A 144,179-nucleotide genomic window follows, 5' to 3' on the forward strand; every position below is an offset into this window, starting at 1 on the left:
GTTGTCCAGTCCCCCCTTACCTGGCTGCCTAGGTGTGAAAAGCTTCTCCAACCTTGAGGGCCATTATCTCTGAATGTGGCTTTTAGGAGTGTGAACATTCCAATAAGCATATCTCCCTTCTTTTTTTCATATTACAATGTGTCACACATCATTTGAAAGCTTACAATCTGCACTTCATAATCTGTAAAAAAACAGAAAATGAATCTCCGCCTACATGTGGATCGAAATAGAGAGCCGCAGGGATGATGTATTTTTGTAGTCCTGGACTTCCTGGTTCTTCACTGTTCCTGCCTATGGGATTTTTGAATGGGTTTTTGGCGCGATGCTTCAAATAAGGTCTCTGGGCAACGCAAGCTTAATCAAACGCGAACCAGTGTTCAGCGGGATAATCTTCACACATGAGGACCACTTTCATGAGTTTTGAAGCGTAAATGCGAGCCCTAGAAGTAAAAAGCTCATGCTAAGCTAATCCAGAACTACACACAGTGTCGCATAGGCTTCCCCGTCACGTCACCACTCAACCTGGAGTGTTGTTGATGTGTGCGCTGCTGTGCACTGATTACCCCGGGCTGAACCAGGTGAGGGAAAGAGAATTTCCGTGTTCGTCCTTTGAAGTGATGTATCGACGTATAATATCCCCGTCGACTCAACAGTGTAGTCTCATTTAGCCGTTTGCTAGCTAGCCGCCCTTTTAACGGCACGTAAAAGCTTAAAAACTCATAAAAGTGGTCCTCATGTGTGAAGATGATCCTGCTGAACACTGGTTCGCGTTTGAATAAGCTTGCGTTAACCACAGACCTTATTTGAAGCATCGCGCCAAAAACCCATTCAAAAATCCCATAGGCGAAAACAGTGAAGAACCGGGAGTGTTAGCATTGATATTTTTCGGACTCATTCCTGCGGCTCTCTATACCAGCTGTCACATTATCACATGGGATTTGTCTTATCCAATCAGAGTCATGATGTGCTGGCAGAGGGGCGGGGCCAAATGACAGAGAGGCCTAACCAGCCAATGGGAGAAGATCACAAGTCTAAGCAGCCAATAGGAGAGCAGAGAGCTGGCTCTGACATGATTTACACCATAGAGGATGTCCCACCCTGGTACCTGTGCATTCTGCTGGGACTACAGGTACACACACACACACACACACACACACAGAGACACACACACACACACACACACACAAAACATAGGGCCCTATCGTCCTACAGGCGGTATCACTTGCGCACCGGTTTGTGCGCCTCTTATGCTATCTTCCCTACCCCTTCGGCAGGGACGATAGCAGTCCGCTTTGCGCAAGTGCCAACATAACTGTTTAAAAATGCTATAATTGTCTGGGTAGACGTGACCTCCCTGTTTTTAAGTTAAAAGGCAATCAACTATAATTCACTGAGAAACTTTTATCACATCGCAAAGAGGGGTTAAGATGGCGCAGCCGCTGCTGCTTGCCGTCTGCCGGGCCCCAAACTTTGCTGGAATTTTTTGTTGTTGTTTTTCTAACTCTATCCAACTTTCTCACGTCTGCGCTGCTATCATACGATCGCGAGACGCTTCTGAGCATTGCTGATGGCTACAAGGTGCCGTTTTCGGGACTCATTCTGCCAGAGATTGTAAAGCCTACAGCTAATGCTAACACCGGAGCTACAGGCGCAGACAGCGCTGTCACTGCTGGATTCCTCCAGGCTGCAGGCCCTCCACAGCGGAGGAGGAAAAGACGCAGAGGGCGGAGGGGAGGCCTACGTCTCAAGCTGAGGACAGTAAAACATCGCCCACCCTTGCCAAATATCCTCCTAGCCAATGTCCAATCTCTGGACAACAAAATGGATGATGTGAGAGCTAGGATTACATTTCAGAGAGAATTAAGGAACTGTGCAGCGCTCTGCTTTGTGGAGACTTGGCTAAAAGAGGGCATACCCGACCAATCCATTCTGCCATCGGACAATTTCAGTGTGCACAGGAGTGACAGAACTGAAGCCTCCGGGAAGCAAAAAGGTGGGGGCGTCTGCTGTTTCATCAACAACTCATGGTGTGATCCCAGATGTATTTCCACTCTGTCTAAAAATTGCACGCCTGATGTTGAGCAGTTATCACTATTGTGCAGGCCTTTTTACTTGCCAAGAGAGCTTACTGCGATAATATTGATTACTGCCTATATTCCACCAAAAGCTAACATTGACTCTGCACTGTCATTATTGCATGAGAATATCATGAGGCACTATGCTAAACATCCAGAAGCTGCAGTAATAGTGGTTGGCGATTTCAATCAAGCTAACTTGAGACAAGTCCTGCCAAATTTCAAACAGCATGTCACATGCCCAACTAGAGGTGTAAACACCCTAGATCATTGTTACACCCCCTACAAGGATGGCTACAAAGCTACTCCTCTTCCAGCTTTCGGCAAAGCAGATCATGATGCTATCCTCCTGTTACCTAAGTACAGGCAGCGATTAAAGTACCGTACTCGCATCCAGTAACAAAAGAGCTGCGCCGTTGGTCTACTACATCAGAGACCGAGCTGCAGGATGCAATGCAGGCTACAGATTGGGCCATGTTTAAAGCAAGCACTGACAATGTCAATGAGCTGACAGATGTAGTTACATGCTACTTTGCTAAATTGTATGATGACATCATCCCCATGGAGACTGTAAAAGTCTATCCCAACCAGAAACCATGGGTTGATAAATCAATATGCGAGGCCCTAAAGGCACGCACTGCCGCCTACAAAACTGGGCAGAGCACAGGAGATATGACAGTGTACAAAGCAGAGTCATGCAAACTTAGAAAAGCGGTGAAAGCCGCAAAGCAGCGCTATAAAGACAGAGTGGAGGCACAGCTGGGTGATCGTGACAGCAGACGTGTATGGCAGGGTCTCAAAACCATCTCAGATTATAAGGGACGGGCCACCACCTCGTCTGAAGCAGACCCCTCTCTGGTGGAGGACCTAAGTGTCTTTTTTGCATGCTTTGGGGCCAACCACACTGGGAGCTGCACTGCTGCAGACGCTGAGGACAACTCCAGCGCTGCTGGCAACATCTTAGACCCAGGAGGTGACTGCTCACTAACTGTGACAGAGCTGGATGTGAAAACAACGCTAAGGAGGGTGAACATCAGGAAGGCTGCTGGCCCAGACGGCATTCCAGGCAGAGTGCTGAGAGCCTGCGCAGACCAGCTAGCACCAATCCTCACCTTCATATTCAATCTATCCTTGGCCAGCTCTATCGTCCCCTCCTGCTTCAAAAAGTCTACCATCATCCCCGTTCCAAAGAAAAAGAACCCTGCCTGCCTAAACAACTACCGCCCCATCGCTTTAACATCTATAGTGATGAAGTGTTTTGAGAAGCTCATCAAAAATCTCATCCACGCATCACTACCCAGCAACCTTGACCCCATGCAGTTTGCATATCGCCCAAACAGGAGCACAGATGATGCCATCTCTCACGTACTCCACACCACCCTCTCCCACCTGGACATCGGTAAGGGGAACTATGCACGCCTGCTGTTTATTGACTACAGCTCGGCGTTCAACACCATAGACCCCCACATTCTGGACGGTAAGCTCAGGAGCCTGGGACTGAGCCCTTCACTCCGCTCCTGGATACTGAATTTTCTGACAGACAGACCGCTGGTGGTGAAGATTGGAAACCGCACATCCAGCATGCGCACCCTCAGCATCGGTGCCCCTCAGGGCTGTGTGCTCAGCTCTTTCCTCTTCCCTCTCTACACACACGACTGCACAGCCACCCACAGCTCCAACGTCATAGTGAAATTTGCTGATGACACAGTGGTGGTGGGGCTGATCGAGAACAACAACGAGACGGCCTACCGTGAGTAAGTGAGGTGGAGAGGCTGACATCATGGTGTAAGAACAACAACCTGGACATGAATGTCACCAAAACAAAAGAAATGCTGGTCGATTTCAGAAGGAAGGGGCAGAGAGCACAGCACATGCCGCTGGAGATAAATGGGTCCACAGTGGAGTTTGTGAGCAGTTACAAGTACCTTGGTGTGCACATCTCAGCAGACATGACCTGGTCCACAAACACCACCGCGGTAGTGAAGAAAGCGAGGCAGCGCTTGTACCATCTTAGGCGGCTGAGGAAGTTTAAAATCTCTTCAGCGCTGCAAAAGTCCTTCTACACCGTCACGATTGAGTCTGTGCTGTCAGGATGCATCACGACATGGTTTGGTAACTGCTCCTCCCAGAACAAGAAGGCACTGCACAGGGTGGTGAGGTGTGCGGAGCGCATCACTGGATCTGCTCTGCCTTCGCTCGAGGACATCTACACCAGGAGGTGTAGCACCAGAGCCAAGAGGATCATCAAGGACGGTTTGCACCCCCACCATGCCATCTTCCAGTGGCTTCCGTCTGGCAAGCGTCTCTGCTGCCTCAAAACAAGGACTGAGCGGCTGAGGAAGAGCTTCCTCCCACAAGCCATACGGAGCCTGAACTCCAAGTAGTTTTATCTGAACTTTATTCAGACTCCTTTTGCACTACATATAAAGACATTGCACTTTATGGACAAGCACAGTTTGCACTACAACTTAAATGTCCCTTAAATGCACTTTAACTGTCTTTCATGTGGTTCTAACTTTTTTTAACCCTTTAACTTTTTTTAACCTTTTATCATGTTTATTTCTGTATTCTATTTTTTTCTACTGTACAGCAAAGTCATGGGCCGAGGCTTTTAACTTTCATTGTAGCTTGCTGCATATGACAATAAAGTTTCCTTGATCCTCCTTGATCCTTGATCCCTTTTCCTGCCTCCTTACAGTGCCTTTCAGGATGGTCTTTGCAAGGCCTGATGATCTGCAATATTATTGTCAATCAAATGTCCGTGTTTCCCCATTGCAAACACGTTTCTATTTTCCAGTCAACAAAAGAACCCGAATTGCATCAAATCACAGATGTTCTTAATTACTGATGTCCACATATGATGTAACGTCTATTGTCTTGTAATGTACTGTATTGTGATGTGCCTTGTAATTTGGGTGATGTTTAATAAAAACAGTACAGTTGTCCTGAAAGGTTAAATGAGCCAGGGGTTCCCAACCTTTTTTGTGCCAAGGAGCGGTAGATACATGGGGAAAAAAAGTTGCGGACCGCTTGTCAATTTGAATGGTTTTAGTTACATATATATTTACTCACCAGGTGGCGACAAAGGGTAAATAACAGCCTTTTGTGTTGTACTGTATGTAGCCTACAGTATTTATGTTTTTGTTTCAACTACAAACATAAATAAACGTCAACTTGAAACTATGTTTCAACTACCACACAGCCTATAATATTATAGCCTATGTTTATTATTATATATATATATTTTTTTTTGGACCAGGCTCGCGGCACGTTACCAAATGCGTTGCGGCCCGGTCCACGGCCCGGTGGTTGGGGACCACTGAGCTATACTATAGCTCATTCAACCTTTCAGGACAAATGTACACAGGGGTTCCCAACCTATTTTGAATTCGCAAAAATCTAGCGAATAGTGACATTCAAATTCCGGTACACCACCGATAATGTCATCAGTGACATTGTCAGTGATGTCACATAGTATGCTTCTTTTTCCCCGCAGAATTCTGACTTTAATCTGAGAATTCTGACTTTAATCTCAAAACTCTGACTTTATTCTCAGAATCCTGATTTAAAGTTATAGGGCCCAATCTTCCCAACTGCGGTAATTTTGCGTTAGTGCCGGTTTTGCGCTGGAATAGGGCCGTGCAAAGCCCTAATTGTGGGCGTGTCGGCCCGCTGCGCTTCACGTCATCTCGGCGCACATCTCCGTATAGGCGTGTTTATGCCCAAAAGCATTGCGGAGGTGTGGTCATGCCCATAAAACCACAGCGTCACATCAGCAGCTTCCTCCTCACTCAGAGGGACTAGAGTGAGAGAGAAAAAGAGGGAGAGAGAAAATATAGCCTACATGGGGAGAGGGAGAGAGAGAGAGAGAGAGAGAGAGAGAGATGTGAGGCTGTCATGCATAGAAATTAAATAACGTGCTCATGCCCACCTGCGAATCACCTGTGTATTATTGTCATTTAACATGCTGAAAAAGGGCTGCTGCCCAAGCGTCTGTATGCTTATCCCTTTTCGGGCTCTCTTCTCCTGCATCTCCGCTGCGGGGCTATACTGCATGCGTAATTACGCAGCGTACTGAGAGCCGCAATGAGTGATGCTGCTCTATTTGAAGTTGAATTTCGTTCCACCAGCACACATTTTATTAATCAGCTATTTTCTATTCGTTTCTATTAATATATAATCAAATCCCACCAATTTAGTCTGTCATTTTCCCCTTGGCGCACATAAAGACACATGCTTCCGTCACTGTCTGCTTGGTGGCAAGAGGGACTTCAGCTGTAGGCTACTCGTGACAAAACCAGACATTGAATTTTCAACAGTTAACTTTTGCAGTAGCTAGGCCTATAGCTTACTGGCTATTACGAGGTGAGGCAGTATGCCCCGTGTCTCTCTCTCTCTCCCCGCGACGAGGGAAGTGGAGAGGGCTATTGCGGTGCTATTAAATGTATAATGGTGGTTGGAAAACATCAACATTTGCTTTTAATTTTCTCCTACCCTCTCCTACCTAAAGTAATCTAATGTTACACCACAGACCTGTATGGTCGAGAATTATGTAGCCTAATAAAACCAGACAAACTAATTCTCATTTTTAAATCAAGATGTGTTTTTTCTGCAATGTAGGCTATAGTTGAAAATCAATGTGGCATTCTGAGGAGGGAAGAGTGTCTGCATGCGCGAAGTGTTGGAGAGAGAGAGAGACATCCATGCCGTGCGTATGTATCCAAGCAAGGATTTCCTGCACTGCACGGAGAATACTGTGTGCGCTCAGGCGTACGCCTGGCGTAGTGGGGTTGTTTGCGCTAAGACCAGCTATTTGCTGGCATTAAAATTGAGAGCACCCAAGGCCCACATTGCGCTGTGTGACAGAGTCTGGTTCTCAACAATCGAATTAAGCTTGTGTCTAGTCACTCCAAACCTGTCACAACAACACAGAACGTCTTTGCACAGAATTATCTAACAAGAAGCCACCAATATGGTCGAGAGCAGCTTACCTGCTAACAGGCCGGGGCGATGACAGCTATAGACAGCCCGGCTTGTGTGGACAGCTCAGTCGGTAGTATGGAAGTTGGCCATCAGCAGCTCCCGTCCAGTAGATTAGGGACGCTAATTCTAAATAATATCTCACACACACAGTCACACCCATACACGTGGAAACGGAGGGATCAATAGAGAACTGGGGAACAGGAGCGATACATGGCTTCCTGATCAGACTGGCAGACCAACATGGCAGAGAGGGGGACCTGCGCACCTGAAATGCCATGGATATAACCTCTAAGCCACTCCCACTCCCACTGACAATATCCGACCAACCCATAACCCTCACAGACTCTTTCAAATTTCTCGGAACACACATCAGCAATAACCTCAAATGGGACCACAACATCACCAGCATCACCAAGAAAGCACATCAACGACTCTATTTCCTCAGGCAACTGAAGAGATACAGGATTAAACAACGCCTACTGCTCCGCTTCTACTCCGCCATCATACAAAGCATCATCACCTCATCCATAATTGTCTGGTTCGGTTCAGCTGATCAAACATCCAAATCCAAATTACAGCGCATTATTAATAAAGCAGCAAAAATCATTGGTTGTAACCTCCCCACCCTGGACTCCATATACACCTCCCGAACCATCACCCGTGCCTGTAAGATCATTAAGGACCCCTCCCACCCAGCCCACCCCCTGTTCCAGCCCCTCCCCTCAAAAAGACGATACAGATCAATTCCCACCAAAACTACCCGCTTCAAAAACAGTTTCTTTCCCACAGCCATACGGACTCTGAACTCCCTCAGCACCCCTCTCCCTCTCCCCCCTCCCCCCTCACCCTAACTATACGTCTGTTGGTCTTGTATCCTGTATTTATGTATTTATTGTTGGAAGTGGGAACGGTGTAACTGTTTAATTGTCTAAATGTATCAATGTCCTGTTTCCATGTTTTGCCAGAGCTATAACATCATGTACTGAAACTAAATACCACCAACCTGGTTGCGTGGCGATAAAAGTATCTGAATCTGAATCTGTTTGAAAACTCTGATGCAAAGACATAAATTACAATATTATAATTAAACAAAAGGGGTCCCTGACAATCACATGTCAATCACTATTTTGGAACAGGCAACGCCCAAACCTCTCTTTGCGCTCGGAACGTACCGACGGTATCTTCCCCAGAGCGCTAAATGACACTTGCACTTGATGATAGGCTAGAGGCCCACGGACACGCCTGGGCCACGCCTACACCTGTGTCATCACAGCGCAAAACTGGACGGTGGAGGCAGACGATCGCTTAAGACGCAGGGAAGATAGCAATAAGAGGCGCACAAATGGCAGCGCAAACAATAGCGCCGTACGAAGATAGGGCCTTTAATCTCAAAGATTTTCATCGAAATAAAAAAAATGTAAATTAAGAGTCACTCACAATGTTGATTGAGGCTATGGTCCATTGATGGAAGCCTTTGCAGTGACATTATGTTACTTATTCTTTTTTTAATTAAATTTCAGGCGACCCTATTTGAATTCGAGGCAACCCCACTTAGGGTCGCAACCCTAAGGTTGGGAACCACTGAGCTATAGAGCTCAAAAGTGTGTTTTGAACCAGGCTGTAAACATGCTTAATCCTGTTGTAAACATGTTTATTTCTCCTTAGCACTACCTGACATGCTTTAGCGGCACCATAGCAGTGCCCTTCCTGCTGGCAGAGGCCATGTGTGTGGGCCGAGACCAGAACACCATCAGCCAGCTGGTCGGTACCATCTTCACCACCGTGGGCATCACCACCCTGATCCAGACCACCGTGGGAATCAGGTGAGACAGACTTCCGATCCACAGTGTACATAAACAGTATTTCCTATAGGTGAGGGCCATATGAAATCTGCCCCCCCATTAAATTTTTATCGGTCCGCCGGCGATAGTCAGGCCGGAGGCATTATGGATTCGGGTTGTCCGTCCGTCCATCTGTCCGTCCATCTGTCCGTACATACGTCCATCCGTCCGTCCCTTCGATGTTCGTTAACGCGATATCTGAGGAACGCCTTGACGGAATTTCATCAAATTTGCCTCAAACGTCGATTTAGACTCAAGGATGAACTGATTAGATTTTGGTGATCAAAGGTAAAAGGTCAAGTTCACTGTGACCTCACGAATGCCATTCCCAAGCTCATTAACACGATATCTCAAGACCCCCTTGATGGAATTTCTTCCAATGGAATTTGCCTCAAACGTCCACTTGGACTATAGGATGAACTGATTATATGTTGGTGGTCAAAGGTCATAGTTCAAGGTCACTGTGACCTCACGACCACTCCTTTCATGCTTGTTAACCCGATATCTCAGGAACGCCTTGACGGAATTTCATCAAATTTGCCTCAACAAATTTGATAATAACTTTTACGATCTGCTCACTCAAATTTTTTTAGTTTTAGAACTTACTGATTATTCTTTTATAATAGGGGCGGATAATAGGGGCATGTAAACGAGAGGTCAAGCTCTAATGCTTCTAGAGATCAGGAGCTAGCAACCGCAGCGCTGCAATCCTGGGCTAGGACCCTCGGCCTCCTAGATATATGGCATTCCTTTAACCCTTCGTTGACTGATTATAAAAAAAAATTGGCTAGACATAAATCATTTTCTAGGATTGATTTTCTTTGTTCCTCTCCACATCTGTTTCAGAACATTGGAAATGTTGAAATACTCCCCGGCCATTGCTTTATCAGATCACGAAGGGATTCTGTGTTATGCTACTGTGGGTCAACTATCTAAATGCGCCACTAGATGGTGATTTAACTCCACTTTGTTAGGCAATGATTCATATAAATCTCAGTTTCTGAGCCAGCTACAAGACTTCCTTGATTTTAATTTGGGTTCAGTTGAGGCAGGGGCGTATCTACGGGTGGGCCTGGGTAGGCACACGCCCACCCACTTCTTGCCCTGGCCCACCCAAAAAAAAAAAAAAAAAAAAAAAAAAAAAAAAAAAAAAAAATTTTAATTTGTTGTTTTCTAGAGGCAAACTTGCTGCTGCATTGCTAGCCAATGGTTTTGTTACTTTTGTAAAAACGCAGGGCACATCATCTCCAGAGTCTAATGCATGACAACTTCATGACATCTAGGAATTTTGTTCTCTCTGTGGATAAATAAACCAGAGGCGTCTTGTTCAAACTTGAAGCAGCCTCAGTGTTGTTATTTTTTAAACTCACAGCAGTATATGGATCAGTGGTTCTAATTTCTGTATAAAGTAACAGTATACACACAAGTATAAGCATTCATGTATGCAACATTTGGCACCTATATGTAACCTTTTAAGGTTGAGATAATTGTATTATCATTATATGGTCCAAATATTTCAGTAAAGCACTTGAAACACTTGAAATATTCTTGCTTGGGTGGTATCATTCTACTTGAAATGATGGTCAAATGCATTATTTTTAGTAAAATAACACGTCAAATTTTTCGGGCGGCCGGCCTTTGGCCGGCCACCCGAGTGGGCCCGGCCTTCGGCCGGGCATCTGCGCCCCTTCCTATCCAGGCCCACCCAATTTGATCCAGGCCCACCTATAATTCAATTTCTGCATACGCCCCTGAGTTGAGGACCCTTGAATTCTATGGAATGCGGTGAAGGGGTTTATTAGGAGCAACACTACTTTGTTCTCTTCCAATTTATGCAAGGCTAGGTCTGCCAGACTACAAAATTTGGAATCAGATTTTGCTAGATTCAATTCAATTCAATTTAGCAGATTAACTATTCTGAACGGATTGAATCTTTGCGTGACGTAGTCAATAAATAAATAAATTACATTCTCAAACAACAGTCTGAATTTTTGATGCATAGAACTCGGCAGCATTATTACTTTCATGGATAGGCCTAGTCATCTCCTGGCATCGAGAATTAGAGCCAACGATCATTTTGCTGACATCAGTTCCTCGATAGGTGAAATTATCACTGAACCAAAATAAATCAACGAGACCTTCCATACTTTTTATTCCAACTTATACCAGTCAGAGGTTCGTTTTGACAAAGATAGGTAGGCAACCAATGCTTTGAGTTTAGATGGGCCTATTTCCCTAGAGGAGCTGAGGGAGGCGGCTTTCTATGCAAATAAATAAATCGACAGGTTTTGACCGTATTCCTCCTGAGTTCTATATCACTTTTTGGGATCATCTTCGACCCCTATTACTGAACATGATTAAGACCTCATAGATAAGGGTAGCTTTGTAAGAGATGTCAACATCACAATCATCTCGCTCCTACTGAAGAAAGATAAAGACCCATCCAACTGTGGCAGTTATAGACCACTCAGCCTGTTGAACGCTGACATCAAAATATATGCCAAGGCACTTGCTCGACCCATTCAAGACCACATTCCATCATTAATTCACAGCGATCAGACAGGCTTCATTCAATCTAGATTAGCTGCAGATAATGTCAGGCGTCTCTTACACATTATAGATGCGGCAGCATCCACCAACAACATTCTGACAGCTGTGCTCTCCTTGGATGCTATGAAGGCGTTCCGACAGGCTAGAGTGGTCTTTCCTGTGCTGGTGGGGATTGGAACCAATTTTATACACATGATTATGGTCCTTTATTCCAACCCCTCTGCTCTTGTTTTAACTGGTCATCTGTCGTCACAATTGTTTTCTGTTTCTAGATCTTCTTGTCAAGGCTGTCCTTTGAGTCCTTTTCTTTTTGCACTTTCCATGGAGCCTCTGGCTCAAATGATTAGACAATCCACCACTGTACAACCCATTCTGGTTCATGATACCAAACATCACTGATGATGTCTTGATTTTCATGCAAAACCCAGCACAATCATTACCTTGCCTTCTTACTATTTGTGAAGAATTTGGCAGCCTTTCTGGCTTCAAAATCAACTGGACCAAATCTGCTTTTTACCGCTCAACGACCTGGCTAAGTCACTTCAACTTCCAGCTAACATCCCCATAGTTCAGCATTTTAAGTATGTGGGCATACAAATCTTTCCATCGTTGAAACAGATCACTTCCCACAATTACTTAGACACATGGAATAGAATCCAAACAGATTTGGACAGATGGATCGCTCTCAAATTCCCTCCAAGCCTGTATCTCCATTGTTAAAATGAACATTTTACCTAGAGTAAACTTGGTAACGCTTTAGAATACAGCCCGCAAATAAGCATGTAGTTATAGTATAACTACGGGGTACAAGGAGTGTAGTTATAGTATAACTACGGGGTACAAGGAGTAGGAGGAATTTAGACTTTAACTAGAGGGCAACAAGATCTACTTATAGTATAACTACTGGGTACCACACTGTAGTTATTGTATAACTACGGGGTACAAGGAGTGAATTTAGACTGTAACTAGAGGGTAACAAGATCTGTACTCTATAACTACGGGGTACCACACTGTACTTACAGGGTAACTGTGTGTGTTTGTAGGCTGCCTCTCTTCCAGGCCAGTGCGTTTGCCTTCCTGATTCCTGCTCAGGCCATCCTGAGTCTGGAGCGCTGGAAATGTCCTGCTGAGGGTGAGACACCTGTCTGTCTGTCAATCTGTCTGTCTGTCTGCCTGCCTGCCTGTCTATCTGTCTGTCTGTCTGGGTGTCTGTCTGTCTGTCTGTCTGTCTGTCTGCCTGCCTGCCTGCCTGCCTGCCTGCCTACCTGTCTGTCTCTCTGCTGGAGTTGCACAGGTCAGGTTTTGCAAACCTCAGCAGCAGACTCACCCCATCTGCAAAACACACAGGCTACACAGTCTGTAGACGGTTTCAACTCCACAACACAAACATTCTAAATTGCCCCGATGTTACTTCCTGTTGCAGTGTTTGCTACAAGAACTGACAGGACATACGCTACCACAACATAACTGTTAATGTTTTATTACCATCCTGTCACAGGCTCCATCTTACAGCAACAACGACACTATGACACTTTCCGGCAGCTGTCGTAAAGCTGCCCGGCTGTCTTAAAGGCACAGCTACAACTCGTGTGACGCATACACAACATTCCCCCCCACACACAGGGAAACCAGAAGAACATAGCAATCAACTTGTTTAGGTGAACTGGGTAGACTGCCAGTCACCAGCATACGCATGTGGATTATTCTGCCACAACAGACTATGCTCTGAACACACTTCTTGAAGTCAAAAGTTCATGATATAGTCCTTCAAATATACCAGTCTGACCCGGGCACGGGCCGGATGGGCTTCTGGATGATGGTTTGGCCGACTCAGGTACCCAATTGTAGACACCAGTCCTCTCCAGTCCCTGGGTCCACGATGGGGAAGCCTTCGGAAGCGGCACCGCGTGCCACCGTGATCCATCGGGCAGGTGAAAGGTGGCTGGCCCCAGCTGAGCGGTGACCTGCATTGGCGCAGACCAAAAGGAGAGCAGCTTGTGGTCCTGGTTGGGACGGCAAATCCGGACCCAGTCCAGTACTGTGAAAGAAGGCGCTCTCACCCTCCCTTGTCGAACCACTGCTTCCTCCGACACTGAGCATCCCCGACCCTGGCGCCCCGGCAGGGTGCTGCTGCCCGCGTGATGACTGCAGTAAGCTGCAACCGATCCAGGCTCTCGCCCCATCATCAGGAGGGCTGGGGAGCTAGTAGTAGTAGTAGTTGAGTGTGGCGTTGCCCGGTAGTCCAGCAGAGTGCGGAGCTGGGAGAGCATGTGGTCCTCCTCCGATGCGAGCTGAAGTTCCTCCAGGAAAACTGTGGCCTGGAGTGGGGTGTGCAGCATAGGGATAAGCGCCGGTTCCATCGTGTCCGGGATGGCAGCCCAACCTAGTTTGCGAAACAAATCAAAGCCCATGAGGTAGGCCCCATGGCGAGACACTTGAAATGTGAACGAAATTAGGGCCTTGGTCCCATAGCGCACAGTGCCCGCCATTCCTATTTTAGAGTGTCCATAGCCATACAGATCTTCGGTGTTGGCAGATAGCCTCAGCCGTGGAAAGAGCCGGTGGACCATTGAAACATGTAGGAGCGACTTGGAGGCCTGCTGGGGGCCTCTGGGGGCCTCCAGCAGCAGTGGGAGGCACACACCATCCAACTCCACCGTGCACCACTTAAACGATCGGGGGGTGTCTGCCACTGAATGGATGGTTGTCAGTGCAGGTGGGCCAGGCGAATGCAGCGGTGGTTTGTCGGTGGCAGGAGCAGAGCGGCAGACCCGGGCAAAATGGTTCCGCTTGCCACAGCATTGACACCTCTGCCCCCTGACAGGGCAGTTTGGGGCTCGGTTGGGGTGCGATAAGGAGCCACAATTACTACAGGCCCGGTGTGCTGCAAAGTTCACATTGAGGCCGTCCTCAGAGAAAACAGGGCCGGGAGACTCCGTGGGCGGCGCCACTGTCTTAGTCCGTAGCCTAGGTTTGGAGGGGAAAGGGCTGGAGGGCGCTAGCAGTGATGCTAAGTCAGCTGCTGACTCGAGTTGGAAAGCTATATCTACAGCCTTTGCCAAAGTCAGCTCGTCTGGGGACATCAGCAGCAACGTCTCTCTGAGCTCCGGGTTATTAGTATGCTCAGCTGATCACGTATCAGTTCATCCTCCAGCGCTCCACACTCACAGAGGCTGGCGGGGTCCTCTCGCCATTCCGAAGTGTCGGCATTCCGATCATTGACTTCTATGCTTTCGGAGAGGCGGCCCTTTTTATCTCCAAAAAAGGTTTCGCGATTGCGAAATATATTAGGTCCGCCTTTCCGACATAGCATCTTGAGTTATTTAGCCTACAGGGATGGGAGAGGTTAGTTTCTGGGGGAGGTTAGGTTTAGGCGTGGGGGGTGGGAGAGGTTAGGTTTAGGGTTAGGGTCTGCAGGAGGTTAGGTTTAGGCATGGGGGATGGGAGAGGTTAGGTTTAGACGTGGGGGATGGGAGAGGTTAGCTCCAGCCGGTCCCCCGGGTTAGGGTTAGGGTTCTTTCGCAATGGCGAGACAGATCTCCATTCCGACAATTTTGTCGGAATGCCGGTATTTCGGAGTGCCGACATTTCGGAATGCCGGGGTGTCCCCAAGGCTGGCCAATCCCTTCAGATTGGCTACGTAATGGTGGACAGACACACCCACCTGCTGCCAACTTTGACGGAAAATAATCCACTGGAGCATTACGTTCTGTGGAGCAGCAAAATGTCCAGACAGCAGTGTGACACAGTCAGCATATGTAGGCACGGGTCCAAGAGTCCGAAAAATCCGCTGTCCCTCGCTGCCCAGACTGTGTATCAGCAGGGCTCTCTTCCTTTAATAGTTAGCTTTAGCTAGCCCGACGGCTACTATGAACGTTTCAAAGGATTCATACCAGCGAACTCACGGAATCGGTGGCTCGCCAGGCAGGGTGAGGAACGGGGAGACAGGTGGGAGCAGAGAGTCCATTATCCTTGTCGTCAATGTTACGTTCAATAGCTTGCGTACCACGATGTAACCTTGGCAAAACTATCTGCAGGACGATTCATAAAGTCGCCTGTGTACTAACGGAGCATGTGTCATACACGCAGCAGAATACTGTATAGGCAACACATTAATTTCATTGGAATCACCCGCTTCAAAGCATACGTCTCCAAAGCGCACCGTGTGTGCAACAGAGATGGCTGAACTTTCGTGGTGAAATTAAGCAAGCTGAATAACGCATTTAGACAATCTGCAATTTTTTGCCAGCTCTCCTTTCGGCGATTATTATGTACAGTGCAACAGTGTTGCCCTTTGTTTTATTGTATCTTTAAATTCCTCATATTTCCTTAATATTAGAGTTTGCTCATCAAGTGTGAAGGTCAGATGCCGGAGAGAATGCCCTTTTTATGTGCACGTGCTCTTAGCTTGATTAGAAAAACCTGGATCCGAGTTGAGCCGATCCAGAGAGCCGATTATATGGGTCTGTCATGGATTTTGATCTTATCCTCTGAAGCTAACCTGGTCGGGACCAGGTTAGCTTTGCAGCGTGAGTTGCCATGGTGATTAGAAGTTAACTTGCTTTGTAGTACGGCTAAACCAGGTTCAAACTCAAACTTACTCGGATAAGGCATTAATCTAGCTACGTAGTACAGGCTACAGGACTCTGTCTGTCTGTCTGTCTGTCTGTCTGTCTGTCTGTCTGTCTGACCACCTGTGTTTCCTCTGCAGAGGAGATTTATGGGAACTGGAGTCTTCCTCTGAACACTACTCACATCTGGCAGCCACGCATGAGAGAGGTATTCATAATAATAATAATACTAATAACAACAACAACAACAACAACAACCACCACAACAACATCATCCTCATCGTCATCATCATCATCATCATCATCAACAACAACAACAATAATCATAATAAATTAATTTTAGGACGGTTTCTGATCCCACTCAAAAAATGTGCATATCATAGCAGACTGGAGTATTGACCTTGGCGGAGGTCTGCACTCTCCACATCCAGTTATAGTTATTATTAAGGGTCCACGCACGAAGTGTAATTGTTCCGATTATTTTTTATTTTTCGTCTATATTATGTCTCATATATCCCCCAGGTCACCGGATGCTTGGACCCCGTCAATCGCCGCTTGCGGCTATATTTATTATTATTATTATTATTATTATTATTATTATTATTATTATTATTATTATTAATAATAATATTATTATATTGTTATTATTATGATTGTTGTTGTTGTTGTAGCAGCTGTTGATGATATTGCTGTTGGTTTATTTCAGATGCAGGGGCATCACCATGTCCAGTATTCTGTTTGTTTGTTTGTTTGTTTGTTTTCTTGCGTTTTACAGATCAGGGGGGGGGGGGGGGTGGTGGTAGTGGAGCATTATTCGCCGGCCAACAAGATGGACGAGCTCTCAGTGAGCTCTCAGCATGGTGAGCTCTCAGCACGGTGAGCTGTCAGCCCGGTGAGCTCTCACCAGAGCCGAAGGCAGCAACACAAAAGACTGATGGAAATAACAGAAGAGAAGGCAAAGTCCCACTCTCCCACCCTTCCAGCATTGACAGAAAGTATCCAGACACAGTAGACACGATTCTGCCTGACCATCCAATCAGTCGTTTGCAGTGTTTTCACGTCACAGTATGGTACCGGCTGGAACCTCAACAAAGCAGGGATCTAAAACTAGCACGACTCAACCCCAACTCAACCCGGGCTGTCCAGGTTTTTGATCGGTGGAATGAGACAAAAAAGTGAGACGAGCTGGGCAGGGCCGCGCTAATACCAGCGGTGGAAATGGGCCATATGTGACCTGAGGGACCTGTATGCTAATGTGAAGGAACCTTATGGCTCACCACCAGGCTTGTGTTGGTGTGGTCTGAGGAGGACCTTCAGGACTGTTTCCATACCTAGTCTGGGCACCTTTGGCCCATTTCCACCGCAGGTAGTAGCGCGATCCCGCTCCGCTCGACTCGATAAATGGTCTCATTCCACCACTAAAAACTATCCCAGCCCGGGTTGTATTGGGGTCGAGTCGTGCTACTTTTCGTACCTGCCTCGTCGTGGTTCTATTCTGTGAACCCGGGTTCATATGGTGACGTGAAAACATTGTTGACGACTGATTGGTCAGGCAGAATCGTGTTTACTCTGTCTACTGACTGGCAATGCAATGCTGGCGGCTGCATACCAGTTTAGTGGGCTTACCTTGATTTGATTTGATTTGATTTATTTGACACATTTTCATAAAAAAACTTTACAAAAGTAAGGTATAATAAAAAAACAGTCAAGGATTACATAAAAAAGCTTACGCTTATTTCCATTATGGTCCTTGTTGGTAAAGGGGAAAGGGGAGGAGGGAGGCACAGATATACTCAGACAAGTTCAACACAATTCACTAGCAACACATAACATACATTAATCAATACAACTACCTTAAAACAGACCCCAGCCTATAACTAATGTCCCCCACTGAGCCATTTTTTCACATTTGTCTTAAATCTGCTTAAGTTACTCACTACTTTTATCTCTGTTGGTAAGCTGTTCCAGAGTAATGCAGCAGAGTAGTAGTAGAAATTCAGTTGACTTTGCCATTTCCCAAGGATATGGTTGCGTTTTTCCTTCATGGCTTGACAGAAAAAGTCTGCCTTCACACGCCTAGTCGGCTTGAAAATAGAACTCACGCCCAAACAATAAAATCGGCGCAGCTCAGGCGAGGCGTGGGTACACGCAAGGTTCACGTTGAGGCGCCCTGTGTACACAGCCTCATTGACTAAAAAGGACGCCTGTTGGTGTAATGATGCCTTCTTGCAGATCAATGTCTCGAAAACAAAAGAAATCTGCATTGATTATAGACGTTCCCCTCCTACACCTCAGAACAGTGTTTTTAATGGTCAGAATGTGGATCTTGTCACCAGTTATAAATATCTCGGCACGATAATTGACGACAAGCTGAAATTGGACCATAACTCTGACATGTTGTGTAAAAAAGGTCAGCAACGTCTACACTGCCTGAGGAAACTTGCATAGTTCCAAGTCGATAAGACTCTGATGAAACTGTTTTATAGTGCCTACAGTACATCGAGTCAGTCATTTCCTACTCCATTGCCTGTTGGTACGGTAACCTGTGTATCAAGGATAAGATTTCCCTCTGAAAAATTGTGAAGGTGGCCTTTAAGGTAGCCGGCATCCATCTGGACAGCCTCGACCATGTCTTTAACAGACAAGTACTTAAGAAGGCTTTGTCCATCCGCTCAGACGCAGCCCACCCTCTAAGCTCGGAGTACAGGCTCCTTCCTTCCGGTCGTCGACTGTGTGCCCCACGGGCCACAAAAAATAGGCACAAGTTCTCTTTTGTCCCTCTCTCTATTCGAGCATTGAACGCTGCTGAGGGAAGGTAATGATTGTTTTATTGTTTTATTATGATTTTATTGTTTTATTATCAGCCACCGCCGCTGTTTGTATTGTTTTATTGTTTCTATTGATTTTATGGTTTCTATTGCTTTTATTGCTTTTATTGTTTTTTTATTATTGATTTATCTTTTCCATTACTTGTGCACTTTACTGGTCGTTTGTGCACTTTAATCGCTACCTCACTTTATTGGTCGCTGCGTGTCTGTGCACTTTACTGATCACTGTGCACTTTAATGCTACCTTATCGGTCACTGTGTGTCACAAACAAGGTTTTTGACGTATCACTTAGCCTTTTATTTATTCTCAACTACATGCATGTAACATGTTAACGTGTCACTTGTGTTGTTCTTGTCTGTGTCTTATCTCTATGCCTTATCTGCTGCAACTCAATTTGCCCTTTAGGACACTAATAAACTTGAACTTGACCTTCAACTATTTAAAAGCGTGGGTAAAGGCAAGGCGTAGGCAAGGCTTGGGTGCTGTGTGTGAACCAGTGGCATGTCCAGACTTTTTTGACCAGGGTGGACTTTTAGCCAAAAAACACGCACTGTGCACGCACACGGCACACATCAGAATAGCATTAATTTACCATGTTCGTCCCAACTAGACTACATATATCTACTTTAATTAGTAACATTACAGTGTCTTACGTTCCTGTGTTTGTAAATCAACTTTTTTTAAGTAAGCTAACGGGCATGTTACCCATGATTATTGTACTTCTACACCAGTGGTATGCAACCTTGCCCTAGTCAGGAGCCACATTGACAAAGAAAAATCTTTCCTTTCCTCCCTTTGTTTTTTTTTAGATTATTTATTTATTTATAGTAGGACTTAAAAGAGCCACAACTACAGTACCAATAAAGGAGCTGCATGTGGCTCTAGAGCCACTGTCCTGCTGTGCAGTTTTTAATGTCTTTGTTTTGATGGAGAAGAAATCCTCAATGTTCTGATTTCTTTTCATACTGTAATAGTCATATGAAGACATAACCTACTGTATGTAACTTTATATCTCTTGCACAATAGATTTCCTTGTGCATGCATGGATACATTTGACATGCTCACATCAGGCCTACAAAGTTACACAATACAGATTTACATAGCTAGCATTAGCATTGACAACCAAACAATGACTGACGACAGGTTTGCTCATGTTAGCAACTAGCAAGCTGAGATGAAAACACACCTGCACCACATTATCACGTAGCCTAGCACACAGGTTTATTGTCCGTTTACCCTGTTAGTAGCAGGCTTAGTTTTAAAGACAGGGTGAAGTTTCAAGCCTACCGTAACATGTCATGATACTTTTTTTTTAGCGAGGGTGCTTAATTTCAAAGTGAAAATCTCCGTGTTTGTTGGCAGGTATGTTGTCTTTCCTTAAACCACTGGCACAGTAGCTATGTCATGTGTATCAAAGAGTCTACTCACGCATGCCACAATAAATAAATAGCATATAGGAGACACCTGGTCCATGTAGCCGCAGGAAGCAGACAGAGGACGCTTCACTTCAATCTTCTTCACAAGACAAGGGCCCCGTTCCAATACCCATACTTCCATACTATTTAGTAGGCAAAAAAAGATTTAGTATGTCCCAATACATAGTATGTCAGATGCAGTATGCCAAGAGTACCAGGATGTTGTACTACATCAGCTCCTATTTCGGAGTATGCATCGATGCATGCTGCTTCAGCCAAACTTCCCCACAATCCTTTGCGCAGCAGGAAGTTATGTCTTCTTCTTCTTCTTCTAATGTTTTATGGCGGTTGGCAAACAACTTTTTGTGCATTACCGCCACCTACTGGAGTTACGTCGCACTGACTGAGCTGCGTGTTCATGAATGAGATAATTAACTTTAAGAAAGCCTTGAAATATGTTAAAACCAAACAAGCATGGTGTGTACCAAAACATGCATATCTTGATTCCTGTTTAGATCTCTGACTTAATGTTTTTGCTTTATTTATTTTATTTTGTTTATTTGATTGTCTGTTCCAATTTTGTAAATGTTTAGTCTGAATTTTTTGTATAATGTACTGTTTGTTACTGCCAGACTTTGTTTATTGAATAAAAATAAAAAATAAACTCAAATGTGGCGCTGCGGACGTCGGCGGAAGTGAGCAAGAGGTCGGAGTTCAGGAAGCTCACGTGACGACAGATGTAGTGTGTCCCAATAGTATGCATTTTGCATGCATGCTGCACACTACAATCCATACTTTGTGAGGGCAGCGGCAGTACATACTACAAGAAAGAAGTACAAGTATGGGTATTGGAACGGGGCCCCGATGACGTTGGTTTAGCGTTAGTTGACTGCTGCTCAGCTGCTGCCAAATCAAGATCTTCTTCTCTGGGGCTTTCGGCAGGCTAGACACTACTATGGCTCATTACTGCCTCTCAGGTTTAAGACTGGATTGTGCCTATACACGGAAGCTTGGTTTACTGACTGGGCAGAGAGCCAATCATATGGGGTGGCACCTGGGGTGGCCAATCAGATTCTAGGGGTGGCCCATGCCACCCCAGGCCACTCCCTAGACACGCCACTGGTGTGAACGCAGCCGAAGCCAGAGCACCCGGAGGAAACCCACACAAACATGAAGAGAACATGCAAACTCATTTTGCCTGATGAAGACCCACTGTTTGGGTTGAAATGTTGCATCTTGTAGTCAATAAATATTGGGAGCTGCTCCAGTGTGAGGATATCTATTATCCACACTTTTTAACCTTCTTTTGGCCCCTGGCCTGCTTTCCAAACAACAAGCGGCGGATCACTAAGGGAGGCTACTCACCTTGCGGTGAGAGAATAGAAGATCGCTCAGGCAGCTGAAGCCTATACAAACATCCATAGAGGGGAACCAGGAACATGCAAATGAGCTATGGAGCAGAACCATAGCACCAGGTGAAAACGTATTTTCCTCGGAAAAACTCCACTGGTGCATAATCTTGTTCTTGTTTAATTATTGTTATTGAGTCTATTTCTGCAATGACTGCACTTATGGCTTATGGCTCACTAAAGTTAATGTTACCGCTCATTCCTTCGGGAGACGCCATTACTGTTTTGCCAGCAGCGTGTGTCCCTGATTGGCTAGTTATGCTGTCAACTATGAGGCAGCTCCCTGATTGGTCGTAATTTCTGGAAATTACGACCAATCACATACTTTTTTCATAGGGTGGTTGGGGAATCTAGGATGGTGAAGGATGGATTGGGTTTAGGCATGAGGAGCGATGATTGTTTATGCTAGGGTAAAATATCAGGGTAAGCCCAACAGAGCCAGAGTAGGATGGGAAAAGCAATCAGAAAAAAATATCTCCCCCTCCTCCCAGCCCCAGTCTTCCACATCAGAAGACCCCCCTCCCACCACACACACACACACTGCATTGGATCACAAACAAACCTCGTCAGATGAGGTGTTGGGCAACACTGGCTCCTGTTCACCCTCTACACCTCGGACTCAAGGCCGATTTCAGTTACGGGCGGGGGCGGGCAATGCCCACTCAGACATGAGTCTTGCCCACCCAATCAAAAGTTAGGAAAACATTGCAACAATCACAGGCAGAGATGATCTCTGTTTTGTTAGCAGATCCTGCGCCCCGTACAACACAAGACTACAGGAAATGCCGCTTATTACATTAGAACCACTCACCAACACATAGCATCTCAGAGGGGGTCACTGAACTGCACACCCGACTCACCCATGGTGCCAACATTTCAACATTGTGAATCAATGTAATTAACATGCAGAACAGCAATATTAGTTGACACACAACCTTGCAGATAACTAACATCATGCCTATAGAAAAGGAAGTAATTTAACTAACCTCCCAAAGCACATTAATAAACACATCTACCCCAGAGCATGCTGGGAACTCCGCCTTGGCTACAATGTTTCTTTTCACCCCCAACCAATTGAAAAATTCAGTATGTTGCAGCCAGAGATTTCAAGCAGATTTCTGGACTTTTCTCTGTCTGGCTGCACGTTCTCTGCTGCTTGACAACTGCTGTGTTAGCTGCTACGTTGTTCAAGACTACTTCTATCCCCGTTTACAACAGTCACCACTTGCTCACAGGTACCGCCTTGTGCCGCTACCTGTACTTGTCTCAACTGACTGTCTATAGTGAATGCTTTCCCCCCGGGGATCATTAAAGTCTTTCTGATTCTGATTCTGATTCTGAAAATCATGAACAATGAAGAAAACCAGAAGGAATACAGTTCCACTTTTACCAAATAAACCAAAATTGATGTTCTGCAACAAGTTATATCATCCTGAAACCCCAAATATTTGAAACTAGTAAAATTACAAAATTATCTGTCAGTGCAATAAGGTAAATAAAATAAGTTGTTGGTCCCCCAAAGTAAACATAAACATTCTAATGACATCTGTCAACCTGTCACAAGTAGGTGGCTGACTCCTACTGGAACAATTTGGTGTACCCATTACACTTAACTCTGAAAATGGCTTCTACACCGTGCTTCAAATCGTTCTTAATAAATTAGAATATAATGCAACTTAATCCCCATCCCCGAACCCACAACCTCTGGCAACCTACCGCCAAAGTTGCCCCCCTACCAGCCCACCCTAATGTAGCAGGCTAAAATCGGGCCTGCTCGGACTCCAATCCTGCCTCGTGCCACCTACAGAAGTTCTCTGCATCATGGAGGAACTTTGCAGTTCAGTGCGACAACAACCACCTCCAGCTCAACATCAGGAAGACCAAGGAGCTGGTGCTGGACTTCAGAAGGAGCAGGAAACCTCTAAATCCCATCACCATCCAGAAGGAGGAGATGAAGATGGTGAACTAGGAGTGCAGCTCGAGCTACACAACACCTGGGCTGGTCGGACACTGAGGCTCTACAGGGCTCTTCAAACTTTTTCAGCCAAAGGACCCCTTGGTTAATAGAGAAACAGAGCAGGGACCCCCTAGGATTTAAAAATAAATACATAAATTTTTACATTTTTCACAAAGTACTTGCAGTACCTCTGCGGACCCCCTGGGGGTCACGGACCCCCTGTTGATGACCACTGGTCTACAGAAGAAGACAGAGCAGCTGTTCTTCCTGAGGAGACTCAGGTCCTTCAACGTGTGCAACATGCTGTTAAATCTGATCTCTTCTCATTATTACTTTACTTAACTTAACTTTATTCCATTTAGCAGACGCTTTTGTCCAAAGCGACTTACATCATATATCAAAATCACATTTGGTACAAGAAAATACAAAGAATGAACAGTCAACGCATTGTATTACCTCTCTACTTAGTTTTCCCTGATACCGTTCTGCCAGTTGTTGCTGTGGCACCTGAATTTCCCCACGCACAGGGATTCATAAAGTTGTATGTTATCTTCTCTCTTATTCATAAAGTTATACCTTATCTTCTCTCTTATTTGTTCTTTCCAGATCCAGGGGGCCATCATAGTGTCCAGTGTTGTAGAGGTGCTGATTGGGCTGTCTGGGTTGCCAGGTCTGCTGCTGGAATACATCGGACCTCTGACCATCACTCCAACTGTCTCACTGATCGGCCTGTCTGTCTTCACTACAGCTGGAGAAAGGGCCGGCTCGCACTGGGGCCTGACAATGCTGTGAGACACCTACCTGTCTGTCTGTCTGTCTGTTTGTCTGCCTGCCTGTCTGTCTGATGCCACTTTAAAGGCCATGGCACACCAATCAAACATTCTCAAACAAACACCAACAAACACCAACAGACAATTGTCTGTGAATGTTGGCAGATGTTGGAGATTGTTTGAAAGCATGGCACACCGACCAAACATATTCAGCACAACAGTCCCAAACATGTAAAAAAGAAACACCAGAAAAATAGAAACTGCACTGTGTTACAGCACATAGAAGATGGCTCAGACTGACAAAGTTAGTTATACATCTGTCGAGTAATACAATGATACACCCAGTTTATTTATTTTGTAGCGACAGATGGCCTTAAACGCCACACTCACGTGACGCTTCTTGAGAGAGAGGTGAGGGAACGTGCATATTTCTGCAGACTTTATCGAGGGACCATGAAGGCGTCATGTGACAGGCAACCGCAGGCAACGCTAGTTGAAGCTTGGAGGTCCTGCTGATGGCAGCTGCAACAGTGTTTTCTCTGCTATCAACCTGGTTAATCTCGCTATATTCTTCATCACAGCGGGTCATTACCCACTGTGCACTTAATCGTGCACTAGTTCTGCATAAGCACCTGCAGCTCTCTCCTTATTTTACTGACGTTCTCAGTGATCACACGGCTGTTTACATGTGTTTCTGAACGGCTAGCTAGTTATTAGCATAGCTCGTTGTTAGCCGTCATGGATGTTCTCTCTCTCCCTCATGTAACCTTGCTGCGCAAAACATTACTTATTTGCGGGAGTGCATGGGAGAAGTCTCCCGCTAGTGTTGTTGATGCCCAGTGTGATGGCACATGGTTGGCAGAGAAACGTATGTTTGCTGCGTCGCGTGTAACGTTAGGAGGCTCTGCCTCTGACCGAACTGACCAGACAACCGCATGCATTAAGCGCGCATGCGTGAGCTCCGTTTCCATGGATACGCGACTGAAAACATGGGAACTTACCAGACAACAGCGAACAGCGAACAACGCCGGATTGAACAAGTCGAATCCTGGCAAACATGACAGAACATCGCTGAACATCGCCAAACACGAACAGACAAGGACAGACAGCTATGGCACACCAAACGAACATTTGTCTTTGTTCGTGTTTGTTTGTGTTTGTTTGAGAATGTTCGTTTGGTGTGCCATGGGCTTAAGAGCAATGACCAGAGTCGGGCCAGCAGCATGGCCTGTTTGTTTGTAACACCCGCAGTGGACCGCAGCATGGCGTGTTTGTTTGTAACACCCGGGGTGGACCGCAGCATGGCCTGTTTGTTTGTAACACCCGGGGTGGACCGCAGTATGGCCTGTTTGTTTGTAACACCCGGGGTGGACCGCAGCATGGCCTCTTTGTTTGTAACACCCGGGGTCGACCGCAGCATGGCCTGTTTGTTTGTAACACCCGGGGTCGACCGCAGCATGGCCTGTTTGTTTGTAACACCCGGGGTCGACCGCAGCATGGCCTGTTTGTTTGTAACACCCGGGGTCGACCGCAGCATGGACTGTTTGTTTGTATCACCCGGGGTGGACCGCAGCATGGCCTGTTTGTTTGTAACACCCGGGGTGGACCGCAGCATGGCCTGTTTGTTTGTAACACCCGGGGTCGACCGCAGCATGGCCTGTTTGTTTGTAACACCCGGGGTGGACCGCAGTATGGCCTGTTTGTTTGTAACACCCGCGGTCGACCGCAGCATGGCCTGTTTGTTTGTAACACCCGGGGTCGACCGCAGCATGGCCTGTTTGTTTGTAACACCCGGGGTCGACCGCAGCATGGCCTGTTTGTTTGTAACACCCGGGGTGGACCGCAGTATGGCCTGTTTGTTTGTAACACCCAGGGTGGATCGCAGCATGGACTGTTTGTTTGTAACACCCGGGGTGGACCGCAGTATGGCCTGTTTGTTTGTAACACCCGGGGTGGATCGCAGCATGGACTGTTTGTTTGTAACACCCGGGGTGGACCGCAGCATGGCCTGTTTGTTTGTAACACCCGGGGTGGACCGCAGTATGGACTGTTTGTTTGTAACACCCGGGGTGGATCGCAGCATGGACTGTTTGTTTGTAACACCCGGGGTGGACCGCAGCATGGACTGTTTGTTTGTAACACCCGGGGTGGACCGCAGTATGGCCTGTTTGTTTGTAACACCCGGGGTGGACCGCAGCATGGCCTGTTTGTTTGTAACACCCGGGGTGGATCGCAGCATGGACTGTTTGTTTGTAACACCCGGGGTGGACCGCAGTATGACCTGTTTGTTTGTAACACCCGCGGTCGACCGCAGCATGGCCTGTTTGTTTGTAACACCCGGGGTGGACCGCAGTATGGCCTGTTTGTTTGTAACACCCGGGGTGGACCGCAGCATGGCCTGTTTGTTTGTAACACCCGCGGTCGACCGCAGCATGGCCTGTTTGTTTGTAACACCCGCGGTCGACCGCAGCATGGCCTGTTTGTAACACCCGCGGTCGACCGCAGCATGGCCTGTTTGTTTGTAACACCCGCGGTCGACCGCAGCATGGCCTGTTTGTAACACCCGTGGTCGACCGCAGCATGGCCTGTTTGTAACACCCGCGGTCGACCGCAGCATGGCCTGTTTGTTTGTAACACCTGGAGCGGACACATAATCCAATCATCGCCGAGATAACCCCGCCCACTACTATATGCCTAAAACAGCGGTCAGTCATCTACCCACCCCCCACCACCCGAAGTTTGAGGTCTCAAGCCAAAAAAGGTGTTTATATCAGCTGGCCATGCCCCCATTTGTAGCCAACCGTTCAAATCCAAACTTAGAATCGCCCTGATGAGTCACACATATAGCCCACATACACACATACACCTCACACTGCCCTTTTAACTCTCTACTTGTCTAACCGTCTACTTACTCATTTTGGTTGCTCTTTTGTTTCCCTTTTTTGTTATTTTTTATTTTTTACTGTTGCTTTTCTTATTATTATTTACTGTTCGCTTGTTTCTTTTCTCTTGCTTTTGTTTATATTGTATGCTTTGTATGGATTATTATTAATATTGGTTTTAACTTTTGAGGTAGAGAGCCAGAATAATCCCACCAAAAAACAGAGATGGTGCTAGTTGGCCCACCAAAACATAGACACCAGTTCAATAATGTAACCATAAACCATGATCGCTGTTTAATTTCCCAAAATCCAGAATCGGAGTAGTTCTTGATCCCTCATTATCCTTTATTCAACACATTAAAAACATCACCAAATCTGCTTTTTTTCCATTTACGCAACTTAGCTAGGATCCGCCCCGATTCTATCATTGGCGGATGCTGAAACTCTGGTACATGCTTTTATCACTTTGTTGTGCTTTGTTATTTGGATTAAATTCAGCTGGGTAAGATAAAATATTAATAATTCTAAATTCTTAATATTTTATTAAATTATTAAATTATTAATTATCAAATATCATTGGCTGAGTTTCCCAACAAAGAAGCTTCTTAAGGGGAGTTAAGAAGGCTCCAAAGAAGTGTTTCCCAAACGCCTTCTTAACAGCCTTCTTAACACATCGCTAAAGAAGGCTCTTAAGAAGCATCTTAACTGGAGCAGTCCACCATCTCGATGTGAGAGGTTCTCTGCGGCCCACTAGATGGCACTCTGAGCCCACCAGTGGGCCACGACCCAGTGGTTGAGAAACACTGTTGTAGAATAACCTAATCGTGGTCATGTTAAACAAGAACTTCTTCTATTAAACATTATTTATTTCAGACATGGACTGCAGTTCAAATTGCTTTATATACACAGCATACAACAAAATTGCGAGAAACACTACAGAATTTAAGCGACCTTGGGTTCTGTGAAAGGTGCTATATAAATCCACAACATTGTTATTATAAAAGGAATCCATTCTGATTAGAGGAATATAGCCTACGGTAAAACATTTAAAACAAAAGTAACTATACATAGAGGGGAGATTTTCAAGTGTTCCCCAATTTTAAACACTAAAGGGTGCATGAAAGAAAGGAAAAAGGGAAAAACACAAGAGGAACAGTGGACACAAGTATCTCCTTTTGCCTGACGCGGCTGGATCTGCCAGTGTTTCGTCATTAAGAAGGTGTTAAGAATGCCCCAGACTCTTCTTACAAAACCTTCTTAACGAAAGATCATCTTAGCGCTAAGAAGCTTTTGGGAAACGCAGCCTTCTTAACAAAAGATAATTTTAGGCTAAGAAGCAATCGGGAAACGCGTTGGCTTCGTTGGCTTCTTACGGGAGCCTTAAGAAGGGTCAAAGAAGCTTCTTAGCGCTAAGAAGCTTTTGGGAAACGCATGCCTTCGTAACGAAAGATCATCTTAGGCTAAGAAGCAATTGGGAAACGCATTTGCTTCTTAAGGGGGCCTTAAGAAGGGTTAAAGAAGCTTCTTAGCGCTAAGAAGCTTTTGGGAAACGCAGCCTTTATCCTTAATAAGGATGAAACCTAGGGGACCACCTGCTCATGCATGACCAGCTTGAATTGAATACAATTTGTCTCACTTCTGAAGGGTGGTCCTTTTTAATCCTTAGATCAGCGTTTACTACAAACATGCACAAAATCACACCTTAACAGTTGAATTCAATTAAAAGCTGACACTATTTATTATATGTAAAATAAAACCGGCTAAAATCTGGCTTCAAACGGCTCAAATTGGGCTTCAAACGGCCCAAATCATGCTTCAAACGACCCAAATTGGGCTTCAAACGGCCCAAATCTGGCTTCAAACGGCCCAAATTGGGCTTCAAACGGCCCAAATCTGGCTTCAAACGGCTCAAATTGGGCTTCAAACGGCTCAAATTGGGCTTCAAACGGCCCAAATTTTTCGGCTCACGCGCGTCGGCCCATATTGGCCTGGCCTGCTCGGTATCTAATGCCCGGCCTGAATTATTTTCCCAGTCCACCCCTGCAAGGCCTTCAATGGACTTGCACCATCTTATATTTCTGATCTAATTAAACCTTACATACCGGGACGGTCACTACACTCTCAAGATGCTGCTTACCTGACAGTCACCAGGTACAAGAAGAAGAAGAAGAAGTCGGTGGGAAAAAACAGTCGGCGGCAGAGCATTCACACATCGTGCCTGTTAGAGAAGCTGACACTGTAGACATTTTTAAATCTAGGCTTAAAACCCACCTTTTCTCTCTGCACTATGGCTCCCTCATCTACTGATGATCCATAACATACTGTCATTTAGGCACTACTCTGTTACTACTGTTGTGGCTTTTCTGTTGATTTTACCCTGTGAATATTCATTTTGCCCATTGTCTATGTGGGTATATCTCTGCAATTGCTTGTGTGATAGTGCGTGTGTGTGTGTGTGTGTGTGTGTGTGTGTGTGTGTGTGTGTGTGTTTGTGTGTATACATATATTTCAAATTACTTTATTGTTGTGAAGTTTTTCTATCTTTTTTTTAATGTGCGCAAAAAACAACAACAGGTACCTCTCTCTCTCCAGGTGTATCTTGCTGATTGTACTGTTTGCTCAGTACCTGAGGACAACATCACTTCCTATTCCTGTTTGCAACAGGAAGAGAGGACTGACTACCATCAGAGTCCAAATCTTCAAGATGTTTCCTGTAAATGCACGCACGCACGCACGCACGCGCACACGCGCACACGCACACACACACACACACACACACACACACACACACACACACACACACACGAAGGAGACGTGGTGCCACTAGGTGCCGCTAGTCCTTTCTCGCGGTGTGTCTGGGGTTTAACACCAGAAGCGACAGTGCTCATGTTTTGTGTGATGCAGAGCCAAGCTGGAATCACTGTAGGCCACAGAAACGTATTTCCTCCTTTCCAGATGGGCTCTTTTGAATCATGTCAATAACGCAGTATACTTGGTATCCCGTCCTTTCAGATTTTATCTGCCTGCCTGTGACTTTTTGGCTAGGTTCAAATACATATGTTTCGATCAATCAATCAATCAATCAATCAATCAATCAATCAATCAATCAATTTTATATTTATATAAGGCCAAATCGTAGCAAGAGTTATCTCAAGGGCAGATGCTTTACAAATATAGCAGGTAGAAGACCAGGCTATGTTTGAATGACTGAATGCCAGAATCAAATTCAAATATCTTTATTGGCATGATGAACGATTATTGACAATGCAGAATAATAAACAATCACCGTATGTAGTATACCTACATACATTGTACACATACATGCATGTACATGACATACATCTCTCCCTCTCTCTCTCTCCCTCTCCCTCTATCTCTCTCCCTCTGTCTCTCGCTCTCTGTCTCACTCTCCTTCTCTCTCTCCCCTCTCTCTGTCTCTGTCCCTCTCTCTCTCTGCCTATCTCTCCCTCTCCCCTCTATCTGTCTCTCTCCCTGTCGCTCATTCCTACTCTCTCTGTCTCTCTCTCACCTCTCTGTCTCTCTCCCCCCCTCTCTCTCAGTTCATTCTAGCCATCATGGTGGTCTGGCTGGTTTGCTACATCCTGACCCTGACCGACATGTTGCCTAGAGACCCTGGTCGCTATGGCTATAAGGCGCGGACAGATGCCCGCGGTGACATCATGGCGTCGGCACCCTGGTTCAGGATGCCCTACCCCTGTAAGGAAATCAGACAATCAGCAGTCAGCTCTCTAAGGAAATTAGCCAATCGGGCGGCTTTAGCTCAGGAGGTAGAGCGGGTCGGCCAATGACGCAAGGGTTGGCGGCTCGATCCCCGCTCCCTCCCAGCTGCTGTCGCTGTGTCCTTGGGCAAGACACTTAACCCTCCTTGCTCCCGATGGTGTGTAGGCACCCTGCGCGGCAGCCTGCCGCCATTGGTGTATGAATGGGTGAATGTAGACTGTCTACTCATTGTAAAGCGCTTTGGATAAAAGCGCTATATAAATGCAGACCATTTACCATTTACCATTTACCATCAGCTCTCCGTCCATCCGTGTCCAAGCTATGGTTGGGCTGAATCATCAATGTGAAAGGAAGGACCCTCAGGTCCAGGTGCATGAATATTATAATAATATAATATATAATACTATAATATAACATAATGATAAAATAATATAATAATATATTTTGCTTTCAGGAAAAGGAGAAAGGTTATAATCCACAGAGTTCAATGTTCAACCCTGCTGTTGTAAGTGTAACAGCGTTGTGTAGGTCAGTGGTTCCCAACCTTTTTTGTGTTATGTACCCCTTGAGCTGTTTTACCATGCCAATAGTACCCCTCACTCATGCGTGTCGATAATTCTCCTAAATTTGTTAAACTTATGTTAAACTTTTAGATGACCTCTCTAACACATCTCAATATTAAAATAATTTTAATGACTCATCTTTAATACAATTCTGACAGTTTTCAATTGGAAAAAGTTATCAGTTTTTACCATTTTGGAAATACATTGTAATCCCCAATCTTTCCAAGTACCCCCTGCAAGCTGCTGAAGTACCCCTAGGGGTACACGTACCCCTGGTTGGGAATCACTGGTGTAGGTGGTACTTCAACTGTCCAGGGGTGGGATACGATCCGCCGACCTTCGGCTTGGGAGTCCGACATGTTAACCGCAACACCAAGAGAGCTAGCTCCCTTGGTTAACATGCCTTTATACTGGGGAGTGAGTTTAACCAATCAACTCGCTACCACTCGGGACTCACGAGGAATCAACGCTGATTCACCTCGGTTACATAAGCAGGCACTCCCATGCGTTTTACGGGTGCTCCGCCATCGTCTGTTATCTCTCTGACACAAGCCGTGTCCAAACACTGCGGGCATTTTCCGTCTCCTGAGGACGATTGACAGCTTGTTGGGCCGCCTGTCAGCCAATCACAGCTAAGCACAGCCCAAAATTCTTCTAATATGCATGGAGGGTTATCCAATCATTATAAATGGGAGGCAGGACTTAACATCTACTTTAAATAAACATTATCTGAATGACGCAACAACCTCACCAATTGTCATTTATTTATATTTATAACTGACATTTAATCCACTGTCTGGTCGCATCATGACAATTGGAATGAATGGCCATTTTTCCTTTCAGTCTCCAATTTTTATAGAACCTCCTGACTTCCTGCTCTCCCTCCTCCTCTTTCTGATAGGCCAGTGGGGGTTGCCGACTGTAACGGTTGCTGGGGTGCTAGGCATGCTGAGCGCCACCATGGCGGGCATCGTTGAGTCCATCGGTGATTATTACGCCTGTGCCCGCCTCTCTGGAGCCACACCCCCTCCAGTCCACGCCATCAACAGGTCAGACATAATGCTGCCTTCATGTGCTCCTCAGAAGCTCCTACTTCCCAGGGGTGAAGTGGTAATTACCAGATGACACCATTCAAGTGCTCTTGGTCAGAAAGAGCAACAAGCATAGATGCCAGAAGTAGTACAGTATATATTAATATAATATATATATATATATATATATATATATATATATATATATATATATATATATATATATGTGTGTATATCCCGTATATATATATCCCGGTACCTACCTACCATACATACACATATACATATTCACATATACATCATACTTTTCTTTCTTACTTTCCTAGAGAGTGTCAACTTCTCTTGTTAAAGATGCTGTGTTACAAAGCTTTCCCGTCCACCAATTCAATGGCCGCCACCAGGGCCGACCCAGGGCTTTGGATCCAGCTCCCTGGAAGTATCCATGGATGACATTTCAGTGATGACATCATCACCATGCCAATGACATCACAATGTGATCAGTGACATCAGACAAGTCAAGTCAACTTTATTAAATAGCCCTAATTCACAAGCATGTCTTAGAGGGCTTCACAGAAAATATGTCTAGCTAATTCTAGCTGACACAACAGTAGCAAATTCCAGTAGTAATAATAACACATTGAACAATCATATGATGGAGAAATATAGAAAATATAGAAATATAGAATAGAATGGGTGCCATGCTTTAGGGTAGAATGGGTGCCATGCTTTAGAATAGGGGGGAGGAGAGATCAGGAAAGGGAGGAGGTGGGGAGGGTGCAGGGGAAGGGGGAACGAGGAGAGAGCAGGAGAAGGGAGGGGGGAGGGAGAGCAGGGGGATGTGGGGGAGGAGAGAACAGGGAAAGGGAGGAGGTGGGGAGGGAATGGGAAAAGTGGGGGAGGATAGAGCAGGGAAGGAGAGGTGGTGAAGGAGCAGGGGAAGGGGAAAAGAGAAAGATAATGGGTGCCATGCTGTAGAATAGAATGGATGCCATGCTTTAGAATAGTGGGGGAGGAGAGTTCTGGAAGGGGAGGAGGTGGGGAGGGAGAGCAGGGGGAGTATGAGAGAGAGTATGTGGAGAGAACAGGGAAAGGAGGGGATGCCATGCTTTAGAGTAGAATGAGTGCCATGCTTTAGAGTGTGAGAGAGGAGAGAGCAGGAAAATGGGGGAGCAAATCAAACAATCTGACTACTCTATAGCCATTAACCGGAACTAACTAGAACACAGGGAATCTAGCTAATCTACAGTCTAGTCTGCCCTGTCCTATTCTGCTCTAGTCTGATTTTAGCCTGAACACTATAGGTCTACAGCCTACAGTTAGGCTGTAGCTAATCTATCGCCTAACCTAAGCTATTCTAACCTACCGGCATCCCTCGACCAGTGATGCCCCCCACCCCGGCCCCCACCCCCACACACATAAGGCATGAGGGTGATCTGAGGGGATCCATGAGTCCGCATTGGTGGCATCGACTATAGAGGAGAGGAGGGGAGGATATGGGGTCGGTGGTGATGATGAGGCCGGGGAAGGGGGGGGGGGGGCGTCAGGCAGGCGAAGGAGTAGTGGGTGCCCAGGGGCCCTCGGTGTGAAGGGGCCCTCCCAATTTTTTTTTTTTTGTCGGGCTCATGTTGGGCTCCACAGAACTATGACACAAATCTAAGACCAATCATGTTTCTGCCTGTGTTGCTGTCTGTTGTAGTGTAAAATGACCTAAAGGGAGAGCAGGTGGTGACATGAAAGTGAGTCACTGGCGATTACACATTGGTGCACCGGATGCACGTGCAACCCCTAGTGGCCAGATTACTTTTTTATTTTATTTCTACATAATAAACTATTTAAATGTCCCGCATTTGCGTGAAATAGAGCGCGAGAGACCGAGGCAGATAGAGAGGGAAAGAGAGATAAAGAGAGAGAGAGCGAGAGACAGAGAGGGAGAGAGAGAGAGAGAGAGAGAGAGACGAGACATGAGAGCGGGGGAGGGAGAGAGAGCCACGGCTGGCACCCAGCTGCTTGTTCACTTAATCACACTACTGCAGCCTGAGAGACTAGTGAGTAGCCTACTCCCAGTAAAAAAAATTATAACAATACCAATAGCGTGCAAATATAGGCTACTTAACCATAAAATAGGATACCAATATTAATGCAACAGTGGGCCTGTATCTTCTTTGCACAAAGCTCACCAATGTTGTTTTAGCACAATTGAAGACAGCCTCAAATATTTCTCAACAGCATCCTGTCTTTGAGATGTCATTTGCAGATATTTCTCTACACTACTGTTACAAAGGACATTTATAAATTCCATAAGCTGCTCTTATTCTTAATGTTTTGTTCAAATGAACCAGTAATGTAGCCTACTACAGTTACAGTATGGTTCTACTTCAGTATACGCTATTAGTACATTGTTCTACTAGAAAAGTCTGACTAACTTTAATGCTATGGTTGGAAGGCACAAACATGCCATGCATTTGATATCTGAACAGAAGCCATGAATCCCATATCAGCAACCTGTCTGTTCTGTTTTATTGTAAGCAACACTGTAGTCACATGTGTTGCTTACTTTAGGCTATTTACATAGCCTGGGAGTTGGGACAGTAGACCCTTCTCACGGGGGCCATTTTTTGTCGAAAAGGCAGGGTTAACACAGGTGCAAGCAAAACACTAATGAGGGCTTCAAACTTCCATGGTTGGAATAGAGAGCCCCAGGGATGACGTATTTTTGTAGGCTGAATGCGGAAGTCCCGAACTTCCTGGTTCTTCACTGTTTCTGTCTATGGGATTTTTGAATGGGTTTTTGGCGCGATGCTTCAAATAATGTCTGTGGGCAACGCAAGTTTAATCAAACGCGAACCAAGGTTCAGCGGGATAATCTTCACACATGAGGACCACTTTCATTAGTTTTGTAGCGTAAATGCGAGCCCTAGAAGTAAAAAGCTCGAGCTAAGCTAATCCAGAACTACACACTGTCGCATAGGCTTCCACGTCACGTCAGCGCTCAACCTGGACTGTTGTTGATGTGTGCGTGCATTACCCCGGGCTGAACGGGTCTGGACCAGGTGAGGGAAAGAGAATTTCCGTGTTCGTCCTTTGAGTGGTGACGTTATTGACGTATATCTCCATCGACTCAAAAGTGTAGTCTCATTTAGCCGTTTGCTAGCTAGCCACCCTTTTAACGGCACATAAAAGCTTCAAAACTCATAAAAGTGGTCCTCGTGTGTGAAGATGATGTTACTAAACACTGGTTCGCGTTTGATTAAGCCAGCGTTGCCCAGAGAGATTATTAGAAGCATCGCGCCAAAAACCCATTCAAAACTCCCATAGGCGAAAACTGTGAAGAACCAGGGCTGTTAGCATCGATGATTTCCGGACTCGTTCCTGGGGCTCTCTATTGGGAAACCCTCATTAGTGTTTTGCTTGCACCTGTGTTTATTAGACAATAATTTGTTCATCATTGTAAAGCCACAGCACAGTGAAGAGGATATTAATGTGAAGATTAGCCTCTTCATTTTGCTCTCGGAGTGCATCAGATTCATGCATTTTACTTTAAAATGTACAACATTTCTTTGTCCAGGGGGGGCACGGTCCCCCCTAGAAACCCCCCAGTCAGAGTAATATTTTTTCTACCCCTGTTTGCAAAGCCTAGAATCGCCTATGGATTGAATCACGTGTTGATGTCCACTCCCCGTAAAGAGCACTATTGGTTGTTGTTGACGTTGTTGTTGTTGTTATGTGTTGTAGGGGAATCTTCACCGAAGGTGTTTGCTGCATCATTGCCGGCCTCTTAGGGACAGGAAATGGCTCAACTTCCTCCAGTCCAAATATCGGTGTTCTGGGCATCACCAAGGTAATGGAGACCACAGTTCTCCTGAGAAGGTCTCTTCTCTTAATGGTTTTCCACGTTAGGGACTAAAGCAGATTCACTTCAAAAGATGTGTGTCTGAACTGGCTTCTGACTGCATCTGTTGGGTTCTGTTGAGGGGCGGGCAGGTGGGAAAAGTCACTCTCCAAATCCGGCCACCTGGTGGGCGGGGCTTGGAGAGATGTCTGCTAGATCCCTCTTCTCACAAGCTCCCTACAAACTGCCTGCAACTGCTGTGCTGTCAAAGTGAAGCTGTGTAAATAGTCACAGTAGTGCTAATGTTATAATCCCTATATGGAACTTTTAACTGATTATGAAATACTCAGACGATACTCAGATGATCAGCCAGAGTATACTTGTTCTGAATGTCTGTGCACGTATCGAGACAGCTGGCGGAGGGTGCGACCATCGGCCAGACTAAGTGGAGCCCTGCGTGAGGTGCAGGCAGAAACGTTTGGTTTGTGTGCAGGTGGGCAGCAGGCGGGTGGTGCCGACAGTAGCGTTTGATTTGTGTGCAGGTGGGCAGCAGGCGGGTGGTGCAGACAGTAACGTTTGGTTTGTGTGCAGGTAGGCAGCAGGCGGGTGGTGCAGACAGTAACGTTTGGTTTGTGTGCAGGTGGGCAGCAGGCGGGTGGTGCCGACAGTAACGTTTGGTTTGTGTGCAGGTAGGCAGCAGGCGGGTGGTGCAGACAGTAGCGTTTGGTTTGTGTGCAGGTGGGCACCAGACGGGTGGTGCAGACAGTAACGTGTGGTTTGTGTGCAGGTGGGCAGCAGGCGGGTGGTGCCGACAGTAACGTTTGGTTTGTGTGCAGGTAGGCAGCAGGCGGGTGGTGCAGACAGTAGCGTTTGGTTTGTGTGTAGGTGGGCACCAGACGGGTGGTGCAGACAGTAGCGTTTGGTTTGTGTGCAGGTGGGCAGCAGGCGGGTGGTGCAGACAGTAGCGTTTGGTTTGTGTGCAGGTGGGCAGCAGGCGGGTGGTGTAGACAGTAAGGTTTGATTTGTGTGCAGGTGGGCAACAGATGGGTGGTGCAGACAGTAAGGTTTGGTTTGTGTGCAGGTGGGCAGCGGGCGGGTGGTGCAGACAGTAGTGTTTGGTTTGTGTGCAGGCGGGTGGTGCAGACAATAATGTTTAATTTGTGTGCAGGTGGGCAGCAGGCGGGTGGTGCAGACAGTAAGGTTTGGTTTGTGTGCAGGTGGGCAGCAGGCGGTTGGTGCAGACAATAATGTTTAATTTGTGTGCAGGTGGGCAACAGACGGGTGGTGCAGACAGTAACGTTTGGTTTGTGTGCAGGTGGGCAGCAGACGGGTGGTGCAGTACGGAGCAGCTATCATGTTGGTGTTGGGTTCGGTGGGGAAGTTCACGGCGCTGTTCGCCTCTCTGCCTGACCCCATCCTGGGAGGAATGTTCTGCACGTTGTTCGGTAAGACGACACCAAAACACTGGATGGTACAGTAGGGTGGTTGTTTTTTGTGAGGAGAAATAAAACAGTGGATCATGATAACATCACCTGACGTTAGCAGCTAGATCAGTAAACAGCTTAGCCGCTGCTAGCTCGGTAACCAGCCGGTTAGCTCTTTTAGCAGACAATACAGTCTTGTGGAACAAGCAAAGGCTTACCAGATATTTTCAATATGTCTGGTATCCATACTGCCTTTAAAGGGATACGCCAACATTTTGGGAGATTCGCCTATTGCCATTGACAGATGCCAGAATCTAGATGCCTTTATCTTTACTGTGCGTGCAGTAGGCTACAAACTGCGGTACACTCCTCGATGCTACTTAGCTTAGCATTACAATGGCAGACTGGTACCGCTGTCTACCCCTGTTCAGTCGCCCAAAATACACATTCCAACAGCGCCAGAAACCCTCACATGCACATGATGTGACTCGTGTACACCACGTGATGAAATAATAATCCAAAGTTACGGGAAACGTCATTTTCGAAGGAAATCCATAGCGAGAACTAACCCTCTGAAACCAAAGTTACTTCCTCCTTTGCCTGAGGCGCATGCGCTGTGTGTGCTGTGTGTCACTCGAGCAACTGTGATGTAGTATGAGCCGATGGCTCATACCAGTTGCACGTGGCCACAGTTGCACAACTGTGAATTGCTCAACTGTTGTGACACGGGCTGGTTTTTTCACTACAAACTCGTCAGGTTGAAATCACGCAATTTGAGGTGAAAGGTTGTTTTGTGAAAAAAGTTGTTTTTCGTTTTTTTCTATTAGTACACAAAGAAGAGGATGAAGTATCCATTCCACATAAAATGGAGTCATTTTAGAATCAGTAAATAGGTATATTTTGTAAGATAAAAACTGACTCTGAGAGAGAAATTACTTCTCTCTGGACACGGCTGGTATTCATTTGCATGCAGCGTTTCTTTCACTGGCTAATGTCTGCTATTGTTTCGAGTTTCGGCCAATGAGCCACATCAATAGAATCCAGCTTGTTAGATGGGGGCGGGGTGCAGAGCTCTGTTTACAAGTGACAACATGGAGAGTCACTGAGGACAGTCTGTGTGGATTAAAATTATTGAAACTTTATCTGCGAGACGAGTGCAGTCCGGCCACTTCATCTGACAACATGGAAGAACGACAGATTTTATTCACAAGACCGACGGAACGCAGACAACAAAAATACACATGTTCGTTATGGGAACTTTACTGATGCAGTCAGTGCAGAACACTTCTGGCTTTTCCTCACCTAGTCCTAGGTGACTTTAATCATGATCCCTAACTAACGTTACGTCTTGTTTCTGTTTTAGGGACTGTGCGACCATCTAGTTAAGGTTGGATGTGTGTTTTAGTATCGCGTTCTGGTGTGTGTATCGTCGAACAGTAATAAAGAGTATTGAAGGAAAGAAGCGATCATTTACAACAGCAGCGTGGCCATTGTGGCGCGGAAAATAATGGTTACGGGACAATAGAGGCTTGTTGCGCCCCAAAATGGCCGGTCTCTTGTGCTCTGTTGCAATGGAACAATGGAGTAGTTGTCGCTTCTTATCAATGCTCACTCTACGCTACTAAAAGTAACATTAAATCGGTGTGTGTTGCTACGTGCAAGAGGGCTTGTGTTTACCATGAATATGACATAAATTCACTTGAACGGTTACACTTATGTACAGGGTATCCGTGGGGTCTTGAAAAGTCTTGAAAGTTGGAAATTCAATTTAGGGAAAATCAAGACCCTTGAAAAGTATTGAAAAGACCCTTTAAAGGAGAATTTCGTTTTTTTACACCACGGTCCTCATTTCCAGTTTAGAATATGATGTTTTACTCACCGAAATAGTTTTCCGTCATTCGGATGCCCAGGGAAGATTTTGAGCTCCGAGTACACTCTTCAAACAGGCTAGAACCGCTAGAACGTGAGCCCACGGGGCATTCTGCACGGCAGTGCACGCGCTCTCTAAATGACACTTTTTCTGTCAGATCACGGTTCATTATGGTTGTAAATATAATTATCTAGCTAATAGCTACAAGCTAGGCTAACAACAACACCGGAGTCAGCGTTGATCTGCCCCGGTGGGGTTACAGTGCGTATCGTCCCCCTCTGTGAAACCACTTCTTCAGAGAAACCACAGAAGGGGGACGATACGCACTGTAACCCCACCGGGGCAGATCAACGCTGACTCCGGTGTTGTTGTTAGCCTAGCTTGTAGCTATTAGCTAGATAATTATATTTACAACCATAATGAACCGTGATCTGACAGAAAAAGTGTAATTTAGAGAGCGCGTGCACTGCCGTGCAGAATGCCCCGTGGGCTCACGTTCTAGCGGTTCTAGCCTGTTTGAAGAGTGTACTCGGAGCTCAAAATCTTCCCTGGGCATCCGAATGACGGAAAACTATTTCGGTGAGTAAAACATCATATTCTAAACTGGAAATGAGGACCGTGGTGTAAAAAACCGAAATTCTCCTTTAAATGTGTTATTTTTTCGATGTGAATAGATGTGTTTTCATGACGTTCATTTACGCTGAGTTAAAAATAATTTGCGTGCTTTTAAAAGAAATAACGTAATGTTAAAGTTACATGCATGTGACAGTGTGTCCGTGTGGGTGTCGTGGGCGTCCCCCCCTCCTCTCCTTCACTCATTCAGTGCTTGCTTCAACACAACAAACATGGCTGCTGTGAGCGCATGCGGTCTTGTCCGGTCTAGAGAGCGAAATATGTTATTTCGAGTTATTTTGCTTACGTTGCTGACAGGGATGGACACTACATAGCCCGCCTGTAAACAATGTTTAAAAGTGCGGAGGCGAACTGGCAAAGGGAGCTGACCAAACACAGACAAACATCACAACTTCAAAGAGCAACAGGTAGCAAATGTGATCGATAACATAATTACACTCCCTCAAATAAGTCGTCAAACGATTTTTTTTTTCTTTTTTCACCGTCAGTTTGACGAGGACGTGCTCAGTACGAGCGACCCTCTGCCAAGTAACGTTATTGAGTCATTCACTAGCAAGGACCACGCCACAACAAGAGTATCGTTAAGGTTCTTTACTGAAGAGAATGAGTTGTGTATGGTGTAGTGTGGGTGCGAGATGAGCCGTCTGTTCCAGGAGGTCACGTGTTCCGGGGGGAACGTCCTGATGACCGGGGCAGAGGGAGACTCAGGGTGGGGGTTCCGTCTCAGACGTGGTCTGCCGAGTGGGTCTGGCGTGAGGCGTGTTTCAGCCCGAGCAGATTTCAGGCCCCCCCGGATGGATCCTAGAACGAGACGTGGAGAGGCATGCACCGTGCCTAGTGAGAGGGAATGAGGATGTTAAGGGTTGAGGGGTGCGGGAAGGGATAGGGGATTGAGGGATGAGATATACAAGGGAGGGAGGGTGGGTCGAGAGATCGAGACAAACAGGGTGAGGCAGGTTAACCAGGTGTAGTAATATTGCCACGTAATTAGAGGAGTGGTTTAGAGGGGTGGTTAGGAAGTTGGGGGAGTGGTTGAGGCGTGGCCCAGCTCCTGAACTTAAGTTAAACGTTAACTTTCATTTCACTAGCAAGGACCACGCCACAACAAGAGTATCGTTAAGGTTCTTTACTGAAGAGAATGAGTTGTGTATGGTGTAGTGTGGGTGCGAGATGAGCCGTCTGTTCCAGGAGGTCACGTGTTCCGGGGGGAACGTCCTGATGACCGGGGCAGAGGGAGACTCAGGGTGGGGGTTCCGTCTCAGACGTGGTCTGCCTGAGCGGGTCTGGCGTGAGGCGTGTTTCAGCCCGAGCAGATTTCAGGCCCCCAAAATAAGTCGGATTAAGTTGAGCTGAGTTGCACGTGAGCTTGACTGATCCTTGAGATCGTTAAGATCATTGAGATCGTTAAGATCATTGAGATCGTTAAGATCATGGAGATCGTTAAGATCATTCAGGATGCAGAAGCGACATGCGAGAGATTACGAAAGGTCGAGGGGCTCGATGGTTTGGTTCGATGTGCTCAGTCTGACGTCTATGGAGGAGTGGCTTGAATAGTGTTCTGGAGATAAGCCTGGAGCTGAGACTCGGTGTAGGTACTTCTGGAACCAGAATAGTGTGGCAATTCTTCCTGTTTCCATGAAGAGAGTGGATGTTGAGGTGATGCCTGTGGCATGCCTGAAACTGTTGTATTTAGTCGCTGGCTTGTATAACTAAGATAGGAGTTGAGGTGGAAGTAGGTCGGGAGACCGATTCTCTGATAATATATTGCTCCGTTGGAGTGGCAAATGCAGGTAGTTATGACCGGTAGACTGGGATGAGGAGAAGACCATAGGCAGGTGAGGTCAGTAATTCGGGGGACCTCCGCAGCCTGAATCCGGCGTAAGCGTGGATTTATGAGTAGCTTAACCATTGAAGATATGTTGACCGAATGTAGAGAACTGATACAGGCTGAGTGGAGAGAGAATTGCGAGTAAGAGGCCTTTTAAGATGGCTTCTAGGAGCTAGTAGAATGACGTGGCTGTTCCTGAGATGAAGTGTCTGTATTCCTGTTAGGAGGAGTGAGGGTGGATGAGTTGGGACTTCCCAGACCCTACCTGCCCCCAAAAAATGGCCTATCTGAGGCTGATGTGGCGAACTGCCTCCGCAGCAGCTGATGGGTCTGTAGCAGCTGATGAATTGAACTGCGTTCTGTGCAGTGACTGAAGGAGTAAACTGCGTCTGCAGCGACTGATGAATTGAACTGGGTTCTGTGCAGTGACTGAAGGAGTGAACTGCATCTGCAGCGACTGATGAATTGAACTGCGTTCTGTGCAGTGACTGAAGGAGTAAACTGCATCTGCAGCGACTGATGAATTGAACTGCGTTCTGTGCAGTGACTGAAGGAGTAAACTGCATCTGCAGCAACTGATGAATTGAACTGCGTTCTGTGCAGTGACTGAAGGAGTGAACTGCGTCTGCAGCAACTGATGAATTGAACTGCGTTCTGTGCAGTGACTGAAGGAGTGAACTGCATCTGCAGCAACTGATGAATTGAACTGCGTTCTGTGCAGTGACTGAAGGAGTGAACTGCATCTGCAGCAACTGATGAATTGAACTGCGTTCTGTGCAGTGACTGAGGAGTGAACTGCATCTGCAGCAACTGATGAATTGAACTGCGTTCTGTGCAGTGACTGAAGGAGTGAACTGCATCTGCAGCAACTGATGAATTGAACTGCGTTCTGTGCAGTGACTGAAGGAGTGAACTGCATCTGCAGCAACTGATGAATTGAACTGCGTTCTGTTCAGTGACTGAGGAGTGAACTGCATCTGCAGCAACTGATGAATTGAACTGCGTTCTGTGCAGTGACTGAGGAGTGAACTGCATCTGCAGCAACTGATGAATTGAACTGCGTTCTGTGCAGTGACTGAAGGAGTGAACTGCATCTGCAGCAACTGATGAATTGAACTGCGTTCTGTGCAGTGACTGAAGGAGTGAACTGCGTCTGCAGCGGCTGATGAATTGAACTGCGTTCTGTGCAGTGACTGATGAATGGAACTGCACTCTGCGGTGGCAGATGGAGCTAACTGCATCTCGACAGCTGACGGCGTAACTGCTCTGCTCTGTGCCGTAACTGATGGGGCAGACTATCTGCAATAGCTGATGGAGTGAACACTACTCTGTGCGGTAGATGAGGCTAGTCTGTGCATTAGATGAGGCTGACTGCGTCTGCAGTAGCTGATGGATTGAACTCTACTCTGTGCATTAGATGAGGCTGACTGCGTCTGCAGTAGCTGATGGAGTGAACTCTACTCTACTCTGTGCAGTGGATGAGGCAGACTGCGTCTGCAGTAGCTGATGGAGTGAACACTACTCTGCGTGGTAGATGAGGCTGACTGCGTCTGCAGTGGCTGATGGTTTGAACTCTACTCTGTGCAGTTGATGAGGCTGACTGCATCTGCAGTAGCTGATGGATTGAACTCTACTCTGTGCAGTAGATGAGGCTGACTGCATCTGCAGTAGCTGATGGATTGAACTCTACTCTGTGCAGTAGATGAGGCTGACTGCGTCTGCAGTAGCTGATGGAGTGAACTCTACTCTACTCTGTGCAGTGGATGAGGCAGACTGCGTCTGCAGTAGCTGATGGAATGAACACTACTCTACTCTGTGCGGTAGATGAGGCTGACTGCGTCTGCAGTGGCTGATGGTTTGAACTCTACTCTGTGCAGTAGATGAGGCTGACTGCATCTGCAGTGGCTGATGGTTTGAACTCTACTCTGTGCAGTAGATGAGGCTGACTGCATCTGCAGTAGCTGATGAATTGAACTCTACTATGTGCAGTAGATGAGGCTGACTGCGTCTGCAGTAGCTGATGGAGTGAACTCTACTCTACTCTGTGCAGTGGATGAGGCTGACTGCGTCTGCAGTAGCTGATGGATTGAACTCTACTCTGTGCAGTAGATGAGGCTGACTGCGTCTGCAGTAGCTGATGGATTGAACTCTACTCTGTGCAGTAGATGAGGCTGACTGCGTCTGCAGTAGCTGATGGAGTGAACTCTACTCTGTTCAGTAGATGAGGCTGACTGCGTCTGCAGTAGCTGTTGGAGAAAGTTGCGTCTGTAGCAGCTGACAGATAAAACTGGTGAGGATAGACAATGTGGACCAGGCTGAAGCCATGTGGGCCGGGCTGTTGCCATGTGGGCCGGGCTGTTGCCATGTGAGGAGAGATGAAGGGGTCGAGGGGATGAAGGGATGAGGGATGAAGGAGTCCAGCGATTGCTGGATGTAGGTTGCGGGGGGGGGGGGGTGGGGGGTGGCCTCCTGTAGCCAGGTGCTCCTGCCTAGATTGGCTGCTGCCAATGCTGGAACTGGATGGCAGGGCTCTGTGTCATTCCCTGAGTGAAGCGGGTAGACCACGACGACCGTCCTGTGGTATGTCGTCGTGTCTTGTTGTGTTCTGTGATTGAGCTCACTAAATTGAATTCCTGTCAACGATGATGAAAGGCAATGAAGTATTGGAACTTGAAACTCGTGGTAGCGCAATATCGGTTCTGATGGGGACTGACTGTAGGTGGCGCTGTAGTAATAACTGAAACACCGGCCGTAGGTGGTGCTGTGGTGAAGGCTGGAGAACTGAGGTAAGGCTAGGGATCAGCTGTGGAGGTGTTATGGTTAGAGAGACAGCCAGGTGAGTTATACATTTGGGTGATGGGGAAGGGAGGGGGGGTTGAGGGGGGGGGGGGGGGGGCGACAAGGACAGACCAGTTGGGAAAAGAGGAGGGTTGGGCTGATTAGCCGAAGCCGTGTTGGCTGAGACAGAGAAAGTGGGGGCAGAAGCCATGTTGCTGTTCTTGGCTGAATGAGAGTTAGAGGAATTGAGGGATGAAGGGATGAAAGGATGCATGTGTACAGGGTTTTTGTGCAGCCTGCGGGACTGGGATGAGAGGGAAGCTGAGATCAGCTGAGAGATGGGAGACATAGGGAGCAGGCACGGGATATGACTTGAATATCATGTTTTGAATGAATGTAAACATAATACATGAAGAGATGAGATCAGCTGTGAATGTCTGGCAGAGGGAGCCAGGGAATATACGACCTGGCTGCAGCCGTCTGCAGCCTCAGTGGCACTGTGACATCAAACCGGACAGCGCTGACGGTGATTGGCTCATGGCTCTCGCAGGTTTGGCTCTGGATTGGCTCTGCCAAGCAGGACCCGGAAGCGCTGTCTGCTCGGAAAGTTTGTTGTGATGGACGGGATATGTCTTGACGGGATATGTCTTGAATATCATGTTTTGAATGAATGTAAACATAATACATGAAGAGATGAGATCAGCTGTGAATGTCTGGCAGAGGGAGCCAGGGAATATACGACCTGGCTGCAGCCGTCTGCAGCTTCGGTGGCACTGTGACATCAAACCGGACAGCGCTGACGGTGATTGGCTCATGGCTCTCGCAGGTTTGGCTCTGGATTGGCTCTGCCAAGCAGGACCCGGAAGCGCTGTCTGCTCGGAAAGTTTGTTGTGATGGATGCTGAATGGCATGAATTACTATCGCTTTTCCTCTCTCTCTTATGTTGAAAGGGGATGCATTTCCTTCTCTGGAACGTTGGGTGCAGGTGACAGTAAAGTCTGTATTCGGCTCCGTTGTGTGAACGTGGAGTTTGGCACGTGAAGACCTGGGTGCGCCGTGTTGAAGGGAATTCGGCATGACACCGGGAAACGTAGTTGAAGAAGATGCGCTGCCTCGCTGGAATGAATCGCCTTCCGCGTTTGTCGAGTCGATTTGGCCCAGGAATATTGACTGATGATGCCATCTGGCTGGCCGTGGAGACTCTGCTTTGGCACGGAGGCTGTGATGTGACGATAGCATGTCTGGTGGACGCTGCTAATCGGTAGCAAATCACGCAGTCGCCGTCTGAATCGGGTGGATTGCAGATCTGGATTGCGGTGAGTTTGGCTGTTTGAAATGGTAATTCCAGCGTTTGGCAAAGTTTACTGATGTGTAAAGTGTGTGATGTATGTGTGCTGCCTGCACAACCTGTCTGTCGAGAGATCGAGACAAACAGGGTGAGGCAGGTTAACCAGGTGTAGTAATATTGCCACGTAATTAGAGGAGTGGTTTAGAGGGGTGGTTAGGAAGTTGGGGGAGTGGTTGAGGCGTGGCCCAGCTCCTGAACTTAAGTTAAACGTTTACTTTCATTAATGTACTAACGTTGTTTGGCTGCAGTAACAGATGAAGTCACAGCTAGCAGCTAACAAGCTAACGCTAATGCTAAGTGCTGGTGGCAGTGTGACATTGCCCCAGAAATGAATTCCTCATTCATTTTCGCCATAGACATTTCGAAAAATCCTTATATAACGAGTTTTAAGGCTTGAACCAAGCCAACCAGTCTTCCATTTTCCACGAAACTTGATTTGAGGTGTACCAACATTCAAATAAGCAGATCTTCTTCATTTATTTTCCGATTTTGATGTGTGACACATCATTTGCAAGCTTACAGTCTGTAGTTTCATAATCTGCAAAAAACAGAAAAATGACCTCGGCCCACTTTGTACTCAAATTACCAGCCCGTGTCACAGATGATATTTTAGTATGGCCTTTGCAGAATGGTAGCTTTGTCATCAGCTCATGACGTTAGCCAGCCAGCACCGACAATGAATTGGATCCTAGGCGCTGGTGCATATCCTGTTCTAGGCTCATTTACAGGACCTTTACTCATGTTTTATGAGACCATGCCATTTTAAAGGATAGCTTCTTAGCTGTCATTTAAGCTCAGTTGTGGCTCTGTCTGACAAAGAAAGAGGTCACATGGGCTCTTCAAAGTGTCAGTGACATTAATTTTTTCACAGTTGTTGCCTAAACTATAACATTTCTTTCAGCACTGTGGCATCTAGGAACATCACAGACACAAACAACAAAGACTGGAATACTCACAGGACTATAATGATTCAGAAAAGGTATAATGTACCCATACTATCCCATCGTGAGGGGTGAATTTGGTCTTTAAGACAGAAGAATGACTTCTCGAGGGAAATGGGCCAGAGCCCAAAATATAAGATCGGTACCATCCGGGTGTCGCACGGGCCTTCCGTTTCCCAGAAAATGTCAACTTTTCTCTGATTGGATCAAAATTGGCAGTGACCTCCCACTATCCAATCAGAGAAAAGTTGACATTTTCTGGGAAACGGAATGTCAGATTGTGATGCCTTTAAAGGACTATATGTTTTTTCACCCCGAATCCAACACCGCCATCCGTGAGTCTCTACGACTTATGGTTGCGGAGATACGTCCGCCCTGCCTGCAGGACTACAGGAGAGAGATATAGGACAGTGGGCGGTTGGGGGTTCCAAGTTACTGACCAAACACTCTATTACAGTGATTGCTGTCAGAATATACTGTAGAGCCATTTTACACTTATTTTAACACAACATCGCTGAATGCAGCTTTTTCTCTTAAATAGTGAGAGCACATGGCATGTCAGCTAAATTGCCATAATTTCATGACTGATTATCGAATCATCACAAAAATCTGGGAACATGTTCAGAGATATCATCAAACCCCATGGGTACTTTTTCAACCAAAAGTGGGCACCGCAAACACCAAAAATGTGGGTGGCCTAACACAAAAAGATTAGATTTTTGTTTGTGTTTGTTGTTGTTTTGTGAGGGCTACAGAGCGCCCGAGCCGAACTGGCGCCCCAGGCAGGCCTGCCTGTTTCGCCTGTAGGGTGAGCCGCCCCGGCAGCCCTCATCAACTATCGTTTATATGTCAAAATAAAATAAAAAAATCATCTGGCCACTAGGGGTTGCACGTGCATCCGGTGCACCAATGTATAATCGCCAGTGCCCATGCCTAATGTACCAAAGATGTGGAACACAGAAGAGGACAAGGTTATTGGACATCACCAAACTATGCCAATCACTCGGCAATAGTATTGCTGGTGCCTTGATTGGCATGAACGCGTTCACCGGCTGCGACACTCAGAGATGGGCGAAAATACATCATAAAGTATTTTGATACAAATTACAAATACTTGCTCAAAAAATGTATCACAATACAATTACAAAATACCTGTCTGAAAATGTATTTGAGATACAAATATGTATTTTGTATTTTGAAAATACATGAAAATACATTTTATAAAAACTTATAAAGAGCTGCAACGATTAGTCAATTCATAGATGAATTGCCAAATATTAAATTAATTGCCTATTTTGATGATCTATTAATCATTTAGAGACATTTCTTTAAGGAAAATGTCCTAATTCTCTGATTTCAGCTATTCAAAAGTGAAATTTTCTGGTTTCCTTAGAGACAGTAAATCCTCTCTTTAGTCCTCTGTCACAGTATGTGTACTCCCTAACACACTGCAGTTCTTCCATTTTAGTTTTAGTTGTTTTTCAGTAGAACTAATTTCTCCTTCAGCTCATGTTAATCACCTTCTGTGAGGGCTTTTGACTTAAAGGCAGCATTTCTGCATGTTAACCTCAAGTTTTGGAACTTTGACTATGTTTAGCCATAGATATCTGACATCATAACACAATATATAAATAACTGAAATAGGTAAAAGGCATAGTAGGTCCCCTTTAAACAACTTCACATTCACCACCATGTCAGTAACTTGTCGTCACAGTATTTATTTAACGTGCAAACATATTTATACAACTAGAAAAGGTTACATTTCAGGAATTGAATGCCCTGATGCACATCCTGTCTAAGGTTGTGAAATTGTGAATCGGTGAGAGGAACGATGAGAAACTGCATCTCAAACAAAAAAGGCCTTCCATGAAATTGGACTCTTGTTCAAATCCTTACATCCTTAAAATGACTTCCCCTCCTTCTGCTTCATAAACAAAATCCAAAACAACCTGGCTATCTAGAACATAATTACTTAAGAACAATCACTCACTGAATACAACTTTCCACTATCAGCAGTGGTAACACCATTCTAGTGTCAAAATCTGCACAGCCATCATTATGCACAGTGAAGCTCAGACATCCTTGTAGCAACAGAAAGACATTTTTGATTTTTATTAGGGTACTTTGGTGTTCAGTTATAGTTTTTCAGTATAACTAATTTCTCCATCTATTCAAATCAGGTTTATGACAGTTAGTTGTTTTTCAGTACAACTAATTTCTCCTATTCAAATCAGGTTTCAGTTTAGTTCAGTTAGGTTTTTTTTCAGTACAACTTATTTCTCAATCTATTCATATCAGGTTTTAGTATAGTTCAGTTAGTTGTTTTTTTTCCAGTACAACTTATTTCTTCAGCTATTCACATCAGGTTTCAGTTTAGTTCAGTTAGTTAGTTTTTCAATACAACTTATTTCTCAATCTATTTGAATCATATCAGCTTTCAGTTTAGTTCAGTTAGTTGTTTTTCAGTACAACTTATTTCTCTATCTATTCTGAATCATATCAGGTTTCAGTTTAGTTCAGTTAGTTGTTTTTTCAACTTATTTCTCCATCTATTCATATCAGGTTTCAGTTTAGTTCACTTAGTTGTTTTTAGTACAACTAATTTCTCCATCTTTTCACATCAGGTTTCAGTTCAGTTAGTTGTTTTTCAATACACCTTATTTCTCCATCTTTTCATATCAGGTTTCAGTTCAGTTTAGTTCACTTAGTTGTTTTTAGTACAACTAATTTCTCCTATTCAAATCAGGTTTCAGTTCAGTCCAGTTAGTTGTTTTTTAGTACAAGTAATTTCTCTGTTTATTCATATCAGGTTTCAGTTTAGTTCACTTAGTTGTTTTTAGTACAACTAATTTCTCCATCTTTTCACATCAGGTTTCAGTTCAGTTAGTTGTTTTTCAATACACCTTATTTCTCCATCTTTTCATATCAGGTTTCAGTTCAGTTTAGTTCACTTAGTTGTTTTTAGTACAACTAATTTCTCCTATTCAAATCAGGTTTCAGTTCAGTCCAGTTAGTTGTCTTTTAGTACAAGTAATTTCTCTGTTTATTCATATCAGGTTTCAGTTTAGTTCACTTAGTTGTTTTTAGTACAACTAATTTCTCCATCTTTAGTTTAAACCTGTGTCAATGTTCACAAGAAAAATGTATTTTATGTATTTGAAATACACAAAATACAAGATCTGAAAGTATCTTGATACAAATTACATCTCATTTTTCTCTGCCCAGCCAAATACAAATTACAAAATACAAAAAAGTAGTTGAAATACGTATTTCAAATACAAGTATTTTAAATACTGCCCATCTCTGCCGACACTGTCAGCACATTTGCAGGATGTGGGAAAGTGGGCACCCTGAAACAGTTGAAGATAGACAGGACCTATCAAGAAGCATTCCTTGAGCTTGGCCGTGCTTGTGCGGTTCCCCAGCACCAGATGCTGTCTTGCAGTTGCTCTGTGTGTGAGGTCTTGCAAACCACCAGAGTGCACATGTATCAATAATGGTCTAAGGTGCACAAACTTGTGCAAACTACAAACATGTGCCAACCAACACAGTGAAGAAGAGCCTGCTGCACAGCTGACAGACTCAGATGTGGATGACGATGATGATGTTGCCCACATGGGTGGCATGGTGTCTCAGGAAGGGTAGGTTGTCCTGATATTGTCCTGAAAGACTGGAAACATTTTAATGTAGCTGTTAAGATCACACCCATCCTCCAACACCTTCACTGGCTTCCAATACAGGACCAAATCATTTCAAAATCCTCATCACTTCCAAAGCTCTCAATAATCTCGCCCCCCATACCTGACAGATCTCCTCCATCGCCACTCCCCCACTCACCACCTCCGACCTGCCGATGCCAACCTTCCCGATCACCAAGACCAAGTACCGCATGAAATCAAAAGAAAAAATAGACCAAGGCACTCTTCTAATAATTAAAAAAGCTTTAATAAAAGGCTTAGTTCATATTGGAACAATTAAAAGCCAAGCCAACATGTTTCAGCCAACAACCTGGCCTTCATCAGGGCAAAGAGGAGAAGAGCCTCTTTGCCCTGATGAAGGCCAGGTTGTTGCCTACAATATCTGACTTCCACCTCCACCATCCTCTTTCACTCTGTAACCTTTATATTTGTATTTGTTCTGTATTTATTTTGTGTATGTTTATGTTATATTCTCATTTGTTTTCATGTAAAGTGTCTTTGAGTACCTAGAAAAGTGCTATATAAGTCCTATCTATTATTATTATTATTATTATTATGATTATTATTATTATTATTATTATTATTATTATTATTATTATGATTATTATTTATACACTGTGAAGCGTGCCAATTTACTCTCTTTTTGACTGAGAAATGTGCTGATTTAGTAGACAACTATAGTATACTGTATCTATGAAATATAGTATCGTATAGTATGTTAGTATGTCTATATCTAGACATGGAATATTAACAATCAGTAGTCCAGACACATGCAGAGGATATAATGAAAGAAAATGATTTCCAGGGAAGGCACTTTCCTGGTTTTGTATGACAGCAGTCCATAATTTAAGAGGCATAACCACTAATAAGCTACCAGTCATCAAGGTCTATAATATAAAACATAATCTAGGGATGTATATGGATTTGAAACTTATTTACCCACCTGGATGGTACGATATGTTACATTTTGGGTTCTGGCCCATTTCCCTCGAGAAGTCATTCTTATAACGTAAAGGCCAAATTCACCCCTCACGATGGGATAGTATGGGTACAGTATACCTTTTCTGAATCATTATAGTCCTGTGAGTATTCCAGTGTTTGTTGTTTGTGTCTGTGATGTTCATAAAACATGAGTAAAGGTCCTGAAAATGAGCCTAGAACAAGATATGCACCAGCGCCTAGAATCCAATTAATTGTAGGGCCTGGCTAAATTCATGAGCTGATAACTGTGACAAAGCTACCATTCTGCAAAGGCTGTCATACAAAATGATCATCTATGGATATATACCTGTTCAAAAATCATGATTAGAATTTGCCCATTTGAGTGGTACCGATATGTGAAATTTTGGGGTTTGGACCATGTTCAATAAATATAAAAAGCTACTCCTGTGGAAAGGCTATCATATATTACTTACTTATATTGACGATATAAACAATTTAGTATAGGTGAGGTTTTGCCCACCCAGATGGTACTGATATCTGGTCTTCTTCTTCTGTGGTGTTTTATGCCAGTTGGCATCATCCTTTATGTTGCATTACCGCCTACTTCTGGATTCATCCATCTACTGTTTCCCTACATCTCTGCTCTATGCTGAAAAACTCTGGTCTGGATTCCACTGTTTCCTTACATTCTGTCCTTCCCTTGGCTTCGATATCTGGTCTGGCCCATGGGCTATAATATAATTGGGCAAAAGTTGGCGCGGTGCACGATTGCTCAACTGTGATGTCACTCGGGAAGTTGTGATGTCTCCACCCTAGAAATCAATGATAATCATCATCATCATCATCATCATCATCATCATCATCATCACAATCATAATAATAATTATGTTGCAGGTATGATCACAGCAGTAGGCTTGTCTAACCTGCAGCTGGTGGATCTGAATTCGTCCAGGAATCTCTTTGTTCTTGGATTCTCCATGTTCTTCGGTCTGACGCTGCCCAACTACTTGGACTCACATAAGCACTCCATTAACACAGGTAACACAGGTAACACACACACACACACACACACACACACACACACACACACACACACACACACACACACTATATATATGAGAAAGTCATCAACAAGACGAGGGGCAGCTGGGGAGGTGCGACCACTGGGGGGAACCAGGGAGATTGATCAGGGGATTAAAGCCCCAGACACACCGAGAAAACTAAAAAAGGACTAGCGGCAACTAGAGGCTGACCGATGCATCACCTCACCCCTCACCCTAACCCTCTGCTGTGTCGATGCATCATATTACACACAGTATATATATATATATATATATATATATATATATATATATATATATATATATATATTGTAGCGATCCAGGTATACGTGTAATGTGGTGTTTCCGTGTTTAGCTAGGAACTGATATGTGTGGGTGTGTTCCTGGGGGGAAGGGTGTGTATGTGACCATCCTGTCTGAGGCATAGTCAGTCAAGCTATGAGAGGGAGCTGAGTGTGTGTAGCTAGCAGCGAAGCTACCGCTAGGAGCTGATGTGAAGCCACAGAATAAAAGCCCTGTACCAACTTCAAGTCTCCGGTTCCTTGGACGAATACCTGATTCGTTACACTGGTGTCGGCAAGTAAAGCGGTAACGCCTCTGATGTTTGAAAACATGATACAAAGTGAATTTGCTGCTATGATGAAACCCACATCGAATTCAACACAACCTCCCGATTAATTAGAAACCAGACATGACCCATGTAGCTTCATATTAAAGGGAGAAATCCAACAGTAGCCTATGTGAAAGTATTTAAGATGATACATGGTTCACTGACATTTCACACATTCATATATATATATATATATATATATATATATATATATATACTGTATATATATATATATATATATATATGAGAAAGTCATCAACAAGACGAGGGGCAGCTGGGGAGGTGCGACCACTGGGGGGAACCAGGGAGATTGATCAGGGGATTAAAGCCCCAGACACACCGAGAAAACTAGAAAAGGACTAGCGGCAACTAGAGGCTGACCGATGCATCACCTCACCCCTCACCCTATCCCTCTGATGTGGCTCGTCAAGCGTCCGACGTTAGGTTTAGGCCTAGGGTTAGGTGTGGGGTGGGTGGGAGAGGTTAGGTTAGGTTTAGGGTTAGGTGTGGGGTGGGTGGGAGAGGTTAGGTTTAGGCGTGGGGGGTGGGGTGGGAGAGGTTAGGTTTAGGGTTAGGGTCTGGGGGAGGTTAGGTTTAGGCATGGTGGGCTGGGAGAGGTTAGCTCCAGCCGGTCCACCGACACGCTGCGTCTCACTCAGCTGGTTCTGCTTGTGGGCTGTCGGCATTGCGGGCTGTCGGCACTGCGGGCTGTCAGCCCATAGATGCGGCACCGATAGAACGCTCACCCGGGACGCAGGTCAGGCTGGTCTTAGGTTCGAGATCATGCAGGGAATAACCCTTATCATGTCTGCAGGTGTTGCGGAGCTCGATCAGATCCTCACTGTGCTTCTCTCCACTGAGATGTTTGTCGGAGGATTTCTGGCCTTCTGCCTGGACAACACCATCCCAGGTAACACACACGTGCAGTTCATGGTTATCGATGATGTAGCACTTCTGCTGACACCGGCAGACCTCTGGCCAGACTGTAATTGGCTGCAGTGAGAGTTTGCCATGGCACACGAGCTGCAGGCATGCAGCTCGTGTGCCATGGCAAATGCGGATCGCATGACCTAGCCGCATCACCTCTCTGCTGGATGAGTTGGTGTGTTACAGTTTTTACATTTCCTCCCATTTTCCCCATAGTCCCTCCCCTTCCCAAGGAGAGATACGTTTACAAGGTCATATTAACAACAATATAGTGATGGTGACAATACAAAGTACACATATGTACCATAAATAAATAAAAAACAAATGAGTGATACATTCACCAACATGTAAGAAAAAAACTCAGACGTCACAACCAGGCAGGGGTGAGGATGATTCAGGAGAGGTCTCCAAGTCTTTTCTAAAGAATCTAAGGAGCCCTTAAGGAAGAAGCTTCTCAAGTTTGATGGACAGTAGCAACTCCTTCACCCATCTATTGTGAGATGGAGGGTGAACATGTTTCCACTTAACACGTTCACTGCCATTGGCGAGTCAACTCGTCAAGCAGAAACCAACGGTTGACTGCCAATGGCGAGTCAACTCGTCCAAAATTTTTTTTTTTTTTTTTGACGGTGGGACGTTGATCTAACCCTTTTACATCTCCTATATAAATATGGGAGCCACCGAACGTGTACAACCCATTCCACCGACCCACTAAGTGGCGACAGTGCTCTCCAGACTAGAAAAAGCCGAGCCAAAACTGCAGGGGAACGCGCGAGGAAACCATTCTCATACTGTAAAATGGATTGGCGAAAACGCTTTCGCTTTCGCGCAGGGAGCTGGTGGTGGGGGATTGCAAATTTGCATAATAGATTATGGGTGCAACACACTTTGAAACACCGGCAGAAAGCCCACAATCGCACGCAGCTTCATTCCAGCTGAGCTCACAACCGAAACGAACGAGCCCCATGCAGACTCGCCCAAAGAGCAGCAGCCAGGCAGCACAGACAGGCAGAGCATCGCTTGTACCGCTGCAGCCACGGAGGGAGGAGGCGAACACACACGGAGGGAGGAGTTTGAAGGAGAGGGGGGTTTCCTGCTGCTATGGAGGAAATTACTGTTCAAAACTATTGTTTAGATGTCTGACGTCTTACGCCAAAAATAAATGGTTAAAGTGACTGTTCTATCGAATTTCACAAAAAGCCATTTATCTCAGCTTAAATTTTCAGACGCTGAAACCATGCTGTATTCAACTGCTAATGTCTACATAACTACTAACTCTACAAACTAACTCTTTTAGACAGAGAAAGCACACATTCTATTAGTTCTTTTGAGATATTTTGTGTTCACAAAATCTTAGCAGAAAAGAATCCTCGGCTCTTGAAAGATGAGCCAGAATCCTCAAAAAAAAACCTTGGCAGAAGCTACCTACAGTATTGAAAAAATGGCTGGCAGTGAATGTGTTAAGGAGAATTAGTCGCCTGGCCAGTACGGTGGTGAAGGCAAGAACATGCTTCATGACTTTAGAGGTGTTAGGCTGCAGAGGGACTCCGAACAGGGCCAAGAGAGGGTCAGGGGTCAAAGAAGTGCCATATGCTGTGTTGAGCGCCTGGAAAATGTCATGTCATATTTTGGTATCGCCTTAGCTCACTTGTAACCTCGACGGAGATGCACCCAAAACCTATTAGGTACCAGGTACCATGCAGGTATGGTACCTGCAACCACCTGGTACCTGCCATATGGAAAACCAAAGAACGCAAGTCGAGTAAAGTCAATTCGAGTTGAGTGGAGCCAGTACCATGTGGTGGAAAAATTATGTGTGTGTGTTTAACCTTTTTAATCGCTCTCTCTCCAGGCTCCAGACAGGAGCGAGGTTTGGTTGAATGGAACTCATCCTCTTGCTCCTCCTCCTCTTCTTCCTCGTATGACCTCCCTGTGGGGATGGGCGTGGTTAGGAGGAGCCGCTGTCTGCGCTGGCTTCCCATCAGCCCCAGCTTCCAGGGTTTCAGGACAGTCGCGCATGAGCAGGAGGCACGAGAGGACGAGCCGTCTGCTAACGGCTCCACTAAGGTCTAGCTGCTGAGACACTAAATGCTCGGTTCCTCAGGCGATCTGCTCCTATAATGTCGCACCCCTTCACGTCACTCACTCACACCCCTTTTGTGAGTGAATGAGAGTTCAAAGAGTGGATCATGGCAGAACGCAACAAGGAAGTGGCTATTACATCCATGCTGTCCGTCGCCAGCGGCGTAGTGGAGGGTAAACGCAAGTAAACACAGTTTACCCTCCTCTTTGAAATGAGGCCGATAGTTTAGTCGTCTATTTTCAGATCAACTGTATCAATCAATGAGGGGAAACAAGGTGGGTAAACTACTCACCTTGGATAGTTTACGCACCTCTGTATTTACCACTACACTGCTGTCCGTCGCTAGCTTGCCTACCTCTGACATCACATGAAAGAGTTTGCATTTGTCAGGCCGTTCATCCCTGCTGTCCTGATTCACCTTCTCCGCAGTCATCACAGCATCCTCCACCTTCTCTGCGGTCATCACAGCATCCTCCACCTTCTCTGCAGTCATCACAGCATCGTTCACCAAACCCGCTCATCGCCCCGGCCTCCTATTCCTGGGAGCCTATGGGCCCTATCGCCGTACGGCGCTATCGTTTGCGCACCTCTTATGCTATCTTCCCTGCGTCTTAAGCTATCGTCTGCCTCCACCATCCAGTTTTGTGCTGGAATCTAAGTGCAGACAGACACAGGTGTAGGCGTGTCCCAGGCGTGTCCGTGCTAATTACTGGCCGTTGCCTCTTAGCCTATCATCTGCCTCCAGCAAGTGTCATTTTGCACTCTGGCGAAGATACCATCGCCATGTTCCGAGCGTAAACACAGGTTTGGGCGTTGCCCCTGCCAAAATAGACGTTCCAGTGCATAGGAAAATGTCCTTGGGTGCTTTCAAAAAACTCCACTGCGCTTGAGCGCACGCAGTATTCTCCGTGCAGTGCAGGAAATCCTCGCTTGGATTCATTACGCATGGCATGCATGTCCCTTTCTCTCCAAAACCTCGCGCGCGCGCGCACACACTCCCCCGCCTCTTCAGAATTCCACATTTATTTTCAACTATAGCCTACATTGCAGAAAAAACACACACCTTGATTTGAAAATGAGAATTCGTTTGTCATGGTTTTATTAGGCTACATAAATCCTGACGATACATGTCTGTGGTGTTAGGTGTAGGCTATAACAGTAGATTACTTTTGTAAAAAGAAAGTTGTGCCAGCCAGTACAGTAACCTCTTTCCCTGCAATTACACGCATGCAAGACCAGCTCCTCCACAGCGCGGATGGCGTGACCGCAGTCAATAGCTTAACCCGAGTGGACAATTCTGATATAGGCTATTGAAATAGGCTAGAATTAAAATCTCACGCATCTCTACCCTATTAAAGAAACTAATATTTTTAAATGTGTATGTTATAGCCTATATGAACGAAATGACTAATTACAGTAAGCGCACGCTTTGGGACATAACACCATGGGGATATTCACTGTGTAATTGCGTGGCAGCCCTTTGGTGTGTCAAGTCGATCCGACCAATGGTTCTCGAGATACGCGAAGGACAGAGAGACAGACAGACGCTATCGTCATTATAGTATCTAGATTAGTCAACAACATTGAGAGAATAAGCCTTTTGTGTGCATAGAAAGACTTTTAGCACTTTTATTTCAACTCATGAAAAATTGGAGCCAAAACAAAAGTGTTGCGTGTATATTTTTGCTCAGTGAGGATATATAGAGCTCAACAGTTACCGCCCACTTTTTCTCAGCTCCCGTTCCATCAGAGATTCCCCAATTCATTTTCTCCATAGAGGTTTTGAAAAATCCTTATATAACAAGTTTTAAGCCTGGAACCAAGCCAACCGTGACCCACTGAATCATGAGTGACCATAAAATGTTTTATGGCACTTGGAGTGAAAACAAAAAATAAAAATCATGGGGGGAATAACAATCAACAATCAACCATTTTAATTTTTTGTTTTTGTTTAAAGTGATTAAAAAAAAATTCCTTTTCTTTTTTACAGTGAAGGCATGCCCAGTGCCCTTCAAGAAGAACTTATAACAATTTATGAATAAATAAAATGTCCGGACAATTTACACATGTTGACCTTTCAACCGGAAGTTTATCGTTTGCGTCTCTGTGACATGCGCAATATTTTCTTCCCAGGATGGCGAAGGCATGACCCGCCCTTCTCTGCCTCTGATTGGACTAGCGTCAAACATTGTTGATCCAATCATATTCGCTTGTCTATCCTGCGTCTCTCCTTGTCTCCTGGGCCAATCAGAGGCAGAGATGGGTGCGGGAAGGTAGGTGCGGAGCGTGTGGAAGCACCCCCTGGTGGCAAGAGATGGACTTTTCTAAATTGTTGGATTTGGCTGTCCTGTGTTTATAACACCAACAAAATGCATTAAAAAACAGTTTGTGCTTCCCAGCTCTAATCCTATTTCATACACTCTCTTCAAAAGTGTTTGATTTTCATCATAATCTGGTTTTCCATAATAATAATCATAATAATAATAAGTTCAGTGTTTATGCCTGTGTTGCTGTCTGTTGTAGTTAAAACGATCTAAAGGGAGAACAGGTGGTTACATGAAAGTGAGTGAGAAAAGGAGAAGATACTGAATAATGACATCACAACAGTATAATCCTAATGCTAATTTAAAATAAAATAGTCCTCTAAATATGGCTAAAAGTCCAAAAAACCTAAACTGTTCTCCCTTCCTTGCAGCAGCACCCCCTACTTAATAATAGTTCCAGCATGCCTGCCTGCACCGTGGTGTTGTGCCCTTTTTTAAATTTTGAGCCCCTGCCCCTCTAAGGATCTCTGCAAGGCCCTGGCGTGCGTGTCGAATCTGCTGATCCCAAATGCCTGTGCAGCTTTGAAACCAGCAGCGCTTACATAGATTATACAGACAGATTACATGGGTGTGGGTCTGTTCAGGGATGGAGGCAGCTGGTGGACATACAGTAGTAGGCTATTAGAGTTGAATGTACTCCTCACTATACTGCCCCCTTGTGGGTGATGCTTAAAAAGGCAAGCATCCAAAAGCTCCAGGTTGAAGACTGTTGATATTGCATTTACAAAAAACACGTGGAGTAGTGCAAGTTTTGCTTTGCGAAATCTGATGTACAAGGCAAGCATCCAAAAGCTCCAGGTTGAAGACTGTTGTTGATATTGCATTTACAAAAAACACATGTAGTGCAAGTTTTGCTTTGCGAAATCTGATGTACAAATGTATCTGTTGACTGAATGTTTCCTAGAATTCCATTATCAGGCCGCTGACTAATTAATGCTGTGCACCAGTCACATCTGTGGACGTATTTGCCTTTTATAGACGGGTTTCACAGAATTGTGTTGCTAGGGAACAGTTTGGAACCTAGCTTATGTCCTGTCAGTTATTGTAAACAACACAACAGGAGGCAATTTAGAATGTTTATGTTATCAAGTTTGAAACCGTCTATATAAGGAGCTCTATAAGGAGCAAGGCTTTCCTAGCTATCTTTTGGGTTGTTTTATTGTGTTTATAATGTATGTTTTTTATGGACTTTGAGTCTACAAAATAAAGTTGATTGAGTAATAAAACAATGAGGAGGAAGAGCTCAGCATTTATGTGCTGAATAAAAAAAAGAAATATTTGTACTTTATTTGTTGTGTCTATTGTGTGTACAAAATTTAAAAAAATAAGATAGTGCTCACAAATCTTACAGCCTGTGACAAAAACAATGTTTTACAAAGTGTTTGGTTTGACTGAATTGTTTACATTATTAAGTGCCAATGAAACATCTGACTGTTTGGTGTTTGTTGAGGTATTATAATAACATACATATTGAGTATGTGAAGTTTGGATGAGAGAGGGGAAGTAAAGTAATGGATTACATGTAACATTATTACAATAATCTGAACATAACATGTAACAGGATTACCGTAATAGTAATACATGTAACATGATTACAGTAATCAGAATACAACATGTAATGGGATTACAGTAATCTGAACACAACATGTAACAGGATTACAGATAAACAGAATGCAACATGTAATGGGATTACAGTAATCTGAACACAACATGTAACAGGATTACAGTAATCAGAATGCAACATGTAATGGGATTACAGTAATCTGAACACAACATGTAACAGGATTACAGTAATCTGAACACAACATGTAACAGGATTACAGTAATCTGAACACAACATGTAACAGGATTACAGTAATCAGAATACAACATGTAATGGGATTACATTAATCTGAACACAATATGTAACAGGATTACAGTAATCTCAATACAACATGTAACGGGATTACATTAATCTGAACACAACATGTAACGGAATTGCAGTAATCTGAAAACAACATGTAACACAATTGCAGTAATCTGAAAACAACATGTAACAGGATTACAGTTATCTGAACACAACATTAACAGGATCATAGTAATTTGAATACCTATGTAACTGCATAATGAGTTATTTATAGAGTAGGCCACTGCAGGAATGAGTCCGGAAGACCTGGATGTTGGCACTTCCGGTTTGTGTAAAAGTCAAGGCAAGGCGATCTTTGCATGGGCATTTTGGTTAGATGCTTCAAAAGTCAAAAGTGGTCCTCATTTGTGAATATTATCTTGCTGAACACAAAGTTTGCTGTTTCATAAACCTTTGTTAACCACAGACCTTATTTCAGGCATTTAACCAAAATCCCCATACAAAAATCCCTTTGACTTTCACACGTAAGAACCAGGAAGTGCAGGGACTTCTGGGTGAGCCTACAAAAATACTATCACCTGCTCATTTTAAAAATAAAAAAATCTAAAGTGAAAAATCAAAAGACATCACATTTTATTCAACTGGCATCATGGTGAGTTATGTCTGAAATGGTGACAGTAAACACTGGTACAGTAACTTTATATTCCAGAGACACAGTTCAAAGTAATCAATTACAGTCTTCTATATGTGCAATCATTGGCAGGTAATAAATAATCTAATTATTAATAGATTGCATTTGTAAAGTTATTTTCTCAACACTGCAGAAAATGGTTTAAAATAAAATCCTCCTATCTCAAAAAGGAAGTCAGAATAACCTCATTCAGTTGTCTGTGTCATGATGCTGTGTGCATGTTTTTAATGCTGTGTGTGTGTGTGTGTGTGTATGCAGTATTTGTCGGCTGCTGTTTGTAAACACACAGCATTCAAAGTTAGACCCTCCTCCCCGAATATGAGAGAGAGAGTGGTCGAGCGAGTTAGAGTGTGAATGAAGAGAGAGAGAGCACTGCAAACAACAAAGCCAGTGAATCAAAGCCGTCAGTTACTACATTTACATGCACACAAAATTCCGCTATTATTTGGAAAATGACAATATTCTGAATTTGATAAGGGTCATGTAAACAGCATATTCCAGTTGCATTTTCCGAATTTGGCCTTTTATCATTGCAGGGCATTCGGAATATGCATCTCAATCAGGGTTTTTACGTTTGCGACGCATGTTGCCTGTTTGTGGTCAACTGATGTGTGCTAGAAAGCGCTAGAAGAAGCGATATAATCATATAATCCATCATCTCTGGCATGCGAAAAGAAAAGCCCACATTTATGATCTGGAGGAGATGAGAAACATCGATTTAAAGAGAGAGATATTTAAAGAGAGAGTGGTGCCCAGGGAAGTCCAAAATGCTTGCGAGGTAATATATAGGCAGGCTACTAGCCTACTTTTTATGAAAGACTTGGATGTGCAAATATCGCAACACCAAACTTTCCAGCAGCAAGCTCCTGAAATGGACCAAGTGATGTTGGTAAGAATAGCGCTGCTGCTCTGTTAATTCTCAACAGAAAAACTCAGCTGATTCTACCTGCATCTCTCTCTCTCTCCCCCCCTCCCTCACGTGTCTGGGAGGGCAAGCTACGGCTGCATGTAAACGGGAATATTAGTGGATTATTCATTTAGCTGGAATATTGTCATTTTCCGAATATGCAATAGGCAAAAACCGGACTATTGTGTGCATGAAAACGTAGTCAGTGATAGGCCTACTTCCTGTTTACCAGTTAATGTTATGGGGCGTGGTTCATAAAAAAAAGACATGCAGGTTTTATTGAGTTTATAAACTGCTGTAGGCTCGTGGAGGCTAAACCGATGTTCAAAGAAATCAAATGACTGATGTGAATAAAAGCAGTAATGTTAGTCCTTCAGTAACAGACTAATCATCAGACTAACTAATAATCAAGACAGATTTTGATTCTCACATACAGTAAAGCTCTGCTAATTAATACACTTTGATATGCGCTTTGAATGAATGAGGAAGTCTGGCGCTGTAAGACTTGTCTATATTGCATTGTGATTGACTAGTTGTTGCAAACCCCGCCTCTTTCGTGGGCACAAGCTCCTGTGCACGAGCATTTTCACATGCACAAGCTCAGAGCTGGATAGGGAAATCCTAAATTGACAGACCCAGCTGATAACCACCTTCGTGGTATCGTTTAGCTCGATTGCGATTGTCTGGTAAAGTCGAACCAGATCAATGGGACAGATCCTGGATATGTTTATCCTCCTTTCCTGGTATGGGCCTCTGATGTGATATGTTGTTTGTGTACAGCTTAGCCGCAAGGAATAGCCGCATCAGGTTGTCGGATACAGTTGTTACTCATTTACTTTGGCCATTTTACCGCTGGGTTTCCAAGGTACTGTTGCAGTACCTTCTGTGGGGGCTTTTGCTATTTAAATGTTTTCTTTGTTCTTTACAAAAGCCCCCCCCCCACACACATACACACACAGGGGCGGACTGGGATCATAATTCAGGCCGGGCATTAGATACCAAGCAGGCCAGGCTGATACGGGCCGACGCGCCGCAACCTTTGCTCCATTTGAATTTGGGCCGTTTGAAGCCCAATTTGGGTCGTTTCACTCGTTTGAAGCCCGATTTGGGCCGTTTGAAGCCCGATTTGGGTCGTTTGAAGCCAGATTTGGGCCGTTTGAAGCCCAATTTGGGCCGTTTGAAGCCAGATTTGGGCCGTTTGAAGCCCAATTTGGGCCGTTTGAAGCCCGATTTGGGTCGTTTGAAGCCCGATTTGAGCCGTTTGAAGCCCAATTTGGGCCATTTGAAGCCAGATTTGGGCCATTTGAAGCCCAATTTGGGTCGTTTGAAGCCCAATTTGGGCCGTTTGAAGCCCAATTTGGGTAGTTTGAACCCAGATTTGGGCCGTTTGAAGCCCAATTTGGGCCGAGTCCAATTTTACAATGAGATGCACCCACTTTAACCCTGAAGTGTAATTATTACCTCAGAGGAACTAATAAAGTAATAAAACCACTAGTAAACCAGTAGGCGGTGCCTGGCCTGCTGTTCAGTGAGTGGCCTGACTGCGGGCACCAAAAAAAAAAAAAAAAATGCAGGCCAGGCGAGGCCACCGGGCATTTGCCCGACGTGCCCGATTATGCAGTACGCGCCTGCACACACACACACACACACAGACTGCTGCCATGGTACCGCAGCAAAGTGGCCAAACAAAATGAGAAACAAGTTACAATGCTACCAACCAAGGCTTTAGGCCTTTCCATATGAGTGTGTTTAGTTGGTGTCAGACGGCGAGGGTGGGACAGAGTGGCAGTTTGATGACCTATGTGAATGGAATGCACTGCTGTTATTGGCTGGGGGCTACACATTGTGCTGTGATTGGCTGGGGGCTACACACTGTGCTTTGATTGGCTGGGGGCTATACTCTGTGCTGTAATTGGCTGGGGCTACACCCTCTGTGCTGTGATTAGCTGGGGGCTACACATTGTGCTGTGATTTGCTGGGGGATACACACTGTGCTGTGATTGTCTGGGGGTACACACTGTGATTGAGTGGGGGCTACACCCTGTGCTGTGATTGGCTGGGGGTGACACACTGTGCTGTGATTGGCTGGGGGCTACACACTCTGTGCTGTGATTGGCTGGTGGCTACACAATGTGCTGTGATTGGCTGGGGGCTACACACTGTGCTGTGATTGGCTGGGGGCTACACACTCTGTGCTGTGATTGGCTGGGGGCTACACACCTCAGATGGGTCTACTTAGTGTCCTCTAGAGAGAGAGTGGCATCAGCAGAGGCCAGGAAAGGGTCTCGCGCTACTTTTGAATGCTAAAATAAAGCTGATAATGTACAATTTGAATCAAGAAAAAAAACTTTCTAAGTACAACACAAACTGTCCATTTTGAGACTCTTGAGAGTAAAAAACTGGTCCATTGGAGTGAATGGATATGTCGCAACTCTTCTTACACGGCTCTGGATCTACTGCCCAAAGGCTGCAGCCCAGAAACATCCCGACCAGCAAAATCTAACTATGCTTTCTGTGTGATGTGTTCTTCACAAGAACCGTTCGTCTAATCGACTTGGCGAGTGCTGTTGGGGACCTGAGGAAGTGCTGTGTCATATTTGATGCAATTTGGACACGTGCCATGCATAGTCATAGTAGCACCACCTACTGGCAACACAGGATGTGGTATGTAATTCAGCTGTACATGGTCAAATCTGCCCCAAACTTCACATATTTGTCCCAGCCTGAAGACATCTACATGTCAGTATTCAGTTACTGTATAGGGTTAGGTAAAAAGATGTAACTCATCTGAAACAATGGTCAGATGAAGCCTGCCATCCCTTCAGGACCTACACACTGCCAGGACGCTAAAGCGGTGTTGCAAAATCATGACCGACCCCTCCCACCCAGGTCATAAACTCTGTCTCTCTTGGCAGAGGACTGATGTCTGGCAGTACCAGAACCTCTCATCACAGGGCCAGCTTCTACCCAACTGCCATCCGCCTTGGCACAGCGGAGGCCACTGCCTAGGTGGGCCATCTCGTGAAAGGGCCTTTCTGTGTAGAGTTTTGCATGTTCTCCCCCTGCTCCCCTGGTGGTTCCTCCACTAACCTCCCACTAAGGGTGAAGGTGACGTATACCTGACCAACCGCGCCTACGCCCACCTTGACAACCCGGCTAGCACTGTGAGAGTCACGTTCTTCGACTTCTCCAGTGCTTTCAACACCATCAGGCCGGCTCTACTGGGTGAGAAGCTGACAGCGATGCGGGTGGATGCCCCCCTGGTGTCCTGGATTGTACCTGTCTGGCAGACCACAGTATGTGCGCTTGAAAAACTGTGTGTCAGACAGAGTGGTCAGCAACACTGGGGCATCACAGGGGACGGTCTTCTCTCCCTTCTTCTTCACCATCTACACCACGGACTTCACCTACCAGACAGAGTCTTGCCACCTTCAGAAGTTCTCTGACGACTCTGCGATAGTTGGATGTATCAGAGATGGCGATGAAGAAGAGTATCGGGCTGTGGTGGCCAACTTTGTCACATGGTGTGAGCAAAACCACCTGCAGCTCAACGTGACAAAGACAAAGGAGCTGGTGGTGGACCTGAGGAGGGTCAAGGCTCCGGTGACCCCTGTTTCAATCCACGGGGTCAGTGTGGACATAGTGGAGGATTACAAGTACCTTGGAGTGTACATTGACAATAAATTGGACTGGGCTAAGAACTCTGATGCACTCTACAAGAAGGGGCAAAGCCGTCTCTACTTCCTGAGACGGCTGAGGTCCTTCAACGTCTGCCGGACCATGCTGAGGATGTTCTATGAGTCGGTAGTGGCCAGTGCCTTCCTGTATGCTATAGTGTGCTGGGGCAGCAGGCTGAAGGCAGCGGACGCCAAACAGACTCAACAAACTGATCCGTAAGGCCAGGGACATTGTGGGGCTGGATCTGGGCTCTCTGACTGCGGTGTCGGAGAAGAGAACGCTGACCAGACTACGCTCCATCATGAACAATGACTCTCACCCACTCCACGGCGTGCTGGTCAAACACAGGAGCACGTTCAGTGAGAGGCTGATCCCACCTAGATGCACCACAGAGAGGCACAGGAAATCATTCCTGCCTGTGGCCATTGGACTCTTTAATGCCTCACTAAAAAGAGCACCTCGGAGACACTCGGAGTCAGCCGTTAACTGTGCCTTAGCTACGCCACATGCAATGTGCAAGTTGATTTAGTATAATTCCAGTGTGCAATAACTGCAATTTGACACGTACTGTAGGCCTACATTCTACTTTATTCTACTTTATTCTATGTTATTTTATTTTACTCTATTGCATTTTACTGCATTTTATTTTATTGTATTGACTGTTTTACGTTGAGGGAGATACTGTGTGATACTCTGTTATGTTATGTTGTGTTATGGGGATATTTCATGCCTGAGTGCGAGCAGCTGTAAGTTGTCCCAATTTCCCCCCAGGGATCATTAAAGTCTTTCTGATTCTGATTCTGATTCTGAACCCAGCAGCCCGCAATGGCCAATTTAATGTAATATCTTTCCGGACTCCGGAGGAGCGCAGCAGAGCTCTCCACGGTGTGCAAAGTAACTCTGTTTCTCTCCCCCCTCTCTCTTTCTCTCTCTCACACACACAGACACTCACATGCGTGCGCGACAACAGTTGTACTGCTCTGGATGCGTTACGCGGCTACAAACTCAGCTATTATCGGTCTTTCTTCAATTAATCCAAGGTCTTCAAATGGAGGTAGCAGGTAGGCTACAGAAACAGTTCTTATTCTTCCTTATTTCTTTTAATTACCTCATGCGCTCTCAATTGGTCACGTTGCAGTAGTAGTAGTAGTAGAGATCGGCAGGTGCAGACGGCTTGCAGATATGGCTTCAGACTCGCTGTCTGATTTCTTTTAATTACCTCATGCTCTCAATTGGTCACGTAGCCTACTCACGTTGCAGTAAAGTTGACAAATAGATCACAGTCGAGTCCACAACAGAAAATCTGCGGTGGCATTAGTTTTATGGACACTTCAAATAATAATTACAGCAAATAATCCTTCCAAAATGTTTGTTTTGAGAGCACATAGGCTACCTCATTGAAGCGTTTCTTTACCCCATGTAGGCTATAGAGTGCAGCAGGTGCAGACGGCTTCAGAGTCGCCTTGTCTGTCTGATTGTGTGTAGGCCTACGTGTGTGAGAGAGAGTTCACGTCTTAAGGTTAATTACTCTGCGTGTTGGTTAATTACTCTGCATGTTTCACTGCTCTAAATTATTTCATAATGTTGCTTTGTCACGTTCTGAGCCTGCCCCGCCCGCACCCACGATATTTTCATAATTTGCCAACCCAGACGGCCTGCGGGGCGGGCCAGCCCGCGGGACCCGGCGGGTTCTGGGTGACCCGTGCATCACTATTAGCCACAAACCAATACAAGGTCAATGGGGTCACGGTCCTGTCTGTGCAAGCTGACTGATGCTCACTGAAATGTACTTTGTGTGCACTGTGTGTGTGTGTGTGTGTGTGTGTGTGTGTGTGTGTGTGTGTGTGTGTGTGTGTGTGTGTGTGCGTGTGTGTGCACTGTGGACATTTCAGAGAGCCTCAGTCAGCTTGCACAGACAGACCCCATTGACCTTGTATTGGTTTGTGGCTAACTCTCTGGAGCTAGTATGAGGAACAGCATGGATTGTGCTGGGAAAGGTATCTACCAATCAACATCATGCTAAGTAGCAAATAGGCCAAATAGGGTTCCAAAAATCTGAACAATCCTTTTAAGGTATGTTGACTGAGGATTGCCAATACGTACACTTTGCCTCCTTTTTGTTAGATATGAACAAGTCCATGTAAGGGCATGCTGTCAGGGTGCAGTGTGTTGTGTGGGCAGGGTGAAGGGGAGGCAGTGTGGTGCATACAGAGTGGGCAGGGCCAGGGTTTGTGGGTAGGGCACTACCGACACCATGGCGGGGGCAGGGTTAGCAGCGTTAGGGACGGGGTTAGCAGCGTTAGGGGCAGGGCTAGCGGTGGGGAGGAAAACCTGAACGAATCGTCCCGTTTCTGGATCAAACAGCGTCTTCCTGCGAGGCTGGGGGGGCATGTCCACATAGAAGCACCGCCCACTCTCAGGGTCCAATAGCATGTGTCGGGGGGCAGGGGCATTGTAGAGGTTTCCAGCAGCCATGTGTGTGTGTGTGGGTAAGAAGCCCTGGACATTACACACAAACCGCGGCGCACAGGTCTGCGTGTCGGCGCTACTCTCTGGGCTTCCTGTAGTGGCATTGTTGTCATTGTCTTTGTTGTCATTGTTGTTGTGAGGAGGAGTGTAGTTGATGTAGTAGTTGAGGCCTTTGTATCCGTGTGGCTGCGAGGAGGTCAAACCTGTTGCTCCGCTTGGGTTCTCCTTGGACTATGATCAAATGGTATGAAAATTTCACATCATTATTATACTGACCAAAATGATCACGGTTATCAGTATTATTGCAGTATTAAGTTAACATGTGCTGAAATCGTTCACAAAGTACTGAGACACTCACTGGAATAATTTCAGAAAGTTTTATATTGAAAACCAGAAATAAACATAAACATTAAAATAATATCATAGCCAATAGGATTTGGTGCAATTTGGACGTGATCACTTTGAAGAAACAAGCGAACAGCGCTCTGTGCAGCAGCAATAATTCCAGTAATCAAACCTACATGGTTTTAATACAATTTGAAATGGTAATACTAGCCGTCAGGAATTCTATCGTGGTTTATCATTAAACCGGATATTGTTTCATCCTTACCTCAGACTGCCTTCTCCTCAGCAGGGGGAGGGCGGGAGCAGGCCAGGGGAGGCTCTGGAGCTGGGTCTGGATGTAGCTCAGAGGACCCTGGACGTAGCAAACGTTCCCCATGTGAGGGTGCAGTGCAGCAGGGTAGGCAGCCAGAGCGTTGGGGGTGTAGAAGTAGGCGGGGCCTGGGGGGACAGAGGCAGACATGAAGCCCAGGACAGTGCCCTGTCCCTGGGCTGAGGGAGGCGGCCGGGTCCCCTCGGGGCTGGAGAGGGGCGGAGCTTGGGAATTCAAACCTCCGGGTCTCTCTGATTGGCTGGGCTCGGACAGCTCACCAACAGCAGATGGTTTGGTGGGCGGGTCTAATGACGTCACAGGCCAGATCTGATTAGATGCTTCTGCCACACTCTGAGTTATGATTGGCCGCCTGCTTCTTCTTTGCTGTGTGAATCCGCTGCTGCACTCTGTTCTCTCCTGTGATTGGTGGAGAGCTGTGGCTACCTTCGTACCTTGCTGAGGACCCTCACAACCTTTGACCCCCACGGCTTGCAGGTAGCTGGGAGGAGGACTGCTGTCTTGGCCAGTCACCTTCAAAGCCAAAGGGTTGTATTTATCACATGCACAGTATTTCAACTATGTCATTCTGGACAATGAGATTTCTAGGACAAGGCAAGCATAACAAAAACAAAATATCAAATATAAAAAAATAATAATTAATGATATTAAAAATAAAACACACACACACACACACACACACACACACACACACACACACACACACACACACACACACGTAATACATGATACAATATACACTAATGTACAATACATTTTAGTTTTACTCATTGAGTGCCAGCCACTTTTGGAGAACGGACGCTCCCAGTGCCAGAGTTTCAGAGCGTTTTCAGTGATTTCTCGAGGCTCACAGAATATTGTGTGATATTACTATGTAAACACCGAACACGCCCAAAGAACGATGAGACTGTATTGTATCATCAGCAAAAAAAAGTTTATTGATATCATTTTCCGTTCTTTAGTTATCAGCCGGAGAAGATAGGTTGTTTTCAGCAAAAAAAAGCCATTTCAAATTAGAAGCTGAGATATTCAGCCTTTTGTGAAATGAAGCATTTCAAGCACATCACTGACTCTGAAGCTAATATTTTCTGATATAGTGACACCTCAAAAATAATTTCCTTCAATAAAACAGCGAAAACAAAGGAATTTTGTTTGGTAAAATAATATTTTTTAGCTGCAACCAGCAGCGCTGGCCCCTGCGTGCGCAGACCCTACACTTTCTTGCTGGTCTTGATTTACCGCTGGTGGGCATCAGATATTCTAGCTTGCCAATCTGTCCATCGAGCCTGCTGTCTGGGCCTGTCTGGGTCGGTGTTGTATGCTGCCCTGCGTGCCCCACCCCCCTCTACTGCAAACCCCACCTCCGTGGGAGTGTCTCTGGTGGCTCTGGTGGCTCTCTGCTGAGTTTGCTCTGCACTGAAAACCCAGCTTTTTTACAGCGTTCCGCGTGTATTTGTCACCGGCTTCCAGCGCTTCCAGTTGAGAATAATAACAACTCCACAACTAATCATGTGGATGGGGCTATCGCAGCGGACACGGAGGGGCTCAATTGTGGCAGCAGATTGGCTGCTGCAGGCACAGCTAACGTTATGCTTCATGCATATCGATGCATACCGATGTGATTTCCGTTTCCCCATGACTTCTTCTCTCTTTTTTCCTCGCCTTTCTCTAATCTGGAGAGCACTGTCGCCACCTAATGGGTCCATAAAATAGCTTTTACACATTCAACATCCACCATACTTTCACAGGAGATGGATCTGGCTTTGATCCACGTCCCACCGTCAAAAAACGCAATTGACGACTTTAGTCGTCATTGGCACTCAACGTTACTATTCGAATTGACGACTATAGTCGTCATTGGCACTCAATGAGTTAACAGATTCATTCACCTTGTAAGTTGCTGAAGAAGTTGCTCTGTTGCTCTGACCAATCCCACGCTGCGTAGCTGGCACTGCAGTATTGCTTTGTCCAATCCCGTGCTGCGTAACTGGTGCTACAGCATTGCTCTGTCCAATCCTGTGCTGTGTAGTTGGAGCTGCAGCATTGCTCTGACCAATCCTGTGCTGCGGAGCTGGAGCTGCAGCATTGCTCTGACCAATCCTGTGCTGCGTAGCTGGAGCTGCAGCGTTGCTTCTGAAGGAGAGGCTGTAGGTGCTTTTAACCAAACTCCTCATGTCCCGCACCACATGGACAGGAGCCATGGCTTTACACACACCAAAACTATTACCAAGACCAAAACTATTACCAATACTAATACTACTGCCTTCTTCTCCTGTCTCTCCTGAGACGTGAGGAGAGACAGGAGGAGAGACATGAGTGTTAGCATTAGCATTAGCCTGTGTGCTGCTGGACGTCTGACCAGAGTTTTTCACCTTGTTGTCGATAAAGTTTTGAGAGTTGAAGTGAGGCTCTGAACTCCGCTCCACCTGCATCTTCTTAGACAGCACGCTCTTGATGATGCACGACGCTATCTTGGTTTTAGTTTCGTCCAATGAGAACGACTTCTGGAGGCGTTGCCTTGGGATACAGTCACCAATGGCGACCCCTAGGAGCAGAACAAGGAGGGGTAATTGACAGGACAGGGAATCTTACTAGTCACTTCCTGTCTAAAACTTAATTAAACTTGCAATGTGGAACCTTTGTCTCCCCCTTCTGGCAGAGAGAGTAATTACAGAAACAGTCGACACATGCTTACGTCATAGGCTCCGTCATAGCCTAGCCCGCCGCTACTGTTGTGGCTGTTAAACAGTGGATAAATAGTTTTGAGTGTCACACAACCCACACAAAATGACTCTTTTTCACTTTTTCACTTCAGAATTTGATCCATTCAGTCTGATAATATTTGGAAAGTCTAGAAAAGCCGCACACATGAATTATTTGATCCCCATACAGTTAACACGTTCACTGCTGTCGACGAGTTATCTCGTCAAAAAAAATCCAACGGTTGACTGCCGTGGACGAGTTATCTCGTCCAAAAAAAAAAAAAAAAATTTGACGGTGGGACGTGGATCAAACCCTTTTACATCTCCTATAAATATATGGGAGCTATTGAATGTGTATAACCTATTTTACCGACCCACTAAGTGGCGACGGTGCTCTCCAGACTAGAGAAAGCCGAGCAAAAACAGCAGCGTGAGGAAGCCATTCTCATGAAAATGGATTGGCGAAAACGCTTTCGCTTTCGCGCTGGGAGCTGGCGGTGGGGCATTCCAAAAATAGATTCTGGGTGCAACACACTTTGAAACACCAGCAGAAAGCCCAGAATCGCACGCAGCTTCATCCCAGCTGAGCTCACAACCGAAAACCCAGAAACGAACGAGCCCCATCCAGACTCGCCCGACGAGCGGCCGCCAGCAGCCAGGCAGCACAGACAGGCAGAGACTCGCCTGTGACAAACGCTGCAAAGCCACCAGAGACACACCCACGGAGGGAGGAGTTTGAAGGAGAGGGGGGTGGGGGTGCTGTTATGGAGGAAATTACTGTTCAGAACTATATTGTTTAGATGTCTGATGTCTCACTGATGCCAAAAATAAATAGTTAAAGTGACTGTTCTATCGAATTTCACAAAAATGCATTTTTCTCAGCTTTCCTTCTCAGACGCTGAAACCATGCTGTATTCAACTGCTAATGCCTACATAACAGAACATGATAAAAACTAACTCTTTTAGACAGAGAAAGCACACATTCTATTAGTTCTTTTGAGATATTTTGTGTTCACAAAGTCCTAGCAGAAAATAATCCTCGGCTCTTGAAAGATGAGCCAGAATCCTCAAAAAAACCCTTGGCAGAAGCTACATACAGTATTGAAAAAACTGTTGGCAGTGAATGTGTTAACAGAGGGCTAACACGAATTACAAAATTTGAATTAAAAAATAATTAAGTCTTTGTGCTTTTTACACTATAAAAACAGTGCCATAATGTAAACAATCTGGCATTTAATGGGTTTAAATTCCAAGTAGGAATGAAATGTTGGTCCCTATGATGAGGGATGAACCTCCTAATCTATATATAAAAAAATGAACGATGCATTCCACACATTCCGCACATTCCAGAGTTTACAGAATGTGCACCCAATATGGTTTTGGATACTCTTATTCTCAGAGGGCACAGGAGTTAAATATTATTATTATTTTTACCTTGGCTGGCTCCTGCTGCCATGCCCCCGGAGGCCACGCCCCTGTAGACCCTGTAGCTGTCCTCATTGGCTGCCGAGCGCTGCTGGAAGGAAGTAGGCATACTATGTTGTCGTAGCAACAGCTCAGGGCGGCGACGCAGCATGGGCCGATGCAGATCTGACACCTCACTCTTTGCTCCTCCCCCTATGCTGAGTCCATCCTTCACTATGACCTGAAGATATGACATCATTATATGACTGTGTCAATGAACAGACCAGCCCGTTCCCACCCTGACGCCATCCTATATCACCGCTCCGATGTTAACGAGTCGAGCATGGTGCCCTTGTTCGCAAATAATGTACACCCACGGGCACACCGTTATTAAGCCGGCACACCTCAGGCCTTATTATGGAATGCAGGGTCAGGCAAAGGTCAGGTTATGCTGTGGGGCTGGAGCTGAAGCGGGACTTGATTGATTGATTGATTGATTGATTGATTTTGATGTTTGGTAACAAAGAACACATGCAACAGAGGACATGCATCTCGGAAAGACCATCAAAGATAAAAACACAATAAAGTCAAAGACTTGTTTCCATTGTGGTCCTTGGTCTTGAACAGACAATACAAAACAACAAGCAACAGGCATAGGTACAGAGAATGATACAACTATAGAAACTACAAACTATTATACAATGCTGAAATACTAAAACAATGCTAAAACACTACAAGTAATAAGATACATATTAAAATACTATAAAATAAATAAATGAGTACCAAGACTTAAGTGCAACTAGGCTGTGACATTTTCTAAGAGCCAGGATTTGACCTTGATCTGAGAGCTGACTGGTAGTAGTAGTCTTGATCGGGAGGGCTAGTATGTTCCAGTATACCTAAAAGAACATTTGCCCATGTTGGTTTTGAACCTGGGCAGGCAGAGATCTGGCTCTAGTCTTCTGAGCATGAGTGTCACCACTCCTTTGAAAATGATCATAGCTACTCAGGGCCCCTGTTATTACAGATATTGCGGACCATACTGAGCTGCAACTGAACCGCCCTGGCCTCAAGAGGGAGACAGCCAAGCTGCTGAAAGCGCTGTTTCCCTACGTGGTCTCTAGAGGATACACCTAAGACCCTAATTAATTTGTTCTGGGAGACTTGTAATTTTCTCTTTGAGAAGTTTTGACAGTCCTCCATACCCGGAGCAAAAGGCATAATCAAAGCAACATAAAACAAGAGAGCTAGCCAGTAAAAGCAGACTGGCTGCATCCAGTAAAGGAGCTTTTCTGGCTAGGAATTTGGTTCTGCCATTAACTTTGCTTATGGTTTTTAGAGCCATGGTTTCCCCACCCAGGCTACTATCTAGGATGCAACCCAGGTAGCTCACTGACTGGCAGGGAGGGTCAAGCCTCTGAGGATACCAGACGAGGCCAGTCTGTGCAACCTGGGTTTGGTAGAACCAAATAAAATATATTCCGTTTTAGCCATATGAAGGGACTTGTTATCAGTGAGCCATGATTTGATGTTATCAAATTCAACTCTTTATTCCATTTAGCAGACTTTACTTTTACTTTATTCCATTTAGCAGATGCTTTTGTCCAAAGCGACTTACATCATATATCAAAATCACATTTGGTACAAGAAAATACAAAGAATGAACAGTCAACGCATATATCATAATCAACCATAAGAGTTAAAAACGAAGACTAATACATAGCAACATACAAAACCGAGTCAAGAGTTAAAATACCAGGCGAGAAATTAACTGCACTTGTCTTTAAGAAGTTATGTCATTTCCAGGGAAGTCCAGGTGCAGTCCAAAAAGGTGAGTTTTGAGTCTCCTGCGAAAGATTGGCAGCGACTCGGCCAATCTAACCGAGGGAGGAAGCTCATTCCACCACCGGGGAGCTAGGGAGGAGAATACTCTAGAACGGGACACGTGACCCCCAGGGCCACGTAATGATGGAGGGGCGAGTCGCGGTGCACAGGTGGAGGAGCGGAGGGGACGGAGAGATGTTTGGGAGCTGACCAGAGATTGCAAATAGAGTGGGGCTGAACGATGAACTGCCCGGTAGGCCAGTACCAAGGTCTTGAATTTGATCTGGGCCGAGATGGGGAGCCAGTGAAGCTCACGGAAAAGGGGAGTGACATGGGAAAATTTCGGTAGGTTGAAAACCAGACGGGCAGCTGCATTTTGGATGAGTTGAAGGGGTTGAATGGCCGAGGCAGGTAGCCCCGCCAGCAGAACATTACAGTAATCCAGGCGTGAGAGGACCAGTGCCTGTACAATGATTTGAGCCGCCTCCCTAGTGAGAAGCGGACGGATTCAGTCCACTCTAAGAGTGGTCTGGAGTTTAGACAGATCGTTGTCAGAGGCCAAAATGGCTGAGTCATCGGCATACGGAAACAGGTTTGAGTTGCAAGCACCTTGTAAATCATTTATATAAATTAAAAACAGTAAAGGACCGAATACACTTCCTTGTGGGACCCCACACGTCACAGGCAGGGGCTTGGAAAGATGGCAGAGCCATTCTGTCTTTTGGTCCCTGTCTGACAGGTAGGAGATGAACCAATTGAGGCCTAAAGGGCTAAGGCCAAGAGCAGAGAGGTTATTAAAACGTAGGCTATGGTCTACCATGTCAAAAGCTTTCTGGAGGTCAATTAAAATCATGCCACAGATTTTACCCGCATCCATCTCTGAGCGAATAAAATCCATCAGATAAAGAAGACAGGAGTCAGTCATGTGGCTAACCGGAGGTGCTATCAAGTCTGCAGCATCTTTTAAAAACCTGGCAGAAATATTGTCCAGACCAGTGGCTTTAGCACATTTAGCACTGTTTAACTTTAACAGGTTGGCAATTTTAACCACCGAGACTGGCTTAAAAGAAAAGCTGTTCGGAGTTGCCCCCCAAACGAGCATAAAAATCAAGGAGATGACTCTGTCCAAAGGTTGCAGGGCCTGCCGGTAAGCAGTCAACAAGTTTCTTGGTGATAGCGGTAAAAAAAGGAGTTAAAATGATTAGCAATCTGATTTTCGTTTTTTACTTTTTCGCCATTGATGTCTAAAGAGATCCAAGGATTTGAGTGTTTGCGTGGTTTTGTAGTGCAGCCCAAGTTTTTAAGTGTTTTCCAGAGAGTTTGTGAGTTGTCTTTGTTGTCTCTGATCTGATCAGAGAAGTAATTCACTTTGGCCTCTCTAACCTTAGACTGTACCGCATTCCTAAGACCTCTGAACAACAGGAGGTCGGCTTGGTTGCCTGACTTTTTAAACCAAGAGAGGGCATCATCCCTGCAGCCAATGGCTTCAAGGATCTCCTGGGTAAACCACGGGTTAGATCTCTGCTTGATTCCGACAGTTCTGCCTGGGGCTACAGCATCAATGGCAGAAGAAAAAAGGCTTTTTAAGTTTCCCCAAGCCTGATTAACATCATCTGATTCTAAAATGGATGCCCAGTCAAGCAGTTGAATCTCCTCAGTGAGCCTGGCGACAGAGCAGCGCTTATAAGAAATCTAGCTAAGATGGATTTATGGGAATTAAAAGTAACACGATGCCTGGAGCAAAAACAAAGCAAATGGTCACTAATCCCATAAGTTAACACACCACTCTGGGAGATAGACTCAGTATCTGAGACTAAAATCAGATCAATAAAGCTGCTAGATGAGCCACAGATTCTGGTGGGTTCACAGATGAGTTGAGTGAGTCCAAAGACCCTGCTACACCTGTCCAGGCCACTGAAAGTGGGACAGGATTTATTGGCTACATCAGTGTAAAAGTCTCCCAACAAAATACATTCTTTCTGTAGCAGATCGTAATTCGATAAGGCCTGATCGAGCATGTCATAAAAGGAGTTCTGCTGCTGATCTGTGGATGATAACAAATCTCGCAAAGAATGGGTTTAGTTTTGGGTAGACAAATGTCGAAAATTAAAATCTCAGCTGTGTTAATATCAAGGTCCAGCCTTACATTAAAATCAAGGTCGGATCTGATGAAGCCACATACACCGCCCCCGCACCGATTGCGGTCTTTCCTAACAAGGGAGTAGTTGTCGATCATAATTTCTGAGGCGCTAATACTGGCATCAAGCCAGGTTTCTGACAAAGAGGAAACACCCACTTTGGGCTGTAAAAGCTAAGGCACGGATCTCATCGATCTTCAGCAGAAAACTCCTAACATTGAGGTGTAGAAAGTGCAGGCCCTTTTAAACAAAGGGTTTGCATAGACGGGAGTGAGAAGTGGGTTCTGTCAATGTGACAGGACCTGGGTTGGTTTTAACGTTACCAGATAACAGTAACAGAAGAAAGATAAGGCATTTTCTCCTGTTATATATACAGTATATATATATATAGCACTTTTATCCAAAGCGCTTTACAATGTGCCTACATTCACCCATTCACACACCGAAGGCAGCCAGCTGCCACACAGGGTGCTGGCACAGCCATCAGGAGTAATTTGCGGTTCAGTGTCTTGCCCAAGGACACGCGGACTGGAGGAGCTGGGGATCGAACCACCGACCTTCTGGTTTGTGGACGACGCGCTCTACCTCCTGAGCCTCAGCCGCTCCACAATATGCACATACAGGGTTCTTTAGTCTCAGATGGTGAGACCAGACGGAGATGATCAGGACATAAGAAACAGTTCTGGAGGAGCATAATATCTGGGGGCTGTGAAAAGCAGACAAGATTATAATTGACATTAAAGGAGCTCATAAAAACAGGAACTAAAATCAAGCTAAAACGACTAAGTGACACTGGATCCTTTATCGGGAACACTCACCCCAGATGGTAGATCATAATCATGATGAACGGGCGGGTTTGTAGATGGGGGAAGAGTCCACGGGTCCAGAAAAGGTAAAAGTAGAAATAAAAGAATAAAACGATAAAAGCACGGGATGGAATATGCCATCTTTGCTGTCCGGCGAAGAGGGGAGGCGAAGGGTTCAGCGGAGCTGTTGACGGTTAGCCACTGGATGGTGGCTAACTGGTAGCTTAGCAGACACTGACCGTTGTTACAGTCACAAAACACACAACACACGGGATAGAAGTCCGGGTGAATGTGATGGGGCTGCTGGGGGGATCCACGCGGCGCCACGTGGGGGGCGTGTGGGGGCTTTGCCCCCTTAGTTGTATTTTCTGCCCCTCCAGTTGAACTCATCTTCTACTTCTCGCGGCACGACATTGCTGTAGCGGGCTCATTTCTAAAGCTAGAGTGAAGGTCCTGGGCTCATATGAAACTAGAAAACTGAAGGAATCCATTGGTATCACTATCAGGTATATCATGCTAGCTTGTCGGGAAGGGGGTGCAATAACGCTCTGAAATTCTTGACGAGGGATTTTTTTTTGCATGGCTATTTTCAAATTGCCCCCTCTTCATTTTTAACTGCCCCCTCAGTCCTTTCATCCTGCAGCTGGGCCTGGATCCACGCTGTATGGGGGCAGAAACCTGTCCACTGTGTCAGGTCGGGGGGCGGGGGGGGGGGCAATGATGCTGGGGAAAACAGGGAGCTAGCCACCTGGCTGAAGCTTGCCAAGCTAGCCCCGGGACTCTTCTGAAGCTGGGAGTCGGCAGCAGAGGAATGAAGGGTAGGACGAAGATCCAGTGGGGTTCTGCTGGAGAGTAGACTGGGCCCGGAGCCGCTGCCGAAAGCCCACAGGAGCTGCTGACCTGGTCCGGAGGATGGTCTTCTTCCTTCCTCTGGAGAACCTAACCCTAAGCCCCCCACCATATCCAAACCCTAACCCCAACCAAATGGCCAGTGCCTAACTCTAACCCCCTCCCCCCTTGCCTAACCCTAAAAGACCCCCTACCCAATGCCTAAACTCAACCAGTGAGGACCCCTACCCAATGCCTAAACCCAACCTGTGCCTCCCAAGGTATAACATGACCTTTGCCTGACCCCAGCAGGTGCAGAGTCCTTGTTTAACGGTGCACCGATGGTAGTACGTTATTTGCGCACATGAGTACCATGCTCGTTAACATCCGACGGACAAGGTGGTGACAGAGCGACGATATAGGATGCCGTCTGAATGAGAATGTGTTGAACAGACCGACGTTAATGTGGATGGAGAGAGAGAGAGAGATAGAGGGGGGGGGGGGGGGGGGGGCGTACCTCAGGGTTCTCCTGCAGGCCGGCTGGGTTGGGGTTCTCCTCGGAGCCTCGTCTCCTCAGCTGGATCTGACGCTTAGGAACCATCCTCAACACCTCCTGCGCACCTTCTCTGACCTAAGAATAGACCACAGAAGGACAATACTTGCCTGAGCCGCCAGAACAATTTGAGTTACAGACATTGTTTCTTGCATTCCGGTGTCTATATGCAACTGCATGGGATATATATATATACTGTATATATATATATATATATATATATATATATATATATATATATTAGGGCTGTCAGCGTTAACACGTTAATCGCGATGCGATTAAGGGCCGACCATAACGCGTTTTTTTTTATCGCGTTAATCGCATGCCGCTATTTTGTCCCTTCGACGCACCTGTATTTGTAGTCAAGCCGGTCGCAGCAGTTTCCTGTCTCCTGCTGTTGGTGCAGGCATGGAAAAGAAAGAGCAACACGCTTCTAAATGGCTCGTTTTACACACAAAAAACTCCAAAATGGCACAGTGGACAAGTCAACAGTAGTTTGCACCTTGTGTAAAACGGAATTAAAATATCACCGAAGTACATCGAGTTTGAGCTATCATCTAAAAGCTAAGCATACCGGAGCAGCTGTTGCCGTAGCCTCAACGCGAGACTCATCACTCATTCTTCAGAGTCTCAGATGCGCGGGTCCTCTAGCCACTGGGAGGTCGGCTCCAATGGCTTCACGCGATATACACGTTATCAATCACAATAAAACTGTACCTACCATTATTCACATGGAAGTGCCAAAGTTTTTAGCTCAGACACAGCCTTCTTCGGCTGTGTCATTTTGGGTTTCGACTGCTCTACAGCGCCGCCACCGGAAGTATCGGTTCTGGAGCGTGTACTGCACTGTTTACATTACAATTGTGCATTTATTTTCTGTTCAAGATATATTTGATAGACATTGTTACCTCCTGTCTACATTGCACTTATATTCAATTGAAAATTAATCTAAAATTCAAGATCACAAAGTACATTTATTTGCATTAATTTGATTCTCAATCACGACACACTGGTAAGAATGATTAATATATAATTAAAAATGCTTTGAAATGCAAAATAAAGGCATTTTAAACATGCGATACAAAGAATCGCAAAAAGAAAATCGCAAGATTAATCGCGATTAAGAAAATGAATCGTTTGACAGCCCTAATATATATTTATATTGGAATATATATATATATATATATATATATATATATATATATATATATATATATATATATATATATATATATATATATATATATATATTGTAGCGAACCAGTGTTACACATAATGTGGTAAGCAATAGAAGTGTCTCGATTGCAGATAGGAACTGATGTGTGGGAGTGTTACCGGGGGGGAACACTATGCTTGTGGGAGACTTCCGGTCAGACAGAGCATGCATGTGTCAGTCTCCAGATACCGCCAAAAGGAGAAGCAGCTAGCTAGCTATGTGCGTGACAACCGCCAAGAGTTGTAATATGACTAACTGTGAATAAAGAACCCTGTACCAGCAAGAAGCCTCTGATTCCCTAAATACCAGGAACGCTACAATATATATATATATATATATATATATATATATATATATATATATATATATATATATATATATATATATATATATATATATATATATATATATAAAAAAGAAAATTCAAAATGAAATATTATATATATATATATATATATATATATATATATATATATATATATATATATATATATATATATATATATATATATATATATATATATATATAATATTTCATTTTGAATTTTTCTGAACAATGCACAGACAGGACAAACGAATATGCTCAGACACAGGAAAATAAAATAAAGCATATATTATCAACATTCAGTATTGCAACGTGATTACCAGCCAATGACAGAGTTTGTAATAAGCCGGGAGCGGACATCCGGCTGCCACCGAAACAGTCGCTCAAATAGGAGAGCAGAGTAGAGCAGGGGAGGGTTTATCCCAGTTATGGAGACCTGCGGTGCCAGACTCCTCGGACGGAAGGAAGAGGAGGCTGGCCAGCAAGAGTAGTCAACCACAGTTGGAAAGAAGGTGAAGAGGAGGACTTCCATTCCTTCAAAATGATTTTTTTCACTACAATTGTCCCCTGTGTCAGAGACAGTTGCACAGCCATGGGTAAGTTCAGAGAGGACTCTGAGCAGCCGGCGAGTTCTGCTTCCAGCTGAAGGGTTACTTTGTAGGTCTTAGAGCACAAGAACCCTGTTAGTGAAGGGCAGAACCAGAATGCATGAGATAGTGTGCCCTCTGACACTTGACACCTGTCACACAGTGGTGAGACAGAAGGGAAGAGTATGTGCAATTTATGCTTGGAATAGTAAAGATGGTGAGTGACTTTAAATTGGATCAACTGGTGTCTGCTATTAACTGAGCATAGTTGTACCACAAACAGACTCCTTTCCCATAATGTCGGATACATCAATACAAAGTTCCCTCTGCCATGCTTCTCTAATCCTCTCAGTAGATGCTGTGATGCAGTTGTCAAACAGACATACAAATCTAGAGATAAGATGCTTGGAGTGAGGAGGGCTCAACAATACATCGAAAAAAGTATGTTAATTTGGTAGCATTGCAAAGGTGTGAATCTTGGATCAAACATAATGTCTGATTTGCAGGAATCTGAGCCAGTTCATGCCGGGCAACTCAAACTTTCTCTTCAGCTGATCAAAGGATGCAAAATGACCATGTATAGGTTTTTGATGGAAACGGGCCCCTTCTCGCTCCAGGCATGGTAGTTTCTGTCTGACCATGGAGGTAAAAAAGAGTGGTTGAAACAAATTGGTGTGTGGACAGATACATCTGGTAAACTCAAAACACTTCTAACTTGATTTAGAATTCTGACAGTTTTTCACAACGAAGCCCAAGTTTTGTAAAGTCCCAGGCATCTCTAGCTTAGAAAGTAACATGGCTGGCAGGGAGGAGTTGGCAAAAGAGCTGGTCTCCATTTTCAGCCACAGGGGGGCCCCGAGAGTTAAATTGCCATGAATCCCTTGCCGCCAAAACATTAGAGCCCTAACATTGGCAGCCCAGTAGTAGTGCCTAAACACTGGTAAGGCCAGCCCTCCTTCAGACTTGGATTTTTGCAAGTGAATTTTCGACATTCTATGATTCTTATAATTCCAGATGTAGGATAGAATTATGGAGTCCAGTTCTTTGAAAAAAGCTGATGTAAGGAAGATACGGAGGTTTTGACACGGATAGACGAACCTGGGAAGTGAAACCATCTTAACTGAGTTCATACGGCAGATCATGGACAAAGGCAGAATTTTCCAATTTTCTATACATTGTTTAAGTCTTAAAACAAAATTGCCAAAATTAAACTTAAATATTAATTTAGGATCTATATGGTAAAGCCAAGGTAGGTGAGGCGGTCCTTTGCCTATTTGAATGGGAGATTTTCCAGGAAACCAGGAGTGAAGACATCAGAGAGAGGCATACAGTCACTTTTTGTCCAGTTAATTGTGTAACTGCATGGGATATTGTTATGATTTTAGGATCTTATTTTAGGATTTTAGGATTTTATGTATTTCAACAAAGGAAAAAAATAAGAAAGAAAAATATAACCATTCCTGTTAAACAAGATTTGTGGCCTTCGAGTACAGATTTCTGATTTTACAAGGTGGACTTGAATGCACTATGTGTTTCCAGATATTGCATAGTTATATGCCGTTCAATGTGAACAAGGAAGTGAAATAAATAATAGTATTGAATGCAATAATACAAACATTAAAGAGTTATAATAAAACAACTCTACCTGATTGTCCATGGCGACGTCAACACATTCGAAGCCACTCTCTGTGTCTGACTCATCCTCCTCGGATGGGAGGATGACAGAGGGAGAAAAATGGAGGGAGAGATCTTCCTCTGACCAGTCGCTCACACTCCCCTCCTCTTCCTCTTCTGAGGCTCGGGGTGAGGAGCAAAGGTCCAGGTACTCTGCCTGGGTGGTTACAGAGTATGCAAGAATCCTGAAGTTAAATTCAATAACTTTTAAGACCTGGTAACACTTTATAATAACGTTCGGTCGTAAGTCATTTATAAGCCTGATGAACTAACTATTTACAAAACATGAATATACATTTGTAGATGATTAATACATCTTATGTTAATATACAAATGTGTTGTAAGTCATCTATAAACCTCTAGTATGAAGTCTTTCTCACTTGTTGTAAATGAAGTGTAAATAATTTACAATTCATATACAAGGCTTTCTGCATCCCCTAATCTAAAGTGTAAACCATTCATGACACATACATGTGTTACATACAAGGAGGTATCTCTGTTTGTCAAAACTGAAGCCAATGAGGAAGTGTCCTCTTTGCCTGGAGGGGGCGAGCCATTGGTTTGTGGACTTCTGTTTTGAAGCCTCAAGTATGGCCTCAGTAAAGACTTTCCTAATGCGTTTATGGTCTCAATCGCTAGTTTCAGACTATGTTTTAGTTGCAGACTATGTTTTGGGACATGATTGACAGCTCGCTTGTCGACTGATCACACAGCTCGCCGATCACGGACAAATAGAAAATAGTGGGAAACCCCTGGAATTGTGTTGACATCCAAGATGGCAATGGCCAAAATGCCATATGTGAGGCTTCAAAAAACAGAAGTCCACAGACCCCCTGCAGGCCATTCGAAAGAATGCAGGTTTAAGTGCACTTCCGCATTGGCTTCAATTTTGACAGAGCTACCCCCTTGTATGTAACACATTTATGTGTGATGAATGGTTTACACTTTAGATTAGGGGATGCAGAAAGCCTTGTAAATGAATATTAAATGATTTACACATCATTTATAACAGGTGAGGAACACTTCATTCATTAAAGGTTTATACTGTAGATGACTTACAACGTATACATTTGTGATATGTTAACATATCATTTATTAATAATCTACAAATGTATATTCATGTTTTGTAAGTGATTAGTTCATCATTAACTAAAGGCTTATAAATGACTTACGACTGAACGTTATTATAAAGTGTAAGACCGGTACAATATAAGACCTCAACACCACTTTCGTCACATCAGTGATAGGGGTGTAAATCACATGTTTCATCACAATACCATATTATATACATTCTTTGACAATGATACATTTTTTGCTGATATCACAAAGTTTGCCATGATACGATTTTGATTCAGTTGAGGGGTCTGCGATCACTTCAGCAACAAAATTTAACACCTCATCAAAATGCAGATTAAGACCTTTTAATACATTTTAAGGGCCTTAATTTATTTAAAAAAACAAAACAACTTTTAATACTTTTCAAGAGCCGGTGGATACCCTGTAATTACCTCAAGCCCGCAGGGAGCATCAGTAGGCGAGCCACGCGTGGCCTCCACAGGCTCCTCCTCCTGGCCTCTCACCATCTGCTTGGTAGGAACTAGTTTGTGTGGCGGAGGGTTTGGGGTCAGGAGCCGGTCAACCTCGGGGCAGCGATGGGCACTGAGAAAGACGCTCATGTTGAGATGTTGGGATGATAGAAAGACAGAGAGAAGGAGATGTTGATATCCTGATCTCCAACACAATGTATTCCTCTGGCTTCAAGTCCCTGCTGTACCATTGTATGCCACCAGACCTGTAGGTGTCACTGCAGGCTGGTTGGTCTCTCAAGACCAACTTTGTTTGGCTCCCGTAATTTGCAAATGATTCTGACAGCGTACGTAGGCGGGATATCCGCCGGGATATACACCTGCCTTGGTTATGTTTCCGAGTCTCGTGATTGGTTGAATACCATTGCACTTCCTTTCGTTCTGAAGAGGTTTTTTTCTCCTTTGGAAGATGACGACTTCCTCTATCCAAATGTTAATAGTCTGTAGTCCAGACTTTCTCTGGAGCATTCAAAGCTGAGCTGTTCTTGAATAATTCGTTGACAATATTTGGTGTGGTCGACAGGATCCAACCGGCTCTCTGTTCTTCACTGCAGTACTGAAAAACTCTGAGAGTGCCTTAAACCTCCATTCTTTCAAATGGCCAGCAGGGTGCCCCCCTGGCTGAGACTCACCTGGCTGGAAAAATAAGTCAGATTGTACAGAAGACAATGGGAAAATGACCCTAATTCTCACTTGATTTATGACCTCAGTAAACACTTTCCTAATGAGTTTCTGGTCTCAATTGCTAGTTCCAAGTCTTCTTGAATACAGCGTGATGTCAAATAGATGATAAAGCAGACTATGCTTTGGGGCATGATTGACAGATCGCACAGCTAGCCGATCATGGACCAATAGCAGGCGGCTCTGCGGCTCTTCTCTCCAAGATGGCGACGGTCAAAATGCTCGAGGCTTCAAAACGAGAGTCCACAAACCAATGGGTGTCCATTATTTTTTATCGTCTATGGTTACATGAAGAGTGATCTTTGTGAAGAATTCCAACTGACCAACATCCAAACGTCTGAGGAGTTTACAAACAGTCCCTGTTGGAAGATTCAGTTTCCCAGAGTCAGTCTTAGTTTGTCCAGCTCATTTCACTGTTTCTTAACCATGAAGGAGTTTACATTCCATGTCTTCAAAGGAAGGCAACATTTTCTGAGGCATTCCAACTTTCTCGATGGATTTTTAAGTTTTCCAGATAAATTCATTCTTCACCAGAGGAGCTCCGGTGTGAATCGCGTCTGCTGTGTTTAGTTTGCTGCCGTTAACTTGGTTTAGCACCCACACAGTCTAAGCATTTGACACAGAGAGAGAGAGAGAGAGAGAGAGAGAGAGAGAGAGAGAGAGAGAGAGAGAGAGAGATCTGGAGAGTTCGGAAGTGTGTATCTGAATGTTGGCAGACTGGAAAAACACTGGCATAACTAGACTGATAGAGAGAGGGGAGACAGAGAGGGAGAGAGAGAGGGGGAGGGTGGAGAGAGTGAGAAGATAGGAGGGAGACAGAAAGGGAGAGTGTGGTGTCAGAGAACAAGTTGGGAGAGGGGATGGTAGAGAGACATAGAGATACAGAGAGAGAGTTGCTGTCAGTGCAGGTTGCAATTGCAAACAGTGCTATTCCTGGAGCAGAGTGACAGAGGAGCCTGCAGCTGTCTCTCTCTCTCTCTCTCTCTCTCTCTCTCTCTCTCTCTCTCTCTCCGTTTGTCTGTCAGTCTGTCTGCCTCTCTCTCTGGTAAAGATCTTGATGAATATTATTGAAGATATTATGAATCAACCATATACTGTATAAAACATTATGGCCCTAGTGTGACGTCACTCTTTGGTTTGTGATTTCTTCTTCTGAAGCCTCTAGTTTGCATCTTGGCCGTCGCCATCTTGGTTCTCGCACAGTTCCCGTGAGATGGCCCGAGACCAGGGGTTTCCCACAGATTGGCCTGTGATCGCGAGCTGTGCGATCATTGGACAGGTGACCTGTCAATCACGCCCCAAAGCATAGTCTGCTTTATCGTCTATTTGACTCTAAATAGGACCATAATTGACTGAAAATCGTGTTGTATTGAAGAAGACTTGAAACTAGCGGTTGAAACCATAAACTCATTAGGAAAGTGTCTACTGGGTTTATAAATCAAGTGAGTCTCACTCATTAGTGAGACTCATTTTCTCATCGACATCTAGCAAATTTGACCTCTTTTTTCAGCCAGTGGAGTCACCCCCTGGTGGCCATTAAAACGAATGCAGGTTCAAGGCACTTTTCAGGACTGGAGGTTCCTTGGTTATATATAGATTTGTTCCGTTGGCAGGACACTTTCATCAGATAGTCTAAACTGTGTGTGTGTGTGTGTGTGTGTGTGTGTGTGTGTGTGTGTGTGTGTGTGTGTGTGTGTGTGTGTGTGTGTGTGCGTGTGCGTGCGTACGTGGGTCCCGTATCAAAACAGAGAGAGATAGTTTGAGGTCTGGTATTTTCTCACTGGAATGTGTGTGTAGATTGTGTGTGTGTGTGTGTGTGTGTGTGTGGAGGGGGGGGGGGGGGGGGGGGGGGGTGTTAGAGCGACAGAGAACCCCCTGACCTGTTGAACCTAATCTGACTTACCACCATCTACTGGAAGCTGAGGTCTTCTACTGGGAGCTGAGGTCTTCTACTGGTTTCTACTGGGAGCTGAGGTCTTCCTCTAGTTTCTACTGTGAGCTGAGGTCTTCTACGAGTTCAGGGGTTCCCAAACCTTTTCATCTTGGGACCCAAAATATACTTTTTGTGTCTCCCTGGGACCCAAACTCACAAAAAACATAGGGTAACGAGTTGCCATGACGACCATTTGCAACCCACCCCCCACGGGTCCGCGACCCGGAAAGAGAATTTCCGTGTTGTCCTTTGAAGTGATGACGTTATTGACGTATAATATCCCCGTCGACTCAACAGTGTAGTCTCATTTAGCCGTTTGCTAGCTAGCCGCCCTTTTAACGGCACGTAAAAGCTTAAACACTCATAAAAGTGGTCCTCATGTGTGAACATTATCCCGCTGAACACTGGTTCACATTTGATTAAGCTTGCGTTGCCCAGAGACCTATATTTGAAGCATCGCGTCAAAAACCCATTCAAAAATCCCATAGGCGAAAACAGGACTCATTCCTGGGGCTCTCTATAGGCCCTAGGGCCGTCACAACAGCATTCGATTAATATGGCCCTGATTGGATGAACAGCATCTGGACAGCGCCTTGAAGCAGGGGAGAAACATGGCGGCAAATTTGAAACGTTCTCTTCCTATATGAAAACCACTCTGCGAAATCTGTTTCTGATCGCATTTGATGCCTACAATAGACCATATTCACAGCGCGGCCATCTTGGAATGACATCACCCGCTGGTTGGGAACGCAACGAGACTCTCATCCACATCCTTGTCTGAACATAGAGCAGTAGACCAAAAGTTTGAGTTCTGTCACACCAATTTCATTTGATCACATCGATAAATGGGCAGATGAATGTGTACAGAATTTAAAAAAGGGCTACAGGAACTGGATCTTGTCTTATATCCACGATATTCAAGGAAGCGCAGTCGATGGTCTAAATTGTAAACTGCAGTACACCCTCGCACCACTGAGCACCGAAACGATACATCCGGCGCTGTGGAGCAGTTAAACCCGAAATGACACAGCCGAAGAAGGCTGTGTTTGAGCTTAAACTTACGCACTGGCATGTGAATTAGGGCTCGGTATTGGAACCTACGCAATATTTGGGAATACCATGGCACCGAAATCTTGGATAACAATATTGTGTCGGAGGTTGGTACAGTTTTATTGTGATTGATAACGTGAATGTCGCGTGGAGCCCGCACCACTGTCATGCTAACCTAGCTAGCGAAGGTGCTAATGCTAGCGTCAATGTTAGCGCTAACTAAAGTTGTCAGAGGTGTCACCTCCGCAAGTTGCGATTATCGCTGCACTCGATTTGGAGTCATTTACATGCGCACAAGTGAAAGGTTTCGGGAAGGAGGCAGGGGAGGGGGGTAGGGAGAGAGATAGAGAGACAGAGAAAGAAAGAGACAGAGAAAGAAAGAGGGGAGAGAGAGATGCTGTTCTGGCACTGAGATATATAAACATGTGGCGACCTCAGTCAGTGTTAATTGGCGTGAGAATTGTTTGGTCAGAGTAAGAAAGAGTGTGTCACACGGCAGAAACATGTAAGTTGGCAACCCTTATGTTATGTCTTTGTGGATGTTGAAGTCTCCCAGCAGGCCTGTGGAGCCAGTAGACGGAGCTTCTCCATCACCTCCACTGTACTGGAACACAACCACTTTCATTCAGCTGCAATTTTATTAAATTATAAAAACATCATACATTTATACTGGCGGAAAACAACAACAACAACAACAACAACATTAAAACAAAACCAGCCAACCGCTGAACAAAAAGCAGTTTGGGGGGCATGTTGTGATATAGCACTGCTGAAGCATCATGCATGGAACCAGGAAAAACACAGACAACTCAACACCAAAGACAACTTAAAGCTCAACTAAACAAACAACACAGTCAAGAGGCAACATAAAAAAACATGTTTTTCTGGAGGAAGCATGCTGGTTGATGTTTTATCAGAGCTTAAACTTTTCAAAACTAAGCCGCTTTTGGGGGGAAAAGTAGGCTATAGGGAATGGGAATGTGACATCATCAACAGCAAGTCAGACGTCTTTGTGGGATAGCGCCCTAACGTTAGGCTAGCTGTAACCACCTGTCACTCTCATCCTCTGAAGCCGTTCAACTCGGTATATCTTGGTTTATTTTTAATTTCAACATGGTTGGTCAATATGAGAGACCAACCATTAAAACTACTGGAAATTGATTTTGTGCTACGGGGAACTGTTGAGGTGCACCATTTAGGTTACTTAGAGCACAGAAGCCATGGTAAAAGTGATACAGTATTCAAGACATTTTGACTAATACAGTATATTTGTTAAAACATAAGTTACAAGCATGATGCACACTTTGTCCTTTCATTAAAGTGCAGCATAAAGCAAGTCCATGCTGCTTTAGCCTACGTCTCAAATAAAATAACAGGCATCAAAACGGTAACGTTCAGGGTTTGTTTTGTTTTGCTATCATTTGTAACGAAAAACACTTGTAAGTACATAATGACTTCTGACTACTGTAACTGTAACATTATCTACACGGTAAGGTGCTAGATAACGGTAGGTTAATTATGCATGACTAGCCAACGTTTTCTTACCATTCAGTTAGCATAACATTAGCTACAGTATCTCACCATTCTGTCTACTAATTAGTAAGGATCGATATAATTGTAACTTAGGGTTAAGGTTAGGGTCCTGTCCAAGGACTGAGGGGAGGCCCACAGAGTCAGACTTTGAAAACATCTGATCTAGATACGAAAACTTTTCCTGAATCTCAGAAATGAAGAATGATTTCTCTCAATGGATGTTTGGTCTGGATGTTTCAGGTTATTGGGGTATGCACAGCAGAACCTTCTCGCTGCAGAGCCACAGCATTTCATGGTACCCACACAAGCATTAAGGTATGACCTTTGGTGATTCTGTGACTCCAAGCATTTGATTTGAAGTTCCCTCGAGTGTAGACCTTTTATGAAAACAACCTTTGACAAGTTCCCACAATAGGTCATGTCATATTAAGTGAATAGAGAGCTGGGATACATTTCTCTTGAATGATGTGCTGTATAGAGCTGGGGAACATAGGACCCCTTGTCATGTTCCCATTATGTGCCATAGAAATTGGGGGAACATAGGAGTCACTTCAAACCAAGACATATAATCAGCCAAATCAAAAAATGCTCTCTAATATGTACCTGCAAACTGTTCAGCTATGTCAGCAAAGCATCTGTCCAGGTGTCTGGAGACCAGCATGCATCTGTCCAGGTGTCTGGAGACCAGCTGGTCCAATAGCAACATGATCTTGTGTTTCGTCTCAGGTTCCCATGGCGGTGTTGAAATGCAGGTTCCAGTTGCCCTGGAAACATTCAATGAGACATTAACTCTTGACTGTCTGATGTCATCAAGATGCAAACTGATTGGACAGTCTGACTCTAGAGAAATAACATATAGGAATTCTGGAAATTAAGTGCCATTCCCCTTTAACTAAGTGCTATTTGTTATTGACTCCAGATTCTAGGAAATGGAAATCTCTATTCTAGCAGTCATGTCTAGGAAATGTTGATCTAGGGTAGCCTGGTAAAAACCACCTTGATAACGTGACCTCACATCCTGTTTCACTCTACGTATCTGTCTGGACTTCCAGCTGTCCACAGAGATTTCAGTGGGTGGAATGGTGAAAATGTCTGTTCTGCCGAGAAACTTGTCTGGTGCATACTTATTCTTGCTTAATCGTTGTTATTGAGTCTATTTCGGCAATAACTGTACTTATGGCTGTGTTGACTCTAACGTTAATTTGAAAGCTTGTTGCTTCAGGAGATGTCATTACTGTTTTGCCAGTGGTGTTCCTGATTGGGTTGTAGTTGACTACGATGCTAAGCTGCACATGCTGCATGTTTGTGTCTGTCAAAGTTTCACAGGCCGGTTGCATGTTTCCGGTGGGTCCTGCGAGGTCTCTGCAGCAGGTCTCTGGTCCTCCCAGGTCTCTGGAGGAGGTCCTGTCGACGCTTCTCATTCAGAAGCTCTTGGATGCGTTTGTTTTGCGTTCGCTCGCGGAACGGAGGCATCCGGGGAACAAAGTGGTTCTGGTGGCTCCTGGAAATCTCGCCGTCCAATCCCACGATCCGATACGGGACCTCGTCAACGGAGTTGTTCTCCCGCTTCTCCTCTCTGCTGTCGGGGGAGGGGGAAGAGAAGGGGTGTGGCATGGGTGTGGTTTCCATCTGATCCGTTTTAGTTTTTCGGTGCCTCCCTGTGGCCGGGTGCCTCGTGTTTGGCACTGCTGTCGTGGGTGCTCCCTCACCGATGAGTTCATCAACATCAGCCCACAACGTTGTTTCCGGCGTGGTGGGGAACTCTGGAACATCAGAAGCAAGGTTATTATCATTAACGAAAACGAAAAAACAAGGAAAACTAGGCGTGAAAAAAAAACGTTAATTGAAATAAAATTTCAAATGACGCTTTAAAAAAATAAATGTATTGTGTGTTTACAAAACAAACTACAATAAACTAAAACTATCCTTTGTTTTAGTCTTTGTCAGTTTATTTCAGACATAAGTAGTCTTTTGGGTGGATTCTGGTTAATGACACAAACACACTGACTGTTGTTCATCTGTCCTAACTGACCTTCTTGAATCTCACCCCTGACAAATACCCCATATTACAAAACAAGACTACAAATAACATTGAAACTAATAAAAACTAAACTAAAACTAAGCATTAAAAAAACAACCCGGTTTAACAACCAATGAAATATAAATTGAGATTGAAAACAAAAAAGTAAAAAAACAAAGAAAATAATGAAAAATGAAAAACTAGAATAACCTTGAGCTGAAGTCCTGACTGGCAACGGTGGTGGGTCCGGACCATCAGTGTTTACCATAGAAATAGAAGGTATTGTGGGAGTGGTAGTCCTCTTCCTGAACAGGTATGGCGGAGCGGTTTTCCTGGGGCGTCGCATGGTGGATCTGCTGCTGGTACTGCTTGTAGTGGTACTAGTGGTACTGGTTGTAGTGGGGGTGGTTGTACTGGTTGTAATGGTGGTAGTGCTGGCAGTCGTAGGAACTAGAGGAGCTGCTGTGGGAGTCAGAGAGTCCTCGTAAGACGAGTCCTGGTCGTAGTCCTCATACTCCACATAGACAAAGTCAGTGGTGCTGCCCCCGCTGGTGGTGGGGGGGTATGTGTAGCGAGGGGACAGGGTGCTGTTGCTGGTTCCACCAATAGTGCTGCTGTCCGGGGTATGGGAGCCGCCGGTACTGAAGCCACTGGTACTGTACCCAGTGGCTGTTTCTGAGGTGAAGCTCCAGGAGCTATAGGAGAAGAAAATAAGGACAGGTCAGTCACATCTCCTTATAGCACGTACAGACTACAAGATCCTTGTGATTCGTCAGTCTCTGTTCCTTTCACGCTATACAACTGTCAGTCTTGTAATCAGGAGTCTTTGAGTCGTTTTGGTTTTCACACTATATGACTGAGCTGAGACAGGGGATCACACATTACAAGATATTTCACCAGGATTATCCCCGACAAGTCCGCAAACGCAGTCTCACATACCGGCTTTGCACACAACACTCTTTGAGCCCTATTTGCGCTTGCGCACCTGTTTGCGCGTGCCTTAAAGGAGAATTTCCGTTTTGTACATGCACCACGGTCCTTATTTCCAGCTTAAAATATGATGTTTTACTCACCCAAATAACTTTGGTTTCATTCGGATGTCCAGTAGTATCCTCAAACAGGCTATAACGGGCGCAAACGGGGCAAGGTGTTAGGATGACGTCACCATTCCTACTATGATGTCATCGATCACTGATGATGTCACGATCCACCTGTGACCCACCTGTGTCTCCACCAAGTGTCTCAATCATGCCTTCCAATGGCCTCGCTGGTGATGTCATAACACATGTGATGTCATAACACAGGTGATGTCATATTCGAGTCTATAAGGGCCTGCTCCTGCAGGCCTTGGCCAGTGATTGATAAATTCTCATCAAGGGTCATACCAATCATACCAATCATACCACCTGCAACCGTTCCCAAAACCTCGAACAGTGCAGCTCCAACCATCAAGTTCCACAACACCCCAGCTTCATCAACTACCCGCGAATAGGTCCACATGTCTTCCGACGACGACCCTGACAGTATCAATCACTCAGAAATGGATCTAGCGGGCAAATTTCTCACCCCAATCAAGGAGGAGGCCCCCAATCACTCTAAAGCGGATCCAGCGGACACACTTCCGCCAGTCAAGGAGGAGGCCCCCGAGACCCCAGTTTCCCCGCCGGCCACGTCAGGTGGTCCACCAGGCGACACCCCCCTGACAGCGCTGATTTCTGCTGTTTCTGAAATGCAACGGGGGCAGGCGCTCCTCGATGACATCCTTCGGGACGTAGCTTTCAAGGCTTCCCAAGCCGATGATCGGCACGCCCTCCTGGTTGGCCGGCTGGATCGTCTCAACGGGCTAGGCCCCCAGGGCGTCATTCCGCAGTCTCCTGCCCCCCCTGCCCCTCCTGCCCCAGCTTCTGGGCGATCAGTCGCCCCAACGCCAGTTACCCGGCCGGTCGCTTCAGCTGACCCACCAGGCGGTCAGCTGGATATCTCCACTCATCCTGATACCTTCACTCATCCTGATGTCTCCACTCGTCCTATCACGTTCGGAGACTTCCATATCATACTTAAGCACCTAGATCGAAGGCTAGATCGTCTCGATAGAAGGCTAGATCGTCTCGAAGGGCTAGGCCCCCAGGGTGTCACCCCGCAGCCTCTGCAAGACCTCGCACTTGAGTCAAGACGCCTGATTGCCCACCAGGAAAAAGCAATCCAGGCTCTGGCTTCCGCAGCCGCTGATCGGCACGCCCTCTTGATTGGCCGGCTAGATCGTCTCGAAGCCCCAGCTTCCGAGCGCACCGCCGTTCCGGAGGTTTCCAGGCCTGCTACTCCCCCGCCCACAGCGGTCGTTGCTTCTAGCTCTGCCTCTCGGCCGCCTCCAGCTGCTAAGGGCATATTCTGGGGGGGAGTTCGCGTCATCCCAGAGCAGGGGCAGCCACATTCGAGTCCCAGCAGCCATCTGTACCGTGATCTGACGGTACAGATGGCGGTATTGTTACTCGACTGGGCGTGGGGACCGCCCCACTTTCCCCCGCCCTTGAGGCCATCACCCTCGGGGGCCAGCGCTTCGCCCAGATTACTGAAAGAACCATGCCAGTTGACCTTCGCTTTTCTGGGAACCATCGGGAGACAATTCACTTCCACGTGACCGACTGTCCTAACACTCCCGTGGTCCTCGGCCGCCCCTGGTTAAACCTGCACAAACCCTTCCTCCAATGGTCCCCAGGCAAGGGCAAGGTGGTCTCGTGGAGCCCCTATTGCCATGCCAATTGCCTGGTCGCCGCGCTCTCTCCGGCCTCCCCTGCACCGGTATCTGCTGCGGCTCCCCCGGATCTGTCGTCCGTTCCCATGGTTTACCATGATTTGGCCCCGGTGTTCGGGAAGGAGCATACGCTGTCCCTCCCTCCCCACCGGCCGTTTGATTGCCCTGTTGACCTTAAGGCCGGGGCAACCTTCCCCCGGAGCCGGCTATACAACCTCTCCCGCCCTGAGCAGGAGTCCATGAGGACCTACATCCGTGATTCCTTGGCGGCGGGCATCATTAGGCCCTCGTCGTCCCCGATGGCCGCTGGGTTTTTCTTTGTGGGGAAGAAGGATGGGACCCTCAGACCATGTATCGATTTCCGGGGGCTGAACGACATCACGGTGAAGAACACATATCCCCTGCCACTCATTAGCTCTGCCTTCCCACCCCTTCATGGCTCCAAGATATTCTCCAAACTTGATCTAAGGAATGCCTACCACCTTGTCCGCATTAGGGAGGGGGACGAGTGGAAGACGGCCTTCAACACTTCCCTTGGCCATTTTGAGTACCTGGTTATGCCTTTCGGGCTTACTAACGCCCCCGCCGTCTTCCAGGCTCTCATAAATGACATTCTGAGGGATATGATCGGCCTCTTCGTCTTTGTCTACTTGGATGACATCCTCATCTTCTCTCAGGATTTTGACGACCATCAACAACATGTCCGCCTAGTGCTCCAACGGCTGTTGGAGAACAGCCTCTTCGTCAAGGCTGAGAAGTGTGAATTTCATGCTTCCACTGTGTCCTTCCTCGGATATGTGATTGCCGAAGGTGAGTTACGCATGGATCCCGCCAAGGTCGCGGCTGTGGCGGATTGGCCTGAACCCTCTACCTTGAAACAGCTTCAACGGTTCCTTGGGTTTGCCAATTTTTATCGACGATTTGTCCGCAACTACGGCAGTGTGGCTTCCCCTCTTACCGCCCTCACCTCCACCTCTACTCCGTTTCGGTGGACCCCCCTGGCCAAGACTGCTTTTAGCGAGCTCAAACGCCGTTTCTCTACAGCTCCCGTGCTCTCCCAACCCGACCCAGAACTGCAGTTCATCGTTGAGGTTGATGCCTCGGAGACTGGAATTGGGGCTGTTCTCTCTCAACGCTCTCCTGGGGATCATAAGGTCCATCCTTGCGCCTTTTTCTCGTGTAAGCTTTCACCCGCTGAAGCCAATTATAACGTCGGCGATCGTGAGCTGCTGGCAGTCAAGTCAGCTCTTGAGGAGTGGCGCCATTGGCTGGAGGGTTCCAAGCTCCCGTTCGTCGTGTGGACGGACCACAAGAACCTGGCCGACATCCAGGCCGCTAAGAGATTGAATTCTCGGCAGGCCAGGTGGACCCTGTTTTTCGGGAGGTTCAACTTCACCCTAACTTACCGACCGGGTTCTAAGAACGTCAAGCCAGACGCCCTGTCCCGCCAATTCTCTGCTGACATACGGGCTGAGCCCGAACCCGTGTTGCCTGCGGCCTGTTTTGTAGCCGCGGTAACGTGGGAGATTGAATCGCGTGTCCGTCTAGCCCAACAGGGACAGCCTGACCAAAAGGGAGTCCCGCCGGGACGTCTATTCGTTCCTGACTCCGCCCGTTCTGAGGTTCTTCTGTGGGGCCACTCGACGCGGCTTACTTGTCACCCCGGGGTTAGACGGACCCTTGCCTTCATCCGCAGGCGCTTCTGGTGGCCCGCCATGGAGGGGGATACTAGGGAGTTCGTCGCCGCTTGCCCGGTCTGTGCCCGAAACAAGACTTCGACTAAACCCTCGTCAGGCCTTCTCCGCCCCCTTCCTATACCTCGTCGCCCTTGGTCTCATATGGCCATGGACTTTATAACCGGACTCCCCCCATCCGATGGGAACACCGTCATCTTGACCGTCATTGACCGATTCTCTAAGTGGGCTCATTTTATTCCACTTCCTAAGCTCCCGTCCTCCAAGGAGACGGCGGACCTCTTGGTTTTACACGTGTACCGGGCACATGGCATTCCGTCTGACATTGTGTCCGATCGGGGGCCCCAGTTCATTTCTCAGGTTTGGAAGGCCTTCTGTACGGCTCTTGGCACGACTGTCAGCCTCTCGTCGGGTTATCACCCGCAGACTAATGGCCAAGCCGAGAGGGTCAACCAGGAGTTGGAGACCATGCTGCGTTGCACCACAGCTGCTGACCCCTCCCACTGGAGTGCCCAGTTGCCGTGGGTTGAGTACGCCCACAACACGCACCCCAACGCCTCTTCCGGCATGTCTCCCTTTGAATGCTGCTTCGGTTTTCAGCCGCCCTTGTTCCCCTCCCAGGAGGAGGAGGTTGCGGTGCCTTCCATGCAGACACATTTGCGCCGTTGCCGTCGCACGTGGAAGAGGGCTCGCGCATCGCTATTACGTTCCTCTGCCAAGACGCAAGTCCAGGCTAACCGCCGCCGCACACCGGCCCCTGCCTATGCAGCGGGTCAGAGAGTGTGGCTCTCGTCTCGGAACGTTCCCTTGAAGGTTGAGTCAAGGAAGCTTGCGCCCCGTTTTATCGGGCCCTTTGTTATTGAGCGGGTTGTGAACCCTGCGGCTGTCCGCTTGGTTCTACCCGCTTCTCTCCGTCGCATCAACCATACTTTCCACGTATCCCAGGTCAAGCCGGTCCACTCTAGTCCCTTGTGCCCTCCTGCGGCGGCCCCCCCGCCACCTCGGTTAATCGACGACCACCCTGCCTACACGGTCCGGCGGCTGTTGGACAGGCGACGCAGGGGTCGTGGGTTTGAATACCTGGTGGATTGGGAGGGGTACGGCCCCGAGGAACGCAGTTGGGTTCCCCGCCGGTTCATCCTTGACGCTGCGCTCATTCGGGATTTCCTTGCGGCTGATCGGGCGCCGGGTGACGCCCGTTGAGGGGAGGGTACTGTTAGGATGACGTCACCATTCCTACTATGATGTCATCGATCACTGATGATGTCACGATCCACCTGTGACCCACCTGTGTCTCCACCAAGTGTCTCAATCATGCCTTCCAATGGCCTCGCTGGTGATGTCATAACACATGTGATGTCATAACACAGGTGATGTCATATTCGAGTCTATAAGGGCCTGCTCCTGCAGGCCTTGGCCAGTGATTGATAAATTCTCATCAAGGGTCATACCAATCATACCAATCATACCACCTGCAACCGTTCCCAAAACCTCGAACAGTGCAGCTCCAACCATCAAGTTCCACAACACCCCAGCTTCATCAACTACCCGCGAATAGGTCCACATGTCTTCCGACGACGACCCTGACACAAGGTGCATGCGCTCTGTAAATAACACATTTTCTGTCACATCGCGGTTCATTATGGTTGTTATATAATTATGATAACATGAACATATCTATATGCCAAGCTAGGCTGCTAAGCTAACAACAACATAACAGACGAGTCAACTCTGACCTGCCCCGGATGTGCTTCAGAAGAAGCAGTGAGAAGCGCTTCTGTTAGATAAACCACAGAAGAAGAACATATCCGGGGCAGGTCAGAGTTGACTCGTCTGTTATGTTGTTGTTAGCTTAGCAGCCTAGCTTGGCATTTAGAGATGATCTGATGTCAAGATTATGGACGATTCAATTCAATTGCCGCTCGTGTGGAATAAGGCCACATATCGTAAGGTTACATGATATAACCATGGTTCTCTGAGTAGAGGGGTTTACCCTCCAATACAGAGATATGAATATATCTTGTATGGGAAGCTGATTACAAATGGAATCAGGTGACGTGAATAATTACTTTAAGACAATCCACCTGTGGACGTGGTTACACCCAAGCCTATAAAGCCCCTGTTAACCACGCCTACTTCGACTAAAGTTTCGATTGAACGAATCCCGAGCGGCCTCTGCTGGAGGGTAAACCCCTCTACTCAGAGAACCATGGTTACATCATGTAACCTTACGTTCTCTATCGTTATCGGGGTTTACCCTCCAATACAGAGATATGAATATATCTTGTATGGGAAGTGCTGTAAGACACACCGTGAGGGATAGAGCAGCACCAGCTCCCCCAGGAGGCTGAATCGTGGGAGCTTCGAATGAGACGTCACCACCACCAAGAGTGCTCTACAAAATCAACAAGTGCATCAACAACTACAGTATATACAAATGTACACTATGTACAAACCCCCCCCAAAGTCGGCCAGCTCCGCCAGACGCAGGATGCTGCCGGTTCGAGCCCTGGCGCCAGACGCTACCGAGGGCGAGTTGGCCCCGCAAGTCGCAAAGGCTCAACTAGGGGGGAGGTGAGGCCACTCAGACCAGCCCACACTGGGCTGACTGACAGGGAACCAAAACCATAAGTCACTACCGCCGGGCTCCGCCAAGCACTCGTTCACTGAACGACGTGCCTGCAGCCACATTGAATTGGTAGAATCGAGCAAATGTGGAAGGGGCCGACCAGGTGGCCGCCTCGCAGATCTCCCCGAGAGACGCACCGCGCCACGCCGCCCAGGACGTAGCCATGCCCCGGGTCGAGTGTGCCCGCACCCCCGAAGGGAAGGGCATCCCAGCCCCCACATATGCCTGCTGGATAGCTTCCACAATCCAGTGGGAAAGACGGGCCTTAGACAGCGGCTGCCCCAGGCGGTCTGGCCTGAAACAGACGAACAACTGGTCAGTCTGCCTATGGCCCTGTGTCCGTTCCAGATACACTCTCAGTGTCCTGACCGGGCAAACCAGCGAGTGCCTGCGCTCCCCTTCCTCTGTCGGAGCAGAGTAGAGGGACCGGAGTTCTATGGCCTGGCTCGGCTGAGGGATGGACAAGACCTTAGGAAGGAATGCAGGGTTTGGTCGCAGGACTACCCCTGCCTCTTCAGGCAAAATTCTGCACAGGCCTTCATGCCCTGAGAGAGCATGGAGCTCCCCCACCCTCTTGGCCGTGGCCAGCGCCAACAGAAGGGCCGATTTGAAGGACAACCACTTTAGGTCCACTGACTCCAAGGGCTCAAATGGAGGTTCCTCCAGAGCCCCTAGAACCAGCTGCAAATCCCATGGTGGGAGAGACGGCCTACTGCGTAGGCCGACGCGTCTCCTAGCGCCCTTGAGGAACTGGGATATCAGCTTGTCTACCTCCTCAGACAACCGATACTTCCCAACTCGAGCTGCCTTGATTGCCGCCACCATACCCCTGAGGGTGGACGGCGACTTCCCGGCATCCAAAAGCCCTTGTAGGAACTGCAGAACGGCTGGGGCAGAGGATGTAAGCGGGTCCATCTGGTGCACCCTGCACCAGGCCGCAAAGGCCCTCCAGCTGAAAGCATAGAGTGCTCTCATCGATGGTGCCCGAGGCTCTTGCAGTGTACTGACCACCGAAGGAGACAGCCCCATAGCTAATAGTTCGGTCCCCTCAGGGGCCATGCCCAGAGCTTGAGCCCCTGGGGAAAGGGATGAACCAGAGCACCTTGTGCCTGGGACAGCAAGTCCCGCCGCACTGGAAGCTCCCATGGGGTCCCGTCCAGCAGTGGCGGGATATCCGAGAACCAGGTCATGTGTGGCCAACACGGGGCCACCATGACCAGCCTCATCACCTCCAACCGTACCCTCTGTAGGAGGGCCGGGAGGAGAACAAATGGGGGGAAAGCGTACAGCAGGACGCGTGGCCAAGGGTGAGCCAAGGCATCCACTCCGAGGGGAGGATTGTCCTTCCCTAGCGAGAAGAACAGGGGACAGTGGGTGGATTCCTGTGATGCAAACAGGTCGACCTCTGCCCGTCCATAGCGGAGCCAAATCTCCGCGACCACCTGGGGGTGCAGCCGCCACCCCCCTGGGTCCGGACCCCCCCTGGACAGCTGATCTGCCGCCCAATTGTCCAGCCCTGGCACATGGACTGCCCTCAGGGAGAGAACCCTGGGGTATGCCCAAAGCCAAAGCCGACGTGCCAGCTCGCAAAGGCGAGGGGAAACCAACCCCCCTTGCCTGTTGATGTAAGCAGCCGCTGCCACAATGTCTGTCTTCACCAACACGTGTTGGCCTTGCAGGAATGGCAAAAAATGCCGAAGGGCCAGATGGACCGCTGTCAGCTCTAGCATGTTGATGTGCTGGGTGGTGTGAGGCTTGCTCCAGCGACCGCTGGCACCGTTTCCTCTGAACACAGCACCCCAGCCCGTCAGTGAAGCATCTGTCAACACCAGTTGACGATGTGTCACTGGGCCGAGCACACTCCCCCTGCTGAGATTCCCGTCGTCCTCCCACCAATGGAGGGCCGCCCGCAACCGCCTGGTGACGAGCACAGTGGAACTTAGGTGACTCCTGGGGCTCAAGCCCAGACCCAGGAGGCACCTTTGTACCGGCCGCATGTGTAGGAGGGCCAACGGGACAGCTTGGACCGAAGACGCCATCAGGCCCAAGAGGCGGAGACACAGCCTCCATGTGACTCCGGCCCCCAGCCTGAATTGGGAGAGGCAAGCCCTGAGGGATAGCTGCCTCTCCTGCGTCAGTGACAACAGCGCAGCCTGGGAATCCACCACTAGGCCCAGGAACTGCGTCTTCTGTGAAGGCTCCAGCCTGCACTTCCCCGGATTGAGCCGCAGGCCAAGCTGCTGCACGTGCTCCAAGAGGATGGACAGATGAGCCCGACACTGAACTTCTGAGCGTGCGCACAGGAGCCAGTCGTCTAGAATCTAGAGGGGATACGAATCCTGAACTATCTAGACTCTAGATAGTTCAGGATTCGTATCCCCTTCCGTCGCAGAGGCGACAAAACGGCGTCCATGCACCTGGTAAAGGTGCGGGGAGCCAAGGAGATTCCGAACCGCAGGACCCGAAACTCGTACTCCTTGCCGTCGAACGCGAACCTGAGGAACCGCCAATGCCCTTCCCAGATCGGAATCTGGAAGTAGGCATCCTTTAGGTCTATGGTGACAAACCAGTCCCCTCTGCAGATGGACTGTCGCACCCTCGGGATGGTCAGCATCTTGCACGGCAGACGCCTGAGATGTCTGTTGAGACCCCTTAGATCTAAAATGGGGCGTAGTCTCCCATCCTTCTTGGGGATGAGGAAATACCGGGAGTAAAATCCAGCCTGTTTGTTGCCCTGAGGCACCTCCCTGATGGCTCCCTTCTCCCACAGGGTAGAAACCTCGGCCTGGAGCACTGCCTTGTGCTCCGCGCCCACCACCGTGACAACCGTTGGGGTCCTCGAGGTCGGAGGCCGACGAGCAAACTGAATACGATACCCCTGGGTCATGGTCGAAACCACCCAGGGGCTCGCCTGCAGTGACCTCCAAGCCACAAGACCCACCCGGGCTTGCTGGAGGCAGGCTGGACGTAAACTGGCGTCAGGAAGAAGGCGGAGGCCTAGGCTTGCTGCCGCCTCTGCCTTGCTTGCCCCTGACCGGCCTCCTGACTGCGTTGCCGTGCCCACGGCGCGCATCCAGAGTGGCCCTCAGGTCATTTGGGCCCCAGCCCGACCTCTGTGTCTGTGCGGGGGCTTCCTTCCTCCTGCCCCCCGACTGTCTGGACCACCTGGGGGTCAGTGCATCGGAAACCTCCTTAGCACAACGACGGGCCTCCTGGCCCTGCTGCAACAAAGCAGTGGCACCAGGACCAAACATGGCTGATGGCGCAACCGGCAGCCGCAAGAGGGCTCTCTGGTCCTCTGATCGCAACTTGGACCGGGACAGCCACAGTTGGCGCCTTGCAACCCAGAGTGCCGACACACCCTTACCGGCAGTCGACACCTGCTCTTTCATCAGCTGTGACAAGACTGATGAAACCAGTTGTATCTCAGCATTGAGATGAGCATCGAACCCGGTGCTCAGCTCGCAGACCAGCTTTCTCTGATACAATGCTAGTATGGACCCAGTATTGGCCAACCGTGCCTGAACTGCTACCGGCCTATGCACCTTAGCCAGTGCGGCATCGAGCATCTTACAGTCCCCCGTTGGAGTAGCCGGCCCCAGCACTGGGCTGGCCGGGAACAAAAGAGCTGATATGGCTTGGTCCAGCTGAGGCAATGGGCCACAGCCCACCTTACCCCTATCCTGCATGGCAGACAGCCGCCTGTTGGTAGAGGTAAAGGAGAGTGCAGCCATGGGTGTTGCAAACCCAGCCTGCATTAGGTTCTCCACTTCCGGGAGGAGAGGCACCTCAAATGGCACCTCCAGACCTGGCGCGTCCTCATCATCGAAGCGCGAGGGAGGAGGGGCTTGGCCCGCGGCGGACTCCAGTCCCAAAGCTTGGGAAGCCCTGACCATCAGACCCTGGAATCGCTTGCGTTCACTGGTCTGTTCGCCCTCTGCAACGGACCCCTCAATGAGGCCCCCCTCATCTGATAACCCCTCTATGTCGACATCCTCCTCGACATCCTCCTGATCACCAGCCTCAATCCTGATGCTGTCATCTGGTAAAAATGTCCTAAGTAAGGGAAAGGGGCGGGGATCCCCTGAGGAACCACCCCCACTCCCCCCCCGCTTTACGGTGCTTAACCTGCTGGGGCGGAGCAGACTGTGCTACAGCAACCCGCCTGCGCTTACCCCCAAACACACAAAGCCGAGCCTCCAGGGATCGTGCTGGCAAAATGAAGCAATCCATACAGGAGGAGGGATTAGCAACCGCTTCAGAGGCATGTTCCTCTCCCAGACAACGCACACACACATCATGCCCATCTTCAGTGGGCAGCTGCACTCCACACACCACACAGACATGGCTCATAGATGCCATAGCTTCCTTTCCTTTTAATGATTTTATTTTGAAAGAAGAGAGGAAGTGCTAAGCCAGTGTAACTGCGCTTGCTGCCAACTTGACACACATGCACAGTCCACCAAACCTCGCGATAGGCCCCGCCCTCGCGAGACTAACAACACGGAAGAGCTCTAAAAGTTTTAGCTCCAGTCTGTGTGTTTTGGTGTGTTTTTTTTTTTTTTTTTTTTTTTGTGTACCGTTGTTACTGCCCGGGCTAATTGTTCGCCAGACAGAAGCCGCGGCCAGAGAGAGAGAGAGATAGAGAGAAAACTGACAACGAACCCGCGGACCTGCTCTCGTTGTCCTGATTAGGGAGCCGAGAGAGGACCAAGCGCCGCAGGACACGGAAGCCTCCAGAAACCTGGAGACAATATGTCAGCGCCGAGGAAGTTGTGTTTAGCGTTATATAGAAGACGGACAACACACTCGCGGACCTGCTCTCACTGTCCAGTTACGGAGCCGAGAAACAAGACCGTCACCTAGCGCCCCAAGACATGGAAGCCTCCAGAGACCTGGAGACAATATGTCAGCGCTGAGAAGTTTGTGCTCACCCCGACAACAGCCGCCACGAGAGGCAATCGTCCTCTCTCCCACCACCGAAGGTAAGAGGCAAGGCTGTTTACGAGAGAGTCAGAATATAATAGAAGTTAGATAAGATTTTTGATTGTCTCAGACAGAGCGACCACACGTCACACTGCTCCAGTGAAATCGAAAAAGTCGAAGTAGGCGTGGTTAACAGGGGCTTTATAGGCTTGGGTGTAACCACGTCCACAGGTGGATTGTCTTAAAGTAATTATTCACGTCACCTGATTCCATTTGTAATCAGCTTCCCATACAAGATATATTCATATCTCTGTATTGGAGGGTAAACCCCGATAACGATAGAAAACGACAACAACAAACAGCAGCGGGAGATCTGTGATGGACACTCGGACAGCAAACAGAGCAGGCTGTCGGCACTCGGGAGCACACGAGGTTAGTTAGAACGCTAATTAATGTTCTCATAATTATATAACAACCATAATGAACTGCGATGTGACAGAAAATGTGTTATTTACAGAGTGCATGCACCTTGCCCCGTTTGCGCCCGTTATAGCCTGTTTGAGGATGCTAGTCCGAGCTCAAAATCTTCTGTGGACATCCGAATGAAACCAAAGTTATTTGGGTGAGTAAAACATCATATTTTAAGCTGGAAATAAGGACCGTGGTGTAAAAAAACGAAATTCTCCTTTAACACATTGAGTGCCAAGGACGTCTGTGCACGTCCTAAAAAAAAGTAACGAGGAGTGCCAAGGACGTCTGTGGACGTCCTAAAATCATAATTCATATTATTCCATAATTCTGCTGTTTAAGGTCGTACCTAGCCAGTGAGCATGAATCCCTTCAAGGGATCACACGGCGCCACCTTAAACATCGTCACGGAAGCTGCGCCACCCACCTCAGATCCTTTACTTTGTGCAGGAGAAAGCGGAGAAAGCCGTGATCAAAGAGGAAACCGATGCATGCTTCAGCCAGAGCCGTATAAATTGCTCTGTCTGCAGCGGAGAGTGGGCTCGGCTGCATCCGCGCTCACAACTGAGCTCTTATGCTTCTATCTATCTCCACACGATTTCCTGCCAGAAAGCCAGCATCTGAAGCCGAACGGCCAAGCCTTTTCGTTCAGTCGCGTTTGCCAGCGCGCATCATTTCCTTGATGCGCGCTGGGATCTGTCCGGGGCAAAAACAGAGTCGAGAAAACAAACTCTGTGCGTGTGGGAGGAGCCCGCAGCTCAGAGGTGGAGAGGGGGGGGGGGAGAGGGGGGGGGGGGGGGGGGGGCACGCAGGCTGCACAGACACCACACCACGCCACCACATCAGAAAACACCAGCCAGAGTCAGTGAATGTGCTCGAAATTAGAGTGCAAAAGGTATTCATAAAAGTGACTATATCTTGGAAAGTAAAAAAAAACGACAGAAAACCCTTGAAAGTGCACTTTTTTCAGAGGCTGCCATTTCATAATGGAACTGTCTAGAAACAAAATTTCTTCTTTGGAAGAAGCAGGAGTGTTCAATGTTTCATGAAAGTCCAGCCCCGTCAATATAGCCATAATAGAAAAAATTCTATAGCTGTTTTCAACTGAATGGAAGTGAATCTGGCACAGGCTGCAGACAATTTTACTGAAGCGCTGTGGCACTCAATGTGTTAAGGCAGGGAAGATTGCAGTCCGCCTTGTGCTAACAGCCCCAAAATATGGTGGGGATGCAATGACTCGGGAGCATAACTTATCACAACAACAGGCGCAAGCGCAGATTAGAGGCGTGCCAAATCATTTATGCACTGCGCAAACAGGATTTGGGCGGTGTTAACCACCAGAATTATTCACAGGTGTGGCCTGGCAATGCCTGGGTGTTACATCAATCAAACCCGTCTCGCAGTCCATGTAATACAATTTGCGTGAGGCATGCTGTAATTCTCCCCATGCGTAATTTGAATAGGTGTAGGCCTATTGACTGTATTATCCCTATCTCATAACGACCATCACATCATATACCTGTTAAAAACATCTGTGTTTTGATGCAATTCAGGTTATTTTGTTGACTGGGGTGGGACAATAGAAATGTGTTTGCAGCGGGTTTAGCGTGCTGCAATTACTTTGCAGCACGCAAAGTAATTGCGCACTGCTGACGATAGGATAATGCCATCTATCCCCACATTTTTGCGCTGAAATGCCTGCTTTGGCATGTGGCACGCCTATGCCCAGTATAATTATAACAGGCATGCGCTTGTGCCCGCCCCCAATTTGCATTGTGCACGGCGTTAAACGAGCGCAAATGCTAAATTATTGCTTTTGGGAAGATAGGGCCCATGTTGTTTATTAAATGACCGTCTGTGAGATATAGTGTAATGAATGAATGGTCATACTTGACCACATGTCCGTGAGCGTAAAGTTATGATCAAAAGAGATCAAAATTTGAACCTTGTTTTTCTCAGTTTCTTGGATGATGCCAACTTTAGAGAAACACTTTTAACCTGGTGGATTATTGGTCGATCAGAAGCATGGATTTAAGACTCCTTTTCCACAGTTTTGAAGAGCACCATATCTTTAACCAGGTGAGTGGCGATTCCTTCCTACACAAACAAGTTTGGGGGTGTTGTGTAGCTTCTGTTAGCCTCCTGGATAGCCAGCTAACATGACAGACTCAAACCACGGCAGTTGTGGGATTTGCGCACAGACTGTTTATTCATTGCACTTGTCGACCATATTAAGCGTGGTCTCTACGGCACTAATTCTCTACACACATGTAGAAGCTAGACAGAACGCTAATTCACACACACCAAGTTGTCACAGAGAATAGTCTGACTTGCGTCTTGCATGGAGGCAGACTGGAGAAGAAGAGAGACGTAAAGTAAGTTGTTGTCGTAAAGACAATACAATAACAAGGAGCGCCACTCAGTGGACCAACATGTAATTGCAACCAAAGTGACTGTTACACACTGTAGCACTGTCCCGTTTAGCGTTATATTTTCATTTGACTTCACCCCAAAACTCACGGTGCTCTCTGCCACCCCCCCCTTCCGCTGGTGAAATTTGATCTAATCTACATTGTTGCTGCGATCACCTAAGCAGTACGGCTCTCAGTGACTTATGAGCCTTCATTTCATTCTGTCAGGCTGGCTTGACCGAGCAAGTAAAATGGCCTGGTAAATGGCCTGCATTTATATAGCGCTTTTATCCAAAGCGCTTTACAATGAGTAGATAGTCTACATTCACCCATTCATACACCGATGGCGGCAGGCTGCCACGCAGGGTGCCTACACACCATTGGGAGCAAGGAGGGTTAAGTGTCTTGCCCAAGGACACAACGACAGCAGCTGGGAGGGAGCGGGGATCGAACCGCCAACCCTTGCGTCATTGGCCGACCCGCTCTACCTCCTGAGCTAAAGCCGCCCCCAAGTCTGACTTCACGTTAGTAAACACAACACAGCTGGTGAGTAATAACACGTAACGTTACGTTAGCCAGAACCTGTCAGTAACGAAATAGCCACGTACCGCGGGGGGCCCAATGCGAGCGTCGGATTGTGTGTGTATGTCAGTTTATAAACAGAGTAACTATAACTAATAAACATTAGATGAATCATGTTGTCATGTTTCTCATTACTAATGCAATACAAGTTGGATTTAACCCTGTAGCATAGGCTGCTGAGACTGCCTTTTACTTTGTGTTTTAATTTACCAGTTCCTGGCATAATGAAAAATGTCGGTTCAGACATTTTGCATGGAATCAAACCGGTTCCGGCTCGTACACCGGACCGGACCAGTAAAGCCGGAAATCGACCCATGCCTAATGTCCAGTACAATTATAACAGGCATGCGCTTGTGCCCGCCCCCAATTTGCATTGCGCGCTGCGTTAAACGAGCGCAAACGCTTTCGCGAAGATAGGGCCCTTTGAGTGTTGGGTGCAGGTATAAGCTCTGCCATTCGTGCCGTCAGTTTCAGACAGAGTGGAAAGGGAATCTGCTTCCGCTATTGGTGTGGCTATTGGCATGTTTTCAAAAGTAGCACCCAACATTGTGTTGGGTGCTATAGCTGCTGGTAGGGCTCTCCATCTAGCTGCTGGTAGGGCTCTCCATCTAGCTGCTCGTAGGGCTCTCCATCTAGCTGCTGGTAGGGCTCTCCATCTAGCTGCTGGTAGGGCTCTCCATCTAGCTGCTCGTAGGGCTCTCCATCTAGCTGCTGGTAGGGCTCTCCATCTAGCTGCTGGTAGGGCTCTCCATCTAGCTGCTGGTAGGGCTCTCCATCTAGCTGCTTGTAGGGCTCTCCATCTAGCTGCTGGTAGGGCTCTCCATCTAGCTGCTGGTAGGGCTCTCCATCTAGCTGCTCGTAGGGCTCTCCATCTAGCTGCTCGTAGGGCTCTCCATCTAGCTGCTCGTAGGGCTCTCCATCTAGCTGCTGGTAGGGCTCTCCATCTAGCTGCTGGTAGGGCTCTCCATCTAGCTGCTGGTAGGGCTCTCCATCTAGCTGCTGGTAGGGCTCTCCATCTAGCTGCTCGTAGGGCTCTCCATCTAGCTGCTGGTAGGGCTCTCCATCTAGCTGCTCGTAGGGCTCTCCATCTAGCTGCTCGTAGGGCTCTCCATCTAGGGAAAGCCATCTGGCTAAAATATGCGGTTTCTTTGGTGGATGAGGGTCACTAGAAGCTCCCGCATTGGAGTCTGCCATCTTGATCATCCAAATTCTGCTTTGGCTGTGAGCTGGGCGGGGCTCACTAGGTCCATTTATATACACGGGGGGCGGCCGCTCCAGCTGGAGGGATTGAAATCTACACACAACATGCCCAGCGTCGGTCAGCAGGTGGTCACTTTATTATATTATGTGTGTACATTATGCCCTCTATCGTTGCAACGGCCTAAAAACTGCGCTTAGTGCCAGGCGCAGCGCAGATTAGTGAGCCTGGACCGGCCCACTCGATATTTTGGTGTGGCGCTACATGCAGCCTTAAGCATTATAACCACGCCTTTTAAGCGTAAAATTATACACAACCTGCTCATTGGTGAACTGCAGTTACTCAATGACATTCTTCCTTTCGAAGCGCCGATCCGGGTTTTGGCTGCATGCTGTCATCTCTTCATGCCAATTTGGATATCTCAGCACATCACAGATCATAGCCTGAATAAAACAATTCAACCTACAGCCAGGCAAATACAGATCTGTTCAGCAGGGCTGATGCGGTCTCCCTGTAGCCTACAATATAGAACGTTAACTATCGGTGACATTCCTGATATGCATCCAATTCCATGATCGTTATGTTGTAAACATAACTTTCACAATAGTGAACAAGCACCCCCACTCGGCTCATTCAGGGCAGGTAGTTTTATAACTTTTAGACGACCTACTGCACAGGCTAAATTATGCACATAAATATAGCCTACATCAACTTGGATGTATTTATAAAACACGGGTGGCACGAAAAGCCAGACAAATTGTGTGTGACCCTGTACATCCCCTTTTTAATGAGTTCACAAAACTCCCTCGGGACGACGCTATAGAGTTCCTGCAGCAACCAAGAACATACAAAAAATCTTTCATACCAAACGCAATAAATCTGCCAAATTCATAAACGTCAGACTCATCCACATCAGAACCATGTCCGTTATCGCTGTCTGTAATGTGCTGTTGTCTTGTTATATGTTGTATTATGTACCCTATCATTTCCTGTGCTGTGATTTGGTTGCTATTTATTGTCGAAATGTATTAGCCTCAATGCATGCTGGGAGATTTCACATGTGTGGCTTTGGTAGGGGGAGCGCACAGGTAGGATGATGCAACAGCCTCTGAATGACAGGGGCTCAAAACTACGGTATAACAACTTTTTTTTCATCAGTCATTGTGCCTGTCTGCATGAGAGAGCGGGAGTGAGAGAGAGAGAGAGAGAGGGGGAGAGAGAGTGCTCCGCGCAATTACGCACAGTAGCCTAATATAATTGGCGCACTGAATAAGGCCTGGTTTTGAAAAGTGCTAAGCGCTAAATTAACGCCAGGGGGGAAGATACCGTTAGGCCGGTATTTAAGGCCGAAACGCCTATTCTGGCACTGCGCCACGCCTCTTCGGCGTAAAGCGCATTTCGGGGCCTAAAACCCAACACAGTCTCACAGAAAATTGTATAATACCAACGTTTTGGACCAACGTTGCTATTTTACAATTTCGGCTCGAAAATTGTAAAATAGTAACGTTCTGAGATTTTAGGGTTAGGATTAGAGTAGGGGGAGGGGTTAGAAACAGAAAATCTCCGTAAACTACGCCCAAACCACGCCCACCACTGTAGACACATACGTTACCATTTTACAATTTCTTAGCCGAAATTGTAAAATAGCAACGTTTGTCCACAAACGTTGCTATTTTACAATTTTTTGGGAGATCGGGTTGCTAAAACCATGTTGCTATCTTCCCGAGGCAGGCGCAAGGTGCGTTGTTTTGCGTTTAACGCCAGTCTTTGCGCCTAAGGCCAATGGGGAGATAGGGCCCTATAGGCCTATTAGTGCAGCTATTGTTCATTTTGTGATAAAAGTGCCAAATTTAGCACAGAAATAGCTTAATATAATAGAAGACATCTGGATATTGGGGCATTGTAAATTTACATTTTGATGACTATTTTCAAAAATGGCCGCCAGCCGTTATTGGCATAGAACACTTTGGTCCCGATCATCTCCACCCTTTGCGCAGATTTCTAGAAATGCTATTATTAACTGACCTGGGGGTGTCGGGGGCCGGGTGGCTCGTGGTGCTCAAGTTGCTGAAGTTGCCCTCTCTGCAGGATTTGCAGCACATCTTGCGGTAGCCAGGGATGGAACAGTACCGACTCAACATCTCCATCCGGCAAAACACAGACTGGTCACCTCGGCAACGCTGGCCTGCGACAACACGACAAGCAGCTGTCAATCATCACTGTCAATCATTACTGCCAATCATTACTGTCAATCAGTCTCATAGAACAGAACTGAACACAATAAAACACAATGTAGCAAAGCAGAATAGAGTAGAAAATAATTGATTGAATGCAACACAACAGAGCCCCGCGCATTCCCTAATTTTTCCTTGATACTAAAAGCCAGAATGCGCGGCGCTGACCATTTAACCACGCCTTTTTAAGCGTATAATTATTCACAATGGTGGATTTGTGATCGCCAGTAAACCAATCACAGTCTTCCCTTCCAAGCTTCGATCCGCGGAGCAACTGCAGTCCGGTCAGAAAAGCCCTAGAAGCAAAAATCATGTAAGTCAGGAGGGGATGAGAAGATGACTGGCAAAGATGTGAAAGAGAGCGTGAGAGAGAGCGAGAGAGGGGAAGAGTGAGAGAGACAGAGAGAGGGAGTGAAAGAGAGAGGGGGGAGAGAGAGTGAGATAGCAGCAGAGAGAGTGAGAGAGTGAGTGAGAGAGAGAGAGAGAGAGGGGGAGAAGTCTGTATCAGACAAGCATGCAGACACAACTGAGAGTTGTTTTGGAAAGGCATGTCCGCAAAATAGGATAACGCCGTGGGTGCATCCCTGGCACACTGAATAAGGCCTGGTTTTGAAAAGCGTTAACCGCAAAGCGCCACGCCTCTTCAGGGTAAAGCGCATTTTGGGGCGTAAAAACATGACGGTATCCTCCCGAGTCAGTGGTAGGCAGGCGTAAAGCGTGGTTTTTTGCGTTTAAGGGCAGTTTAACGCCTAAGGCCACTTTAAGGCCAGGGGGAGAATAGAGCCCATAGATGTAAAAAACTAAACATACCAAACGGTTTAAAAGTAAACACAACTTACGCAAATAATCTACGCAAACCCTGACCCATCTTTAAGTCCAGTGCCCCCAGAGGTTTAGTGGTGAAGAGAAGTCACTGAGAAGTGCACACATATATGCATGCTTATCCCACACAAATTATTTCCAAAGCCGAAATGCCACACTTCATCCATCTTAACACATTCACTGCCAGACGTTTTTTTTTTTTACTGTAGTTAGCTTCTGCCAGAGGGTTTTTTTGAGGATTCTGGCTCATCTTTCAAGACCCGAGGATTCTTTTCTGCTAAGATTTTGTGAACACACAATATCTCAAAAGAACTAATAGAATGTGTGCTTTCTCTGTCTAAAAGAGTTAGTTTGTAGAGTTAGTAGTTATGTAAGCATTAGCAGTTGAATACAGCATGGTTTCAGCGTCAGAAAAATTATCCAGAGATAAACGGCTTTTTGTGAAATTCGATAGAACAGTCACTTTAACCATTCATTTTTGGCATCAGTAAGACTTCAGACATCTAAACAATAGTTTTAAACAGTAATTTCCTCCATAACAGCAGGAAACCCCCCTCTGCTTCCAACTCCTCCCTCCGTGTGTGTTCTCCTCCTGCCTCCCTGGCTCTCCAGCGGGCGTGTCACAACGAAGTTGCTGCTGCTGCTGTGCCTGTTTGCGCGGCCGCTGTTTGAGGAAGTCTGGGTGGACTCGCTCGTTTCGTGGAGTTTTGGTTGAGAGCTTTGATGAAGGTTTTGCGATTCTGGTCATATTTATGCTGCGTGTTTCAAAGTGTGCATCCAATCTATTCTTGGAACCCCCCACCGTTGCCACCGCTGTGCATCAGCGCGAAAGTGAAAGCGTTTTCGCCATCAATTTTACAGTATGAGAACGGCTTCCTCGCTTTTCCCTCCAGTTTTGGGTCGCCTCTTTCTACTGTGGAGAGACATGTCGCCACTCAGTGGGTCCGTAAAATAGATTATACACATTCAATACCTCCAATTCTGGTGTAGGAGACGTAAAAGGGTTAGATCAACGTCCCACCGTCAAAAAAAAAAAATCGACGTATTAATACGTCGTTGGCAGTCAACCGTTGGATTATTTTTGACGTATTAATACGTCATTGGCAGTGAACGTGTTAAGTGTGCGGTCTCCCTTTGTTGTGACAAGTGGAATGGTTGTTTGCAGTGAATGCTTTGGGAAAAGATATGTAGGCCTAACCTATGTTTGTTTGTTTGTATTTTGTTGTAAAAAAATGTGTTTTTCCCCATTCACACTTCCCCGCCTCAAGTCATTGGAAATGTTTAGAATGTTGGAACAATCATAGTCTACCAGCCAACACTGGAATTTTAATCTCTGTGATTAATTATTTAAATCCATGTGGTCATTTACGGTATTTATATATTTATTTCTATAGCCTATGAATAGTTCATTTGCAAAAACAGATTTACATGTAAAGCCATTCTTAAAATTAGCCCAATAGACAACACATGCTGATACGCCATAGCCTATCAAAGTGAAAATGATTAGGTGAAAGTTGTAGGCCTAATTATGATCTACAATAAGAAGAAATATTAAAAGATAAAATGCTTATATGATATAAATACATACATATATAGGCCCAATAAGAGGCATAAGATAAACAAACCCTTAATAGGCTATATTCCTTTCATTGTTCTACGTTTCCTGTCTTTTCAGACTTGTAGGGAGATGCTGTTTTATCCTCAAAACTGCATGATAATGTCAATCTAATGAAAAGAAGAAAGAAATCTACAATAGGTTATCAAAGAACATGTCGGTGATGTCAGGTGTTTTAATGACAGGAATCGGAGAATCCATGGTGACAGGCAGGTTTTGCATCTGTGCACATTTGGCACAGGGGTGAGAGGAGAGGAGAGCCATGCCTCAGCGCTGCGAAGTTAATACAGTGATTAATACATGATGTTTCAGGTGCAATGTTATAATAGACATGACATTCTGATTATCACACCAAATCCCCCTTTTTTCCCTCCATCGCCAAATCGGACCACTTATTTATTTTCTTTTTTTGTAAATACAATCTGAAGTTCCGATCGTATTTACACTTCCTGTGATTCATAAATCTAGTCTGACTCATAATGTGAGTCAAACTAGGTTTGACCAGGTGAGTCAGACTAGTTTGAGCAGGTAAAACAGCCGGCGTTTTGAACAAGTCGTGATACAATGGTTCAAGTGGGTGGGGCTGCATAAGGTGAATAGAAATCAATGGGAAACTGACCCTACTTCTCATTGATTTATGACCTCAGTAAACACTTTCCTGATAAGGTTATGGTCTCGATCGCTAGTGGGTAAGTCCTCAACATTCAAACTGTTCCAGTATCTCTCACACTGGAGGGTGGTGGAGCTCTACAGCTGAGCTGTCAGTCATCACTGCAACCAATCCATCCATATTACGGGTGCCGCGATCGATCGACCAGCAATCGGAATTGGACGATATTCAGCCTAAATATGACATTGAGAGTTCCGATAATGCTTTATAGTCGCCAATTGCAAAAACCGATCGATGACGTAAAACATGTGAACCATTTCGCCGTGGAGTTTGTGTCACTGTCGCATGTTAACTAACCTAAAACATGTTTACAGTGTGTGAGATGCCACGTGTTTAATGTATGGCAGGATAAAATACCTCATGGGGGAAGCAAGGCAAAATGTTTGAACACAACACATTCAATAGGACACTTGAAGTGTGGCATTGCTCAGTATTATCCTGTTTGGCTCTACGTATCAGTCTGGACTTCCAGTGATTTCAATGGGTGGGAGTACTCGCCTTGACACATAACTCCTTCAGCCAATACAATCTTTCAGCCAATCAGGGGATCCATTCAAATCCAAATCCAGTCGGAAGAACGGCAAAAACATCTTTCCGACCGAGAAACTTGGATGGTGCATGATACTCCTGTTCTTATTAATTGTTGTTATTGAGTCTATTTCTGCAATAACTGAAATTGTTTACTCTACTAACTTTAACATTACCTCTCGTTGCTTCAGGAGCTGCCATACTGTTATGCCAGCAGTGTCCCTTGTCAACAACAAGGCAGGTCCTTGATTGGCTGATGCACTTTGTAATTTCAGGAAATCGCTGTGGGCGGGCTGGAGGCTAGACTGATCGAAACAGTACGAAACAGAATGTGAAGTCACGTGATCAGGATGCTTTAGCAGGCTAGCCCAGTGGCGCATGGTGCGTTTGTTGAGCTGACTGTGGAGAGAGAGAGAAAAAAATGCAGAGAAAGCACCACGTGTCAAGCCATGATAGTGAGAAGGCCAAGGCTATCTTCAGAGGACTGGACGACCAGACATTCACATCGGATTCTGACTACTGCTCTCTCACATTGAGCCTGCTGCACTCTGCCAGGTCTGAACTGTTTCAGCTCGCTCTCTGAAGAACATTCACTCAAACAAAGACGAATCAGACATACAGCATCTTCAGAGGGTGTCTCCATTTATTTAACTCAACAACACAGGTGACAGGCTGAGTCTCTGCTCCGCTTATCTCACTAAATCACGATGATGCCTACAACACACCACATGGCTTTGTTTACATCATGATCAAGTAGATATTGAGGTAGAAAAAGAGAAAATGTCGCTACTTTTTTAACCAGGATTAAATTTGATGGATGAAATGTGAGATGGAAACTGTTAGACCTATAATACTGGCACAGCAGCTGCTATAACAAAACATCGGCATGGCCGATCGGTATCGGCAGATATGGCTCATAGATGATCTGTGATCAGCGGCAAAAAACATGATTGGGGCATTCTTCGAAAAGAAAGATAAAAACATTAGACATTAGGAATGCACCTAGTACATTTTACAAGCTACTGCACTGGTGTTTGTAGAAAGCGGCATTTTGTTGACTATTGTGTTGCTAGTGAGACAGCAGGCAGGTGGTTTTTTCTTCACTTTTAGTGACTGGAGCTGCTCCAATTGGCTGCAGGGCAGGACAAATGTAATGTAATCGTGTGAGGCAGATGGATTCGTAAGATCACGATTGCGTGAAGAATACACCTCGCCGTGCTGCCAGATCCACATGCAGCCATCTTCAATTGGCTCTGGGCCATTCGGCTGCCAGCCGGCTGCCAGCCAACACCCGTTGCAGATTAAACAAAGATAAAACAGAAACTTAACTTAATATACTTAACTTAACAACTTTAACCAATTCAACCTCTTAAAGAGGACATAAAACATGTCATAATATGATTAGTTCATTTGCATTTCACCTCAGACAAGACAGGACACTGCTTTCAAGTCTGAAATGTACCTAGATTTGCTAGAAAGATGAGTATTTAAGCTTTTCACCAACTAGGGCACTGCTAGATGATGTCACTAGGTTGACTGTACAGTAGCAAGGGTTCGGAGTGCATACAGATCTTCTACATATAGGAATGAGAAGTGTCCGTTCGTGAACAGAATTCTGTCCGGCCGCAACTATACCGTGTTACGTGCGATCGGGCTGAAACTTTCAGGAAGTGTAAAGAACGTAAAGAATGCGGGTGACCTGACAGAGCCGGATTTTTTAATTAGGTAATTTCCCTGGGGTCCAACTCCCATGGGTCCACTAGTGAAATATAATTAATCATGATAAAGTTTGTCTCACCCACCTTCCCGCGCCCATTGCGTTCTATCATGCTGCATGTCATCCTTATAACTTAGAACAGTCTGCTTAGATATACCTATATCTAAGGAATTCAAAGCATGTACTGTATTATCCTCACTTCTTAATCTATTAGGATACACTACCTTAATCTTAATGCGCCCAAAAAAGTCAAAAATAAAAATAAAACAAAGATTGTTTACAAGTCCCAAATCTCAAGTCTGAGTCGAGTCTCAAGTCTTTTGTGTGTAGTCTCGCTGGCCAGCCTCCTCTCCCTTCCGTCCGAGGAGTCTGGTTGCACGGAAACAGGCAACATGGGATAAGCCCTCCCTTGCTCTACAGCTGCTCCCCATTGGAGCGACTCTTTCAGTCGCTGCCGGATGTCTGCTCCCGGCTTATTACAAGCTCTGTCATTGGCTCCGACCATGTCAATCAGAGCGGCTTCCGCTCCCTCCTCCCTGTGTGTCGCTGTAAATAGTGCCCTGCCGCTTCAGTGAAAACAACAACGCTAACTAGCTAGCAAGCTCACGGCAGAAACCTACACGCTAGCTCGTTGCTACATGCTGAAAATGGCAAGTTGGATTGTTGGAAACTATTTTCCAAGGGTACTGCCGCCAAGGGCCGCCCATCGCAATCCCACAATGGAGACCTGCGCCGCCAGACTCATCTCACGGTAGGGAGGGGACGCTGGCCAGCGAGACTACTGTGTGTGTGTGACTTAAGTGCGACTCAAGAGAGGAGGTGGTTAACTTAGTTAAGTTAAGTTAGGTTAGTTAAGTTAATTAACTGAATCCATCAGGAGAGGAGCAGCAGAGAGGAGGAGGATAAGTTAGTTAAGTTAAATTAGTTAAGTGAAGTCATCAGGAGAGGAGCAGCAGAGAGGAAGAGGTTAAGTTAGTCAAGTTAAGTTAAGTTAAGGGGAAGTCATCAGGAGAGGAGCAGCAGAGAGGAGGAGGTTAAGTTAGTCAAGTTAAGTTAAGTTAAAGGAGAATTTCGGTTTTTTTGAACCTCGTTCTTTCGAATCCCACATAGGTTACGCCAAACCCCACATAGGTTACGCTAAAACCACGACCGCAAAGCGTCCTGCCTGTATTTGGCCAGTCGACAGGAAAGTATCGCGGGACTTCACGAGACTTGGTGACCTAGATCACGTTTGAGGTAATTTGATCCCTGTAGTGGATCCCTGTGCACTCCAGGAAACAGCCTGGGGTGAAATATTACTCTGCTGGATGTAGACTGATCAGATTACGGCGATATTTGGTGAAAACGGGAAGAAAAATAGCTATTTAGATGCAGGAAATACAGGCTTCCACTTGGCCCCAAATCAACTCCATTTTACGACCGACTTGGACGATATTGATCTCAAAACAACGCTAGGACGCCCAGAAACGCCGCAGACATCGCTAGGTGAGTGGCCAAATCTTAATTAATGCCAGGAAATGGCTCCAGGTTCAAAAAAACCGAAATTCTCCTTTAAGGGGAAGGCATCAGGAAAGGAGCAGCAGAGAGGAGGAGGTTAAGTTAGTCAAGTCAAGTTAAGTTAAGTTAAGGGAAAGGCATCAGGAGAGGAGCAGCAGAGAGGTGGAGAGGAGGAGGACGGAGCAGGAGGACAAGATCTGGACTTTACTGGAGGCGATCCGGAGAGGAGGAAACTGTGGACCGGGCTTAGACAGCCACTGGATGATGGAGTTCCTCTGATCGCCTGCAGGGGGAGATAGGCAGACAGACACACAAGGGTATTATAGTTCACTAAAACTAAAACTATAGGTGTGTAAAAAATAAACTGAATAAAAAATAAAAAATTGGAAATGTCTTTAGTTTCAGTCTTTGTAAATTAGGTAGGTCAAATGTGTCAACACAACCAGCATGAGGAGGCATCGGTTCATTATTGAGACTGGGATGTCTGCATGGCAGAGTCAACTCCTTCACTAAGTGTTGTGTGATGTCACTCGGGCAGTTGTGTGTGTGTGTGTGTGTGTGTGTGTGTGTGTGTGTGTGTGTGTGTGTGTGTGTGTGTGTGTGTGTGTGTGTGTGTGTGTGTTGAATGCATTTGGGATTACCAGGTATTGCAGGTATTACCAAAGTCTTGAGACCAGAGAGGCTAAAAGCGCACTAACTCAGTGCGCTTTTAGCCTCTCTGGTCTCTGCTCTGGTCTCAGCTTTCACGTATCCAAAATCCTTTGATAACTTTAGGTTGGGGTCGTCCATAGATGACCCAGAAAAATGTTTGTGTGATTTGGCCAAACGGTCTAGGAGGAGTTCGCAAAAGTAGGTTTATGATCAAATTCAAAATGACGGAAAATCTAGGCACACACAAATGGGCTGGGCCTATGTAAATAGATGCATATTGATCCAAGGAATCCCTGAGAAGTGAAATTTTGAGTATAGGACACACGGTTCAGAAGATATGGACCATAACGCGAAATGGTCTGTTATAACGCCACCATCTGGCCGATATGGGTCTTTTTTTCTTCTTCTGATTAGTGAGTCACATTTCCAATCTATGTGCCCAGTTTGACTACGGTGAGCATTACAGTTTCTGCTGTAAATACAGTTTTAGCGGAGAAGAATAAAAATAATAATCGGAACAATTACAATAGGGATCCACGCAATTCGTGCTTGGACCCCTGTAACGACGCATTATGTACTAACTGCACATTATGTAATAAAATGGCAAAATGTAATAAAACCTCACTTTCAATATATAATAACGACGCATTATGTAATAATATGCGCAATATGTAATAAATTAATAATTAATTAATTAATAAAAATAACGTTTGACGCATATTGTAATAAATGTATTACAAATTGCACAAATTATTACATAATGCGGGGGTTGCACTTTTTTCTGGTTGAAAATGTAATAAGTGTAACAAAATGCACTGAAGTTGTCATTGGGGGGGAGGGGGGGGGGAGTACGCTAATAAATATATTAGACTACTGTTTCAAAATCAAATCAAATATTTATTTCACAGCAGTGGTGAAGGCAGTATTAAACCCGAGTGTCATTGCACAATGCAAAATGTCTGGAGTCTGAACATACAAGGTCTATACTATGGACAATCATAGAATGAATAGTTGGTTGACTACAAAAATAAACAAAACCTAAACAAAATAATAGCCAACAGTGCCATGCCAGGGTCATTAAATAGCCTAAATAAATAACTAAATCACTAAGTGATGAATAAGTGATCAGATCGCGTTGTCTGCTCATGTGGGTGCAGCTCGCTCGCTCGCTCTCTCTCTCTCTCTCATTGACGTCACTGCAAATTTCACTTCTCCGTGGTTTCCATTCTGTGGATTGCTACAATTGAGAAAAAAAATAGCCTAGAATTAGGGCCGAAAGTTGAATTCACCATGAAAAGCAGACTGTTTGAACCAAAGTGATGTGTGTCTCTCCTCGGTTCAATTTCAGCACCATGGACAGCAGGGATTCCGCTAGGATTTTTACTGGCCCCAATGCAACCGGTATCGTTCCAAAATTCCGGCCTTATAGAATATTTACCAACCCAATCAAAATGTATCAGAATCAGAATCAGAATCAGATATAATTTATTCACCATTATGTTATGTAACATATAGGAACTTGTTTTGGCATTAAAGTGCATTCATCTTTTTTCACATACTGTAAGAGGGACAAGTGCAAAACAAGACAGATACAGTGGAACAACAGGACAAAGAAACTGCAATATCTGGTGATGGGCAGTGCAAGCTTGGATTAGAGATCAGGCCCGAGGCAGCTCCCCTTAGGGGGGGGGGGGGCAGGGGGATACCTGACTGATTTACAAGACGTGCTGCTGAGGGGAAAAAGCTGAGTCTGTGGCGGTTTTTCAGAGTCACTGGCAGGCGTAGCCGCCTACCGTGGGGAAGCATGTGAGGTCGTGACCCGGGTGGGATGGGTCGGCCATAATCTTTCTGGCCCTCTTCAAGGCCCTGGTGTCATGTAGGGACTCGAGAGAGGGGAGGGGGCAGCCGATCACCTTCTCCGCTGATCGTATCACCCGCTGCAGCTTGGTCTTGTCTTTGACCGTAGCCGCAGGGAACCAGGTGATGATGGAGAAGGTGAGGATGGACTCAATGATGGAGGTGTAGAACTGAGTCAGCATAGTCCTCGGTAGCCGGAACTTCTTTAGCTGCCGCAGGAAGAACATCCTCTTCCGGGCCTTCTTCATGAGAGCGTCGATGTTCAGCTCCCACTTCAGATCCCGGGAGATCGTCATGCCAAGGAAGCGGCAAGACTCAACAGAGGCCACTGGGGTGCCTCCCAAGTTGAGCGGGGGGGGGAGGGGCTGCCTTCCGCCTGAAATCGACTACCATCTCCACTGTTTTGAGAGCGTTGAGGGCCAGGTTGTTGTCGTTACACCAGCTCTGTAGCCGCATCTCCCTCCTGTAGGCGGACTCATCCCCATTGGAGATGAGGCCTACCAAGGTGGTATCGTCTGCAAACTTCAGGAGCTTGACCGACGAGTGGAGGGAGATGCAGCTGTTGGTGTACAGGGAGAATAGCAGGGCGGACAGAACGCAGCCCTGCGGGGAGCCAGTGCTGATGAACTTTAAGAGGGAGATGAATTTCACCCACTGTGACCTGTTGGTTAGAAAGTCTGTGATCCACCTGCGGGTAGAGGCCGGCACCCGCAGCAGGGACAGCTGGCGTTCTAGGATGTGTGGTAGGATCGATCGTGTTGAAGGCCGAGCCGAAGTCCACAAACAGGATCCTGGCGTAGGTGCCTGCAGTGTCCAGGTGTTGCAGGGCGAAGTGCAGAGCCATGTTCACGGCGTCGTCCGTGGATCTGTTGGCTCGGTATGCAAACTGCAGGGGGTCTAGTAGAGGGTCTGTGATGGACTTCAGGTGGGCCAGGACCAGGCGCTCAAAGACCTTCATGACTACAGACGTCAAGGCGATAGGTCTGCCCGATGCATGGAGAAGCCGACCAGCTCCACCGCTTCATCAGGGATTCAGGGATGAGAGGTGACAGGTGGGTCTCCGTGAACGTGAACACAGCTGTTGAGCGAAAGTCATTGCTCCTTGCTACGAGGGACCAGAGCTCATCCATTTTATTACAAAGAGAGTTCACATTTGAAAGGAAGATACCCGGGAGAGGAGGCCGATTTCCCCTCTGGCGAAGGTCAACCAGGGAGCCAGCCCTCCTACCTCGCTGCCGCCTGACCCACCTCACAGCCTGGGCGAAGACCGCGGTTCCCTTCACGAGTATATCCAACAAATCCGTGGATCGGGTGAGTAGTTGGGGGAAAATGTCCGGTGGGGTTGAATTCCCAATGTTCAAAAGTTCTTCTTTTGAGTAAGAAGTAGCACATGACACAGAGACTACACAAGACAAACAGAGCACAGAGCACAGTAGCCACAGCAGCCATGGGCGGTGCAATCTTGGATCCATGTCACGTCACTGACGTGCAGGTAGGGCAAGCTTAAGTTGCACACAAAAACAAAGGCTATGATGCAATCATCCAAGAAATGTGTTTTATCGATATAGCCTAAGGGCGGCTCGACCTCTTCTTCTCAGGAGTAGCAGGAGCTTGATGCTTTTCTGTCCTCTTTCTGGCGCCGGCTGAAGTAGCTACTTGCACCATCATTAGCTATATGTTTAAAAAAGAACTTGCCCAGCTATGTCAGCTTTTTTATTTTGATCTTGTGTCGGCCGTCCGCGGGAATCGAGATGCTGCTTCTTCTTCTTCTTTCGTGTATCCTCAGATGGCCAACTCAGTGTCATGCAGCCACGCCCTCGTCTCCGGTCCTAAGTCGAAGAGGCCGGCTTCTGAGGGTGGGCTGTATAGGGGGCAGCCGGTGATTATGTGCTCGGCAGTCTGTTCAGGCTCGCCACACTCGCATGCCGCACTGTCCGATAGGCCCCACCTCTTCAGGGATGACTTGAAGCGTCCGACGCCAGAGCGCAGACGATTCAGTAGGGTCCATAGATGGCGTGGCATGCTGTGCTGCTGTGTGCATACGTTTTTTTTGGCTGCTGGCTCGCTGGCTTTGGAGAGACAATGCACATTTGATTTAAATTGGCAAGCAGGTGTACGTGACAAATTGTTTATGGATAGGACATCTACCTTTCTAGACATGAGGAGTCTTTTTTTTTTTTTGCTAAAGGTGAGTAGAGCGGGCGGGGGGAGCGCGGGGGCGGTGGGGAGGAGTGGGGTAAAGAACAGAATTGGGCAGCCAAAAAACCCTGTGCGTAATATCAGACAATTCATAAACGTCTCTGCAATCCTCAATTCTTAATGGATCGCTTATGTTTAAATGGCCCTGTAATCTATGGATTGAGGCAGTAAATTCGGCTATGTCAACCACGCTTCTATCACTTGTAAGGCCAGAACTGAAATGCAAGTGTCGGGTCTTACAGTCTATGCCCGCTGGTTTACCATAAAGAAAAGTGCCACAGCAAGCTGAGAGAGAAGGTGTAGCCTACCCGATCGGACTGTTGTCACTATAGATTCAGTTCGTCATCAGCTGAACAACCTAATATCTAGTTGCTTGACTGGTTTTGACACATGAGGACAGATACATTTGCACATTCTGGGTTAATTGGCAAGGGTCAACACTGTTAAAATGCTTTTTATGGTCAAATATATGTCTTAACCTACTCCCCCCCGCCATGACAACTTCAGTGCATTTTCTAATTTTGTTACATAATGCGTCACTTATTACATTTTCAACCAGAAAAAGTGCAACCCCTGCATTATGTAATAATTTGCGCAATATGTAATACATTTATTACAAAATGCGTCAAACGTTATTACATTTTGCGTTCAGGCGATTTATTACATATTGCGCATATTATTACATAATGCATCGTTATTACATATTGCAAGTGAGGTTTTATTACATTTTGCGATTTTATTACATAATATGCAGTTATTACATAATGTGTCGTTACAACCCCTAATAATATAATAAACCAAGACAGACAACCTGAACTCCATCTCCCATCATCCCTCCCTCCCTCATATCTGGTATGTGATTGGTCAATACATACCGCTGCAGGGCAGGGGTTGGCAAGGACGGGCTGTAATTGGTCGAGGCTCGCCGCAGAGTTCCTCTGAGCCATCGGGACTCAAACACGCAACCTGACGCTCCTGAGTCCCGTTACCACAGGTTACTGAGCACTACACACACACACACACACACACACACACAATACGCACAATACACACAATACACACAAAGCACAAAGTGTATGGTGTTGATAACAGTTGGATATTGAGGCTGTGAAGTGAGAATTTACCATATGTCCTCTAATATTGGCCCAGGCCTTATTTAGCTCAGCTGCAGAGGGTGCCAGCTTTAGCAGGCTTAACTGCCTGAAAAACCTACTTTCCGGGACTTTGCAGAACTGCAAATATTTCCACTTTGCAGGTCTTTGTAGCACTTTGCAGCCATCACAGAAAAATCCCACATTTGACCACAAATAGGTCGGCAGTTGACCCCCCCAGCCCCCTAGGCTGTGGGAGGCTTTCACATGCTAATGGTATGGTGGTCGAGGATGGGGGGGGGGTGGGCTATTGACTGAATAGGTAACACCTCAGGACAATGGCTGGTGGATGAGGGGGTGGGGCCAGATACCTTTCCCTGGAGAAGAGAGCTGAGAACTCTCTCAATTCAGTGAACTTTCACACAAAATTACACTACAGTTTGAAGAGTGGTCCAGCAAGATCAACAGGAGATTTGATTCTCTTGATGAGAGAGTAGCGGCGCTGGAAGCAAATTGCACTGTGGAGAAGGAGAATCTAAGGAAAAGACGACACCCTCACAATACCAAACTTTCGGTAAGAATATATAATAATGATTAACTCAAATACATTAATGGTTGTACATTCAAATAGGCTACTGCTTGGCTTCACAGCACCCTCTGTTGCTTGTGGTATTTTCCCAAAATGGCGGACGCCATGGATGTAGAAAGTACAGGGTATCCGCGGGGAATAAAATTTAGGGAAAATCAAGACCCTTGAAAAGGATTTCAATACTTTTTTCAGAAAAGTCTTAAGTAAATTTCTAATTCAAGACCCTTTAAATGTGTTTAAATGTGTTATTTGTCAATGTGAATATGTCCAAAGATTTTGATAAAAGTTTACGTGAATTCATTTATTTTGGTCCTCACAACAGCGCACATGTTTTGTTTATCAAGTCATTCTCCGCCTCCCCACCGCTCCCCACAGTATCAGCTTGAGAGAAAGTGCCCGGGTCGCTTGACAGAGTGTATTCACATGGCCCCTCCCCCCGGCTACACGAGCAATCAGTGTAGCTGTGAGTGATCATCACTGACTGATTACAACCGTGCGTAGGCTATTGTTGCAATTCAACGTGATAATGGCTGCTGAACGAGAAGAACCCGAGAACCCCCAGAACTTTTCCTCCGTCGAAAAATACAAATATAATATTGTGGGAATATTTTGGGTAAAAGCACAGATGGCCAGGGAGGATTAAACATGCGGGAACGCCATCCTTATTTGCCAAATTCAAGGTACGTTAAAACTATACTATCAATGGTTAAAACGTTGTCTTGCATCATCATACATCATATCGGACACAGACCATTTCCACCCGCAGCAGGATTAATGTCAGCTAAACACTTTCGTGTTTCTCACGCCACAATAGAGTTTGACTGCCACATATATTAATTTCAATTCAACCTCTTCATTTTGCTCTCAGAGTGCACCAGCTTGATGCATCTTACTTTAAAATGTACACAATTTTCTTTCAAGAGTGTCCAGGGTCTATCCACCATGATCTCTCCAAATCCTCAGGGAAACACTGTTGTGTGCATGTGTGTGTGAGTGAGTGAGCGAGCGAGCATGTTATTGTTATAAATATACTTTTTTTTAAGTTTAAATACACCTTGCCTTTGGGTTAGTCACACAATTTATTCTCTTGAGCTTGATTCCTTCCCAGCCTATCTGAATTCTGTTGTATTGATACAGTGCATAGAAGATATGGCAAACTAAGACCGTTTAGTTTTGCAATCTCAAACTCAAAATGTATAGTAATTGTGTTAGTTGAAGGTGTGTCGTTGATGTAATCGGTTACAGCTCGAAGTGGCGATGGGGTCTTGAAATTTATTGGAAGGGTCTTGAAAAAGTCTTGAATTTAACTTCAGGATTGCTGCATATACCCTGAAGTAAATATATCAACATTTTAGCTTGATATTTCCCCATAAAAACAGCTATAACGTGTTCATGCCTTCTCTCTCTCTCTCTCTCTCTCTCTAGGCAAGAGTACGTCTTCTGCACAAATCGGAAGCAAACAACATCAAGTAGGACGCACAGCATGGTACGATTTTCATCCACTCTCTCTCCCCTATGTTCTTCATAACAAAAGTGCTGTATAAAAGTAAATAAATACGTTCTCTGATCTATTTAATTTGTGTTCACAGATTGAGCCATCCACACAACGTGGCAGTGACGTCATATTTAATGGGCGCTCTGGCTGCAAGTGCAGATTTCCACACTTTCGACACTGATGTCCTTCTGAGTAAGTAACTTTGTTGTCAAATGAATAGATTGCCTATTTCAGTACCAGTTGATTCCATTCTGTGTATAAGCCGGAGATTGTTTTGCTCTATAGTGCAGTGGTTCTCAAAGTGGGGTTCGGGGACTAGGCGTGGACTGCATAATCGGGCACTTCGGGCAGATGCCCGGTGGCCTGGCCTGGCATGGCCTGCAATTTTTTTTGTGTGTGTGTGTGCAGGCCACGCCACTCACTGAACAGCAGGCCACTATGTATGTGTTCCTAGTTGTGCAGATTGCAGGCAGGCAGGGAGGAATGCTGCTGAGACCCCAGCGTGAGTGGGCGGGGCTTGCTGTTCAATGGTGCCAAAATGGAGAAGAAAAGAGGTGCAGAGAGGTGGAAAGCAAGGAGTCTATGTTGTGTCTTGGCCTAAACTACAATATCAGCGGTAGACAATTGTCTATTGCCTCTAGAATATTCGAAAGAAATTAAATTAACACTAATTTTTTTTTTTTTTTTTTTTTTAGGCTATATAAAAAATCCCATTCGTCAAATGTAAACAGTAGTGGCTAAACTGAAAGTATGGGTTGGATTGCTTTTGGGGTTTTCTTCACAAAAGTGGAGAAGGAGGCAGAAGCAGCACTAGCACTGCAGCAGGTGCTCCTGCAGAGCTGGAGGTGGTGTTGAACTTATCAGAATCAGGAACCTTCAGGTAGGCTACAATTTCAGAGCATAAAGTGAAACATGTAGGCTATATGCTTATTGCTTTCACATTAATGTGCTTTATGGGATTATCAGTAGGACTGCACAATACAGTTTAAAGTGGAGATGAAGCAGTTTTTTTTTGTATTTGCATTTAACCTCAGACAAGCCAAGACAGGACACTGCACTCTTCCTTAAATTAAGTTTGCTGTGAAGCTTTTGTACAGAGGCATGTTTTTGTTTTTACGTCTTCATACTTGCAGTTATCTAGGCAATGTTGAATTCTATTAGTGAACAAATAGGTAACATAACATGTAACATCACGTTAGCATTATATTCACCCCGTACTCAGAGCAGCAGCCAAACCAGCTTTTTCTCTGTAAGTACGTGGGGTCAACAACTAAAATGTAATTTAGCCACCTAAAACAACGCCCACCTAAACAAATCGATATTTGTGCACGCTCTATTTTGACAATTTTCAGCGCTTTACTTTTCCGCCAAACAGCAGTTTCATTCGGCACTGCTTTTTCTCCCAACCGTACAACTACCGTATTCCTCCGCTAAAAGCCTGCTGGATTACTCCGCAGATCAGCTGTTATTTTGGGTTATTTTATTTCTCCCAGCTTGTTATTGAAGACACAACAAATAGAATACACGAACGAAAATATGAGTGATTTTGATAGCGAGGATGATATGCCATTCACCTTGGTGACAAGAGGATACAATTATGAACCAGAGAGAGTAATATACAGAAGAGGAACTTTTGCAGAGAGTGAACAGGCGGCGCGGCGAGACAGATACGAGGAACTGCGCATATGCTGCCTAAATGCCGGGGTGCCCTGCAGGGTTACATGCTGCCACTCCGACGTGCTGCCACTCCGACGTTCTGCCACTCCGAAATATCGGCACTCAGAAAGGGATCATATCTATGTTCCCCGGGTTCTATATTCCCCGTTTTTCACGCCAAACCTAACCTCCCCCCATGCCTAAACCTAACCTCCCCCAGACCCTAACCCAAAACCTAACCTCTCCCACCCCCACGCCTAAACCTAAGGTCGGCATTGCGGCTTCTAAGGTGAACGACCGCCAGTCCGAATAATGAAAGTTAACGTTCGGAGTGGCAGGGCTTCGGAAAGGCAGTCAGACACCGCCCTGCAGACCTTTTTCACCATTCCCAGGATAAATTGTGGAAACCGTCCCAGACCAGAGAGGCCAGGTGACTTGTTGTCTCTAAAGTAGGTCAGTGTTTTGTCTCTCTTCTAAGCCTTCCTGTTTTGTAAACCGCGGCTCTGTGGTCTGTGCAGGCTTTTAGCGGAGGAATACGGTTGTACGGTTGGGAGAAAAAGCAGTGCCGAATGAAACTGCTGTTTGGTGGAAAAGTAAAGCGCTGAAAATTGTCAAAATAGAGCGTGCATGTACACAGATATCGATTTGTTTAGGTGGGCGTTGTTTTAGGTGGCTAAATTACGTTTTAGTTGTTGACCCCACGTACTTGTACTTACACAGAAAAAGCTGGTTTGGCTGCTGCTCCGAGTACCGGGTCTCGTAACACGCTGTGTCCAGGGTCCAGACCACTGTACCTACTTCAGTTAGTGTATCGAACTAGCTGATAGGACCCCACCTCAAACAAACCGAACTATCCCTTTAAGGCGAACATCCGGAACGCCTTCACATCTCCGCTGGCAACATTGGGACCGTCCATTAGCTCTGCAATCCTCTGTAGGGCTAATTGGTGTGGCTGCCCATACTGCTGGGTTAGGGCGTACATTGTGTCAGTGAAGGGGTAATGTGAGTTTGAGTAGGAGTCTGCGATTAATAAGGCTTCCTCTAGCTTGAGGTGATCCACCAATATCTGAAACTTGAACCTCTCGGTCGCGTTGGCTGAGAGGATATTGTCCAGGGCGATCTTTAGCCGTGAAAACTCCCTGGGGTTCGGGTGAATCAGATCTGGGATGGTGGGCGTAGGGCCTCTGTATGACCGCTCCTGGCCACCCACTGGGCTCTGACTCCTGCGTGGACTCCCGTGTGCTTGACGGTGTGGTGAAGAGTGACTCCTGCGCCTGGAGTGATGGCGCTGTGAGGAGTAGCCATGTCTTGGTGGGGAATAATAACTCTCAGCTGGTCGTGGACTGTGTGGTCTCGGAGTGCTGTAGTCAAGTCAAGTCAAGTCAAATTTTATTTATATAGCACCTTTCATACACAAAGGCAATTCAAGGTGCTTTACAAAAAAATAATCGAAAAAACAAGCAGCAAAGCAATGCACATATAAAAAACACATAAAAAACACAGCCGACAGTTTTAGTTAAAATATATACTCAAATTAACAAACATGAAACATTATTTCTGTTTTAAATAAGTTACAAGGCACTCTTCAGTATTATTATTACATGTACAGTCCATTTGTTGGAAATGTACAGGAAAAATCTTTTTAAAATTACAGGCCGAGAGAGGCAGTAGTTTAGTAGCAGTTAAAAGCAAGAGTAAACATAAAGGTCTTTAGCTTGGATTTAAAAATAGGCAGAGTAGGGGCAGATCTAATGTGTTCAGGGAGTTTGTTCCAGTTATGAGAGGCATAGTGGGAGAACGCGGCTTCACCATGTTTAGATTTGGTCCTTGGGACAATTAGTAGACCAGTGCCTGACCAGTGCCCTGTAGTAGTCGGGAGAGTGTGCTGGCCATCTCTCAGTTATGCGGCGATACTCGGGGGAGCGGGCTGGCCGCTCAGGAGAGTAATAGCGCTTCGGAGAGGGGGCGCGGTCACTCATCGAGGACCGACTGTGGACTCCATCATGACGGGCTGAGGGTCTCTGCTGCCTGTGGTGATGCTCAGGGGAGCGGGCGTACTGGTAGTATGCAGTTGCTGGACGATGCTTCCCAGGTGCTGTATCTGCTCGTGAAGCTGCTCAGTCTCCTTAGTGGTGTGGCGACTAAGCTGCTCTAGCCTGTGCTCACTCTGATGTGACTGGCGTTGTAGGTCCACATTCCGCCGCCACAGGTCCTCATTACGCAGCCGTAGGTCCTGCATTGATGCCAGGAGTGCTTCCTGCTCCTGCCGGTATGCTCTGTTCTCCTGGTGCAGCCTGTCCGTACTCCCTTGCCATTCATCTTGGATCTCCATCCGTGGTGGGCTACCATGCTCCTGATGGACGGATGCTGATGAGAGCCTGCCGGCGCTGGCCTGGCGAATCTCCTCCGTCTCCGATCTCGGTGATGTTGGAGCGTGTGTTAACGTGGGCATTGATCTCCTCCTGAAGTCTCTAGTGAGGTCATAGTCCCGAAGACGTACGGGGAGGGTTGTCTGTCTCCTCACCCGCACTGTAGGCTCCTCTCTGAGTGACATCGTTGACTGCAGTAGGCTTGGATCCGGCTCGAAGGACCATATAAAAATGGTGGGCTTAAAAAGGCTGCATTCGTTATACTAATAGCTGACTGGTTGTTGTAAGACGCAGGTCCGCTGTAGGATGTCCGATAAGAACTGATCCGGATGCCGATTATTCCTCAGAGATCTTTATTTACACATGCCACAGTTAACACATGCTCTTTCAGCTGTTACAGTCTGTGTGTGGTTCTGGAAAACAATAAAGAACAGAATTGAATGTGTGTCACAATTATTTGGAAGATGCTGATAGGTTACTGGGAAACTCAAACACAAAGGATTTCCCACAGCATATCCTTCCCTGAGGCAAATTTGGACATAAATGTTCCACAATCAACAAACCCTTTCAAATACAGGTTATAATAATAGGTTTACAATAATACAGTAGGGCATGTATAACAGCAGGCCATACACAAATCCGGAATGTTTACATGTACATGTAGATTCGCTCTCACATTACCCTATTAGAAAAGGAGACATGTATGTTTATCATGTAAGGATGAAATATATATCAGATGGAATTAACGCTACTTAATAGTACAGTATAATGTGTCAGTTGTGATACAGTATAATATAACAGTAGGCCAATGATATAAATAATGATATTAAACATTCTACTTGGGCTATGAGATAAAGGCTGGACTCGTCTAACATTATCTAACTGTAACTCCACATACATCCAGCTTCACTTCAGTGGAAAATAAGAATGTCAAATGGCCCCTGCGCCATCTAGCAGAAATAGGAGGTAACTACAATAATAACAATCCTGGCCTGAGTCAGACTCATTTCACTAGCATGCGCGAAAGCACGCATGGGAGAAAGGGCCGCTCCACTGTGCATCAACCAGCCAGAGGTACATCACTTAGTAACAGTAAGACCGTGAACAGTAAATGTTTAAGCATAATTATAAACAGAATGAACCAAGATTACAAGATACATGATACATTGTACAATTCTACAGCAAGACATTGACGAACAACAAGTTAGTCTGCCACTTGTTGCAGGATAGTAACATGACATTATCGGACTTCATTCAAATCCCCATTCCCCCCTCCCGGTCTATTTCCACAGTCCACCCGTTTCAGTGTTTGGACTTACAATTAGCTGCACGCACACAAGGACTGATGATGGTTGCTGAAGTAATCCAGAGTTGGAAAAAGTCAGGGAAAAGTTTATATCCAGAAGCGCGTCAGTCGGGACTGCTCTCGTACTGAATGTTGCAAGTCGCAACATGCCTGGGGAGGGCAGGTGCAGACGTTATTTGTGACATGTCAATAGTCCAAGCGGCGCCAGGCGCTTAACGAGGGGGGAATAAAGGGTGAGTCCACTCAAATGATGTCCTTTTTTACACAAACTTTCCATAGAAGTTTAAAGCAGTCACAGCATGAACGCACATCTATGCTAGCTCACTCAGTTTAAATCCATCTGATGGATATTTTTAAAATTCGCCACTAGAGGGAGACATCCTACCATCCAAAAACCCTGTAGTGAAAATACAACTCAATTGCCGAATAAATAAGAAAACTGTAAGAAAATTAAATAAGACAGAACTTGTAAATGCTGCCCCCGTGTTCCATTATAGATTGGCTACATTTCTTTCTTTCTTCAGAGTCTGTCTGCCTGGCTGGCAATGTACTCTAAATATGTGTAGCCTACATTCTTTTGAACAACAACAACAACAATGATAACAATACAACAATAACAATAATAATTTAAATTAAGGAGGGCTACAATTGTTAATGTTAAACTCCACGATTATTTCATGTACAAGAACCTAAAATAAATCACAGAATGTGCAAGAATGACACTCATGGAATTCTGCACAAAATCCTTTTCTAGATTACAAAATAAAAATATTCTCAGATTTGGGTACGATGAGACAAAATCTTATCAAATTAGAGTCTGGTACTAATGTGGATTAGGGTCCTTGATATGGAAAAGGTTGGGAATCACGGGACTATTGTTTATGTTTTAAATCATTTCAACAATCACACAGACACTACAGGCAGGATGAGAGCCAAAGTTACGCCCACTTCCGGTTTAGGCATAATGCACCAGAGCCATTCATTCGCCAGTTTTGGCAGGTGAAATGGTCTTTCCTGATTCTAAATATACCTGAAACACTTGGTTTGACCAAGTAAAACGATTGTTACAAAATGTAGATGGAAAAAAGAATGGCGGACGAATGCTCTGGTGCGTTTGCCTAAACCGGAAGTGGGCGTGACTTTGGCTCTATGCTGCAGACGACACGTCACATGTCACGTAGCTGCTCACGCGTATGAGTGGGCGACGTTCGACATGAGTGGCTGCTTAGTGAGTATATCATTGGCACATTCCACCCCTCATACCACACGCGTGCACGCGCGCACACACACACACACACACACACACACACACACACACACACACACACACACACACATACAGAGAGAGCATACCGGTGCCCAGGGGCCTAGTCTCCAGGCTGGTGGGCAGGGTGTGCGGTTGCAGGCTTGCTTCCCTTCGGGCCGCTGCTCTCTGCACAGCTGGCTGTGGACGGAGCGCTGCTGCCCTCTGCTGGACGCCTGCTGGCAGCTCACCCAGCGCCGTTGCAGCCCCGTCTGCCCACAGGAGACACTGCACTCCTCCCACTCCCCCGTCACCCAGCTGTCATATACATAATATGATATTAGACAACACACTTCCAAGCGAGCTTTAGATTGGACAAGTACTGTTCTATGAAACGTATAACAACTAGTTTTGATCAGAGCAATTTAGAGAGAGAGTGGCGTCAGCGGAGGACCAAAATGCGTGAACAGCCAGGAAGGGCTCTCGCGCTACATTTGACTGCTAAAATAAAGCTGATAATGTACAATTTGATTCTATAAAAAAAAAACTTTCAAAGCACAACAAAACAAACTGTCCATTTTGCTGCAACACGACAGTGCTGCTTAATCCAGCGCTGGTTTTGATACCCGTTGGAGCAGGGATACTCAACTTGCTTTGCCCGGGGGCCACTTTCGTGAAATGATAGAAGGCCAGGGGCCAGTTAATAAACAAACAATATAGATTTTTCTGTAACGGATTGTAGGTTTTTGGGGTGTCAGCCGGAGTTTAGTCTGACAATGTTGTGCACACTGGATAGTTAGTTAGGTTAAGTTAGTTAAGTTAAGTACATACATAAGTGCCTGGGTAGTGAGCAGGTGGCAGTATTTGACAATTTAGCAGGTAAATCATAGATTATTGAAAGATATTCCATATTCCAGTATTGGCCAGAATGACATGAACATTTGGACACTTATTCAGCGGGTATCTTGCATGTTGCGTTCAGGTGCACTGTAAAAAAACTATTATTATTATTTTTATTTATTTTTTGCAATTCCATCGCGGGCCACACAGGGGGCGCCCTGCCCCGCGGGCCGCAAGTTGAGTGCCACTGCGTTGAAGCATGCAATCACTAGTATAGCCCCTTTTACACAGAGATCCTGCAATACCGCCGTCAGGAAGGCCTGCAAATGAGTCAGCATTGCCTTTTTACACGGAAATGCTTTCAAAGAGGCAAGCCGGATTTCCGTAAGGAAAAGAGGCGTGGCGTTCTATCATTGCCATGGAGACGTGAACAGTACCTGCAGCCGAGGGAAATAAAAAATAATCACACCCGCAGGTGCTGAAGTAAGGCGGTGCAGACATACAGACACCACCTAACCAATTTTAATTAAAAAGAAGAAGAAGACAATTGCTTGAGTGACATCACTGATAACATCACAACTGCCTCATGACACCACAATCGAGCAATTGTGTGACATTTGCATTTGAGTGACATCACTTCACACACACCCTCTTCCTTGTTGCCTCGATCCAGATCCAAATATCGGGTGACATCACGGTTGAGTAGGGGTGTCACAATATATCGTCCCACGAAATTTCGCGATAGTAAAACGTCACGATATGTATCGATGAGATGAAATCTCATATCGCAATTTTTTTTTTTTTTTTTTTTTTTTTTTTTTTCAAAAAATAGATTAGAAACGTCTTTGTTTGTTGAAGTTCAATGTGTGGAAAGTAGTTCAGTTGAACAAGTCTCTGAAGAGACACATGAGAAGTTATACAGGAGAGAAACCATTCAATTGAGTTTCTGGCAAAACTGTTTACTTGACAGGAAAAACTGGAGATGCATAAAAAATAGATTAAGAAAAGTCTTGTTGTTTGAGTTTGAAGAAAAACTGAAGATGCATAATGAGAATTTATACTGCTGAGAAACCTTTTACCGGTAGTTCAAAGTAAATCTAAGTGACGGTGTAACTCATTCTATTTCAAGATAAGCCTTATCTCCAATCTCATGTTTTTTCTAGTTGTTATTGTAATAACAATTTCCCACAACAGCATATTTTGTATTTGTGCATTTCAAATAAAATACTACTTTTCCAGTCATATATTGTCATTATTCAAGTTTAAAAAAATATTGTTAAAATCGTATCGTATCGTATCGTTATCGTGAACCCAGTATCGTGATACGTATCGTATCGTGAACTGAGTGTATCGTGACACCCCTACGGTTGAGCAATTGCAAATGCATTCATCACACACACACACACACACACACACACACACACACACACACACACACACACACACACACACACACACACACACACACACACACACACACACACACACACACACACACCTCTAACCCTAACCCAGAACCTAAATCCTAAACCTAAACAAAACCCTGCAAAAAAGTTTCCATTTAACAATTTTTGAACAGAAATTGTGAAATAGAAACATTTTTAGGCCATGGACAAACGTTTCTAATTAACCTTTTTTGGAGACTGGGCTGGATAGATAGATAGATCGTAGCCTGGGTAAACCCAGCCTTCAACGTGACGTCACAGGCTATGCCTGTAGCGTAAGTTTCATCTGGAGGCTGGTCTATTCAGAGCGATTTCCCGTGCGAGGCGAATTCAATCACAGAATCGCAGCCAATGAGTGACGGCGTGACTGCCAACATCAGCTCCTACCGTGATCTGCCAATCAGGGAGTGCGCCTTTGTCAATGAGGTGTAACAGCTGCGGCCGGGCGCAGCACTACTAGCCTAACGGAGCTAGCTATGGCTATGCAGGGAAACTACGTTGAGGAAAGTCAAGTGAAAACAGCTGTCAGTTCGGTTATAGCAGAAATAGACTCCGTCACTGCAATTAAACCAGAACAAGAGCGTGCACTAGTGGAGTTTCTCGGGGGGAAAGATGTGTTCGCCGTTCTCCTGACTGGATTTGGGAAGAGTTTGATTTATCAACTGGCTCCGTTGGTGATGAAAGCTGCACAGCTCAGGACAGTAAACCACTACATAACATCATCAAAACAGCAGGTAAGATCATCAGAACACAACTCCCCACCCTTGAGGACATTTACAACACCCGCTGCTTGAACAGAACTAAGAGCATCCTCAAAGACCCCACTCACCCCGGTTACCACCTGTTCACTCCCCTACCCTCCGGAAGGCGCTACAGGACACTAAAAACTCGCACTTCCAGATTCCATAACTCCTTCTTCCCAAGGGCCGTCACAATACTCAATAAATCACAATCACTTCCCAAATTATAAAGTATAAAGTATTATGCTGCTGTCATATGTGATATGTATATATGTATATATGAATATATATATAGATTTATATTGCATATAGTTATGTACTACTATTACTACCATTACTACCCTATTTATTATTAAGTCTATCTACTGTGGGGTCTGGTGAATCGTTGGTGAATTGTCTGGCTGTACTCTATGTCTGCACAAAGGGGAGTTTGCAACTGCAATTTCGCTGTATGATTTTATTATGCAATGACAAATAAACTACTATTCTATTCTATTCTATTCTATTCTGAAGAAGATTTTTCCCACCAAGAACCCTATTGTTATTGTTGTCTCGCCGCTAAATGCGCTAATGGAGGACCAGATACGTGAGGCTTCTAATCTGGGAATCAAGGCGTTGCAGATCGGTGGGGAGAATGATAAAGATGAGGACTTAATACATGGACGCTGTGAGCTTGTGTATGCCAGGCCAGAGGCCTTGATGAAAGCACAGTGGCGAAATATCCTGGCATCGGATGTCTATCGTCAGAACCTGGTGGGGATTGTTATCGACGAGGTACACGTCACCCACAAATGGTAAATACAAACTAATTGTATTTCAAGATCTACAGATTAACGTTATGAATGTTTTAGATTAACGTTATGAATGTTTGAGGCTCTAAATCCACATGGAGATTATATTATTGAGTGTTTTATTATTATTCGTCCAACAGGGAAATGGTGCGAAAGGGAAGGCTGCCTTCAGACCGAGCTTTGCAAAGCTGGGAGAACTTAGATCCATTGCCAAACAAGGTGAGTGCTTGACCAGGAGTTCTTGAGAGGGTTAGGGGGTCGGTCATGAGTTTCATACACTTTCTCTAATAAAACATGCAAGGCTCTTATTATAAATGGGGGATCCTGTCATAAAATCTTATCAAATTGGGGTCCGTGGTCTAATTTGTGTCAGTTAAGGGGTCCTTGAAGTGAAAACGTTGGAGAACCACTGCCTTAATGTACATAATGTTCTTTTTTGTTTTTTTTTATGAATTAATGAATGAATTGATTAATATGGTGCAGTTAACTATGTTTTGTTTATGTCATTGGCTTATCTAATTCAGGGCCATTGCCCTATTCTACAATAGAAAGTGCTGTTTATGCATTATTACTTATGCTCACTTTCAATGTGTTTAAGAATATTTGTTTGAGTAACTAATTGTTTCTGTCTTGCCCAGGTACACCAGTGATGGCTCTGACAGCGTCTGCAGACATGGAAACCAGAGAACGGATCAGCAAACTCCTACACATGGTCGGATACTGCAGCACAAGTGATTGTGAGCCCAAACAGACACAACATCAGACTAGGACTGGCCACACCGACAAAACAACATAAAGAATTTGAATGCCTCGACTGGATTGTGGACGAAGTAAGAGCCAAGGCTACATCAATGATGCCGATTATCACCTACGTCCGCTCCATTGATGCAACAAGAGCAATGTTCTGTTCTTCGTGACTGATAGCACATAGAGTAGGCAGGACAAACCCACCGCTCTAACCACGCTGTAATGTAATCACTATGGGAGATTTCTGCATTCTGGGCTCATTTCAATCTAGTATTAAACATACTTGCGGGTCATGTTTAAATAAAAACACGGGTTGTATCGATAAATATGCACCATCACTACTACAAAATGAAAAAATAATTTTGAAAAAGGCCGAAATAATAAATTAAATCAAGCTCTGTTTAGAGGAGCAAATGCAGCGTTTCAGCCCGCTGGAATAAAAACGGCACAGCAAAAAATCGTCACTCCTCGCCTTTAAGAGTGAATTCCCAACTGGATTTTTTGATTTGACCATTGGTCTGCCACTTAAATTGTAGCCAACCCCTGTGACACGTAATGGTGAATGTACATTTTTGATTGGTTTGAGTTATACTGACGAAAATCGCGTAATTTCCCTTCAGTCGCTTGGCTGCTCGATTTAACTTTGAAAAAACATTGACATACCACACACGAAATTGTTCGCAAACTTGTTCTCTCAAACACTGTCGAGTCAGTTTTCGTTTTTCGTTTGGGGGTTTTTTGTTATTCGTGTCAAAACGTGCAGTGCGCCATGTAAAAATCCCCCCTGCTTTTTCCTCATTTAGCGCGAGAGAGCAGAGCACTGAGAGCAGAGCAGAGTAGCTGCAGCTGTGCTGGGCTGCGCCCCTCCCCCTCCCCCTCCCCCTCCCCCTCCCCCTCCCCCTCCCCCTCCCCCTCCCTCCTCTCTCTCTGCACAATCAAGTCAGTGGTGGAGTGCTTCTCAATGTGGGGTCAGGGGAGAGGATTCAAGATTCTCTGTTGTCTCTCTCAACCTAATATATATGGAATTCTGAACAAAATCATATCTAGGCTACATTAAAAAAAAATCTGATTTGCATCTGAGAAACCAAATTTCATCATATTGGGGGTCCATGGCCCCAATGTGAACTAAATTAGGAGTCCTTAATATGAAAAAGGTTAAGAATGATTTACAGAAACACAATGCCATGGGTATTCCCTTTCCCTTCCTTTTATTTCTATTTATGATGAGGCAGGATTTGGTTTATCAATAATACATATAATTTCACCTTTTTTTCTCGATGCCCCTCCCACACACACCCCCTCCCAAAAGTGTTACACACTGTTTTTTAAAAATATCTATATATATTTTTAGGCTACATAAAGTAGTCTGTACAAATGTTATAATGTATAAGCTCACAGAATAAACTTATGTATGACAGTATGAATAGATGTAGCCTACAAATAAGCAAATTGCCTGGATTATCATACATTGTTCTGATACAATACATTTCTTAATTAGCCTGGCTTTTGACTATCTGACACATTGTTTTACACATTTATCCATCTATTGGTAAACATGGAGGAATTCATGTAGGCCAGGGATACTCAACTTGCTTTGACCAGGGGCCACTTTTGCAAAATGACAGGAGGCGAGGGGCCAGTTAATAAACTAAGATTAATAATATTATTTTCTTCTGTAGTGGATTGTAGTCCCTCCCCCATAACAATAAACAAGAAAAGTTAGAAATTCAGTTTGGTCACTTGACTTCAATTCAGTTCTCAAATCTGTTCAGAGTAAACCCTCTTCATAAATAAAGGCTCTCTCCAAAAAGAAAATGAATCAAACATCTCTTAGATGGGGGGCCAGTCGTGGGCCGCATCTGGCCCCCGGGCCACAAGTTGAGTATCACTGATGTAGGCTATGCACACAGTTATCTTCAGAGGCAGTGGAGGTGCGACCCATCTGACTTTGTCAATGTGAACTACAGTAAATGATCTTTGATTAAAGCCTCAATCCATAATTGCAGTATTATGCTCCAGTTAGCTGAACATGAATTTCAAATGCATTTTGAGACTATATAGAGGTTTCATGTTAAACAGAGCTGTATGTTAAGTTATCATGGGTTAGGAAAGTTGTAAAATACCTATTTCTAAGGCTAACTAAGTATCTGTGTAACTAGATCTGACATGTCTTGATAACTAAAACCTTTAATTTATGCTAAATGTTGGGTAATGCATACATTAACCATTTAATAGACAAATGTGGTCTAGATCAGGGTTTTTCAACTGGTGGGTCGGGACCCAAACATGGATCGCGGGGCCGTTTTGAGTGGGGGGTAAATTATAATTAAAAAAATCTGATGCCGCGCTTTTAAATTGAAGGACATACCTTGAAGCAACATATGTCCTACTATGGTGAAGGCATGGCCCGCCCGACTCTGCCTCTGATTGGCTTACCCTGATATTTTACCCTAACCTTAAAGCCCCATTATGTAGTTTTTTAATTTTTAGGGAAACTGTGCCTCCACAGTTACAGATGCCAATAAATGCTACACTTCCCTGTTTGTACATTCAGATATCAGCATTATTTTAGTGTTTCGGTTTATACTCTACTTTGCTAACTCTCTGCTATCTCTGCAGTGCTTCATAACTGATTCGCTGGTCGGGGGAATAACTCCAAATATCCCTAAATGTTATTGTTGCGACTTCTTTTAGTGAAATAATTCAGATTCTTGAAACTTAATGAACATCACCAGTTTAACTTGTTTAAAAAAAAACATATAGGCCTGTAATTAGTGGGTGGGCCAGCGGCAGGGCCACTGTTTGTATTTGCCAATATTGTTGTTCTTCTGGGAGGTTGGACTTCCCATGCATGAAAATAAACCAAACTTTGGACAAAGGTCCAGTCCCATGCCAAAACTTTGTCAACGCGAATTTGGCGCTAATAGTCCTGATGGTGGCGCTACAGTCTAAATTTTCAAAAATTGAAAATTCATAACAAATCAGGCATACGCGCTACCGCTTTACAACTTTCACCGAAATGTGGGCCCAAGTCAGGAGAAATGTTTGTATACTGCAACCGATGGCCAATTATGAAGTCCAAAGACTGCAAAACTGCAGAAACTGTTAAACTAATTAAACCCTACTCCTAGCAGCAGCTATAATTCAAGTTAAGTCTGCCTTTTTATTTCACTTGATATCAGGCCGCTATGCGGCCTTCAAATCTAGTTTGGTGGGGCCCTGGCGTCGTATTGTGTTGTGTGTGTAAGGTCTGTGTATTGATATGCATGTGTCCTGCACTCTGTTGGGATCCCAGCAGTGCACTCCACCAGTTTGAAGTTGATTGGATGAAATGTTCTCGAGATAAACCGCTTTTTGTGTTCCCAGTAGGTGGCGCTATACCGAATTGCACCAAATACGCCACTGAATTCCATCACGTCTCCTAAGCGTACTCCCCCAGTTTGATGTCGATGAGATGAATTGTTCAAGATAAACCACTTTTTGTTTGCCAGTAGGTGGTGCTATGCTGAATTGCACGGAATTCGGCACTGCACTCCATCAGGTCCCCCTAAGCGCATTCCCCAAGTTTGAAGTCAATCGGACAAACGGTTCTCAAGATAAACCGCTTTTTGTGCTTGCCAGTAGGTGGCGCTGTGCCGAATAGCACAAAATTCGGGCACTGAACTCTATCAGGTCACCCTAAGCGCACTCCCCACGTTTGAAGTCAATCCAACAAATGGTTCTCGAGATGAACCACTTTTTGTGTTTGCCAGTAGGTGGCGCTGTGTCGAATTGCACAAAATGTGTCACTGCACTCCATCAGGTCCCCCTAAACACACTCCCCAAGTTTGAAGTCGATCGGACAAGTGGTTCTCAAGATAAACTGCTTTTTGTGTTTGCCAATAGGTGGCGCTATGCTGAGTCTGTGTGTGTTTGGGGGTGGGCTGGCGTGGTATCAGACTTACTTTCGTGACGCAAATTGTGACTGACACTGCCCGCGGCCCGCCAACCAATCCGACCTGGTGTGTGGACATGATGTGGTTTGCAGGACTTTCCATGTAGTTCCAGGATATTCCAGCACTTTCCAGGTGGTTCAAGGACTGTGCAACCTGCCCATGACCCTCCCCAGATAATAACCCACTGCCATGCACATTTTCAGCCCAATCCGACCTGGGGTGTGGGCATGAGGTCGTTTCAAGGTGGTTTCCAGGACTTTCCAGGTGTTTTCCAGGATTTTCCAGGTGGTTCAAGTACTGTGCAACCTGCCCATGACCGTGCCAAGATAATAACCCACAGCCATGCAAATTTTCAGCCCAATCCGACCTGGGGTGTGGGCGTGAGGTGGTTTCCAGGACTTTCCAGGTGGTTTCCAGGACTTTCCAGGATTTTCCAGGTGGTTCAAGTACTGTGCAACCTGCCCATGACCGTGCCAAGATAATAACCCACAGCCATGCAAATTTTCAGCCCAATCCGACCTGGGGTGTGGGCGTGAGGTGGTTTCCAGGACTTTCCAGGTGGTTTCCAGGACTTTCCAGGATTTTCCAGGTGGTTCAAGTACTGTGCAACCTGCCCATGACCGTGCCAAGATAATAACCCACAGCCATGCAAATTTTCAGCCCAATCCGACCTGGGGTGTGGGCGTGAGGTGGTTTCCAGGACTTTCCAGGTGGTTTCCAGGACTTTCCAGGATTTTCCAGGTGGTTCAAGTACTGTGCAACCTGCCCATGACCTTGCCCAGATAATAACCCACAGCCATGCAAATTTTCAGTCCAATCCGACCTGGGGTGTGGGCATGAGGTGGTTTCCAGGACTTTCCAGGTGGTTTCCAGGACTTTCCAGGATTTTCCAGGTGGTTCAAGTACTGTGCAACCTGCCCATGACCTTGCCCAGATAATAACCCACAGCCATGCAAATTTTCAGCCCAATCCGACCTGGGGTGTGGGCATGAGGTGGTTTCCAGGACTTTCCAGGTGGTTTCCAGGACTTTCCAGGATTTTCCAGGTGGTTCAAGTACTGAACAACCTGACCATAACCTTGCCCAGATAATAACCAACAGCCATGCAAATTTTCAGCCCAATCGGAGCTGGGGTGTGGGCGTGAGGGGTTTTCCAAGACCTTCCAGGCATGAATTACATTTGACGTGAGGCCCACTTTTTCAGGCGTTTGGCAATGTAATGAGTGATGAATCCTAATTTCCCCTTAAAATTGGATTTAAAACAAAAAAATGCACGATTTTGGCCAGGACACTTTTGATTTGTTGTTTATTTGCCATATACTAGTAAATATAACAAGATAGGTGCATCATAAACTGTTACAAATATGTTTTTCAGAAAAACACACAAACGGGTTTGTCCTCCCTACATAGAGGTCACGTGGAGGCTGGGTTTACCCAGGCCAGATAGATACGATAGATAGATAGATAGATAATAGATAGATAGATAGATAGATAGATAGATAGATAGATAGATAGATAGATAGATAGATAGATAGATAGATAGATAGATAGATAGATGAATGAAAGTTAGGAATTCCCCTTTCATTTTATTTTACTTTTGTTTATGCCTACACAATGTTTTGTACTTGAATTCTCCCCTGGAAGTGATTTTGGTATAGATGGGCCATTGTATTTAAGCAGGCAACCCACAGCACAGTAAGGAGGATGTGAGGTGTTGTTTTCATAGATCTAGCATCTTCATTTTGCTCTCAAGTGCTCTTGAAGTTTAAGCATTTTACTATAAAATGTAAAAAAAAAAAAAAAAAAAAAAAAAAAACGTCCCTATAGGTCTGCGGTCCACCCACCACCACAACAACTCAAAGTCCCGTGGGAAACACTGTTCATTCCTTTGATTCCACTGCTGTATTAGTTTGGTTAACATATGTCTGATAGTAGAAGTTCAACCTGGAGCTGGTTGGTTTCCCCTCAAGTAATTTTTTTAATGAATGAGCTGAGATTCCCATCTTCCCGGGTTACCCTTTTAAACAGACGGCTAATACTACTCCCAGTGGCGGAACGAAAGACATAACAAAATGACACTCCATTCCGTCCTTTAAACACTTTCACCAGACTTGTAAACAGGAGGCGAGGCGTAAGTAATGATGCCGCAATGATCGCAGCTTTCACAAGGTGTGTAAAAGGGGCTACTGTGTGTGTGTGTGTGTGTGTGTGTGTGTGCGTGCGTGTGTGTGCGTGTGTGTGTGTTTGTGTGTGTCAGTGGTGCCGGAAGGAGTTTTGAAATGGGGGACAGTAGCAGGAAGGGAGTCAGGAAGAAACATGTGACGTTTTTTGGGATGTTTGGATGTTTTTTAGCTACATTTCGAGGAATATCTAATTTTAAATTAACATTAGGATTATACTGTTGTGATGTCATTATTCAGTATTTTCTCCTTTTCTCACTCATTTTCATGTCACCACCTGCTCTCCCTGTACGTCGTTTTACACTACAACAGACAGCAACACAGGCAGAAACACTGAATTTATTATTATTATTATCACTTGAAAACACAGCTGCAGAACCTGTCATCTCAACATAAAAATAAAATGAAACAAACCGTATACTATACCATTATAGAGCAGTCATGTGACGTTTCTTGCCCCAGAAGAGAATTCCCCATTCGTTTTCTCCATAGACATTTTGAAAAATCCTTATATAACGAGTTTTAAGGCTTGAACCAAGCCAACCAGTCTTCCAGAGAATCGTGAGTGACCATAAAACATGGACAAGAATCTTATTTTTGATCTTTTTTCCCTGCATGTGTGAAATTCCCTTCTGGGGCAAGAAACGTCACATGACTGTTGAGCTCTATAGCAGCAGCCAATAACAACACATTCAGATAAGCCATCCTAAAGTGTATGACTGAGTGGCAATAGACTGACCCAAATACAGTAAGGAAGGGTGTGGCATCATAACAATGACAAATAAATAAAACACAACTTAAATAAGGACTGAGGAAGTCTATCCCAGAATGATGACATGTCAGATTGTCAATTTAAGTCCATCCCAATGTAAGAACCATAAAAGCATCATCAAACAGGAACAAAGCCTCCACTGAGCAAAACAAAACACCCGCTCGCTCTCCTCTCCTCTCCCCTAAGGAGCGCTGGCTGCCGCTGCACTGTTGTTTATTGAATAAACAGAGATTCTCCTCTTTTTTCCCCACACTCTCATGGGGGGACAAATTGTCCTGTTGTCCCCCCACTTCCGGCGCCTATGGTGTGTGTGTGTGTGTGTGTGTGTGTGTGTGTGTGTGTGTGTGTGTGTGTGTGTGTGTGTGTGTGTGTGTGTGTGTGTGTGTGCATGCACCGTGGTTGGCTGCAGCTCTCTCTGTTACAGTCTCTGCTGATGGCTCTGGGCTTGTTGATGCTGGAGCAGAAAGTTCTCTCCACCATTTTCCCATCGGCCT

At 45.9% G+C, this 144,179-nt stretch overlaps 1 protein-coding gene across 1 annotated transcript; it reads left to right on the forward strand.

Annotated features, from left to right (window-relative positions):
* Nucleotides 1-1,069: 1,069 nt before the first annotated feature.
* On the forward strand, nt 1,070-56,579 carry slc23a1 (solute carrier family 23 member 1; the record flags this gene model as incomplete). The annotated part of the gene is made up of 13 exons (XM_083632895.1): nt 1,070-1,129; nt 8,724-8,881; nt 12,493-12,581; nt 16,161-16,228; nt 24,237-24,418; nt 29,875-29,995; nt 30,843-30,999; nt 32,488-32,635; nt 36,350-36,455; nt 37,762-37,891; nt 52,803-52,946; nt 54,394-54,489; nt 56,359-56,579. The coding sequence occupies 13 exons, from the start codon at nt 1,070-1,072 to the stop codon at nt 56,577-56,579; spliced, it is 1,680 nt and encodes a 559-aa protein (XP_083489021.1).
* Between the last annotated feature and the right edge of the window lie 87,600 nt (nt 56,580-144,179).

The sequence above is a fragment of the Poromitra crassiceps genome (genome assembly GCF_964638095.1).
Source record: "Poromitra crassiceps genome assembly, chromosome: 1".
In the NCBI taxonomy this organism is placed as follows: Eukaryota; Metazoa; Chordata; class Actinopteri; order Beryciformes; family Melamphaidae; genus Poromitra; species Poromitra crassiceps.